The sequence below is a fragment of the Ailuropoda melanoleuca genome, chromosome 1 (genome assembly GCF_002007445.2).
Source record: "Ailuropoda melanoleuca isolate Jingjing chromosome 1, ASM200744v2, whole genome shotgun sequence".
Classification (NCBI taxonomy): Eukaryota; Metazoa; Chordata; class Mammalia; order Carnivora; family Ursidae; genus Ailuropoda; species Ailuropoda melanoleuca.
The window spans coordinates 67,110,120-67,240,034 of NC_048218.1; the positions used below are offsets into that span (position 1 = coordinate 67,110,120).

General features: G+C 40.3%; 1 protein-coding gene and 1 long non-coding RNA gene across 2 annotated transcripts; both read right to left on the bottom strand.

Moving 5' to 3' along the window:
* Positions 1-48,063: 48,063 nt before the first annotated feature.
* On the bottom strand, positions 48,064-50,127 carry LOC117802049. The gene is made up of 3 exons (XR_004625078.1): positions 49,998-50,127; positions 49,214-49,299; positions 48,064-48,981 (listed from the first exon to the last, which is right to left on the bottom strand). It is a non-coding gene; the product is annotated as an uncharacterized LOC117802049 (long non-coding RNA).
* A 7,824-nt stretch (positions 50,128-57,951) lies between these two features.
* SNX4 (sorting nexin 4) lies at positions 57,952-121,625 on the bottom strand. Its single transcript, XM_034659852.1, has 14 exons — positions 121,446-121,625; positions 109,633-109,754; positions 104,948-105,083; positions 104,721-104,870; positions 104,196-104,243; positions 98,602-98,657; positions 94,137-94,209; positions 85,936-85,997; positions 73,921-73,986; positions 70,041-70,130; positions 68,288-68,387; positions 65,848-65,993; positions 63,975-64,089; positions 57,952-59,128 (listed from the first exon to the last, which is right to left on the bottom strand). Exons 1-14 carry the CDS (start codon positions 121,584-121,586, stop codon positions 59,081-59,083), a joined length of 1,353 nt encoding a protein of 450 aa, XP_034515743.1. The 5' UTR covers positions 121,587-121,625; the 3' UTR covers positions 57,952-59,080.
* Positions 121,626-129,915: the final 8,290 nt, after the last annotated feature.

Genomic DNA, 129,915 nt, shown 5'->3' on the forward strand with positions numbered 1-129,915 from the left:
AGATTACTGATATATTCTAAAACTAATGACCAAGACACGGAAACAAATTAAGTACCCATCAACAGATGAATAGGTAAAGAAAACGTGGTGTGTATATGCAATAGAATATTTTTTCAGCCTTTAAAAGGAAGGAAATTCTACCATTTGTGACAATATGGATGAACCTAGAGGACATTGTACTAAATGAAATAAGCCAATCACAGAAAGATAGATACTGCATGATCCCACCTACATCAGATATTTAAAATAATCTCACTGAAGCAAAAAATACAATAGTGGTTTGCCAGGGCCTTGGGAGCAAGGGAAATAGGGAGTTGCTATTCAATGGGCATAAAGTTTCAGTTATGCAAGATGAATAAGTTCTAGAAATCTGCCGTACAATGTCATGCCTGTAATTAATAAGGTATTGTGCACTTCAGAATTTGTTTTCTTAACAAATCTCGTGTTAAATGTTCTTACTATAAAAAAAAGAAAGAAAGAAAGAAAGAAAGAAAGAAAGAAAGAAAGAAAGAAAGAAAGAAGGAAATTCTGAGAGGTGTTGGGTATGTCTACTGTATTGACTATGGTGATACCACCAGGGTTTGCATATGTCCCAACTCAGCAAATGGCACTCATTAAATATGGGTGGTTCTTTGTATATTAATCATACTTCAACAAAGCTATTTTTTAAAATTTAAAAACATAAAAAAGGGGCGCCTGGGTGGCACAGCGGTTAAGTGTCTTCCTTCGGCTCAGGGCATGATACCGGCTTTATGGGATCGAGCCCCACATCAGGCTCCTCTGCTATGAGCCTGCTTCTTCCTCTCCCACTCCCCCTGCTTGTGTTCCCTCTCTCGCTGGCTGTCTCTGTCGAATAAATAAATAAAATCTTTAAAAATAATAATAATAAAAAAATAAATAAATAAAAACATAAAAAATGGCCTACTCTCTCCTACTTAGGATATAGAGTTTAAATAACAAATTCCTGAGTTGAGGAAGACAAGCAGCTCTCCCCCGCCTTGGAGCATCTGTACTGAGTGGCACTAACTTTCATCAGCAGGGAGATAACTATAGTTTGGAGGGATTCGAGGGAAGACATCAGTGAAAAGTCAAGATGCAAAAGAACATAAGAATGAATGAAAATAAGGCCTCATAGCAGAATCATATTGGTGGGAAAGGAAAAAATAAAATAAAATAAAGCAACATTATGAGGATAATATCCTATTAGGACCTAGAGGTTAGCCTGGTGGTTAAGTCCGCAGCTGCAACTAAACCCTCCTGGGTTTGAATCCTGCCTCTACCATTTACTAGCTTTGCCACCTTAGTTACTTTACTTCTCTGTGCTGTCAAGAGCGCCATCTAGAAAAGGAGACTAATAATAGTAACTTCGTCTTAGGGTTGTTAAGAACAGCAATTATTAATACACGTATTTAGAACAATTCCTGGCACATCGTTAAATGTTCTGGATGTTGCAGATACAGATGGTCCCTGACTTCCAATTGTTTGGCTTATGATTTTTCGACCTAATGGTGGAGCTAAAGCAGTATGTATTCAGTAGAAACCAAACTTCGAATTGTGCAGTTTGATCTTTCCCCAGGGCTAGCGGTGCGCAGTGTGATGCTCTCTTGTGATGCTGGGCAGTGGCTCCTGGTCAAGCACAAGACCAGAAGAGTGAATAACAGGTACGCTACAAAGTTCTGCACCCATACAACCATTCTGCTTTTGACTTTCACTACAGTGCTCAATAAATTACATGAGATATTCAACATCTTATTACAAAATAGGCTGTCGTGTTACATGGTTTTGCCCAACTGTAGACTAATGGAAGTGTTCCAAGCACATTTAAGGTAGGCTAAGCTATGATGTTCAGTAGGTTGGGTACATTAAATGCATTTGTGATTTATGATCAACTTACAAAGGTTGTATCAGGACCTAATCCCATTGTAAACTGAGGAAGACCAGTGTTATTACCTGTTCTCGTCACTGTTGTCATCACGGTTAAAAAGGACTTAAGGATGGTGCCGAACCAAATTTCCTAAAAACAAAATTTAGTAGGGGAAAAAGTCAGTTCCTACAAGTGGATTGAGGCAAGGGAAAAAAGAAACTATACAAGTACCCAAAAAAATGATTTAAGTGTAAAAGTATTTTACAGAATGTTTAGCATGGGGAATAAAAAGGTTATATGATAGCTAGATGGAGCTAGGAAAAAAACTAAGCAATTAAGCGTCAGAGAAAATATGTAACATTATTCAAAAAATTTATTTCTGAGCATAATCTTTGCCTGAATAATTTTACATGTAAGGCTGATGAAATTGGTATATTGTGAAGATGCTTGCTATTTTCTACTCAGTAAATACTAGTTAATCAAGTTCCTGCCTCTTCTCTCTCAAAGTTTAAGCAGAATGAAGACAAGTTAACTACTCATATATATTAAAGCTGTGGGTTTTCATAAAAAAGAAAGAATGGCAATTCAAAATTTTTATTATTCTAGAGCTTTCAAAGATTTCATACATTTGCTTACTGCCAGATAGTACAATATAATGCCTGGACGAATTTTTCTTTCTTGTTCTTACTATTTTCTTATAATTTAAATAAACAGCACGTCAGAATTTTGGACTTCCCAGAAAATATTAAAACAACCCCATTGCTAGACCCTGTTCCCTGGAAGGCCTATGCAGTAGAATGTAGACCCTTTCCTGCACTGCACTGTATATGTGATACTGTAAACATACTATAATGATAACGTCTCACTTGGAAACAGGAGGAAACACTGGTTCAGCAGCAAGCTGTAGTTTTAAAAAATGTTTTTAGTTAAATTTGAAGGAGAAAAAAAAGGTTTACCCCCAAAGTAGCATGTGTGAACCTACAACACCCTGACCTCTTTCTCTCCTCCTTGACTGTATGAATAACCCTGAGATCACCTCTCAGAACTGGTTTTCAGGGCGCCCGGGTGGCTCAGTCGGTTGAGTATCCGACTTGGTTTCTGCTCAAGGTCATGATCTCAGGGTCGTGAGGTGAAGCTGGGCTCCTCACTCAGTGCAAAGTCGGCTTGAGATTCTTTCCCTCCCCCTCCCCCTCAGCCCCTTGCCTGCTCTATACACACACAAGCCCGTGCTCTCTCCCTCTCTCTCTCTCTCTCTCTTTCAAATAAATAAATAAATAAAATCTTTAAAAAAAAAAAAAGATCTGGTTTTAGCCTTTAGCTGCTGCAACTACGCTGCCACATGTGTTTATACATATGACATTGTACATTGCACATACCCGTGGGTCCCCACAGTCTGGTCCCCTGCCCAGCTACCCCTTTATGGTATGACAAGTTCACAAGTTGGTGACCTACAAGAAGTGAGACACAGCCATTTAATCTCTTGCCAGACTTTGCCCCCCTTGGTGCAATGCTGTAGAGGTCTCTGTAAAAAGTCCCTGCTGTCTCAGCAGCCAATCAACTTACAGTTTGTTGTTGTTGTTGTTTCTGGGTTTTTGTTTTCTTTTCTTTTCTTTCTAAACGAGGTGTGAAAAAGATCTCTTTGAAGTTCCTGATGAAAAAGCACAACTGAGATTTTTTTCAGTGATAAAATCTACATTATTTGTATTTCAAACAATATAGCTAAAACTTAGTGTAAATTCCTCCTTTTTCCTTTTTTGGGCGGCTTAATGAATATCATTTATTCAGCATAAAATCTTTTTTTTTTTTTTTTAAAGATTTTTATTTATTTATTTGACAGAGATAGAGACAGCCAGCGAGAGAGGGAACACAAGCAGGGGGAGTGGGAGAGGAAGAAGCAGGCTCATAGCAGAGGAGCCTGATGTGGGGCTCGATCCCACAACGCCGGGATCACGCCCTGAGCCGAAGGCAGACGCTTAACCGCTGTGCCACCCAGGCGCCCCAGCATAAAATCTTTATACTATATGTTCCTTGTGTTAAGAACAAGTCTACATTAAAAAAAAAAAAAAAACACCCTACCCTGTTGCTAAACAATTGTGGAGACCAACGCAAAGAAAGAGTTCATTTCCCCGAAAGGTGACCATTTTCCTACCTTTCGATGTTCACTATAAACATTTATTACAAACCCACATGCAAGGCTCAACAAAAGAGGTTCAAGAGGTGCAGCTCTGCGATAACTACGGTTTGAAGGAATTCAGAGGAAGATACGCGTGAAAGTCAAGAGCACAAGAACACAAGAATGAAACACTGGGCTGGAGGCTGTGTTACCTTTTCGTTCACTACCTGATATTGCATAAAGTCAACCATTTTACACTTTCCAAAGAAAATCATATAGCTAAATAAACTTCATTCTTCCCTAATGAAAAAAAGAGGAAAGGGGAGAGCTCAGAAATCAGCCGATTTGGGGTTTAGTTTTATCTGTAAGAAGACGTTTCAGTGTCACAACTAAATTCATTATCTGCTTAGCCTCAGGCCCAATATCATCTGAGTCTCCCTGTGTGCTCCCCAGACCTCTAGCATGGACAGACACGGCATCCGAAAACCTGGAATCCAAAGGAAGGGCTCCTAGCCAGCTGGGGACTGTTAATATTTGGGGCGTTTTGTTTCAAAAGCCAGGGATGTATGCAGTATATTGGGAAAGTTCCCTTTTTTTGTTTCTTTTTTAATGTTTTGGTTGCTTACAAGATTAAAAATGATTTATTTGGAAGTCCCATTTATACCAAATACCACAGTCCCTGAGATGCCAGATAGTAGAGCCATTACAGAAAAGAAAAAGTCTTTGAGAAGAATTTAGTCGTTGTAAAACCTTTATTATCTATGGCACACATTGTTGTAAGAAACATTGTTACTGGGGCGCCTGGGTGGCACAGCGGTTAGAGCGTCTGCCTTCGGCTCAGGGCGTGATCCCGGCGTTACAGGATCGAGCCCCACATCGGGCTCCTCCACTGTGAGCCTGCTTCTTCCTCTCCCACTCCCCCTGCTTGTGTTCCCTCTCTCGCTGGCTGTCTCTATCTCTGTCGAATAAAGAAATAAAATCTTTAAAAAAAAAAAAAAAAAAGAAAGAAACATTGTTACTATCAGTCTTAAAAATTGCATAGGTTGTAGAATCTCAGCAATTAGCGATAATGGTATTATTATCCGTGCTTTTTGAAAGTTCACGTTACGCCCCTTCACTTTTATGAAAGACCTACATTAGTACCTGTTCTCGGTGACCAAAAGAAATCCGAAGGGGATTTTCACTTTTACCAAAAAAGGCAAAAAGCAAAGAGTGTTCAGTGTTTGTTCTGCAGCAAGCTGTGGAGCTGTCCTAGAGGCAGCGTGCACCCCGAGCAGTGAGAGGGGCCCCCCCAACCTCCATCCCCGGGAACCACACCCAGCATCTCAGCCTCCAGCTGCCACAGCTCGGAACTGTGTCTGCGGCCATCTGTGCTTTATCTCGACTTGTTCTGGGCATCCGTGAGCAAGATGTGTCCTAAGGTATCAGAAAGGCCCAAGAGAAGTCATGTTTTAGGTCTGGGAATGCTCAAAACTTTTTTCATATACATTAATGCTCATTGCTTCTTTGCTTTATGCCATTTCAGCTTACAAAAGTTTTCAAAGCAATGCCCTACTTCCAGATAGTGGGGGGAAACTTTATATAATAAAATAACATTAAATGTACCAAAAACATGCATGGAGTATGGATTTTAATATTAATTCAAATATTTACTATTGACTTTATAGCTACTTCCCCCTGAGAACGAGAAAGCATACAGAGCTAGATCCCCTCTGTGCTGTAGCTTTCCTTCCAAACACCGTCCTCTGTCACCAGAGGGACCAAAAGTCTCTTAGGCGACAGACAGACATTTTACCTCATTTATGACCTCTTCCAGGGCAGAGAGGAGAGAATAATGTGACCAGAATCTGAGACCACCTCTCAAATAGCAAAACAAAAGGTAATGTCAGGAGGGCAAGAAGCAGCCCTCACTGCTTTCGGTCACTCAACCATGTTTTCTGAATGGCTAGTATGTGTCAGACAACGTGTTGAGTGTTAGTGACACTCGTTTCCTTGAGAAATCTGTGTATTTGTTCTCCTATTCATTAACCAAATTGTTACTGCATGTCTGGTGCTATACTTAATACCAGAAATACTATGGTAAATAAAATACTCTTCCTCCCCAAAAGGAGCTTGCAGTCTTTGGTTGGAGCACAAGATACGAAGAAGCCACTTCACTTCACGGTGATGCCCTCTGAGTCAGAGATATGCAGGGGATCCCAGACCCACCGGCAGGACGGCTTCTCCGAGGTGACGTTTATGCTAGACCTGGAAGGAGGTGAGGTGGGGGTTCTGGTGGAGTTCTGGACAAAGGGAGCAGATGGCAGTACGGAGTCCTAAAGCCAAAGAGAGCTCAGTGCATTCTGGACCTGCCAGTTATTCAGAATGAATGAGTGCAAGAAGTGGTAAAGAGAGAAGGAGACACTGTGCCCTTGGAAAGCACCAGTAAGCTCTAGAGGGGCTCATAGGCCAAGCTGAGGCATCTGACCTTTGTCCTGAGAGTAGGTTTCCCCAAAATGTGGCTGGGTGGTAAGCAAGAGGAGTTTAGATGGTACACAAACCAACATTTTTTTATGTTGGCAGTTAATGGACTTAATATGCATTTGAAAAATATATAACTCATACATCCCACACATTACTTCTCTTAGATTATTGCTTAAGGTGAGGCTGTGTGGCAAAAATGATTCAATTCGTAGACAAAATATTAAATATATTCTATTAGAGTTGGTACATGAACAACCATAAATGACTGATGTTTGGGGAGAAGAGCTTAAGACGAACAGAGTTCCAGTGAACAATTTCATGCAGGGAAGCAACCTGACAAGACTTCCAAGTTGGAAAGAAGACTCTGTGGAGAATGCTAGAGTAGCGTTTGTCAAACTTCTGGTTAAAGTACAGGCTCTGAAACCAAGTTTAAAGCTGTAACTGGCGGGGGGGTTCTCAGTGAAGCATAATGGGATAGAATAAATAATAGACAGCACCACATATAACACAACAGACACACACACTTGCATTAGTTCGTTCATTCACTCAGATAAGATGCACTGAGCACGTATCATATGAAAGGTGCTGTTCTAGGCACTGAGAATACAGCTGGTGAACACAATAGATAATGTCCTTGAGCTCACAAGGCTGACACATTGGTGAGGAGAGGACACAATGAGGGAGTAACCACAAACATACATAAGACCATTTTTTTTTGCAGGAAAAATTTTTTAAGATTTTATTTATTTGGGAGAGAGCGAACGGGGGCAGAGAGAGAAGCAGACTCCCCACAGAGCAGCGAGCCCAAGGCAACACGGAGCTCAATCCCAGGACCCCAGGATCATGACCCAAGCTGAAGGCAGATGCTTAACCAACTGAGCCACCAAGGTGCCCCTGGTATTATGCAGAAAATTTCTACATACATAAGACAAATTAAAAGATGGTAAGCTTTTATTTTTTAAATTTTATTTAAATTCAATTAATTAGCATATAATGTATTATTAGCTTCAGAGGTACAGTTCAGTGATTCATCAGTTGCATGTAATACCCAGTGCTCATAACATTAAGTGACCTCCTTAATGCCTATCACCCAGTCACCCCATTTCCCTGCCCAACTTGCCTCCAGCAACCCTCAGTTTGTTTCTTAGAGTTAAGAGTCAAAGATGGTAAGCTTTTAATGGCAATAAATCCAAGGGAGGATTGTCAGCTCCACACAGGCCATTTCTAACTGCTGTGTCCCAAGAATAGGAATATTGCCTTAACCAAGTGGCTGCTCAAATAGTATCAGTTGAAGGAATGAAGGAGAGATTTTGGAGTAACAATAGAAATTGAGAGAAATAGTTGGGTTCAGGGCACCTGGGTGGCTCAGTCATTTAAACATCCAACTCTTGATTTCAGCTCAGGTCATGATCTCAAGGTCATAGGATCAAGCCCCACACTGGGGTCCACGCTCGACAGGGAGTCTGCTTGAGATTCTCTCTGTCCCTCTCCCTCTGCCCCTTCCCCTGTTCATGCGCTTTCTCTCACTCTCAAATAAATAAATCTTTAAAAAAAGAAAAAGAAATAGATGGGTTCAAGATATATTTAAGAGATAAAATACAAGGGCTTAGTGTTCAAAATAGATTTAGGGGCTGAGAGATAAAAAGAAGAGGAATGATTTCTCAGTAGCCTATTCTAAACATAGTAACCAGAGTGATCATGGGATTTCTCCACTCAAACCCTCCCGTGGGTCCCTGTTGTATTCAGAGTAAAACCCCACATCCTTACAAAGGCAATAAGACTAAACATGATCAGAGTTGGGTACCTTCCTGACCTCAACTCTAATCATCTCCCTCTTGTTCTCTCTGTTCCAGCCACACTGGCCACCTTGCTGTTCTTCACACCCTCAGTTAAATTCCTGGCCAAAGCCTTTGAACTAGCTGTCCTCTCTTCCTGAAATGTTCTTTTCCCAAATATTCCTACAGCACAGTCCTCATTCCAGCAGGTGTCTCCTTCTTCATGAGATCTCTTCTGACCACCCTATCTAACACCACAATTCACTCTCCATGACATTCCTTGCTCTGCCTGCTCAGTTTCCCCCCAATAGCATTTACTGTGATATATATCACATTCTAACATAGTAAATAATTTATTATCTTCACCGTCTGTCTCCCCACAAGACTGTAAACTCTCCTAGAGCCTGTAACACTGCTTGGCACGTTGTAGGTGCCCCATAAATGTTTATTAAATAAAGAAATGAAAGCTGACTCTTCGTTTTCTGGTTTGAGCAACTGGGTGGATGGTGACTGACTCACTGAGGCAGGAAACCCTGGGAAGATGAGGGATTTGGTGGGAAATAACCAGCTCAGTTTGGGACATGCTGAGTCTAAGTGTCTTTGAGACCAACACCCAGGTGGGAATGACATTTAGGCAGTTGCATTTATGGGCCTGGTGCTCAAAAGAAGGTCACTGGATTATAGATGGCATTTGAATGGGTGTCGCTGGCAAGAAAATGTATGTAGAGAAGAAAAGAACTTTGAGAAACCGTACGAGGTGAGAGACAGCACTGTCAGAAAAGCCCATGAAACAGAGAGAGAAAGAGAAACCAGGGAGTGAGGAGGAAAACCAGGAGGTGTGCAAATCCATGCGAAAATAGGGTTTTTTTTTTTTTTAAAGATTTTATTTATTTGACAGAGAGATAGCCAGAGAGAGAGGGAACACAAGCAGGGGGAGTGGGAGAGGAAGAGGCAGGTTCATAGTGGAGGAGCCTGATGCGGGACTCGATCCCAGAACGCCGGGATCACACCGTGAGCCCAAGGCAGACGCTTAATGACTGAGCCACCCAGGTGCCCCCATGGGAAAATAGTTTTAAGAAAGAAGATATATTAGTTATCTGTAGCTGCAGAATAATTACCCCAAGACTTAGTGGCTTAAAGCAATGCACGTTTAATATCTCACTCTTTCTGTGGGTCATGAATCTGGGCACTGCTTAGCTGGGTTCTCTGATTTAGAGTATCTTACAAGGCTGCAATCAAGGTGTTAGCCAAGGGGTGCCTGGGTAGCTCAGTCATTAAGTGTCTGCCTTCAGCTCAGGGCGTGATCCCAGAGTCCTGGGATCCAGCCCTGCATTGGGCTCCCTGCTCTGCTGGGAGCCTGCTTCTTCCCTTCTTCCTCTACCACTTCCCCTGCTTGTGTTCCCTCTCTCACTGGCTGTCTCTCTCTCTGCCAAATAAATAAAACAAAATCTTAAAAAAAAAAAAAAGTGTTAACCAAGGTTGTGGTCTCATCTGAAGGACTGACTGGAAAGGGATCCTCTTCCAAACTGTCAGCAAACTGTTCCAATTGTTGGCAGGATTCAGTTTTCTAAGAGCTATTAGGACGATGTCCTCAGATCCTTCTCGACTACCTCACAACCTGGGAGCTTGCTTCAACAGAGCAAACGAGCAAGAAGACTCAGAGGAAAAGTGCAAGCAAGTCTTTCATAACTTAACCTCCAAAGTGCCACGTCATCCCATCTCACTTTTGTCTTACTTTCTTCATTAGAACAAAGTTCCCAGGCTCAACCCACACACCACGGGAGGAGATTACAAAAGGGAATGAATTCCAGGAGGTGGAGATCAGTGGGATCCATTTTCCAAACTGCCTCCTGCAGAAGATATGTCAGCAGTGTTAGGTGTCAAAGAGTGATCAAGTATCCCAGAGATTTGGCAATGAGGGGAAGCCATTTGTTATTTTAGAGAGCACTGGCTTAGAGGACTGTGGAAGCAAAGGCCAGACCATAATACGCCGAGGAATGAGTCTGAATGGAAGAAGTAGAGACAGCAATCCTAAACAAGTCTTTCAAGATGCTTAGCTATGAAGAAAAAGGTAGAGAGAGGGTGGCTGAAGGAAGGAATAGAGTCAAAGCCAGATTATGGGTTTTTTAAAAATTGAAAGAAATTTGAACATGTTTAAGTGTTCTTGGGCAGGCATGAATAGAACAGAAGAAATTGTGGTCAATTAGAGATGAATCATTCTGATAGTTTGATAAAGGATGCAGAAAACCAGTAGTGAGTCCAGGAGAAGATGAAAAGGGCCCAAGTAACCACCTTTCATTAAACCCTTACTTGTTTTTGTATTAAGTGCCTTACCTGCATTATCTCATTTAATTCAACTCTCAAAGGTAAGACCTTTATCACCATTACATAGACCAAGAAACAGGCCTGGAGAAACTAACTCACCCAAGGTCACACAGCAAATAAGAGGAGTAAAATTTTAAATCAACCTGTAAGCCAGTAGCTCTCCAAGCACAGCCCCAGACCAGCAGCAACAGCTAACAGGAACTTATTAAAAATGCAAATGATCAAGTCCCACCCCAGACCTAGTGAATGTGAAAGTCTGGGGGTAGAGCCCAGTGACTAGGGTTTTAACACACTCCAGATAACTCTGAAGTTTGAGCAGCATTTCTCCAGGTGGTACTCCCTCTCACAGCCCAAACTAGGACAGATGAGAGAATTAGTCAGAAAGTAAAGGGTGAATAATAGGGTCAGGAAATCCAGGATGCCTTCTAGGGTACTAGCTTGGATGACTGACAGAGAAATCACCAGAAGAGAGAGGAGGTCTGATAGAGAAAGATGGTGAATTGAATTTTGGACAAGCTAATACTGAAGTTTTTGTAGCCAAACAGCAGGAGCTATCTAGGAGACAAGTAAGCATGTGTGTCAGGTGGTTGAAGGACCGGCCATGACAGAGACAGGCCTGTCCTAACAGCTGCAGGGCCTGGGATAAGAATACAAGTTACCATATGGACATAGATCTAAATATTTAAAAGTTATAAATCAAACTAACTTACTGTTAAAATACTTGGACTCCTTTTACCTTGACATACATATCTTCGTGATGACAAAAACATTTAAATCATGCACAAAGCGATGGCTTTTGTATGACTGAACATTGGCAAAATGGCCAAGCCACCTTGGGAGTTCTCTTGATGGGTTGGCAGTTGGGATGAGTCATAAAATATACACAAAATTAATGAATTATTGTTTATTTTCTCCATGAAATTTATTTTTTCATGCCTTTATTTCAGCACAATTTTCAGTAATGTTTATAATGAAGATTTTCACATAATTTGTATGCAACTGATAGTGTGATTCAAAGGGTTAAAAAAATAAATGTAACTGTATTCAAAGTACACTAAAAAAATGTTTTTTAAAGATTTTATTTATTTGTCAGAGAGAGAACACAAGCAGGGGAAGTGGCAGGCAGAGGGAGAAGCAGACTCCATGCTGAGCAAGGAGCCCGATGCAGGATTCGATCCCAGGACCCTGGGATCATGACCTGAGCCAAAGGCAGATGCTTAAACAACAGAGCCACCCAGGAGTCCCTAAAGTACACAAAATCTTAAGTAAGTTGTCATTAGAAATGTAAATCAAAGAAATTTTAGAATTTAAAAATTATCTTTCATATAAGTTTTTACAAAGTTCTTTTCTTCTAAACTTCAAAACTATTAAAATTAAAAGGCAAAAGACAAATCATAATGACTATCAATTGTTTAAATCAAAACTAAAGTTGAAAGTTTTAATTTTCTGACAATTTAAATCTTATTGAGTATATTTATCAATATAGAATTATTATCAACTGTAGCAATAGTCATATTTTAGTGACCTTTGCTGCATAACAAAGCACCTCAAAACTTAGTAGCTAAAAATAACGATCTCGTAATTTCTCATCATTCTGTGAGTTGGCTGGCTGGTTCTCCCACCGGTCTCTCTTGGGCTCATTCATGAGACTGCAGTCATGGGGTGGCTCAGCTAGAGCTGGGGGGGTCTAAGATAATCTCATTCACATATGTGAGGCCTTTGAGGGAATGGCTGGGAGGCTGGGACCTCTCTTTCTGCTCAGTTTCTCATCATTGAGTAGTCTGAATGAATGTAGCTTCCTTACGTGACGTGTGGATCCCAAACGGGAAAGCAGAGGTGCTAGGTCTAAGGCCCAGTCCCTGAACTGACACCGTCACTTCTGCCCCGTTCTACTGGTCAAAGCAAGTCATAACAATTCAAGTGGAGAGAAACAGACTCCACCTCTTTTTTTTTCTATTTTTTTTAATGTATTATTAGTTTCAGGGGTACAGGTCTATGATTCATCAGTCTTATATATTACCCAGTGCTCATTACAACACATACCCTCCCCAATGTCCATCAACCAGTTACCCTATCCCTCACCGCCCCCAAAGATTTTATTTACTTGTTTTTTTTTTTTTTTTTTTTTTTTTTTGTGAGAGAAAAAGTGCGAGCAGGAGGAAGAACAGAGGGAGAGGGACAAGCAGACTCTGTGCCAAGCATGGAGCCTGATGCAAGGCTTGATCTCACAACCCTGAGATCTTGACCTGAGCCAAAATCAAGAGCCGGACACTTAACTGACTGAGCCACCCAGGTAACCCCCCCCTTTTTTTTTTTAACTAGGCTCCATGCCCAACACGGGGCTTGAACTCACAACCCCGAGGCCAAGCGTCACATGCTCCCCTGACGGAACTCGCCAGGCACCCCAGACTCCACTTCTTGATGGGAGAAATTACATGAGTGGACAAGGATGGGAAGAATTCTTGGCAGCTATCTTTGCAAACGATTTACCACAAGCCATCTGGTTGGTTATTTACATAGCTTCACACATGCTATGCCTAGACCTACATATACACAAATTTAAAATAATCCTATGAAATAATTGGATATATGATTAATAATAATAATGCTTAATATTGTAAAATGTTCCTCCATCACTCTGTGCAATTATTGTGAATACCAAGAGAATCACAATTTAGAATGTGAAGAGAAGCAAGAAAATGATGTTCAGCACTACTGGGAAACACTCTGTTACCCAATAATCTATTATACTCATGCAGACTGAGAAGGATTTGACAAATTAATTGTCTAAATACTTACCCTGCTCAAATCCTCTCCAAACTCAGAAGCAGCATCCATCTCCAATGTCAGAAGCATAAACTTGGAGGCAGTTGCTCTTTATTTGGGGAACATAGGACAAGTGATGTGGAAAAGTATTCCCCTAGGACCTAAACAGTGCTAGTTGCTAGAGGAGATGTTTAAAGATACGGGTTACACTGTACCCGTGCTGAGTGCTGGATCTGTAATGATAACAGTGCCTAGGTAGTCCTCAATTAATTTACACTGTGTTTCCACATGCAGGGACCTGAAAGTACATCATCTAGGGCAGGACGTTCTTGTCTAAGTCAAACGGAGGTACTGGGTTGGTCCCATTGGCTGGGGGAAACATGCCAGTGGAGGAGAGATAATCCAGGGAGAGGGTGTGGGGGTGAGAAGAGCAGTGGGCCAACACAGATGAAACTCTGGGGAATAAAAACAATGTTTACAGAATAGATGGGCTGAAATATCCATCAAGAGAGGAAGTAATTAAATTGCGGCATGTTCATTCTATGAATACTAAGGAACTCCTTTCTCTCATTCTCTCTGTCCCTCTCTCTTTGCTCTCTTTTTATGTATAGAATCCATATATGCATGGACTGATTCCTAAAGTAAAACAAAATAAAAACAACCAACAAGGTGTAGAACAGTAAGTATAAGATGACTTTTATTTATTTTTTTAAAGATTCTATTTATCACACACACACACACACACACAACTGCATTGAAAAAGGACTAAAAGAAAATACAACACCAAACTGCTAAGAGTTTGGAGGTGCAAAGGTAAATTTTCACATTTTATTCAGCAACTTAGAATAACTTGTTGCCTCTGAACATGAGTTTTCTTTTATGTAAAATAGAGATAACAGTCACGTTACAGAGTTTTTTTTAAAAAATTGAGATATAATTCACACACCACAAAATTCACCCTATTGAAGTGTATAATTCAGTTTCTTGATACATTCACAAAGTTGTACCGCCATTACCACTGTCTAATGCAGAATGTTTCTTCACCCCATAAGGAAGCCCTACACCCCTTCTTCCAATCCCTGGTGATCACTAATCTACTTTCTGCCCCTCTGGATTTGGCTATTCTGGACATTTCATATAAATGGAATCATACAATATTTTTGAGGTTCATCCATGTTATACTATGTAACAGTACTTTATTCCTTTTTATGGCTAAATAATAGTCCACAGGATGAGTGTATCACAATGTGTTTATCCATTCATCCACTGACAGACTTTTGGACTGTTTCCATCTTTCTGCTACCATGAATATTGTTGCTATGAGCATGCCTGTACAAGTTTGTGTTGTGGGCATGGGTTTTATTTTCTCTTGGATATATAGCTAGGTGTCAAATTGCTGAGTCATATGGTAACTCTATGTTTAACTTTTTAAGGAATTGCCAAACTCTTTTCTTTTTTTAAGATTTATTTATTTGAGAGAGAGAGGGAGAGAGCACGAGCAGGGGAGGGGCAGAGGGGGAGGGAGAGAGAGACTTAAGCAGACTCTGTGCTGAGCACAGAGCCCCACACGGGGCTCGATCTCACGATCCTGAGATGGATCTCATGACCCTGCGCCACCTAGGCGTTCCTTGCCAAATTCTTTTCTATAGCAGCAGCACCATTCTACACACCCGTCCACAGTGTATGAGAGTTCCAATTGTCCCACGTCTTTGTCTACATTTGGTATTGTTGGTCTTTCTGAATCACAGCCACCCTAGTGGGTGTGATGTGGGATCTCAGCATGGTTTTGATTTGCATGTCTCTGACAGCTGACGGTGTTCAAAATCTTTTCACATGCTTATTTTCCATTTGCGTATCTTCTTTGGAGAAGTGTGTATTTCCTTTGACTATTTTAAAATCAGACTACTTGTCTTTTTATGGTATACTGGATATTGTGTATACTGGATATATGCTGGATATTAATGCCTTATCAGATATGTGACTTGCAAATCTGTTCTCCCATTCGGTGGATCATCTTTTCACTTTCCTGAGAGTGTCCTTTGAAGCACAAAAGCTTTTCCTTTTGATGAAATCCAAACTATTTTTTAAATTGCTTGTGCGTTGGTGTCATAGTTTGAAAAACAATGCCTAATGTAAGGTCACAAGATACTCCTATGTTTTCTAAGAGTTTTAGCTCTAAAACAATATGTTTTAGCTCTTACATTTAGGTTGTTGATCCATTTTGAGTTAATTGTTATATGTGGTGATACATCACAGAGTTTTTTTTTTTTAAAGATTTTATTTATTTATTCGACAGAGATAGAGACAGCCAGTGAGAGAGGGAACACAAGCAGGGGGAGTGGGAGAGGAAGAAGCAGGCTCCCAGCAGAGGAGCCTGATGTGGGGCTCGATCCCATAATGCCGGGATCACGCCCGGAGCCGAAGGCAGACGCTCAACTGCTGTGCCACCCAGGCGCCCCAGGTCATAGAGTTCTTATGATGATTCTGCAAAATGAATATTGCATAACACAAGGCATATAGTATGCTCTCAGTGACTGGCAGCTGGTATTATTATTGTATGATTTGTTCTGAGAAACCACCAAACACACAATAGTTACTGAACAAAATGCAAAGAAAGTTTTTTTTTTTTAAAGATTTTATTTTTTATTTATTTGACAGAGACAGAGACAGCCAGCGAGAGAGGGAACACAAGCAGGGGAAGTGGGAGAGGAAGAAGCAGGCTCATAGTGGAGGAGCCTGATGTGGGGCTCGATCCCATAATGCCGGGATCACGCCCTGAGCCGAAGGCAGACGCTTAACCGCTGTGCCACCCAGGCGCCCCAAGAAAGATCAATCTTATTATTTTGTGGTCACATCTTCTTTTTGAGAAAAAAAAAAAACGTAATCACCCACACTGAGTGCCCAACTTATTCACCATCTCTAGCAAGTGCTAGTTGTTTTTAGAAGATGAAAACTTGCCTAAAGTAGAGATTTCCAAGCAGAAGCAGTTCTCAAGAGCAGCCCCAGACCATCCTGGAAAAGGGGGTACCCCCGGCAGAAGCATAACCCTCTTCAAGGTGACCACATAAGAAGGAAAGCATGCATTTTGACATAAATGCTTGGCATGAAACTTTACAGTTTCATTCTTGTGTTTCTATGTTCATGTGCACGTGTATTTTTTCACATGAGCTTTCTGTTGAATTAATTAACTTCTGAGGATTCACCTATGGCCCAAATGCTGCAGGTAAATCTGCGCTCCAGCTACCCAAATACATCAAATATCTTCTCTGAACCTTCTGTATTCCCAGTGGCTCGCCATGGGTCTTTCTGTGGGACAGTCTTGCTGAAAGATCAGTGTTTTTGATGGGGGGCTAGGGTGGGATCGGGGAAGATTTGCCCCCAAGGTACCTTTGGCAGTGTCTGGAGATCGTGTGGGTTGTCACAACGGTGAGGTTACTACCGGCATCTAATGGGTAGAGACCAGGGAGGCTGCTACACATCCTGCAATGCACAGAGCAGTCCCCCAAGCAAAAACTCATCCAGCCCCAAATGTCAGTTGTGCCAAGGTTGAGAACCCCTAACTAGATATCTGGGAGTTGATTATGCTTACACCTGGACTGGGGCAGCAAGATATGATGTTTCTGGGATCAGACACCCCTGGGTTCAAACCTCAGCTCTCCCATGTAGCACCTCGAAGACCTTGAACAAGTTCCTCAACTTCTCTGAGCCTTAGTTTCCTAATCTAATAATGCATCTGATATATACAATGATCATCTAATATATAGTTAAAATTATCTAATATATATAATGTATGGCATAGTGACTGGCACATGTTAAATACTCAACTATTGGCTCACATTAACATAGGTGATAATGATATCTTAATAAAAGTAATACCTTAGGGTTTCTTTAAAGTCAGGTTTATTGAATTAATGTACATAGAATAAAATCATCCTCTTTAAATGTACAGTTCAATGAGTTTTGACACATGTACACAACTGTGTAACCACACACGAACCGGTTTCGCTATGCCCAAAACTCCCTCATACCCTTTTATAGAAAAAAATCCCCCCCCCCCTGATCTACTTTCTGTCCCTGCCTTTTTTTTTTTTTTTTTTGGTCTCTTTCAAAATATCATGTAAATGGAATCACAGAGTGTGTAGCCTTTGAGCGTGGCTTCTTTACTCCCCTAATGCTTCTGTGATTCCACTCTGAATTCACATGCATCTGTAGCCTTGTTCTTTTTTATTGCTGAGTAGTATTCCAAAGTTTAATTGTGCCACAGTTTATTCATTTAGCAGTCGAGAGCCTTCTGGTTGTTTCCAGCTTTTTTGGCTATTAGGAATAAAGCTGTACAAACATTAGCATAAAGGTCTTTGTGTGGACAGGTGCTTTTATTTCTCTTGGAATAAACCCATGTAACACCAGGAGTGAGATTTCTGGGTGCTGTACGTTTAACTTGTGAGAAACTGCCCAACTGTTTTCCAAAGTGACTGTACCACGTCGCGTCGTTGCTCTGCAACCCCTACAACCCAGCTAGCACTTGGTGGTGTCAGTTTTTTCGTCTTGTTTTGTAATTTAATTTTTGTCATCCTAGAAAATAAGAGGTGGTATTGTGGTTTTAATTTGCATTTTTCCTAATAACTACTGTTGTTGAGTTCCTTTGTTTTGATTTCATTTTAGAACATACAGAACATTTTGGATGCTTTAAGTCTCACGGAAACTATATTAGGTAGGTAGCAATAAAACAGCATGTTCATCCTGAGAAGAATTAAATGTATGCTTTCTCTCCACCCCGCCATCTCCAAAGTGACTGCTTCCTCATTTCCCATAAGAAAAGGAATGTCTGGTTTTGGATACTCTCTAGCAACCTCGAGCTGCGGCCAATCTGCGTCATCCTCACTGTGTAATTAGAGGCTAGGTGCCCACGTGTCTCATTTTTAGGATCCTGTGGGCTACACTTGGCCCAGATTAGGTTATACTTTAGGGATTTTGCTGCATATCTCTTCTTTCTCCCTCAATGTTCCATTTCTCAGAAGGCGCTTCAAAGAACAAACAGATCTGGGTTGGAGTGAATGAAGAGTCTCGCTCTCTGGGGATGGTGGACTGATAGAGACCTCCATCAGGCACACTCTCTAAGCAGGAAAGCAAAAAATCCAAAACCCACCAGCCCATGACAGCACAGAGTCCTGGCCTCAGACCCAGCAAGAGCGAGCTGCCTCATGTGCTAAGATCATGGGTCCGCAGGGATTCTGCTTGTTTCCCCAGGTGGACATTGGCATGCCCATGGCGTCTGTATTTCCCTCTCCCTCCTTCTCACATAGAACCCATCACCCCCTCCTAGTTATGGTTTGCCAGAGAAAACACAAGATCTGGAGTTAAATTTGAATTTCAGATAAACAATAAATAATAATTTGGTATAAGTATATCCCATCTGATATTTGGAGCCTTCCTTCACTCCCAGTGTTGGAGAAGTTAGCTTCTTTTCGTTAAGGAAGTCACGCTCTTGCCTGGGGAAAGAGACAAGAACCTACTTGATTTCTGTTAGACCTATGCTGGTTTTTGTTTTGTATTTTCTTCAGTGGCCGGGTAGATAAACAACTACTTATTTTCTCCACCTTTGCATCAGTCATGACACTTCAGAAACAAAAAGGACCAGAGCTGGGTGGCAGTGACCTACCTTTCAGTAACAGTTCCTGTAAAAAAAAAAAAAAAGAGCAAAGCTCCTTCTGGGCTGGAACTGGGGAAAGTCAGATGAACAACGGACTCCCCTGCCTGGTGGCCTCACATGGCTAGGGAGGGAAGCAAGCCGATCTCTCCGAAAGGGTCACTCAAATTCGTTTTAGGAAGCAGCCTGATATAAATTCATCATTTTAATATTAAACTTCTTGAGTTATTGCACTGCTCGCACACCCACTGATAGTGAGCCTCCCCTACAGAGAGGGCACAAGCAGATTCAGACTCCCCAGTCTCTCACACAGGCTAACAGGAAAATAAATGCAAAATACAAATAAAAGTCAATCCAATAAGCATCACTTCTAAAATACAAGAGAAAAAAAGTGTACCAACTGCCTCCTGTATCCAAGTTCCCTATGTGCCTCATCCAAATGCATCCAGTTTTACGGAACATACTCAGGAGTGGTGTGTTACACAGCCCCGAACAGTTTAGTGATTTCCCTGATACTAGTGGAATAGCTTGGATTTGAATTAGGGTCAGAGTCATTCTCGAATTGGGTGTCCCCACTAATCTACACAAGTCTGGTGCCATCATTAACCAGGGGAAGGAAAGAGAAACTTCCCAGTAGAAATGCTCGGCACTGCTGTAGGACATCTCACAGTTGATCAGCCCGTAGCATGAAGCCTGTGATTCCACTAAGTAAGCAGAGCCCGTCTAGGCAGCTTCGACAGTGATGTGAGAGACGGGTTCCTGGTGCCACGGCCATGGATCATTGAAGAGGCAGCACTGGGGCTCCAGTGAAGTGTCAGGCCTGGATATGGGTGGCCAAAAATCATTGACACCGAGGGGAATAAAACGATCTTACAATTTCCAGAGGCCAGAAGGAAGGAAATGAGGAATCCAGGCAGGCAGGAAAATCCAATCACGTTTCTAGCCACTATGAGGTGACTGTGACTCTGAGGTAATGTCTGGGCCAGCCACGGCTTGGTCAGGGACCAGGACCCGTGTTCTCAGGTGTGGGTGCCAACAATAACAAGAGTTACCACTCACAGAGCACTTTGCAGGTGCCAGGCTCTGCTGTCAGCACCGAACATCTATCAACCATTTAATCCTCACAATGACCCTTTGAGATAAGTCCCCTTCTTCTCTTCCTTTCATCTGTGAGGAAACTGAGGCAGAGAGAGGTTAAGTAACTTGTCTAAGATCCCACAGTAAGTGGTAGAGCTGGGATTCCAAGAGGACAGTCTGCACTCTTAACCATCCCACCACACTGTGTGCTAAGTATTTGCACCACCTGGTCAGGAGACAGACCAAGGCAGTGCTAGTAAGTTCTTCAGAAAGGGCTGAAATTAGGAGTTGGAATCAGCTTACCAAAGGAGGGCACCGAATGTAGAGGAGAAAGTCAATGAGAACGGCCATGTTTAAAGGAGGGATGGAGAACAGGAGGCTACTGAGATAGACAAAGAAGGAACCATTAGAGGGGTGGGGAGGGAATCAGGACTGTGCAATAGCAGGGAAGCAGAGGAGGAAAAAGCTTCGGGAAGTAAGGGCATCTACAGTGCCCGGTGCTACAGAGAAATCAAGAAGAGTAGGGTCTGAGAAATGGACACTGGGATTGGCACTTTGAAGAACTTTGCATTGATAAGATGTGGGTTATTCTGTAAGAATATAGATTTGACTGCTGTAAAGGCCAAACAACAGTGTGAAGCGTATTTCCTCTGACAGTCCAGCATAAACAGTTCAGGGCTAATAAGGCCACACCATCTTAATGGGGACCCTTGCTCCTTCTCTCTTGTTTTGTTCTGCCATCTTGAACATAAGGTTTCTATCTCAGATCTAAAATCACTGTTCCTGTCATCCCTCCACAGTCAAGCCAGGATGAAGGTAAAAAGGAAAAGTGGCTAACCCAGAAGTCACATACATGGCAACAATTAGGTGCATGGAAACCTGGGAGAGGCCATTGTTAACTGGGCAGTCTGGTACTCAGCTAAAACTGATGGGCTCTATTTCACAGAAGAAAAAGACGGACAGCTATTGGGACACAAGTCTCTGTCACAGAGGTCACTTATCACTTCTGTAGTTGATTTCATCTAGTGGGCTGAGGGAATTCACACGGAGAGGATGGAGTGAACAGAGAGGAGGCAGTGCCGTCTGAGAACGTTGGTGCTCATTAGAACCAGGGAAAATGATGGTAGTTTGAGGAAGAGTGAAGAGAGAGGGGGTCTGTACCAAAGGGGGAGAACTAGGTATGTTAGTGGAAAGCAGAAAAAAATCAAGAAGGAAGAAGAGAAAGACCAGTTGCTGGAGAGGGCAATGACAGCTGGAGAGGTCAGCCTTGGACACTGTTTTCTCTGAAACCAGAGGGGAGGAGAAGACAATGAGGAAAGATATAGAGACATTTTAGTGTGGAGAGCAGGGAAGTGGAACGAGCTGGGGTTCAGGTGGCTCCCACCCCAGTCATGTGAGTGAGATCATCTGCCTCCGTGACCATGTTTCCAAATGTGAAGGCTGCTGGGAGCTCACAAAATGTAAGGGAGATGTTCCATCTGCCCAACTGGCATCCAGTCAGTGGAGGCCACCCCGCGTCGTGTCGTGGCAGGAGATTCCCCAGCATGCACTCTCTCCTACAGAGTTACAACCTGATGGCAGAGCTCCTTCTAGCCAGGAAAGCCAAACAGACACCATGGATGCAGAGTTGGCTCTCGATAAACACTTGTTACACAAACGAAGACATGGATATATGAACGCGTAAATGAACGAATGCCTTTCACCTTCCATCACTTCGGATAGTTACACAGGTTCGGGACATCTAAGTCCCTCTTCCAGGGAGTGTAACTCCTCGCAGGCTGACATTCATCTCAATAGATTCCATTTCCAAACCTGCTTCCTTTTTCTCTAAACCATGAGAACGGCATAGTCCCTGGAACACTGGAGACATTGTAGATTTGACTGGGCAGGATGCAGGTCCTTTGAGTTATTAGAGGAGCTTGTGAAGACCCACTCAAGTTAAATGGTGACTCCCTCCAGTTTAAAGAGATAGCATCAGGGTGCCCGGGTGGCTCAGCTGGTTAAGCATCTGCCTTGGGCTCAGGTCATGATCTCAGGGTCCTGGGACTGAGTCCCGCAGTGGGCTCCCTGCTCAGCAAGAAGTCTGCTTCTCCCTCTGCCCCTCCCCCCTGCTTGGGCCCTCTCTCTCTCTCTCTCAAATAAATAAATAAAATTGAAAAAAAGAAAAAAAGAAAGAAAGAGATAGCATTAATAGTTGGTGGGTTTTTTCCCTAAAAGGAAAATATCCATTCAGGGTAGTTCTTTGTGTGTATTTGTTTCCAAATGCCATCTGTCACAACGTTTCAGATGTCAGGCAGGCCATGACAGAGCTCAGGAATCCAGATACTTCAGACACAGAAAACCACCTCCCCGTAAGCCCCCCACCCTCAGTTTATGTATTAATTGCTTCTTGTCTCTACTTCGTATTTCAGAAGATTATATCCAGGAAGATGATGAAGTTAGAGGAAGAAAATCAGATCAGATGTCATCTCATCAGCCATCAAACCCCACAACATCAGAAAGCCTTTTATTATAAACTTATTTTATGTGCTGATGTATTCAGAACTAAACAAACAAAATGACCGAGAGCCAGTGGCTGCTGCTGAGCCAGTGTCAACCGGGGCTTGGAGGCCCCCCCTCCTGCAAGACGCTCTCGACCCCGTGACTCCTGGAGACCTGGCCCTCCCCGGAGCCTCTTTCGGAAACAAGCCCATTCTGCGGTGAGACGCAGAACATCCTCACTGCAGAGAGAGACTCTCCAGGTTCAACTCTCACAACTGCAGAAATTACACACAAACAGAATGATTACATCACTTCTAATTACGATTCCTCTTCCTGGCTCCAACATGAGGAAGCAGCTTGCCTGCGTTCATCCTCACCTCCAGGCTGCCAGCTCTCCTAGCAGCCGTCACCTTCTGAAGGACAGAGCTGCCTCTGGCCTCCTACCCTCGGTAATCTCTCTGAACTCGTCCCTTTCGAATACAACGCCTTCTTTAAGGCATCCGCTAAAGCCCTGACTCCCCGGCAGGAGACAAAACCAGGTGTGTAGGGGAGCTAAGACAACTGCCTTCTTCCTTCTCTAAGAAGAGTGACTTTTGATGCATATGTTTGGGGCATTTCCTCTGCCTCCTCCACGCTCTCCTAGAGCACTGAGCCTCCTGCTGTTCTCCGCAGGGGAGCAAGGCCTGAACACCAACACCCACTATTCGTCTCAGTCCCTTTGTGCCTTCCAGATTATTCTACTAGCTTTGGGCTGGGCACCACCCAGTCATCCCATACCACTTTGGTTTGACACCAGCCAGCATTGCAGAGGGACCAGCAGGGTTCTTTCTGCCCACTGCAAAGGGAGCACTGCCTTACCTTGTTCTTCATTACTTTCCATCTATGGCCCCCCTTTCCCATACTACAAAGACAATGCACAGAGCAGACCACATGATTTCAGGAGGCTTACTAACAAAAATTAAAGGAGTAATTGTACTAAAACTACAAAGAAGTATTTATGTATAACCGTTGGTTATAAATGGGTGCTAAAGCTCGTCTGTCCTTCCCTGACCACACAGTTCTGGTCACTTGAGATCTGCACCTCTCATGGGCCTAACTCAGACTCTGCCAGAGTCCCCATGCTGCCCCAGCCTGTGCCCTGCCTCCCCTTCGAATCATGGAGAAACCAGACTGCGGTGGTTTTGTGTGCGAATCTTGCCACAGCACTTCTTGATACATCTGGGATTTCGCACCCAGTGTTTGGTTCTGGGTGTCATGTTGTGAGAAGTACATTGACAAATTTGAGAGAACCACCAGGTGGTGAGGGGTCTGGGAACCATCTTCTGCCAAGAATGTCAGAGAAACTGAGGACATAGGCTGGAGAAGAGAGGCCATGGGGAGCAGGCATGGCCATCATCAGTGCTCTTGCACTGGGAGAGGGTAGGACTGAGGCCAGAGAGGCATACCTGCTATTTGCAGCCCAACCCAAAGATACATATTTCGCAGACTAACCCGTCTACAGTGGTACAGACTATTCCAAGAAATGGTAAGTGCCTCTTTATCTAAATTGTTCTAGCAAGATTAGCTGGCCCTCCAGCAGAGGTGTTCCAACAGGATTCTTTTGTTGGGTGAGGGCTTGGCCTTCCACGTCCATAATTGTTTATTTCTATGAAGAAGATGGAGAGAGTCCGGAGGTTTTTGGTAACTATGAGCCTGTTAAACCTTGCTGCCTGCTTGGCTCTAGACATCAGTCAGCTTTTACCTATTATTATTATCCTTTGAAATTCTGACATGCTCTCCAGGAATTTAAAATATTCCTTTCCGCAGGATGACACAGCTTGTCAGCTTTAAATTTAAACTTCAAATCTGCTTTGGAACTAAAAGTTTGCTTTTACAATTTTAAAGGTTTCTAGCCACAGGAAAAGTGACTTGAACTTTGGAAATTTGCTTTTGAAATTCAGACCTATTGACCAACTTACTGGTGAGCTTGAAAGTCCCTCTGGCAGGTACAAGCAGCCTGTTTAACTTACCTTTGCTCTCTGACAGATTAGGCCTGCCTCCCATTTCGAGCAGTCTAGAGTAGTCATTCCCAAATCTGGCTGCACATCAGCATCTCAGGGAGTTTAAAAAAAAAAAAAAAAAGTAAAGTAAACGCCCAGGACCCCCACTCAGAGCTACTGATTTAACTGAGCTGCACTGGACTCAGGTATGGGGAATTTTTTTAATTCTCTGGGTCATTCTAATGTGCAGCCAGAGGTAAGAAGCTGCTCTCAAAGGTTCAAGGGCTGCCATTTGACCCCATGTTCCTCTCAGACATCACTTCAGATCAAACCCGTTTACCTGGATTCTAGAGGCTTACCAATGCCATCATATTCCAAAACACCATTCAGGAATGAATGACTTCCTTAAATCTGTTGCTTTGATTCTCAGTGGACCTCGTGCCTCAAGTCTAGTAGACCCAAGCATGACGATGGAGTGAGTGGGGTGGAGATTGAGGGATGTTTTTACATCTCTAATGACAAAATCGGCGGGGTTAGAGTCAAGCTAAACTCAGCTACAGGTGTTCAGAGAGTTTCTCTTGGGTGCCCCTTTGTCCATACAGAGTTTCCTGATGCCTGGACGGAAATGTCTTTCTCTGAAGCCTCCAAGTACCAGACAGGAGAAAGCATTCCTTTAAGGAAGCTTTTTGACATGCTGATGTGCAGCTGCTTATATTCAAGGATAGCTATATCCCCTCAGAAAATCACATCTGTGCTGACTATCGGAATAGAACTGCCCATGGGAGTTGATGAGCCAGCAGGACCCATCCTTTTGGATGGTGCTAAATCCATAACATCCCCGCACAAAAGTAAACTCCACGATGTACAGACCTCACGGGTCTTCCCCACGCTGGTGGAATAGCATCTGACACAAAAGGGGGTGCTCACGACATTTATTCAATGGATGAATCTGGGAATAAATGAATGAAATCGTAGTCAGAGCCCAGCTAGAACTCCAGAAGCTGTCAAGATCACTTAAAAATAAATAAAGTATTGATTTCCAAATTTTGGTTTCCTCAGAGCTTCATGGAAATGCTCAGGCACCAGCAGAGGAAGACCTGAATGACTTCACATGCTAACCTGGAGAGCGACCAGGTGGTAGGACAAAGAGGGGTCAATCCATATGAAGCCCTGAGTCTACCTCTAAATGCTCAGCCTAAACTCCGTCCTGAGTTTCCTAGCTTCCATCCCCTTCAGCCTGACTATCATGGAAGTCTCCCTCCACAGCGCTGCCTCCCCCAGCCCCGGGGTTCCCTGCCATTAACTATACTAACTAGTCCACTCCCCTCCAGGGTGAGCCCCTCTCAAATCTACTTCCTGTGCCCCGGTCTGAGCCCATCCCCCCATACCCTTGCATAATTCCAGTTTTAGCAGTGATAGAACGCTCCGCCCTGCCCAGCTGGGCAATGCATCACCAAGCCCTCCTCAGAGAAAGCGGATTAGAAAATCTTTTTTTTTTTTTTTTTTGTACCTCAAAAAATTAGAACTAGGCTTGTCCGGCCCTGGCAGTGTTAGCAATCATGCGCTAGAGAAGCATACAAATTTGAGTAAAAAAAAAAAAGCCAAGCAGCTGCATTCTCCCAATCCCCAGGGCCCTAGAACATATACCCCAGAGAGAAGAGATCCTTTCTTGGAATATGGAATGTGGGGCTCAGTGAAAAGATCCCAACCTAACCATCTTTTTCCTGAGCTTTCACATCATCCACCTAGAAGAGACCTGGGTATAAAGGGACATGTCCCCATCCGGTGCTTTTTAGTTTCCCTGTCAGCCTGGCCACTGACCACATGATTTGGCAGAGCTGAGCAGTTCTCCCTGAGCCTCTGACGGGTACAATAAGGAATTTTTACTTTGAGGCTCGCTCAGCTTTCTGATGAAAGGAACTCACTATGTTTCCGTGTGGGTATGGCCTGTTTCATGTGCAGGTGGAAAACTCAGATGCTTGGACCCAAAAGTTAATGTATTGAATCTCTTCTTGTATTTGTCACACTCTTTGCTTGAGATTCAAAATGAGGAATTAAATGCTGGTGACCTGGGCACTAGCATCACTGGCTCCAGAAATGTCCCCTCTATGACACATCAGCTACACTGTGGAGGTCGTTCCCTGTGTGGACCACACCAGTAGGGATGTGCATCTTCATTGAAGAGGGAAATATTCAACCAACGTGATCTGTAACAATAACCTGCGATGGTTAACTACAGGTTATAGTCAAAGAAGAGCAGCATTCCAATTTCTAATCAAGGGGCCATTGTCATTGATAATAATCATTCCTTCTCTGCTTATGTCTATCTCCGAAATACGCATCCTCCGCGGGCCGGAAAGTGATCGCCTGTTTGGGAAACCCCCTCTGTCCACATCCTCACAGCCTCTGAGAGGTTCACTTAGTGGGGATGGTGGGATTAGGGACTGAGAGAGACACTACATGTAAAGTAGCATCTAGTTAGCAGCTGTCTGATGTAGCTTTCCCCAACTCTCCCCTAAAATACACACAGACACAGAAAAAGATTAAAACTCTAAGTCATCCAGTCATTTAAAAAATATTCGTCTGGCAAGCACTGAGTAAACAGTCGCTGCTTTCAAGGAATTTCTGGTCTAGTCACTAAACCGAACTCCGTCTCCCTAACTATTGCTGTGTAACAAACTACCCCGAAATGGAGGGGCCTAAAGCAGCATTTCTTTTCCCACAGTTCCTGCGGGTCAGAGGCTAGGACTGGCTTAGCTGGGTTCCCCCCCCCCAGCTGTAGGTCTCTCACAAAGCCATAGCCATCTTAACGCTCAATGAGGAAGGACCCACTTCCTTCCTCACTCACGGGGCTGTTGGAGGGATTTGGCTCCTCAGTGGTTGTTGGACTGGGGATTCCTCTGGTTCTTGAGACATAAGCTTCTCCACAGAGCTTATCACAACACGGCAGCTTTTGAGGCGTTTTAATAATAAAACACAAGGGAGTAAACCTGGCGACAAGCAGGAGCACTTCCAAATACCCCACCAATCCCCCACTCGCTGCTGAGATTTGAGGGGTGTCTTAAATATCTCATGCCTACCCTTCGGCATCTAGACTTTCTTCTTGTCCCTTCCTTCACTGATTTATCCATTCAAGTAATATGGTGGGGCTCTCTCTATGTACCAAGAGCTGCTGTAGGCAGTGGGAGTAGAGCAGTGAATGAGCAAAACGCATTTCCAATTCTCAGAGAGTTTACATTCCCGTAGAGAAGACAGATAATACATAAATAAGAAATGTACAGTATACCAGAGGATGAAAAATAAAGCAGAGTAAGTGGGGGGAGTTAGTGCTAAGAAGTGTGTGTGTTATGGGAGGTTATAATGTGACAACTGAGCAAAGAAGCAAAGGAAGGTAGAGGTCTCGGGGTGGCAGAATGCTTGGCATATTCAAGGAAGAGCAGCAAAGCCTGTGGGCTGGAGCACAGTCAGTGAAACAGAAAAGAGAGCGGTAGCCGCGTGGTGGAGAGTAGGGGAGTTCACTGCCTGGTACTTCGAAAAGCTTTGTAAACCTCTTTAAGACTTTGGATTTCCTCTGACATGGGACACAACACAGATTTGGAGAAGAGCAGTAACGCGATCTCTGTGAGGCCGCTCGGTTGCTAGGTTTGAGAAGAAACAGTCAGTGGGACAAGGGTGGAAGCCAGGAGAGCAGTTGCAAGACTATGGAAATAATCCAGGCAAAAGTAGTAAGAAGTGATTGGAGTCTGGATATATTTTAAAGAAAAACAAATAGGATTAAATGAAAGATTGAATACAGGATGTGAGAGAAAAGGGGACATTAAGGACAACTCTTGAGTTTTTGGTGCCATTTATAGGGAAGAGGGGCACCGGAGGGGGAGCAAGATGGGAAGGATTTGGAAATCAAGAATTCTGTTTCAAATATGTTAATTTGAGATGCTTATTAGACATCCAGATGGACATGTCAAGTAAGCAATTGGATAAATTAATCTGGCATTCAGAGGAATGATTCTGGGCTAGAGATAGAAATCTGGGCGTCATCAGTTTACAGACATTATTTAAAGCAGTAAGACTTGATGAATTCACTAGGAAGTTAGGGTAGATAGAAAAGCCATCCAAGAACTGATCCCTGGGGCACTCTCGCGTTGAGAGGGGGGTGACGGAAAAGCAGCAAAGACGTAGCTAGGTAGGAGGAGAACCAAGAAATAGGAGTGTCCAGGAACACAAGTGGAGAAAGTATTCCAGGTTTTTGGATCTTCCTTTGGTTTATCGCCGTGTTTTTCATTTCTTTTGAAAGATGTTCGTTCATTCTTTGTCCTTCCTTCCTCTCTTTCTCTCTCTCTCTCTCTCCCTTTTTCCTTTCTTTTTTTCCTTTCTCTTTTTCTTTTCTTCTTCCTTCCTCTCTTTCCTTTTCTTTTTCTTTTCTTTTCTTTTTTCTTTCATAGAGAGAGAACAGGCAGGGAGAGTGGCAGGCAGAGGGAGAAGCAGGCTCCCCGCTGAACAAGGAGACTGAACCGGACTCAATCCCAGGATGCTGGGATTGTGACCAGAGCTGAAGGCAGACGCTTGACCGACTGAGCCACCCAGGCATCCAATCTCCATGTTTTCCAAATGCTACTGTCCCTAAGAATCACTCTACAAGGTTTACACCGTACCTTATTTACTTACTTTGTGGGAAATTTAAAGGATTGTCAAGGTAAATTTTGACTTGGCTTGACCTTAGTGGCAGGTGCTGACTGAAGCCTGTAACTGGGGTCGGATGGGCCCCCCTGCAGGTCCCACTCTGTGAGGAGGATTCCCAAGTACTGCAGGGGCACAGGCACGACGCATTGGAGAGTCAAGGGTTAGGAGGTTATTTCATCGAATGTTTGTGGATTACTGCAATTTTCAAAACTTTTCATTATAGAGAATATCAGATGTGGAAAAATAGCAGATAGTATAATGATATAATGGCCTCTGGGGTGTTCCTATCACCCAGTTCAACAATGATCAACTCATAGCCAATCTTGTTCCTTTAAATTCCATTCACTACCTCACCCCCAATACCTTTTGAAACAGACTCTCAACACCCTATCATTTCATCTGTAAATATTTTAACATGTATCTTTAAAGATTTTTTTTATATTAACACAGTATCATTATCACCCCAGCAGTTAATATAATTTCTCAATATTGTAGGAAATCCCATCAGTGCTCAAATTTTCAATTGTTTGATAAATATCATGACTTTTTAAGACTGTTTGTTTGACTCAGGATCCAAACAAGGTCCATACACTGGGGATACGTCTTTTTAGACTTTACACATTCTCCCTTTACCATTATATGTCCCCTAGGAGAGTATTTGTTGAGGGGAGCGGGTAAGAGTTTCCCTCAATCTGGATCTTAATGATTGCATCTCCATGTTGTTGGTGGTGAAATGTGTAACATGTTTCTGATCTTCCGAATTTCCTGTCAAAAGGAAACTGAATCTAGAGGCTTGATCAGGTTTGTTGGATTTTTTTCGGCAAGACGACTTTATAGGTGCTGCTCTTTTCTTCCACCAGGAGTCCCTTAATGTCTGTTGGCGTCTCTTTTTTCGTGATGTTAGTAGCTGTTGATGATTAAAGCCTAGATCAGTTATTACATTACAGGTAGCAAAATGGTTGTAATTCTATCTTTCTTTCTTCATTTATTGACTGTAATGCTTCTATAAAAAGAAATTCCCTACAATCCGTATTTGGTTTCTCACTGATACAGTTCATACAGGAAAGGCAACATAAATGGTTGATGTCCTACCTTGATTTAAAATCATGAGTTGGTCTCTAGCACCCACCCACAGAGACCAGTCAGGGCTTGGAGGGGGTGGTAGTATTGTGAATGCATAGATTTAATTATATGATGTGTTTCATTCCACTGCAGTTATCTTCACTGATGTTCAAATTATCTATCACTGGAGGCATTGGAAGCCCCATCAAATTGGTTCCTGAATCCTTCTGATGCATAATCTTCACTATCTGGTATGACAAGATGTGATGTTCAGGTTTATTTTGTGTATTTCCAACCTAGACCTGGAATCAGCCTTTTCCCCTTGAAGCCTTGGTTCCTTTTAATGGAAAAGGAATTGAAGTTGTTATGTACCATATGGGGTCACAGAATCAAAGAGCCAGGCAGTAGGTGTTGAAGATGTCACCTCAGTGAGCACAGCTGTACTAGAGTCCTCTAGAACTCAGAATTTGACTGGGAACCATTCACACCAACCTCCTCTCAAGCTGTTGATCTAAGAAAAGGATGCTATTATCTCCCAAGCAGGAGATAATTGTTTCATTCAATCCAAGTAAGTAAAAAGAGAAAAAAATGAAGCCCATGAAAAAAATGCTACTGAATAAGAGAAAGGACATATCTCTCCCTCCCTAATGAACAAAAGGAAGGGACAAATTCCTGAAAAGGCAGACTACTGCAGGATACAAGAAGAAAATATTGGGAAATTCTTTAGCATCGTTGATAGAATGGAAGAAGAGCTGTCTTTCATAAAACACAAGCAGACAGGGGCGCCGGGTGGCTTAGTCGGTTAAGTGTCTACCTTCGGCTCAGGTCATGATCCCAGCGTCCTGCTCAGCAGGAAGCCTGCTTCTCCCTCTGCTCCCGCTCTTATGCTCTCTTGCTATCTCTGTCGCTATCTCTGACTCCCTCAAATACATAAATAAAATCTTAAAAAAAAAAAAAGACAAGAAAACATGAGCAGACAGCCACAGGATGAAAACAAGCTGAGAAGAAAAATAACAAAATAGTAAAAAGGTAGATGCCAAAGATAAAGAATTCTCAGGGAAAATTAAAAACACAAGAGCAAAAACATGATCAGACTCTACGGTATGTAATACTGTCGTTTTCACCTAACAGTGCATGAGAAACATCTATCCATATGGCACTGAAGATTTTTTACCATGATATTCCTGATGACTGGACTGCATGGGTAATTTAATATATGAAGGGTCATGCCTTCTTGAACTTATCCCCTCATGTTAGAAAATTATGCATTTTCCAGTTGGCTGCCATTTTGAGCAATGTGAAGAGGACACATCCTTGTTTGTCTTCCCATGTATTAACTGTTTAGTGAGCACTTAATGACAGACACAGTGCTAAATGCTAGGGTGCATGGTGGTAAAAAAGATAGGCATAGTTCCTGACTTCATGGACCTTGCAGTTCAACAGGGAAATAGGACAATTAAGAAATTTCAACAGGGGCACCTGGGTGGCTCAGTTGGTTTAAGCGTCTGCCTTCAGCTCAAGTCATGATCCCAGAGTCCCAGGATCGAGCCCCGCATTGGCTCCCTGCTCAGTGCAGAGTCTGCTTCTCCCTCTGCCCCTCACCCCACTCTCCTACTCTCTCAAATAAATATATAAAATCTTAAAAAGAAAAAAAAGAAATTTCAACAGTTTTATAATATGTGGTAGAGAAATTGTATGGTGATAACAAAGCACATGGTCAGGAAGCCTAAATGACTTTAAAATTTCCTGAGAAAGTGACATTGAATCTGAGACTTGAAGAATGAGAAGAGGTAAGCTAAGGAGAGAACGGCAAATAATATTTTAGAGAAAAAGAACAGTACGTGTGAAGGCCTGAGTGTGAGAAGAGCAAGGCACACTCAAGACAGAAGAAATTCAGTGACAGGTCGCAAAGGGACTTGTCTCTGAAGGACTTTAAGCATGGAAGTGTCATGGTCAGTGTTTTTGCGGCAGAAGCAGCACTGTGGAGCACAGTAGACATTGGGTTGTAGTGTCGTGTGAGTAAAGGTAGGGAGACCATTTTGGAGGCTGTTCGGTAGGCCAGGCAAGGAAGGGCAGTAGTCCAGAAGAGGGGGTTGGCAGTGAGCTCGCAAAGAAGCAAATGGACTTTAGAAAATATTTAGAAGAGGTTGGTCCATTTGATGTGGGCAGTTAAGGGGGAGGGATTCAAAGCTGGATCCCAAGCTTCTGACTTTAGCAACCAGTCGTGCCATTTCCTAGTAACAAGAGAAAGAAATGAGAGAAATGACAGATTCAGTTGGGCAATGTTGAGGTTCCTACAAAATTCCTAACTAGAAATATCCACTCTGCAGTTGGATATACAGATCTGGAGCTCAGGATCTCTCCTGAGACCTGGACTGGAATTCTAGATTTGGAATCCATCAGCATGTGAGTGATAATCAAAGCTTTGGGATTGCTTACAGAAAGAGTACATAGAGGGAGAAAGAAAATCACCTAGGGCAGACCCCCGAGGAACAGTGCCAACATTTAGGGGATGGGCAAAGGAAAAAGACACTTAGAAGGGGTAGGCAGAAAGACGGGAAGAAAACCAGAAAACATGCACCTTTATAAAAGCTTGTGTCAGGAGGAAGGGTGCGGCTAATAGTCCCAAATAGTTCCAAGAGGTTAAGAAAGACAAGGGCTGAAGAGACTCCACTGGGTTGAGTGACTACCTACATGCCACGACAAGAGCAGAGACAGGGGTGAGTTGGATGTGGTGGCCAGATTTCACAGTAATGAGTTAGCTGAAGGGGAGGAAGCAGTCGATCTCTCACTTTTTTTTTTTTTTAAAGATTTTATTTATTTGACAGAGAGAGAGACAGCCAGCGAGAGAGGGAACACAAGCAGGGGGAGTGGGAGAGGAAGAAGCAGGCTCCTAGCAGAGGAGCCTGATGTGGGGCTCGATCCCAGAGCTCCAGGATCACACCCTGAGCCGAAGGCAGACGCTTAACGACTGCGCCACCCAGGTGCCCCTCTCACTTGACTTTTGACCCAATTTGAAAATCACTGTCTTTTATCAAGGCCGGCTTAACCCATCTACATTTATTTTCATACTGATTTTATTTGGGTTTACGTTTTTCATTTTGTTATACGCTTTCAAGTTTTTATTGCATTTTATTTGTTTTTTGCTGAGTACATCATTTTGTTTACTATTATCTCCCAAAGTAAACTTTTAATTCTATTCAGTAGTGGAATGAGAATTTGAACCCAGGCAGAACCCAGTGGAACCAGAATTTAATCTCTAGAGTCCAGTCTCAGCCACTGTGTTATATGGCTCTTTTGTGACCCAAAACATCCTACTACACGTAGCAAATTAATTTGCCCTTGAGAATCATTATGCCATAAGGGCAGTCATTTCGCTTCCAGAAATATACCTCAAAGACCTAATCAGAGAATTATGCACATACGTATTCATTTCAGCATTGTTTATAATTGCAAAATAAGTGACTGTACATAGATTTTCCTTTTAAAAAAAATATCCATCAGCTGTTCCTCTCTAGTGTTTGACTTGTCTTTTAGTCTGTGTTCATAGTTTTTTGGTCTTGTATCTGAATTTCGGTTGGAAATTGACCCCATTCTTTTAAAAGCTGATTGAAAAAACTGCTTTCATTATAATCTGTGTGATGCTGTCTTCCTGAGTGGGCTGAATGTTTACAACACCAAACAGGGCTTGGTGTATATGAAAGGAACCGCTCAGAGTTCATCTGAAGGTGGCAGAAGGAGCAGGCATTTTCTGGCATCAGAGTTGAACATGTTATAAGATCTAAGAAATTGGGTTTTAAGATATCTGGCAGTGAGCAAAAAGAAACACAAGAAGTTACATCATTTTCATTGTCCAGTCAGACAAAGAATTCTACCTAATTCTTCTGGGGAGGCAGCTTCTTCTGATATCTGAGATCAAGTAGGAATGGATTACGCGACTCCTCATGTCAAGGGTAGCAAGAAACACTGGAGACTAGCTGTGATATTGGGATTCATACAGTATGTATTTGGTCTTCATCCCCACTTCTGGCATAGAGCTGTCTAAACCTTTGGAATTTCCTGAACTATAAGAGAAAAGAAGAGCATCTTTTGTGCTCATATTTGGCCTCTGGTCCCCAGTTTCTGAAATCACTTCAATCAGAGCCATGAAGTGAAATGAGCATCTTATTATTCATAACAAGTCCCTTTCAACCACAACCGACTTCATGTTAATGCGGTGACTTTTGGAAAGCACCTAAAGATGGGGGAGCTGGTTACCGAAGGAGCCAACCACTTGATTAGAGCTTGTGGTCCTACCTCCTGACCTCGAGGACGGGAGAGGGACTGGAGGGTGAATCGGTCACCGATGATTTAATCAACCATGCCTATGTAATCAAGCCTCCGTAAAACCCCGAAAGCACAGGGTCCAAAGAACTTCTGAGTTGGTGAATGTGTGGAGATTCAGGAAGAGTGGGACACCCAGGAGCACGGCAGCTCTGTGACCCCTCCCATGTCTTGTCCTATGCGTCTTTCTCTCCTGGCTGCTCCCAAGTTCTATCCTTTCATAAGAAACCAGTAATCTAGTAAACACAATGTTTCTCTGAGTTCTGTGACATGTTCTAGCAAATTCATTAAACCCAAGGAAGAATTGTTGGAACCTCCAATGTATAGACTGGCAGTCAGAAGTGCAGGTTCTGGGCTTAACCTGGGCTGGTGACTGAAGCGGTGGGACTGGGGGTCTGGTGGGGAGGACAGGCTTGTGAGATAGTGTCAGAACAGAGTTGAATGGTAGCACACCCAGCCTGTGCTGGAGAACGGCTTATTGGCATGGGGAACATACGCCCTACACCCCATTACGTTGGAATTGGATGCTCAGATCCCTCACTATCTTTAAACAGTTTACAAAGAAACCTGGATAAACCCACTTGCCTGAATGGCCCTCCATGGGCCTGCCATAAAGGCACAGGGCAAGACAGCTGCCCCTCACGGAGGGGAAGGTACTTACGCCAACAGCTGAGAGGCGGGGTGCGGGTATTGCGTCTTCTGGGCGTATTTTTGCCTTCCTCTCAAACGTGGAGCTCTACGACCAGCAAGGCCCTTTGAGATCCCCTGCTTCTTCAGCTTTGCCATGAAAGCACCCTCACGTGAATACGAGCTGGGGGTGGGTGAGAGGAGGTTGTAGCCCAAAAAGGCCAGCTGTAAGCTAAAATTTCTTTGAAGATTTGCAATTTATATTTAAAATCCATGTGAATTTTACAGTCTGTTTCATAATGTGTTATACATAAAAATGTGTTTCCCCCTTAAAAGTTCTAACAAAATTGGTGCTCTGGGAAGATGGGCTGTATTTATCCTCGTTGAGTATCCCTTGCCATGCTTCCCACCCCGTCAGACACACCATTATTTTAATTTGATGTTGGGCCGGTTCTCCCAGAGTCTAGATTAGTAAACTGCTTCTTTCCGATATTAGATGTCTTAGAACAGAACATCGTATATTCTTCTAACATACAGAGAAGGGGGTCTACGTAAGTTCTGCTTGAAGGGGATTTTCTTTTTACGCTGACATTTGAAAAAAACAAACAAGGAGCTCTAAAGACAGGTCTAGGCCTATGTACCAGTTGTAAATTTTTCTCTACTTTTAAGGGTGGAATGTGCCCACCGAAAAGATATGAAGTCCCAGTCCTCTCAGAACGTGATCTTATTTGGAAATAAGGTTGCTGCAGATGTAATTAGTTAGGATGAGGTCACGCTGGAGTAGGGTGGGCTCTAATCCAATATGACTGGTGTCCTCAGAAGACAAGATATACACACACACACACACACACACACACACACACACACAGAGGGAAGACAACCATGTGAAGTTGGAGGCAGCCAAGGAACAGCTTGGGCTCCCAGAAACTGGAAAAGGCAAGGAAGGATCCTCCCCTACAGACTTCAGAGGGAGCACAGCCCTGCCAAGACCTTGATTTTGGACTTCCAGCCTCCAGAACTGTAAGAAAATTAATTTCTATTGTTTTAGGCCGTCTAGTTTGTCCTACTTTGTCACGGCATCCCTAAGAAACTAATCCATCAATTATCCTCAAGTTGTCAATAAAGTTTCATTGACAGTTCCCAAAAAAGAACTGACATTACTCTGTGAATATTTATGACTCGGACTTCCTATACAACCTGCAGATAAAGCCACTGCTCCACAAAGGTACAAACATCAAGAGTGACCCCATTAGGCAAGAGCCAATACTTATTTCTCAAGAAGGATCTTTTAATCTCCAGCGTTCATGATTGACTATGACCTACCTGAAGTCCCAAGGAAAGGATGCCTGGGCAGTAGACCCTTGGTGGAACTGACCTCACTAGATTAACAAGGCTCTGATGAGAGGCTGGAGATCTTTGTGAGAGCAAGCACACTCCAAGAACTTTGCAACTGAGTCATTTATCCTGTAGGCTCAGTCCTGTTCTGTTGCCCTTTCTCTGGCGAGGACTCCTAGGTCTTAAAATCCTCGGGTTAGCTAAAACAGCTCTGGGGGGAGGGATGTTGCCGTGCAAACCTCTAGCTGGATTTAGGACTAGGCCAGGCCATCATGTGTGTCTGTGGAAGGATGAGGGCCCAAGATCATTTGGGAAAAGATGTGCTGTCCTGAAATGGGAAGCCACAATCTCCATGAGCAAAACTCTTAGAATACAGGCCATGCGGAGGTCAAGTTCCATCTAACAAGAAGAAAATCCTTCCTTGTGAAAAAGTATCTAAGCAGGTACTGTCCACTTCTTCCCCAGAAAAACTTCAAAATGGCCTCAGATGTACAGCTATTCTAAGAAAAATTTCCTGTCAATGAACCATCAAAATAAGGAAACTACAAATTGCACCCCTACAGAGCTTAAAGACTGAACTTGGTACCATTTTTTAAGGTCATTTAAATAGGGGCAACACCAATATCCAAGACTACACAGGCTGGCCAGTGGAAAGCCCCAGCTGGAGGGAAGGTTGGGTGTTTTGCCTGCAGAGCCCTCCCTGCAGGGCTGTTGGGCGACAGTGGCTACATGTCTCTACCAAAGGTTACAGTCCAAACAAGGAGCCATCTCCCACAGCTACACCACTTGCCCAGTTCTGACAACTCCTCCCCCTCTGCCACTTCAGGTTTGGGGGTGGGGATGCTGGCCAAAGACGCCTCACCATCCCTTGTTGGTTTCTGCTAAGCGTGAGCAGGAGATCAGGCTTGTGGATGGTTCTGTCACAAAAGTCTCCTCAATGTCTCTTCAGCCTATGTCATCTTTCCCCTGCTGAGCCCGTGACCCAGACACGGTCCTCACTCCAGGGCTGGCTGATGAGGCAGCCATGGGCTGGAAACTGACTAGAACAAAACCACAGAGGATTGTGTCTTGTCCTTAAGGTTTCTCCCTGCAAATGGCCCTTCTGTCCATTCCTCACAGGCCAAAGCAAGTCGCAAGGTAATAGTTATGTATTGCAGTATAACAACCCCAAAACCTAGTGAAAAATAAACATTTGTGATCTCACGCAGTGTCTGGGGGCAGGAATCTGGGAGCAGCCACAGTCAAGATGTCAGGGCGACGCAGGTGTCTGGAGGCTTGACAGGGGCTGGGGGATCTAAGGTGACTAACACGCCTGGCAACCTAGCACTGGTTGTTGGCAGCAGAGCCATTGTTCCTTGCCACACAGGCCTCTCTAAAGTGCTACCCGAGTGTTCTCATGACATGGCAGCCGGCTTCCCCTGGAATGAGCAAGTCAAGAGAGAACCCAAGAAGGAAGCCCAAAAACTTTTTATGACCTAGTCTCGGAAGTCAGATACCATCACTTCCAGGATATTCTGTTTATTCTAAGTGAGTCATTAAAACCAGCCCATACCTTATGGGCAAACCTAAGCCCTACCTCCTGAAGGGGAGAGTCTCAAAGAACACATGGGTATTTTAAAAACCATCACACATGCCTATACCTAAGTTCACGGCATACAGTGTGGCCAGGAGATGAAGGACAAACATTTGGTGAATAGTGCCAATGACTAGAAACATACTTGGAGATTTTATTGGCAACTTCAGAGTTAAATCCGGATCCAAGCTTTACTGTTATGTTCAGAGGAATCTTTGCTATATGAATCTTGGGGTTATGGTGTTGAAACACAATTTGAACCGGCTCCAGAAATCCTCTGGAGTGGGGAGAGGAGCAGCGCAACATCCACACTTCCTTGACATGACGTCAATCCCAGGGCTAATCCCCTCTGGGAAGAAGGGGCTCTTCACTTAAGGAAATGAAGTCTTCAATGAGGCCCTAGGCAGGAGGAGGGGAGAATCCAATTTTCCCCACTAGCCTCATTGTCCTGACCTTGGACTTCCCTGGCAGAGGCGGGCCAAAGTGGCATCTACCCCACGGAGCCGGAGGGGGGTGGCGTCTGGGGTCAGAGAAGGAGCTCTGGAGACAGTCACAAGTCAGCCCTGCCTTGTGAGCCAGATGGGCGCTTCCATATGACTCTTCATGTTCATTTCTCATTTGTATGTCCTAAGCTTTTGGTAAAACCTGTTCAAGTGGGCGAGTCATGTCTCAGCTATCCAGATCGTGAGAGAAGGGCGGTGTGTCCACACTTGGGACGGGGCATCGAGGCGGAGGCTGTGCATGGGAGGCAGAGGTGGCTGGAGCGAGACTGGGGAGAGGTTAGGCTGCAGCTGCAAGCTGCCCTCCCACCAGTAAGAGAGTCTGCTCCTGTGACTGGCCATCGCCGTCCAGGCTTGTGTTTTGCGAATGTACCTGGCATTTCCTTACCACCAGCCACTTCCGATCTGCTTGACTCCACAACCATAGCTGTCCACCAGGCAGCCCAGGAATCTGGGCACCATTAATATCTTGGCCCAGAGGTGCGGGTACCCAAGGACGTATCTGTGAGAGAGGAGCGCAGTCATTTCTAGACCCAACACCCAAGGTGGAAAGACATGGAGGACACCTCCGGGCCAGGGCCAGGCGCAATTTCTCTCTCTGGTCGATCTGAAGCCCTACAGAGAAACGAAAATCCTTTCTACCCTGGAAGACTTCCCCAGGATGCAGGTGAACTTTCCGGTGGGGAGCCTCTCCCCTCCGCCCCAGCCAAGCAAGGTCATAGGGACAAGCGTCCTGCCCCACACGGAAAGCTGTGCCTGCTCCACACAGGGGCCTTCGGGCCGCGGGGTCGTGGCGGTGTCCCTGCAGCCCCGGGGCTGGGATTTGCCGCAGCACCCCTCGTGGATCATATCTGTATGATGAACAAGCACGGTTTGGGATGAAATACACTCATTTTTTGGTCTCCCACTACACTTGAAACTGTATTCAAGGGGAACGCTTTTCTTCTGCTACAGGAGGAGAACTCAGCAGGCCTCATGATTTTCGTGGGCCCAGGTGTGGGTAATAGAACACCTGACAGTCACGTTAGTCCTGAAAGACATCATTCAGGAGTTACAGGCTAGTCCCTCCTCAGTCTTCATGTAGCATAGAGTCCTCTCCCCTCTCACCGCGGCTGGTGCCACCGCCTCCGGGAAAGGCTCTTCCTCCAACCCACTCCCTCACCTCCCCACCTCACAGCAGCTGTTCCCATCATCACCAGAGGGGGGCAGGACAGGAGGTAAGGGGGCTGGTCACATGCTCCTTGGTAGCTCTGCGCCCTTGGGGGCTGGCAGAGTCAAGGCAGACTTTCTGCTATGGGTGCTCTTTTTTTTTTTTTTTAAAGATTTTATTTATTTATTCGACAGAGATAGAGACAGCTAGCGAGAGAGGGCACAAGCAGGGGGAGTGGGAGAGGAAGAAGCAGGCTCATAGCATAGGAGCCTGATGTGGGGCTCGAACCCATAACGCCGGGATCACGCCCTGAGCTGAAGGCAGACGCTTAACCGCTGTGCCACCCAGGCGCCCCTGCTATGGGTGCTCTTACCGCTTGTTCAGAGGCTCTCACTCTTAGGACCTTCCTCCCAGAGTTCCCTCGACCCACATGATGTATGGGTATTTCTGGGTGGCCACTTGTGAGGGCTTACTTCTAGCTTCCTGCTGCAGCCCTGTGGACTCACTCCGGTGCTCGGTTCACCTCTGATCCGTTGGAAACACTCACGCTTCCCTTGGCTCCAGTGAAGTCAGGAATTATCCTGACACCAGCAAGCTCCTGGCTCTGCCCCCAAAGCCCTGAGTCAGCACAACTGTCTGTCCTACCCCAGAGAAGGGGGTCGGCTGCCAGGTTCTACGTACCCCCTCAACTCCAGAGGTCTTGTGGTGTGGTCACCATCTTCAAAGATGGCCACCATCCATGCGTTCTGTTCCTCCTTTATAAACATGCCCACTTAGCTAGCAAGAAGAGGAATCTATTCCTCTACCTGCTTGAATCTGAGCTAGCCCGTGGCTGCTTGCCCAACAGCATGTGCTGGAAGGGACTCTGTGCCTGGGGTGGGCCCCCCTGTAAGAAGACTGGCAGCTCCCCCTTCCTCTCTATTGGCACCCAGCCTCCATGCTGTGAGGAAGCCCAGGGCCACAGAGAGAAGAACCAAGTCCCCTAGGCAACAATCCCATCTAACCTCCCAGCCATCAGTCAGCGCCAACTTGCCAGGCAAATAACTGAGTCACTTTGATGCTGACACCATGCAGAGTAGACAAATTGTCCACACTGAGCCTGGCCCAAATGTAAAAGTATGAATAAAACAATGATTATTGTCATTTGAAGGCACTGGCTTTTGTAGTGGTTTGTTTCATAGCCATAGGTAACTGAAACAGCCGGTAAGCTCTCCAGGCAGCCCCACGGAAGCCGTTCCTGCTGAGTGGGAGGGGAAGTAGATGGCACCCCATTCCTTCCCACTTGGGCAGGATAAGGGACTGGGCACGACAGCAGATCTCTCTGAGGAAATCTCTTCACAAACCTTCCTCTCTCCCCACACAATAACCCATTTTCAGATCCCCGATCTGTCTGAGGAGTCCAGGAGATGTGGAACCAGTACTTCACATTTCTTTGTAAATTCAAGATGTATGATAATTCTGTCTCACAGTCACAGAGATGTGTCATATCTTTCGCATTAATTGCCCAGTTAAAGCTGAGGCCCAAGAGCACGTCCTGCTCAGATCCTGGGTGGCGGAGTCTGGGGCTAGCTGGGGCACACGGACACCTGAGGGTCTGCAGGCAGCTGAGCCATGGTGTAGGGCAGTGATTGTGTCAACATTTTCTGCAGGCAGGAAAGCCTGGCAGAATCTTATTTCGAGGCCCAAACCCGTTAAAGGCTCTGCCACAGCTGAAGAGGGAATGGGGGTCCAAGCTGGGGCTGGGTCCCTTCCTTGCCCCTCCCGGACCCCCCAAAGTGACATAAGTGGCCTGGGTTCCACGGAGCACAGTTTGAACACCGCCGCATTAGGCCACAAGCCGAAGGTCTGGCGCAGCTCAAACCTGTCTGCATCTCAGCTTCCTCCTCTGTAACGTGTGCAAGATGCCACGACCTACCGCACAGGTTGTGAGGAGAATTTAACGAGGCCAAGCATAAGCACAGCTGCACTTGAGTTAGTATTCCACAACGGTCTGTTCCCTTTCTTCTTTCATTTTGACTCATGTTTCGAGTAAACAGCCACACTGACTTTCCTCCCTGGGCTCAGGGGAGGGCCTGCTGCTGCAGCATGTCAGAGTGTGGGACAGCCCGAAGCTCCTATTCCAGGGGATGTCCAGACCATCCCGTGTCCCCTCCCTGGTGAGGGCGGGCGAGCGCAGGCGCCCCTCCCCTCGGGATGAAGGCCAGTCAAGAGAAATGCGGGGTACACCACTGCTGGGGTGAAGAGAGGCCAGTTCGGTGCCCTCCCACCAGCAACCCAGGGGACTCCTCCCTCACAACCACTGTTGGGTGCTTACTGCACACTAGACAGAGTGCGAGACGGGCATTCTCTTGTTTAAGCCCCACAAGAACCCCTTGGGACAGATACTCTTGCCCTGTTTTACAGGCTAGAAAACCGACGTTCAGAGACGTGAAGCCAGGAGTCTCCACGTCTAGCTGACTCCCCGAATAACTCAACTCCAAAATGACAGAAATGCACATTCCCAGGCTCCACCGCAGACCAACAGGACCAGAACTCGGTTGTGTAGGGTCCAAGGCTGCACGCACGTCCAGCAGCAAGACAGGGCTGGGCCTAGGGCCGGGGCGCACCTTTCTCAGGTGCTGAACAGCTTTCAAGGCCCAGAGAGGCAGGGCCTTCCTGCCACCCGCGCCTTACGAGAGGTGCCCCCTGACCTCACTCCGGTCCCACGCACCCAAAGCCAGAGCTGGGACGCAAGGCTGTCTGTAGAAAGCCCCACACGCTCAGCCACAAAGCTAGTACAGCCCCAGGAAATCTCAGGGCCAAGCGTCTTACCTCAAGCAGAGCTCAGAATCCCTTGGAAGGTACCAGCCCCGGCATGCACGGAGATCCGCGGCCTTAAGGCGGAAGGCGGAGCAGCACCTGGAGCAACAGCGCCCTTCTCTGGGTTTCTTCTCCACAGGTCTGTGAGGAAGCGCTCCGAGCAGCTGGGATGCCTCACCCTTTGACCCCCAAGAAGCTCCAGCCGGGAGTGAATGTTCTCATTGCCCACCTGCAGCCAAGCACGTTGACGCCAGGCGTTCTCAGCTGCTCGGAGTTTCCATAACGAAGAGTATCATAGGGAGGGGTCGGGCGTGGAGACGTCAGGCCTTGCCCGGCGGACAGGCGCGCTCTCGGGCTCCTGACCGCTCTGCTCCGCGCTGACCCAGCCCGCAGCGTGCGGGCTTCTGGGTCTGGGCCTTCTGCAACTCCGCACTTGCGCTGCCCGGGGGGAGAAAAGAGCCTGATTTTAAAGTTCCCGGGTTCTCACCGCTCCCTCATTGAGTAATTGTACTGAGAGCAGTTGCAGACATTTGCGCTAATTAGTTAATTTAATTTTATGTGCGCCTTGTTAGGGCCCAAATTCAATCTACTAATTAATGGCAGCTCGCATGCAAATGAGTGGAACTCACAGTCCCCAGACTTCATGGTTTTGGTTTTGGTTTTTAAACAGCCCTACAGCCCATAAACCTGCATTGGGTATTTCCTTCTAATCCTCAAAAAAGTGTTTCTGATTCATTGAACACCTAATTGCACAACTCTTGAGGAACTCTTGAGAGAAGTTCCTACTAAAAATGAAAACCAGCATCCGGCGGGCCCCTCCTCACTTCCACCCTCACCAACTGCCCGCACAGCGCCCTGTAGTGCTGGACTGCACTGACTCGCTCCTGACCCCTGACCCCTGGCCCTTCCCTCGTCCTCGCAATGTCACCATTCTAGCCGAGGCCCATCGTGACTTGGGGAAAGGGTTCTAAGCGGGGTGTAGAGTAGGCAGTCACTCACCTCTATCTGCTTCAGCTCCTTCATCGAACACAGAGGCAACAGGATGGTAGTTTCCCCTGAAGGAAGTGGGCAGGAAGGATGGGTGACCCTTGGGACTGGGAGAGAAAGGACTTTCTCTGGAGCTTTAAGAACTGGACTTGGGTATTAGGAGGGCAGGGAGCAGCTCTGCTGATGAGGGTGAGTTGATCCTGACTAGGAGGAAGGAGGTTCATAGCATCACTGAGCTGCCTTTTTTTTTTTTTTTTTTTTTTTGCTAGCAGGTGCCGTGAGGGACAGCCTCCAGCTTCCCGGTGGAACTTCTCTTCCTGAGCTATGGGGGAAACTAGCACAGGCTGACCAGAGCCTGTATGTGGAGAAGTTCGAAGAGCTCAGTCTCTAAAACACCATCTCCCTGGGAGCCCAGGCTGGCCCCAGGCTGGCCCCAGGCTGACCATAAGCCCGCAGAGAGAGGAGACTGCGTCCCAGTCCCCGGCCCTGAGACACACCTGCGGCACTGGGAGGCAGGCCTCAGTAGCCTAGTTGTTGCCCTAGCTGACAGGGCCTCACACTGCTAGGCTCCCTGTTGTCTCAGAAGAATGGTCCTTTTGACCTATTCGTTTCTTCTCAGAGGTCAGGCGACCATGACTAGGAAGCACCCAGAGGTCTCCAGATGGACTATTGGTAGGATACTCTGTTTTCTCAATTAAAAAACTTATTTTTTTAAAACTTTATTGAAGCATATTTGACAAATAATGGGAAGATGCCCTTAATCAGTAGTATGTTGGCTACTTGGAATCACTTCTTTGGACCTTAAAAAACATCTCCTTATTTTCATTCAAGCTGGTAAAGCAAGACATCTTAGCTATTTGAGAAAATTGGACTCTCGTCTTCCTTTTGAGCTGGTATCACAAAATCATAGGTGGCTTATAAATCACAGAACTTTCTTACAGTTCTGGGCGCCGGCACAGCTGGATTCTGGGGCCGACCCTCTTCCTTCAGGGCTGGCGACTGTCAGCTTCTTGCTGCGTCCTTGCCTGGCAGAAGGTGCGAGGGAGTTCGGTGGGGTCTCTTTTATAAGAACACTAACCCATTCATGAGGACCCCACCCTCAAACCAAAGGCCTCACCTCCTAATTCCATCCCATTAGGCATTAGGACTTGGACATATAAATTCGGTGGAACATAAACGTTCAGACCATAGCACGGGCTGTTATGATCACTATGGGCCCATCAGCAGTAGGGGTCCATGAGTTCATGGGCTATCCCTGATTCCTTACTTAAACTGAACAAGAGCCACCGTTCCTGAGCGTTTAGGCCAGCGTGCTGGGCAGCGCGCTAAACACGTGCCGTGCACTGCTGTATCTAAGCAACATTTCCGCACAGTAGGTGCTATATTCATCCACACTTCGCACCAAGAAAGCAAGGCTCGGCAAACTTAGCTTAACCTGAAATCAAAGAACTTGTAACAGGTGCAGCCAAGGGTCAAATCAGCCCCTGGAACCCCTGGACTACAGCCTAGGGCCTAGCCCCCTCCCCCACCGCCAGGCTGCTTGTCCAGGTCCAGGCCCCGCCCCCAACCCCGCTGCCCAGAGGTCCCAATTCCCGTGTGGGTCAGGAAGTCGCCTTTGCCTGTGGAGCAGGGAGACCCTCCCCAAGCGTGAGGAGGTGGTCAGCTCACAATCAGGGACTCTGCTGGGAGCGGCTTGGAGCTCAACTCTGGACCATCCAGGCAGAGCCAGCGTGTACTGGAATCTTAACATCCGTGTCATGTTCTATTTCTGTTGAAATATAGTACAGTTCGACGACAGGAGCATGTGTTTGTGTTCAAACGGTTTGAAAAATATGCTGCCGATCAAGAGGGGGGAGAAAGAGCAGAACCCTCACATTTGTTCAGGAACTCTAATAAGACAAAATAAAACTTTTTTTTTTTTTAAGGAGGCAGAAAAAACTGGAACTGGAAAAGTGAAGAAATGAGAGAGGTTTGTGGACTCTTAGGTCACAAGCTGGAGGGAAGGAAGGGTGGGTGTTGGATAGTGGTGAGTCAGGGATTTTCTTCCAAAAGGGGACTATCCCAACCCTCCTGGGGTTCAACCAGAAGGCCCCCTCTCTAAACCCTTGCTCCAGACTGTGATAAGCTCTTCCCCTGTAGCCGTGGCTACGGCTGGGGTGCCCTAGTGCGGGGAGGGGGGAGGCGGTAAAGGCAGCAAAGAGTGGGCAGCAAATCAGGGAGAATCATCCAAGTGCAGATGAGTTAGGAACAGACACTTTCCCCTAAGGAATTATATTGATGAAATCTAGGCTAGAAAGGTCCAAGTTCAAAGGTCTGTTTATTTTATTATCTTTTTACCCCGAGGAATGTGCCTGCTGGGTTAATGTTTATTCTATTGAATAATCTAGTTTTAGGCATGTCAATAAGAGTCAGTGTTGCTTTTATGGGGGGGGGAATGCAGTTTTGCAGCTAAAATCAGATCCTAGGCGAGGTCCCTGGGCTTGTTGGCTACACTGCCACCTGGTGGTAGATTCCTCCAGACCAGGGCTGTGGCGGTTCGGTGGCAGCCAGAACCCGAGTCCTGGGATGGAATCCTCGCTCTGCTCACTCACAGCAGGATGACCAGTTAGAGTTCCCCTCTCTGAATTTCAATTTCCACATCTTAAAATGGAGATTATAATACCTACTTGGGGGGGTGCTGTTTGTGATGACTCAATGAATTAATGAATGTGTAGTCCCTAGTGCATAGTGAATGTTTAATAAACTGTAACTAGCAGTCTTACTGGAAAAGAACTTGATATCCCCATACAGTTCTCTTTTCATCGCTTCCATCCTGACTTGAGTGAAGCTACAAAAGACACGGACCCCACATCGGTGGCAGTCACTGCCAAATCAGAGGCCAGGAGATATTGGCAAGTTGGGAGGGATGGGCCAACTCTAATAGGCGATGTTTAGCAGAGATCATGTAAGTTCTAAATTACATATATTGTCTGCCAAGTGTACAAATATGGGGGATGCCTCGTTGACAAAAAAGACAGCCAGAGACACTGAAGGATTTTAGGAAACGACAGTTCAATGAGAATCCATTGGGTGACTTTGCACTGAAAATTCTGATTTGACTGACAGCTATGAAGAAGCAACATACATGACAAACCATTAAAATGTTCATATTCCATGACTTTGTAATTCTACTACTAGGAACCTACCCAGGGGAAATAATCAGAAAAAAACTGTATACGAAGATGCTAATGACAGTGTGATTTATAAAAGTGAAAAATTGGAAACAGTAAATGTCTAATAACGGAGGACAAGTTCATTAAATTGTGATTTATCCATATGTAGTATCCATATGTGTCCTTCAAGGTTTCTAAGGGAAAATGTTGATTATATAAGTTGAGGGGGAGGGGTAAATCAGGATACAATTAAAAATAGAGGATCATAACATATTGATAAAAGTTTCAATTAAATAAAGACATAAAGACAAAAAAAATAAGACGGCTTTCAACTTGTGAAACACATAAACTGATGAAACGATAAGGATAAATTGGCAAGTCCAACACTGAAGTAGAAGATTTTAATGCACCTTTCTCAGTAATTGATCGATCAAGTAGATAAAATAAATAAATAAAAATCAGTGAGGAAAAAGGTTTGAAGCCCACAGTTTAAAAGCTTAATATAGGGGTGCCTGGGTGGTGCAGTCGTTGGGTGTCTGCCTTCAGCTCAGGGCATGATCCTGGCGTTATGGGATCAAGACCCACATCAGGCTCCTCCGCTATGAGCCTGCTTCTTCCTCTCCCACTCCCCCCTGCTTGTGTTCCCTCTCTCGCTGGCTGTCTCTATCTCTGTCGAATAAATAATAAAATCTTTAAAAAAAAGAAAAGCTTAATATAGGGGAGCCTGGGTGGCTCAGTCCATTAAGCATCTGGCTTCGGCTCAGGTCATGATCCCAGGGTCCTGGGATTGAGTTCTGCTCAGCAGGAAGCCTGCTTCTCCCTCTCCTCTGCCTGCTGCTCCCCCTGCTTGTGTTCTCTCTTTCTCTCTCTGTCAAATAAGTAAATAAAATCTTTTTTTTTTTAAGATTTTTTATTTACTTATTTGACAGAGATAGAGACAGCCAGCGAGAGAGGGAACACAAGCAGGGGGAGTGGGAGAGGGAGAAGCAGGCTCATAGCAGAGGAGCCTGATGTGGGGCTCGATCCCATAACGCCGGGATCACGCCCTGAGCCGAAGGCAGACGCTTAACCGCTGTGCCACCCAGGCGCCCCAGTAAATAAAATCTTTTAAATAAATAAATAAAAATAAAAGCTTAATACAATGGTCCTATATGGTATGTCGCACATTATAGGTGACAAAGGCATGTTCTTTTCTTTTTCTTTCTCTTTCTTTCTTCTTTCTTTCTTTCTCTTTCTTTCTTTTTTAAGATTTTGTTTATTTATTTGACAGAGTGAGCGAGAGAGAGAGCAAAAGCCAGGGGAGAGGCAGAGGGAGAGGGAGAAACAGGCTCCCTCCCTGAGCAGAGAACCTGATCCACGCTCGATCCCAGGACCCTGGGATCCTGACCTGAGTCAAAGGTAGACACTTAACCACCTGAGCCACCCAGGCGCCCCTAGGCATGTTTTCAAACACAAATGGGACATTTATAAAACTTGGCCACACACACACATAGAAACCAGTAATTTCAGTATCTGGTGCTAAATTCTAAGATGGGGAGGAACAGGCAATTTTAGGAGCCAGAGGCTTTTTGGTTAGAAGCTCAGAGAAGACCTCCCAGAGGAGGTTATGGCCGAGATGAGTTTGTGAGGACAGTGCTCCAGATAAAGGAGGTGGGCTGGGGGCTGAGCCCACCTCAGGCAGAAGCTGCAGCAGGTCCAAGGGTCCTGAGGCAAGCAAAAGCAAGTGAGTTGAGAGAACTGCAAAGAACATCCCTTGCTCTCCATAATACCAAGTTCTCTTTGCCTGCTTCCAAGCAGTGACCCTGTCATGAATATCCAGGGGCCTCACCAAAAGCTATGGTTCAGTTTCCTTCTCTAATAGGAGACAGGGGTCTTCAGTTACCTCCAAGCTGGGGCATGTCCCCCAGAGAGGAACATGAGCTGGGCCCGAAAAGAAGCCATCTGGAGCTCAGGTGTCAAGCAGGCTTGGTGAGCTCACAGCAGGTGGGAAGGTCACAGGACTCCCGAGGCTCTGCCAACAACTAAAGAAACCCTCAGCCCATCCTTCGTGGGTGCCCCTAACGAGTTGTTGAGGACGTCTCTGGAGGTTGGGCCGAGCAAAGTGGGATCCAGGCCTCGCAGGCCTGCTCTAGTCCACGCCGTGTGATCCAGCTCCACATAGTTCCCTGGGGCTCCGGCCAGCTGTCAAACATCCGTATCACAGGCTCCCTGCTTGCTGCCCACGGTGTCACGTACACAGGCTCATGTTCAGGAGGGAACTCTAGCGGTGTTTGCAACGGTAACTGACCGAAGTCCGTGGATGGCTGAAATGCAGTGTTTATCCCGAACCTTCATTTCAGGCAACTGCTTTCCTGGGTCCCCCCCGCAAAAGCACTCTCATCCTACCCCTTGATCTGGTGCAAGGACTCCCTTTATCCCCCTTTTGGTCCCCCTCTCTGGCTACTGACCAGGTGATGACATGGGACCTCCAGACCGGCTTGGGAAGCCACACAGGCCCATTAGCTCAGGAGACAGATACGGAAAGAGAATACTCACAGGAAGGAGCCTTGTCCGGAAGTCAGGAATCTGCACCCTGGCTGTGTTACTTTGAGCAAGTCTCTTCCCCTCTCTGGTCCTGTTTCCTCATTTTTAAAAGGAGAGGAAATCATCTCTAAGTTTATTTCCTTTTTTTTTTCTTTCCCTCCAAGCTCATTTATAACGGAAGATTCTGGGATCCAATCACGGAAAGAACTAGGTCTATTTTAATGGTCCATCAAGCACGTTTTCAATAAGAGGACATCGTCCCTTCCATTGGCTTTGGGCTGCTGTGAGGTGGAAGGAAACAGAAGTGGGAAGCCCTGAGCCGTTGCTGAGCTGGGGACCAGGAATGAGACGTCAACAGGGGCTGCAGCTGGGACCTGGAGCTACAGGGCAGCTCTTCAGTTGCGCCCCTAAGCAACACAGCAGCATGAAGGGGACGCCGGTGTCTCCCTCACGCCGGACCGACATCTTTGATATGCTAATGAGTCTTACTGAGAAGCCAGTCCTCTGCGCATGTGTGTGTCTATATCTATAGACCTACCTACACGGATATAGACACGGAACACTGGGATCTCTCGCTTCATATGTGTATGTATATTTATATGTATTATATATATATATTGTGAATCAAGAAAAAGCAAATTATGTGATAAAATGTAGATTTGGTTCTGGGGAATTTTTAGGGGTGTAAGGGAAGCGGTGAAGATCTCCGGTTCACACAGCGGTGCCTCCTCACCAGCAATGAGCGGTCTTCCTGCGCCCTGCTGAACTTGGGCCAGCTCCGGGGGGCCGTACTTACTTCTGGGCGCTCAGCTTCCGGAAGGAGCCTTCAAACCGTAAACTGGTCTCTGTGGAATACCACATGGCCGAAGAGAGACGGAGGCACATGCACGGACACGGGGCAATCTTCAAGATGTTAAGGACGCACAGTAAGCTCTTGTTCCTCTGTGTGGAGATGTACACACATGTAAAAGTTCTAGAAGGACACACAGGAAACCACAGCAGTAGTTACCTCTGTGGAGAAAAACAAGGAGCTGGAGGGGTGGGAAATGAGAGGGGGAGGACACAACTTTATGTGTAGGTCTTCAGCACTACTTGGAATTTTTTTTAACCATCTTCAAATATCATTTTTTAATTATTTATGTATTTGTCAGAGAGAGAGAGCACAAGCAGGGGGAGAAGCAGGCAGAGGGAGAGGGAGAAGCAGGCTTCCCCCAGAGTAAGGAGCCCAATGCAGGACTCGGTCCCAGGACCCTGGGATCATGACCTGAGCCGAAGGCAGATGCTTAACTGACTGAGCCCCCCAGACGCCCCCACCATCTTCATATATTAATTAGAAAAAATTTTAACACTCTATGGAAATGTCAAGTACGGCTCTCACGGTCTAAAAGACTCTGATATGTCCTTTATCATCAACATTTATACTACTACAGATTCTTTGATTTTAATACTGTGACGGCTTTACTCTGGCCTCTTTTACTTCCTTGGGTGAGGAAGAGGGAACACTATTTGGCTTTCCTTTGCCTTTATGTGCTTATTGTTTAACACTCTTCTCTACCGTGGGGCGCGTGGGTGGCTCAGTTGGTTAAGCATCTGACTCTTGATTTCGGTTCAAGTCATGATCTCAGGGTCCTGGGATTGAGCCCCACGGCCGGCCGGCTCTGTGCTCAGCAGGGTGTCTGCTTGAGAGTCTCTCTCCTTCTGCCCCTCCCCCAACTCACTCATGCTTTCTAAAATAAATCAATCTTTTTTTTTTTTTAAAGATTTTATTTATTTATTCTACAGAGAGACAGCCAGCGAGAGAGGGAACACAAGCAGGGGGAGTGGGAAAGGAAGAAGCAGGCTCATAGCGGAGGAGCCTGATGTGGGGCTCGATCCCACAACGCCGGGATCACGCCCTGAGCTGAAGGCAGACGCTTAACCGCTGTGCCACCCAGGCGCCCCAATAAATCAATCTTTTAAAAAAAAAACCTATTCTCTACCTTTTTCTCTGCTTCTTATAAATAGTAGGAGAAAGAGGGGATTTACTTTACATTTTTATTACATGTATTTTGAACGAGCCGTTGCCTCCCCCGGCTTCCCCTGCCTGCACCTGGCACGCGAAGGCTCGGTGCTCCTGACACGCAGGCAGCACACTTCACCGTGGTTAGCCAAAACCACAGGTGCACCTAACTACCTACTGATACGTGGAGCGGGGCAGGTGTGGACACTGTCCTCTCATTCTGGCCTGCTGTAGACACGTTTTGCTGATAACCTAATTCCTAATACTTGTTTGATCTTCTTTCTTGAGCTGCATTTTCCTTGGGAGCCACTTTTGGAGAGAAGATGTGTGCCCTCGGCACTTTCCTTACCCACGCCTCCATTCCTGTCCATTGTATCCCGCTGTCTAGGACACGTACCAATTTTGACGAAGTTCCCATTGGGCCATCTTGCCTGAGGTAGTGATCACTGTTCTTTCTCTTTATGGTTGCAAAGCAGTTTGTTATACAGTGGTATCTCTTTACAAATATTACTCCTATCAGCTGAGGTATTGGGGTATTCTTTTGATAGACAGTCTTCTGTGGGTAATTATTTCTTATCCACACTTCCAAAAATTTAGATTTTCATTATGTAAGCAATACATAAGGGTGCAAAACCTTCAATAGGACTGAAACAAAAAGTAGAAGGCTGCGTTTCCCACCGACTGCTGACCTACACATGAAACATAACCACTGTGCCCCATTTAGTACCTTCCCGGAGATTTCCCAAGCACAGGCAAACACGGAGACACCCAGACATAATCAAGCTGCCTCTTCGTAAAACGTAAAACCTGGCTCATGCTATACAGACCATTCTTTGTGTTATTTGCTTTCTCTAGAGGGGACATCTTTTAATGTCAATTCGTTTAGTTTCTAAATTACTTTTTATTTTTTTTTAACCAGTTGTCTATCACATAACTTAAAAATTAAATAGTACTTAAAGTTTTAGGATAACAAACAATAGCCCCTTGCCCTACTTCTACTTATTCCCCAATCCCCCTTTTCATTTTCTTTTGACATTTATCTTCCTATTTCTAAACAGTCTTTCTAGTGCTGTCTTGAGATGATTACACACACCGAAGCATTATGATGTACACTTACAACTAACATAACGTGTGTCAATTAAAGCTCAAAAAAAAAACGGGGGGGCATGCTAGAAGGGAATTTGGCTCCTAACTTCTCCTGACCAGCCCTCTCACTACAGTTATTACCATGTTTGGATGAGCTGACTGTCATGTTTCCATTATTCTAGTTATGTAAATACATTTTAAAATTGTATTTATTTATTTTTGAAAGAGAGTGCATGCAAGGGGGGAGGAGAAGTAGAGGGAGAGACAGAATCTTAAGCAGGCTCCATGCTCAGCGCAGCACCCAACAGGGGACTCGATCTCACCACCCTGAGATCATGACCTGGGCTGAAATCAAGAGTGGGATGCTTCACCGACTGAGCCCCCCAGGTGCCCCTATATTTATGAATAAATACATTTTTACCTGCAGAGCCATGTAGTAAATTCTGATTCTCTTTGTGCAAAACATCTCCTTTTCTCCTGAATATTATAATAGCCTTGTGTTTTTATTGCTTAGTTTTCTTTCTATGGCTACATCATTCCACTCCAATGGCCTCCATATACAGTAGTCCACATTTGTGAAATCTATACCTAAGCCTACAATTCCAACTTTTTTCCAGGTGATCTTCTTCCTGGAGTCCCCCAACTCTGGCTCCACCCTGGACGATGCCTTTCTGGGATTCCTTTTCACCATACCCTGGGCATACCTTTCATCTATTTTATGTTAGATCTCCTGTTTTCTGTAACCCATGGCTTCCTGATTTTTGGTCTATGTTCCAGTTTTCGTGAAGCACATCCTCCAGGAGCTTTTTGAGAATGGGTGCATAGGAAGGGAATTTGAGACTGCATATTCAAAAATGTCTTTGTTCTGCCTCACACGTGATTGACAGTTTGGCCATCAGCTTGGCTATCATTTTTCTTCAAAATTCTGAAGGCATCAGTCTGTTCTTTTCTGGCGTCCCAAGAAATTTTTCTTTCGAGAAGCCTGATGCTATTCTGATGCTAATTCTTTGTATATGAACTTTTCCTGGAACATTTTGACTAATGTGAAATTTCACAGTAATGCACAGTGGTGGTCTCTTGAGCATTATGGAGAAAGGGCTGGGACTTGGGCATATAACTATTGTTTTATTCCATAACTGGAAACTCTTATCTCCTACTCCCCCACCTTGCCCATCACCCCACTCACCTCTCCTCTGACCACCATCAGTTGGCTGTATATACAAGTCTGTTTCTACTTTTTGTTTATTCGTTTGCTTTGTTTTTTAGATTCCACATGTAATCTAATTGCTCCCCGTATGGACTTTCAACCGATCCTTTCCCCACTGTTTTTAACTTCACACCTATTCCTTCTTACCAGTATGCCTGTTTCCTCTAATTCCCAAGTCTTTCTGGGATTCGGTGGTGTAAAGCAGCTTGCTTCTCATTAGTAGCCCGGGCCACTGGCATGTATGTTTCAGTGGCCACCATTTTGCTAAGTCAATTAGCACCTCCTCCATCTGTTTATCTTGTAAAATTTTGTGAACATTTATTGTACACCATTGTATTTTCTTCCGTTGCCTTGAATGGTACTTTGAAATAAAAAATTAAAACAAACATAAAGCTCCTGTCATTTTAGAGGAATTTTGAGAAGGCATGAAGATAAACTCATGTCTGAATGACTGTATTTAATGTCTTCCACAATATTTGATGAAAGCCTCATTAATACTACTTTTGCTATTACCATATTATTGAGTTTGAGTTTTAGTCTTAATTTTTTATCATTATTACCCATCTCCTCATCTTTATCATTAAGGCTTCACATGTTTTAAATTTAGCTTTTGATATAAACTTGTAAACTTGGGGGCACCTGGGTGGCTCAGTTGGTTAAGCATCTGCCTTTGGCTCAGGTCATGGTCCTGGAGTCCTGGGATCGAGTCCCTCGTCAGGCTCTCTGCTCAGTGGGGAGCCTGCTTCTCCCTCTCCTTTTGCCCCTCACCCTGCTTGTGCTCTCTCATGTACTCTCTCTCAAATAAATAAAATCTTAAAAAGGTAAAATATCAAAAAAATAAACTTGGAACTGAACTAAGAATCGGCATTGCCTAATTTTTTTTTCTTTTATATAATTGGTAAATTTTCCTGTATTTGCTAAATAACTGTACCTAGATGGGTCTTGGTTTGGCCAAGCCATTAGCTTAACAGCTAGTGATAGTTCACGTTTTATACCTATATATATATTTCTTTGACAGCTCGCTACTCGAAATCTGACTAGTAGCACTGACATTAGCTGGGAGCTTGTTAGAAATGCAGACTGAGGCTCCACTCCAAATTACTGAATCAGGGGTCTGCATTTTAACTAGATCCCCAGCGAGCCACAAGCACACAATTCAAGTTGGAGAACTGGTCTGGTATTTCCCCACAGACCACCTCATTCTGTTTCCTCCTCCTCTCCCATTCCTAGGAGTAGCTAAGACATTTTCTTGTCAAGTATCTTGCAGTTTGAGCACCATGAAAGTTACCTTTCCCATCCCTCCCTCACCCTTATGCGTCTGTCTCCTCCAGGTATCTTAATACCTAGAGTCCCCTCTCCTCCAAAAGGAAAAAAAAAAAAAGCCTCAAAAAGTACAGGCTCTGGATCCATGCTACTTGGGTTCAACATCTGGCTCTACCAGTTACTGGCTGTGGGACGTCAGGCAAGTCGTCTCTCCACCGAGCCTCAGTTTCGGCTCTAGTAGTAAGCATTTGATGCATGTTAATCTATGTCCTCTGAAATCAAGAACTTAGCAAGTGAGTGTTTAGGAATTTGTCCTTGTGTCCTGCTGAATGGTGCTTCTATCACATACTTACATAAAAGTAATTTTTATTCACTTGGGCTTTTGCTGCTGAATCAACTAGTTTCACCTTCATCTGGGGATGGATTTTAAAACTATCTGCTGAATCAATAGATTCCCTAAACCTTCTAGACTTGGGACTGCTCACCTGGTGGACATACTCTCTGAGCTTCAACTATGGGGCATCCATGAGCTTCAGAGTTCAATGATTATTAATAAAAAGGCTCATGGGGATAGCTGCAGGAGGGTTGGGGTGAAAGCTGGCCAAACGTCCGCCATGGTGGGAGAGGGAGAAATGGGGACATATGCTATCTAGTAGGCAGCTGTCCTGTGACGGACTTGACTTTCCAACATTATGTATGTTAGCTGTAGCTTTTCCACAGATGCCCTTTATCAGAGTATGTTTCCCTCTATTCCTAGTTTGCTGAGTTTTAAATCATAAATCAGTGTTGAATCTTTTTTTTACATGCATCAAAATGATAAGGTACTTCTCTTTACTCTGTTAATATGATGATTATAGTAATTGACTTTTAATGTTAAACCAACCTTGCATTTCTGAGATAAACTCTACTTGATCATGACATACTATGCTCTTTTATATTGCTGGGTCCAATTAGCTAACGGTATAACAATTTCTGCGTTTAAGTTTATGATGTATATTGATATGTCACTTTCTTTTCTTGGAAAGGTCTTTGGCCACTTTTGGTACTGTGGTAATACTGTTCTCATTGAGAAAAAAAATGAAAAAAAATGGGAAGTATTCCCTTTTCCCTATTCCTTGAAAGTCTGGGTAGAATTAAAGCTTTTTCTTCCTTAAATGTTTGATACAACTCATCAATAAAGCCATCAAGACCTGGAGATGTGGAGGAATATTTTTGATAATACATTTCTTTGGTGTTAGGTTACTCAGATTTTCTATTTCATCTTGTATCAGTTTTAGTAAGCTACATTTTTAAAGGAATTTGTTGACTTCATTTAATTTATTGGTTTAAAGTTGCCCGTAATATTCCTTATTACCTTTTTAATGTCTGTAAGATCTATAATAACATCTCCCATCTCATTCTTGATAGAAATAATTTGTACTTTTTCTTTTTCCATCCAGGTTTGCTAGAGGTTTAATTTTATTAATCTTTTCAAAGAATCAACTTTCGGCTTTATAGCTCTATTTTTAATACCATTAATTTTCCTCTTCCTTTCTGCTACATGCTTTGGATTTAATTTGCTTTTTTTTTCAATAGTTTATTCCTTCCTTTCAAATATATAGGAATTTAAAGTTATATAATTTTAGGAAGCAAGTATAATTCTACTGATTTGACCTTTTATTATTTTATTTCTCTGGGTTACTCACCCTTGAAAGAAATTCCTGAATCTTTGTTTTAGGGAAAACTTTTTATGAAAATCAGTAAATTCTACCCAGGGGGACAGTATGCATATAAATCTAAAGAAGGATTATAAGGATATAAAAAGCCTAGCATTCCTGTTACATAACTCTTGGTTTTTCATTCCATTCCAAGCTGGGTGTGTGTTTATTCTAAAGATGCTTGAATTTTAAGAACCCGCAGTTCCTGTTTTGGATGCTATGTTGTAATTACCAGTGACTCATTCAGACATACTCAAGTTTTAGATGTAAATGAAGGTTAAGTATGACTTCAGTTAATTTTAATGCTTTGACTATCCCAACTGCATCACCAGTACCCTGTCAAGATGAAATCTTCCTGTTACTATTTACATTAATATAATGAGTCATTTTTCTTCAGTCATTCCTCATATTTTTATATTTAGCTTTGAAGATTAAACCCCACTCCTCTTTAATAATTCATTTTAGCATTTTGATTTTTAAATAGTTTTGAAAAGGGTTATTGCACAGATTATTTTCTTTATACTTATTCTGGATAGTACCAAAAATAATTTCCATCATAAAACTTCTTTAAGAGGTTTTTTGTTTTGTTTTGTTTTTTTGGGTTTTTTTTTGGCAGGGTGGGGGGCTGCCTGGCTCAGTCGGTAGAGCATACAACTCTTAATCTCAGGGTCACGAGTTCAAGCCCCACGTTGGGCATGGAGCCTACTTAAACAAAACAAAAACCAAGTTCAATAGTTTGCTGTTGTTGTTTTTAAAAGAATGATTTATGCTATCAAATGAAACTTTTTAAAAAGTCAACCCAAGTCAAGATATTCCTAAACAGGGGCGCCTGGGTGGCTCAGTCGTTAAGCGTCTGCCTTCTGCTCAGGGCGTGATCCCGGTGTTCTGGGATCGAGCCCCACATCAGGCTCCTCCGCTGGAAGCCTGCTTCTTCCTCTCCCACTCCCCCTGCTTGTGTTCCCTCTCTCGCTAGCTGTCCCTATCTCTGTCAAATGAATAAATAAAATCTTTAAAAAAAAAATATTCCTAAACATACATACAACCATGTGAATATCTGCATGTTTTAGAAAAATATTTTTCCTAATTTATCTTTTAAAACATAGGTAACAATGGCCTTCTCAAACTAAATCAGCTAGTAGGAAAAAATCTATTGCATTTTACATTTAGTTTAAGGTTAGTTTTGGGGAGAAGGCTTTTGATTTTTAAATGCCAAATGAAAAGTTATTTTATTTCATGAGTCAAGAGATGATACAATTCAGTGGAATGAAATGGGTACATATACAGATGACCTTTGCTTCCAGCAATTTTCTTTTTTAAAAAAGCAGTAAATTTTTAAACTTCTATTTCATTTCAGCATCTTATTTTTTGAAAAACCCAATATTTTGGCCTAAGATAAATATATACAAACACTTCAAAACATAATATAGCATGTATTATTTTCTCACAGAGGATCAGATACTAATATGTATAGATAACTTTGTTAAAATAACAAAAATCATATGAAAATCAGCACAATACTTCATTTATTTATTGTATAAGTTTGGCAAACAGCACAAAAATCCAGCAACATTTTAAACATGTAAAAAAGTCAAATGCTGAACAGTACTGGGGATTTCTTTTTTTTACATAATTAGTAATAATGAGAACACATTTAAAATACTGCAAAGCAAAATGAGGGTGCTTGGCTTCTGAACATGTATCACAAACACACACACGCACAAAAACAATATAATTTATCTTTACAAAAATTACAGCCAAGCAATAAAAAGAAGGATGTTAATAATGAAGATACTAACACGTATGTTCACTACATATCTCTTATACACTGAAATGCTACATCTTGTACCTGAAACGCCACGTGTAGAGAGCCAAGCAGAGTAAACTTAGGCTCATCACTGAGGTTAAGAATTATTTGAGAAGAATTTAGTGCTTATATGTAACATATTCAATTAAAACTTTCTATATAGCAATTCCTGGATCATAACAATGTGTTCCACTATATATCTGAGAAGTTGAATCTTCTTTGTTGGCAGTATAAAATTTCTGACCAGTATCAAAATTCTGGTAAAACACAAATTGAAGGCATTTTCTAGTGTATGCAAATGTTATAGGGGGCAACAATGAATGTGGGAGAAAATCTTAGATTTCACACTAAGTTTTCTGCTGAGCTTTGTCAAACCAAACAGCTCAACTATAAGGCAAGAAAAAATAACCCCCTATAACAGAGTAGTGGGTCTTACCAAGTAAAGATAGGAATTCAATCTTAGGGAAAAACTCCCTACATAAACAGATCAGAAACAACTGGCATTGAAACAAACAAATTACCTAACATCTTAACATTCAGTCATTGGTTCAGAAGCCTGACAAAAACAATCTATTGGTATATGTTATCAAATTAACTTTTTGGAATCAGCACCAGTCCCCAAAACCTCAAATCATAATACTTAATATTCATTAAAATACATCCTTTTGTGCTACAGGAACACAACTACAATCAAATTAAAGAAGTTGAATTGACTCAACTTATATATATTTTTGTGTATACTGGGTAGCAACTTAAGTATTTTTTATTTACTTGTGCTTCTGTTCTGGGGCACTTTGATTGACGAGAAATTCATTTCACAAGATTACATCTTGCTAAAGCACTCCTTAGCATTGGTCCAAACTTGAATTCCCTAAAACAAAAGAAAAGGAAAGAAAAAAGAAAAGAAAGAAACGAATACTTTAAAATGTGATTTTGGAAGGATTCTGAAAGCTGAAGTATCTGGCTTACTGGTATGCTAAATTTCACTTTCTGGAATAACTAACAAGTCCAGCAAATATGACCCTATTTCCGGCAATGGCTAATGGAAGTGAATGTCTGATACTTCTGAAAAAAGTAAGAGAATCATTTGCATAGCCCATCTTCAAGATGGGGAAAAAGCTATTACAACTTCTTTTTTTAGAAAACTGAGTTTTCAAGGTTCATAACATAAACTCATTTACTCATATCACATGTTTGCATCATTTCTGTTTGTAAACCAAACAAGTTTTCCGGCAGTTTTTCTATGTAATACTTAAAACAAAAGGGAAAAAACGTACTAGTTTGACAATTAAGTAAAAATTAATAGATTTTTAAAAAAATTAATAGCTTAGTAAATTATTAGTCTAACAACTAATGTTTTGATAAAAACCAGTAACAGGCTAAACTATCAAATCCTTCTCAGTGGTTCTAGCAGGCTATTTAGCACAAAGTTAATATGATAAAATATATCTAATATGCTTAAACAAAAATGCATGTATATAAAAATAAAACAGTAAAATCTAACAAGTAGTAGAAACAAAGGTTTTTTTTTTCATAAACAAGATACACATTCTCGAATAACTGCTAATTCATGAGGAGGCAATATTTAATACTTAGATATTAAAGTATGTCAATATTTATCAAGTTATCAAGGCTTCAAATACTAGAAAAAAAAATCAAGAATCTGTTGATTTTTCTCCTTCTGATGAAATACAAAAAGCAAATAAAAAAAATCCTTTAAAATGTCTCAGATTGGCTGGATGAAGTAGCAGCTAGTAAGAGTATTTGTTGTCAGAAAGGATAAGAGATCCTACGCACTGCCACTGGAAGACATCCATGAGACATCAAATAAGCAAACCGAAACGACACCCTGGCACACGTAACACAGTCCTGTTTTTATGGGGAAGGTGAACACGAAGTCCTGTTTTGTGGGGAAGTCGTTTTCTAAATGACTGTAAAGGTCCAAGAACGTCTGGAAGGATACCCAAGAAGTCTGTCAACAGTGGTGAGGTTTCCAAAGGGATTTGGTGGAGGAGGGGGAGAATTTTTACCTAACGCGCTTCTGGATTTTGTAATTTTTGCAATGAGAGTATGTTGTTTTTATGATAATTACTTTTACTGCTCTGATCTTTATTAAATTCCTACCTTCTACTAATCTTGGGCTTCGTTCTTTTTCTAGTCCCTTTAGATGTAAGGCTGGATTGAGATTTTTCTTGTTTCTTGAGGTCAGCCTGCATCGCTATAGATTTCCCTCTCTGAACTGTTTTTGCTGCCTTCCGAAGGTTTTGGACCACTGTGTTTTCATTTCCATCCGCAGCCATGTATTTTTGATTAGCTCTTTGCTCTCCTCACTGCCTACTGGACGTTCGGGAGTGTGCTCTTTAGCTTCCACATATTTGTATTTTTCCAGTTTTGTTCTTTTTTTTTTTTTTTAAAGATTTTATTTATTTATTTGACAGAGATAGAGACAGCCAGCGAGAGAGGGAACACAAGCAGGGGGAGTGGGAGAGGAAGAAGCAGGCTCATAGCAGAAAAGCCTTATATGGGGCTCGATCCCATAACGCCAGGATCACGCCCTGAGCCGAAGGCAGACGCTTAACCGCTGTGCCACCCAGGCGCCCCTCCAGTTTTGTTCTTGTGATTAATTTCTAGTTTATACAATTGTGGTCAGAAAAGATGATGATATTATCTCAGTCTTCTGAAAATTTTTTAAAAAGATTTTATTCACTTATTTGTCAGAGAGAGTGAGTGAGAGAGCGAGAGAGCACAAGCTGGGGGAGGAGCAGAGGGAGAGCGAGGCTCCCCACTGAGCAAGGAGCCCAGTGTCGGGCTTGATCCCAGGATCCGGGGATCATGACCTGAACCAAAGGCTTAACAGACTGAGCCACCCAGGCATCTAAGTCTTCTTAAATTTTATTGAGACTTGCTTTGTGGCCTAATGTGCGATCCATCCTGGTGAATGTTCCATGTGCACTTGAAAAGAATGTATATTCTGCTGTTTTTGGATGTTATATATAGGATATAAGGCCATGTAGGCTAAAGTGTCACTCAAAGATACTGTTTCCTTATTAATTTTCTGTCTTGATATCTATCCGTTGATGTAAGTGGGGTGTTAAAATCCCCTACTATTATTGTATTACCATCAATTTCTCCCTTTATGTCTCCCTTTATGTCTTAATATTACTTGATGTATTTTGGTGTTCTAGTGTTGGGTAAATTTACTGTTATATCCTCTTGTTGGATTGACCCCTTTATCATTATGTAATGCCCTTCTTTGTCTCTTGTTACAGTCTTTGTTTTAAAGTCTATTTTTTCTACTTTGTCTGATATAAGTATTGCCACCCTAGCTTTTTTCCCCCCATTCCCATTTGCATGGAATACTTTTTTCCATATGATAATTCTTAAAATTCAAAAAGATAAAGTAGCTTAAAAATCAAGTATTTCTTGATTCAACAAATTAGAAAACTCACTATCAAAAATGTTGACCAAAAAAACACTTAGAAGTGATCCTTGATTTTTAAGTGCTAATATTAATACTTTTTATGTAAAATATCTTTTAAGATTTTATTTATTTTTTTGGCAGAGAGAGAGCGGAAGCAGAAGCAGCAGCAGGCAGAGGGAGAAGCAGACTCCCCACTGAGCAAGGAGCCTGATGTGGGACTTGATCCCAGGACTCTGGGATCATGACCTGAGCCGAAGACACTTTACCAACTGAGCCACCTAGGTGTCCCTGTGAAAGTTTTTTGTTTTGGTTTACTACTACTACAATTTAGTCATTTGATTATATTCAATTACCACTTTGGATAGCTGACATTATAACGAAATATGGTATATCTGAAAAGTTAATACACAAGTAAAATAAAATATAGATACCCATATTTATTGGAGAAAAACTAGTATTAATCTTATCTTCTCATACTTAATTATAAGTTCCTAAAAAAAAAGAATACTGCAGATTTTCAAATATAAAAATCTATTCCACTTAAGGAGAAAAGTACAACATGATGAAACTTTATAGTACTGCTCTTGGGAAATAAGATGAATAGACATCTTTTTAATTTCATGTAAGTATACTTGTTTACTACAGTTATCGTAGGACAAATGAGGAGACACACAAGATATCCAACAGTATATCCAAATACACGTACAGTGATATCTTTTTTATTCAGAGATTAATTTCCAGCACCCTCAACCACCCCACCTTAGGTGAAGTGGGGAGAAAAGTCCTTCGAGCCATTATATAGTCTGCATTTTACTTTGGAAAAGCAGCAAACAGATCACAAGGAACTTATTAATAAGTCTTTTATGAAAACAAAACAAACCAACTCTAAAAAATTTGTGTTATCTGATCTTTCAGACCTCCCAAGATTAAAAAAAAAAAAAGGTTAGAAAAAAGACTAAATGTGAAGCAACCTGTGAAGCAGGGAGGCAGTAGGAGGTGGCAGGAAGACAGCAACAGATAAAAACACTATCAAGCTGTGGGGCATCTGGGTGGCTCAGTCAGTTGGGTGCCCTGACTCCTGATTTCGGCTCAGGTCATGATCGCAGGGTCATGGGATTGTGTCCGACATCAGGCTCTACACTCAGCATGGAGTTGGCTTGGGATTCTCTCTCTCCCTCTGCTCCTCCCCTCCCCACTCAAATACTTGCTTGCTTGCTCTCTCTAATAAATGAATAAGTAAATACAATCTTAAAACACACAGACACACACACACACACACACACACACACACACACTACCAAGCTGCAATCATACTCACCCATCGGCATGTGCGGATGGATCACTCATGATTCTAACTTCTCTTAAATGACCTCAAAGATCCACTATGTGAAGTAACTTACACTTTTACTGAGGCATAAATATGAATTTGCCCAATACAAAAGGAGCCCACGTGATTAATGCTAGCGTCTGGTGTTTACATCTCAAAATATCTTTGCTCTCTATGCTACTGCTGGTGATTCCAAGTGGAAAGGGCTAGGGAAGTGATGATGTCTAGCCAGAAAATATACATTTTGGATGAATTAAAGCACAAGTTGTTTATATGAGTATGATTTTTCCCTCTAAGAAGGTCTTCATAACTGTGAGAAATCATCTCGCTATATGATTTGCTGAGATAATACATGTTAAATCTCTTGGTAAACTGTGAAGTGCTGGACATATGTAAAGCACTGGTACTAACTGACAGACACATAGGCAGATCATAGGTTATAAAAAAGAAGGAATGTTTTATATTTTGTTCTTAGAATAGCATTTTAAAGATTTCAGCATTGTCAAAACACTTATTTAAACCAGAAATAAGCTACTTATCCTCCACTATGGCTATCAGTCATATGAAAGACTATGACAACAAACTGTATCATAACCACATTTTCCCCAAATAACATTTACACTATCTTCCAATCAAAGTACTATATATCACTGTTAGGAACAGTATCTTACTCCCTGTCCAAGAATATCATATAATCCATGTAATGTTGTTGGTATATATTTTCAAATACTAGATATAAACAGGGCATACAAATTTGGAACTTGAGGTGAGTGAAGACCCAATAATAACCAAAAAAACATTCAGGTTATAATAGTCTTTCAAAGTTAAGTGAAGAAACTGGAAAACATTCTGGAATGGGGGGAAGAATGAGCTTTAAAATGAAAATAATAAACACTCTGGTCCAAATAAGAGAAATCAGTTTTGAAGAAATTTGTAAGCACTTCTGAATATACTTGTACCTTCACCTACCTTTTTGCACATACTGATCTGCATGACTGCATAGCTGATGAGGGCCTCCTTTAAATCATGGTTCTTTTGTTCTTTGAAGCGTTCGATATCAGCCCAAGCATTTTTCACAAATTCTCTGAAATAAAATGTGTAGTCATCATTATTACTCTTATTCAAATTAAGTTAACTATATTATAAATTCTAATAACCAGTTCTCATTTGCACTGGTTTTTATTTATCTATATGGAGGAAAAAGCTGTTGTCTGTATAAGATAGTTCTATTTCTCTCTTCCTAAAAATTATACTGGGAGAAGAAGCAGAGAGACAGGCATACATTCATCTACATTTTAATAATCAATATTTTTGCCACAAGAATCCCAGCTTCAGATTATTCCTATAAAACAGCTGTAGATGGCTCTCTGACCCGGCTCACAAACCTAACCCAGCCATGTGAAGCTGCCCTCCTGGGGTCACTGGAAAACATATACTCTTTTGACAAGATATATTATGTATCACAATTATTATACACTTTTTTTTTTAATAACTTCATATGTTATTTTTTTTTTCAAGATTTTATTTATTTGTCAGAGAGAGAGGGAGAGAGACGGCACAAGCAGGCAGAGAAGCAGGGTCCCCACTGAGCAGGGAGCCTGATGTGGGACTCGATCCCAGGACCCCGGGATCATGACCTGAGCCAAAGGCAGAGGCCCAACCAACCGAGCCACCCAGGTGCCCCTATTTACTTGTTTTTAATGACAACCAGTTTTATAAATTCTGAGAGGCATTTGTCTTTTTAAATTCCATTCATAAAAGTTTACTTTTACTTATTTGGTGCCAGCAGTTCTAAAAATTAACAAAAATATCTCAACACCAATGATACACTCTTGGTCTGCCTTGATCTACTTACTATCAGATGAAAAACAACAATAAGGAAAATAAGCCAAACAGCAATGGCAGACCTTTGATAGCTGCATTTCCAGAAATATTTATGGAACAATGACATGCCACGCCCAATGCAAGATGTTGAAACATAAAGATGAAAAAGACAGAGTCATTGACTTTGAAGGGCACTTAATTTAGCCAGGGACAATCACAGAGGACACCAGACCACCCAAAACAAAACTGCCATGTTATCGTGGCATGAACCAAAGGCTACAAGAGCCTGCGAGGCTAGGAGTAAGCCTCACAAAGGAAGTAGCACGAGAACTGGGCAATGAAGAATGATCAGGCTTTTGTCAAGTGATGGAGAAGAAAGGGCAAAGGGAATGTGCAAAGGACAGAAATCAGGAAAAGTGCAGGAAAATAAGATTATAAAGTTAAAACTCTTCTTCCTCTTTCCCTCATACTAAAACTGTTTCTATAACATGATTTTTGATAATTCAAATTTCTTAGGAATTCAATCACTACATTTTATTTTTTTAAAAGATTTATTTACTTATTTGAGAGAGAGAGGACGAGAGACAGAGCACATAAGCAGGGGGAGAGGCAGGGAAAAGGAGAGAGAATTTGAGGCAGAATCCAAGCTTAGCACAGAGCCTGACGAGGGGCTGGATCCCACAACCGCAATATCATGACCTGAGCTGAAACCAAGAGTTGGATGCTTAAGTGAGCCACCCAGGTGCCCTTCAATCACTACAGTTTAGAAGAACCAGTATAGGGGCGCCTGGTTGGCTCAGTCGGTGGAGCCTGTGACTCTTGATCTCAGGGTTGTAAGTTCAAGCCCCCCACATTGGGTGTAGAGATTACTTAAAAATAAAATCTTTAAAAAAAAAAAAAAAGGCCCTAGAAGGACAGGCTATAATGCAGGAATGTTAATGAAGATGGGAAACAGTATAAAAAAACAATCTGCCATGTAGTACATGTCTAGCTTTGTTAAACATCTCAGCATTTTTACCTGCCTTCCAGATTTTTAGACTTTAACTGTTGTTCTCCTTCATTTATTTGTTCTTCTAGCACCTTTATTCTGGCTTCTCTCTGCTCTGGAGTTTCTTGACCAAAGAGCTTGGTAGTCATTCCCTTCAAAGAAAATGTTCTCACGGTCTAAAAGGAAATAGAAACAGCTGAGTAGATAAACAAAATGTGGTGCATATGTACAGAGAAGTATTATTCAGTCTGAGAAAGAACCATGCTACACCATGGATGAACCAGAGAACATTATGCTAAGTGGAAATCAACAAGTCACAAAAAGACAAATATGGTATGATTCTACTTAATATAAGGTATCTAGAGTAGTCAAAGTCACAGAGACAGAAAGTAGAATGGTGACTGCTAAGGGCCGGAGGGAAGGGAAATTGATAGTTATGTTTAACGGTAAAGAGTTTCAATTTTCAAGATGAAGAGAGTTGCAAGCACAACAGTGTGAGTGTACTTACTACTACTGAACTGTACACTTCAAAATGGTCAAGACGATCCCTATTATAACCACTCATTAACCTATGCTCTCATAAAATTGCTTTTAATTTGTATCAATATAAATGCAATAGGTATACTAATTTTTTCCCACTATACTGTAAGCTCGAAATCATAGGAGTAAAAATTACTTTTTAAAAAGAAAAATACAGATGCCTGGTTGGCTCAGTGGGTAGAGCATGTGGCTCTTGACCTCAGAGTTGTGAGTTCGAGCCCCATGTTGGGTGTAGAGATTACTTAAAATTAAATCTTTCAAAACAGATAGATATATACATACATAAATAGCAGGGAAAAAAAGAGAAAAACCAGGTTAAAAAAATGATTACGATGACAAATTTTGTTATGTATATTTAAACTAAAATTAAACATTTTCTTAAAAAAGGAAAACAGAAAACTTCTGCCATTTCCCCCATACTCAGACAGAAGCCTCAGAAATCTTATAACCAGGGGGCTCCTAATATGATTCCTAACACTGAAATAATATGGAATAGTCAAAAAGAAAAAAATTCTAACTGAACTTCTTAATCAAATGGAAAAGTCCCATGTAAAGTATTAGGCAAGTTACTTCTTTAGATCAGGGGTCATATTCTTTAAAATTTCTCTCTGACATAAAAAATAGATAAAATTCAACAAGTGACAAAGGAAACAGACCAAACTAAAACAAACAAACAAAAAACATTTAAAATCTGCATAACACACACTGAAACTTGGGTATCTATCAATAAAACTTGGGTATCTATCTATCTATCTATCTATCTATCTATCTATCTATCTATCTATCTTTCTATCTATCTATCAATCAAGCATCATTGCTTTAACACTTCCTCATTCTCCAGAGTTTACTTAAATACTTTTCCCTTCACACCAAGGAGTAGAGCACCCTCCCTGCTCCCTGAAAATGGCCTGGGAATTTCCCCTGAGTTTTAAAAATAAATCAAGCCTAGTGTACATGTTTTGTAGCCAATGGTCTTTTCTCACATACATGTGACCTTTCAGACCTACCAGAGCACTTATTAACTATGAAGTGACTGATACATGGTGGCCCCATCACTGTTTCATTATTCCCAGACTGTGTATTCTCACTGCAACAGCTACGTTATTCCAATAAAATGGCTGGACAGTAGAAAGCTGATCATAAAAATGATCTAAGGTTCATACAATAAGATATGGAGTTTTCTTCACAAGTATTCACACTATACCAAAAGCTCCTTCTTAGGAGAGATGCACTGATTGTAACTGGGTAAGGCTTTTCAAAGAAAACTAAAGTCTCTAATATACTTTGTAAAATTAAACCTGACAAAGGTCGTTATTTCAATCACAAAGAATAATGTTTTTTTCATTTGGACTTAACATAAATGAAAAGAAACTTACTACACAGAGCAATGTTGGCAGATTTTTTTTTTAAGATTTTATTTTTAGGGGCGCCTGGGTGGCAGAGTGGTTAAGCGTCTGCCTTCGGCTCAGGGCGTGGTCCCAGCGTTATGGGATCGAGCCCCACATCAGGCTCCTCCGCTATGAGCCTGCTTCTTCCTCTCCCACTCCCCCTGCTTGTGTTCCCTCTCTCGCTGGCTGTCTCTATCTCTGTCGAATAAATAAATAAAATCTTAAAAAAAAAAAAAGATTTTATTTTTAAGTAATCTGTACACCCAACATGGGGCTCGAACTCACAACTCTGAGGTCAAGAGCCACATGCTCCACCGACTGAGCCAGCCAGGTGCCCTGGCAGAATTTCTAACAATGCTATATAAACGATGTTTTAATGGCTAACATCTTTTTATATCAAGATAGCAACCCAAAGAATTCTAAAGTTGCCCATAAATTACTCCCCTATAAAAGCTACAGGCATCCTGAGTAGTACAGCTGCAGCTCCTCCTTCCTTATATGGCTTGCTGCAATGATACAGAGGCCTAAATGGAAACACTCACCCCAGTTGCCAGTTCCTCACATTGCTGCTTTTTGGAAGCTAAGTCCTGAGCAGCCATCTCCAAGTCATACTGCATAAGTTCATGTTTCCTGCATACAGCCCTAGGGATGAAAAAAAGTGCTGCCATTTAATTTTTGTGGCTTCTCTTTTAAGGTATTAAAAAAAAATTTCAGGGGACGAGGGGAAGCATTCACAATGTCTTACTAGGCTCAGAAATTGTGTGACACAGAATTTTCATGTTTAAAATGCAGTAGCCCCATATTAAAAATTAAATCTAGCAGAACCTAAGAATATAAATTTTACATATACTTAACAAAAAAGGTTGTTTTTTTAGATAGCTGCAACATTTTTTTTGAATGAATACACCATTACCACATACATTAACAACAAAATCTTTTGTGTAACACAGAAACTAATGGTGGAATCTCACAAAGCAACTGAATATTCTTTAAAAAGATTTCTCAAAATTTTCGTTTTTATACAGAAACGTCTTAGTTTTGAGGTGTCTAGGTGGCTCAGTTGGTAAAGCTTCCAACTCTTGATTCTGGCTCAGGTCATGATCTCAGAGTCATGAGACTGAGCCCCACCTCCGGGCTCTGTGCTCAGCAGGGAGTCTGCTTGAGATTCTCTCCTCCTCCCTCTGCCCACCTCCCACTTGTGTGCATGCACTCTCTCTCTCTCTCAAATAAATAAATCTTGAAAAAAATAATGTCTTAGTTTGTATCATAAAAGTAACCCACACTTGGGGGGAAAAAAAAAGATTCTAATACAGGAATGCACAAAATAAAAAAAGTGTCAACAATTCTTTCTTTTCCCTAACTCCACTATCCAGACACAATCCATATTAACAGATGGTGCATATTCTGCCAGACCTCAGCCAGGCACTTACAAGTACACATATGCATATGCCTCAAGTGAGTCCACATCTCATCTTAATTATATACCGTGAACATAGCAATATACATTAATCTTTTCTACAGTATTTAAGAACTGTACAGAATTCCACTATATTCAGCAACTTTCTTTTGCTTTGTAACGTGACCTTGGTCAAACTTCTGACTCCTGGAAGTCCTAGAAGGAACAAGGCTAACAATGTGTGGATGTTTTCATACCAGTTACTGAACAGCTGAAGGAAAATTGGTGCTGTGTTGTACTAACAGAATTCTTATACTGCTCTTAAAAGTGACAGGAAAATAACCACAAGTGGCTATGACCAAAAGATAACCTATTCCAGGAAAATGATTCATTTTTTAAAATTGGACAAAAAAATATACTAATTTCTTAATTCAATAGAACTACATACCAGAGAATTCTGTTTGGCTCTGTAGGAGATACCGTAAGAACAGAAGACAAAGTACTGATTTTAAGAACTTACACAAACTTACTAAGAAGATAGCAGATGTGGAAAGAATTACAGAATAAAAATGGCAACATGTTGCCTAGTGACAAGGCTACATACACTCAGTCTGTATTTTGCATCCAATCTTCAAATTGAAAAAAGTAGAAAGAACAACATACAAACAGACCTGAAGCTGGAGATTGACGAGTTTTATCACTACTATGTTTCAAGAACAAGGGCTTGTTTTAAATGTCTATGCCTAGCACTCTACAACACAGAGGATTACAATGAGACCTCTCACTACCTGGGGGATGAATTCATTTAAAAATCACCTTACTGTCTTCACTTCCGGGCAACATATGAAGAGAGTGGTGACCAGCCTACAGGCTGCATCTGGAACACTTATTATTCTTACCTCAATGCTTCTGCATAAAACAGATATTCCTTTAACTGATCTGCATAATGTTCTTCATCTTCTAAAATATCATCGATAGAAGATGCATACCTGTTTAAAAGACATTGCATACAAACTTTCATCACGGTACAAAGTATTAATGATTAAAAGAAGTGCTATTTGCTACCCATCAGTAACAAAAGTAAGTACACAAAGTGAGAATAAGCATTCAGAAACATTTATGGCAATTTTTAATTAAATTTTATTGAATTTTACCAAAATGTTTTGATCAGTAATGGTTTGGAAATTAAAAACAAACAAACAAACAAACAAAAAAGGTCCTTCTTAAAAGTAGCTTAAGAAGCACCGGAAGACTATAGTATCTTTTGTTCAAAGATATTTTATGAAAGGGCTACAAAATCTGTAGAAAAAATAAGAGTTCAGTATAATTGGTGCTCAAATGTTCCTGGCAGCGACCACATACAGTAATGCCTAAAAGCTACAACAGGAAAAAGGGAGTAAATTAAGATTACAAAAAAACTTTAGAAACCTTATTTTATACTAATTCTCAACAGCAACCTCTGCTTTGATCCGGACAAGCCCCTCATTGTCATGCCATTCTCGTTCCTGGACCTGAGTCCTTCCTTGTACAGAAATTTAACAGCTCTTCAAACTGTTTCTCCAAATCCTACAAGCATGTATCTCAGCACCCCTAGGAAATCTTCCCAGACCACTTTAGTCCTTACTTATCACTCCACTTCTGATCTTTTTTTTTAAGGCCATTCTCCAGGGTAATTTAAACAATTTTATTTATCAGAGAGAGAGAGAGAGAGCGCACACATGCACACATGAGCAGGGGGAGGGGCAGAAGGAGAGGGAGAAGCAGACTCCCAGCTGAGCAGGGAGGACTCAGGGCTCAATCCCAGGACCCTGAGATCATGACCTGAGACAAAGTCAGCCACTTAAGCGACTGAACTACTACCCAGGCACCTCCACTTCTGATCTTTTATCAATAATTCATAAGTTAAATTTTATCAAATGTCTCATGTGTTGGTTTTATTTCTTCAATCACATTATAAATTCCATAAGGACATGTGTTATGTCATGTACTATTACTGAATGGTATAATAGGCATCCTTTTTGCAAATTAATTGTGACTTCTTAGCATGGGAAAAAAAAGAAAAATATATTCTATGTCTCCAGACTGCTCTATGTTGGCAAGTAAACAAAAGTTACTGAAGTTGTAAAAATAAATAAATAAACCTACATTAAGATTCACTGAAAAGCTATGTGCTTATAGGATTTATACAATAAGCAAAGTACATACTCTGTAATTACAAACATATTTGTCAAGAGTATGGAATTTCTTCTATGTGACTGAAAAAAGTCTTGAGAATCATTGTTAAGAGTAGGAAAAACTGCCTTTAACTCATAAATCTATGATTCTGAAAGAGTTAATGTTAAGGAAACAAAAAAGAGGAACCACAGGGCTGGTGGCCTAAAGACAGGAAATAGTGAACAGATGAATGGCACATCTTGGGTAGAAAAATGTAAGTGGTAACGATTTTTAGGTATCGGTACTGAATTTTATTTAATGCTTTAAATAAATCAACTGAAGGGATAATCCTAAATTCTTGAAAATGCTAAATCAACAGAATGCAGGAAAACTTCTTAGGGTTAAGCAAATTGCTTGAAAAGTAGCCAGTTAGCTTGAATATGGCCCAAAGAAATATTTAGATAAAATAAGTATTTTTTGTCTTTTTATTACTGAGTTTTAAGAGTTCTTTATATATTGTGGTTGGAAATGTTTACTCCCAGTCAGTGGTTTGCTTCATTATTTTAATGGTGTCTTGTGCATGTGTGTGTGTGTGTGTGTGTGTGTGTGTCTGTGTGGTAAGTAAACATAACATAAAATTGATTTTTAAGTGTACAGTTAAGTGGCATTAAGTACATTCACATTGTTGTGCAACCATAACCACCAACCATCACCAGAACATCTTCATCTTCTCTAACTCCCCATTCCTCCCTCCCCCAATAGTACCTTTTGATAAGCAAAATGTTTAATTTTGATAAAGAACAATTTACCACTTCAAAATTTTTTTCTTTCCGTGTTCTCTTTAAGAAATCTTTGCTAATTTGAAGGTTTCAACAATATTCTCACGTGTTTTCTACTAAAAACTTTAATTTTAGCTTTTATACTTATGTATAAGATCCAAAAGGCATTTTTGTTTTATTTTTTATTTATTTATTTAATTTATTAATTTATTTATTAAAGATTTTATTTATTTATTTGACAGAGATAGACAGCCAGCGAGAGAGGGAACACAAGCAGGGGGAGTGGGAGAGGAAGAAGCAGGCTCATAGCGGAGGAGCCTGATGTGGGGCTCGATCCCACAACGCTGGGATCACACCCTGAGCCGAAGGCAGACGCTTAACGACTGTACCACCCAGGCGCCCCTGTTTTGTTTTTTAAAGACCTTATTCACCTATTTGCCAGAGAGAGAGGGAGAGCATAAGCAGAGAAAGCGGCAGGCAGAGGGAGAAGCAGAGCGAGCGGCAGGTAGAGGGAGAAGCAGACTCCCCGCTGAGCAGAGAGCCTGATGCGGGACTCGATCCCAGGACCCAGGGATCATGACCTGAGCGAAGGCAGACGCTTAACCGACTGAACCACTTAGGAATCCCAAACTGCATTAGTTTTTATGTAAGGTATGAGATATAGCTCGAGGTTAATTTTTTTCCATGTAGATAACCAGTTATCCCAGAACCATTTCTTGAAATGTATTATTTAAATGCTGGTCTATTTCTGGACTTTATTCTGTTCCATTGTTTACCTTTACGTCAAAAGCTATCTTGATAACTGCATCTTTACACAAAGTCTTGAAATAAGGTAATATGTTCCAGGATTGTTCTTTCTCAAGACTGTTTTGGCTACTCTATGTCCTTTGAATTTCCATGTAAGTTTTAGAATTAGTATACCAATTTCCATTAAAAAGTTATCAGAATTTTGCCTGGGACTCCAGTTTGGGAAGAATGGACATATTAATACTACTGAGTCTTCCAATCCATGAATACATACATTTATTCTCTCCATTTATTTAGGTCTTCAAAATGTTCTCTCAGCAGTGTTATACATAAAGTTTTCAGTGTAGAAGTATTTCACATCTTTCATTAAATTAATCTGCAGTATTTTGTAAGTATTGCTTTTCAATTTTTGTTTTCCAATTGTTGTTGCTAGTATATAAAAACTTTGTTTTTTATATATTGATCTTATATTCCGCATCCTTGTTAAATTCAGCTGTTAGTTCTACAGTATTTTTGGTTGATTCTTTATGATTTTCCATGTAAAAGATCCTGTTAACTACACAAAAAGATAGTTTTAATTCTTCCTTTCTAAGATTGATCCCTCTTATTTGATTTTCTTCCCTGACCAGGACTTCTGATACAATGTTTATTAGAGGTGGTAAGAGCAGACAACCTTGCCTTATTCCTTGATCTTAGGGAAAAGCATCAATACTTCACTATTAAGTACAATATTATCTGTAAGTCTTCAGTATTTCACTATTAGGTACAATACTAGTTTTAAGTTGTAAACTGAAGAAATTCCTTTTATTCCTTGTTTGACGAGAATTTTTGTTGTGAGTGAATGCTGAAATGTTTTTCTACATGTACTGAATTCAATATGCAGGTTTTCTTCTTTATTCTACTAATATATGAACTGGACTGATTGATTTTTGAATGTTTTAAATTAACCTTGCATTCCTGAGATAAACTTGCATAAGTCAGATCTGGATCCACGGTGTATAATATAAAGGCCAGCAAACCTAATAAAAACAGAAGAATCACTAACACTTCAGCACTGGACTTCACCCGGGGTTTTACCTTAACTGTTCTAGGTACTTACACGTCCATATGGTGACCAGCACTCTGCAGTCCGTCCCCCATTTCTTTTTCTATGGCACTCCACTCACTAGGGAGAAAAAGATAAAACCAAACACATCATGAATTAGATATGGAATATTTTATACCTTTTTTTTTTTTTTAGCTAGCTTTTAAACAATATAGTATCTGTATTTGGATTTATTTTCTGTGACTCAAATATGCTGCTTTCCCCTTAAATTTAACAACTAAATGGAAGTGAAAGCTTTAAATTGTTCAAAAGTTGCTAGCAGCTGCTGCTAAGTGCAAAGGAAGTATCACACAAAACAGCTTCTGCTTCTAGACAACTTTCTCAGCTAGGGTGCCTGTTTAAGTCAACTGTAGAGCTTTGAGAAACTATGGATGCCAGCCCTGCTCTTGGTCTACTTAATCAGAATCTCTGGGGTACTGCTGAGGTATGTATACTGTCTAAAGCTCCATGCATGATTCTGATGACCGCATTTAAACTAAGAAAAAAAGACGACTTGTACAGAAACATTAGGTATACAGCAAAGCTTCAATAATTACACTAAATTTGATGAGAAAGTCTACTAGAACTACAGATCATTTTGTTGTCATTTCTTTTTTTTTTAAAGATTTATTTTATTTTATTATTTTTAAGTAATCTACAGCAAATGTAGGGCTTGAATTCACAACCCCAGGATCAAGAGTCACCTGCTCTACCAACTGAGCCAGCCAGGTGCCCTTTGTTGTCATTTCCATGAAATGCTTCTCATAAAAATTCCTTTTTATGGGAGTTAACTATGTATATTATAGTAAACTGAAAAATATAAATCTGTAATCCCAAATACCAAGAGATGAAATAATTTGATATATATGTATTTCCTCCCAGTCTTTTTACTCATTTCAATGTGGCTGAGATCATATGGTACATGCAATTTTGTATCACGCTTTTTTCCATTCAGTATTTTCCTGTATTATTAAAACAATTTATTCTAAGCATTGTTTCATATGGCAATTCAATTTTTTTAAACCATTTTCCTGGCCATTCAGGTTGTTTGTAATTTTCCTCCTACATAAAGAATGCATAAGCCTCTTCAACTGCACCATACCATGAAAGAAAAAATTTAAGACACTATTATTTTGTTAATATGTAGTTTTTATATTTTTATGTTGTTGAAATACCAGATTATATGCTTATAGTATTAGAAGGAAGAAAACCTCACATGATTTTTAATATTGTCAAAGCAAAACAAACATATAAATCACCTACACAACACTATGGTTATGATTAAATAACAAAAGAGGTAAGGCCACTTCTAATAATTTTCTTTCCTTATATGTTTGTAACTACTCTCAAGATAGTAATAGCAAGTTAACCTTTTTTTACTAAAGCCACATTTATAATGCCTACAGGACAATTCTGCTTTTATATATCTCTGTCACCTCAAATTCAATATATCCAAAGCCCTGTTCTTCACACGATAAAGGAACCTAAGGGTTTTGGCAGATGACAAATATAACCAGCCAAAAATAAAATGCAGCGATCATAGTTAATGTAACTGTAGGTCATGTTACCAGAATTAATGCCATGGGGCATCTGGGTGGCTCAGTCAGTTAAGCATCTGACTCTTGATTTCAGCTCAGGTCATGATCTCAGGGTTGTGAGATCAAGCCCTGTGTGGGGTTCCATGCTGGGCATGGAGCCTGCTTAAGATTCTCTCTCTCCCTCTTCCTCTGCCCCTCTCCCTGCCCCAGCCTCTCCCCTTCTCTCTAAAAGGAAAAAAAAAAAAAAGAAGATTTAATGGATAGTCCAGATCAACTGTCTACTGGACATCCCACCAGCACTTCATCCATCTAATCAATCTTTGAGCACCTATGTGCCACCAACTCAACGCCAACATTACCAAATTTAATTCCTTTGTTTACCAAACAAGACTAAAAACCAGTTCAAGGAAGGTAGGACTCACACTTTATCACCTATGTATGCCTATTAAGTAATTTAGAGCCTGATAAATACATGGTATTCATAGCTTACAGGTAAAATGAGAAAATGAACCAATAAGTTAATTAATAAATGTGAGGGGGGAAACATGTACTGGATTCTATGGATCAGCACAAGATTTCAAGGTACATGTAGTCTTAGCACTCTGCTACTCTGTGGTCTAGCAACAGCACCACCTAAAATTTCATTAGAAACGTGGGATCACAGGGACACGTGAGTGGCTCAGTCGATTAAGCATCTGCCTTCGGCTCAGGTCATGATCCCAGGGTCCTGGAATCAAGTCTCACATGAGGCTCCTCGCTCAGCGGGGAGCCTGCTTCCCCCTCTGCCTGCTGCTCTTCCTGACTGTGCTCCCTCTCTCTCTCTCTCCGACAAATAAACAGATAAAATCTTAAAGAAAGAGAGAGAGAGAGAAAAAGAAAGAAAAGGAAAGAAGAGAAGAGAAAAGAAAGGAAGAAGGAAGGAAGGAAGGAAGGAAGGAATGCAGGATCACAGAACCTACTCCAGATCTACTGCATCAAAATACCCCTTTACATACCCCTGTCATCTCAAATTCAATATATATAGTTCAATATAGTTCTCCAGGTGATCTGTATGCCCATTAAAATTTAAGAAGCACTACTAAACAAAAGGTTCTAACCTGGGGTCCAAGGATATGTCTAGGATTGGAAATAGTAAATGTTAACCAGTTTACAGGGGAGAGGAGGAAACCATTAACATACAAGGAACAGAGGTAGTTGACCTAACATCAATATTGTAAGAGGAATAACTGAATCTTCTAAGTACTTAATGAGTGGGTAACTGTCACAGATGAACCAGATCAAAAAGGGTCTTGGATCTTTTGTAGAATCTGATGAAAACTATGGACCTTTTCCCTAAGAAGGAAAAAAAAAAAAATCACAACAAAATTTGGCATGTAATTTCAGAAACTTGTGACAACCTGAAGTCCATCTTTACCTCTTAGATTAAAATCTATGCCTTATAGGGGCGCCTAGATGGCTCAGTCAGTAGAGCACACAACTCTTGATGATCTCAGGGTCCTAAGTCCCAGCCCCATGCTGGCTGTAGAGATTACTTAGTATCTTTAAGGGGTGGCTCAGTTGGTTAAGCACTAGACTCGTGGTATCAGTTCAGGTCTTCATCTCAGGGTTGTGAGATCAAGCCCAACATTGGGCTCCACTTAAAAAAAGCTGATGAAAGCAGCTTTTTATTTCTTTCTTCCCCTCTCAAATTTCAAAACAAAAATAAAACAAAGTAAGTTTTTTTCCAATTACGGGACACTCATCTTGAATTTTTTATTACTCTTCCAGGCCAGTAGTACTCAAAAGATAAAAAACACCCCCCCACCAACTGGCACTATTCAGCGATCCTCTCTCACATTCCTAATTAATACCCATAACAGTGCTTCTCAAACTGGGATACTTCATAATGGATATTTGAAGCCATGAGATAAACATAGCACAACTGTTCTGAAGATTGACTTTTACTTTTACATTTGAAGGGGGGAAAAGGTTTTATACATTTATTTAAACAACCACAGATGTTTTACGGAATAAAATGCAAATTTCGCATATACTGATAGAACTCAAGCCTTCAAAGAGACTGTACTTGCCACAGTGCCTTCCAGCCAATCCCCGGTGGAGCTGGTAAGAGGAAGCAGAGGGTGCGCCGTAACTTGTGCCACCAAGTTCAAGACTGTCTGCATTTGAGACAGACTGCCCTAGTATCACTCCCCTTGAGCTTCCTAACCAAAGAATCCACCTGACTTGTTCTCAGCAGAGATACTTGCTTCACTGAGACAGAGGCTGACTAATGCTGCCTCCTACAACCTACTGCTCTTCTGCTTTAAGACAGCTCTGCATCTTCTGTCTTCTCTCCACTTCACCCTTTCCCCCTGCTCCCCCATTGAAAACAAAACAAAACAGAACCTGTTTCTTCCCTTCAAGAATAACCTCAGGGACTTCCTTAAGTCTAACAAGTAACTTGCTGTCTTCCCTTCCTTAATACTTTCCTCTCATTCCTAGGACTATTGCAATAGCACCATACCACTCAAACAAAATGGCTCTCCATATTAACACCAAAGATTTACTTACCCGTTTCCCCTTTTCATCGGACTCAATACCTCTACAGTTTAACTCCAACTTCTTCTTGAAGTGTTCCCTTTACTTGCCTGACACTGCACATTTCTAGTTCAACAATTTTCCAATGTCTCCCTCACTGGTTCTTTTTCTTTGCCTGATCCCTTCTTTTTTCAAGTTAAGTAATCTCTATACCCAGTGTGGGGCTTAAACTCACAACTCCAAGATCAAGAGTTGCATGTTCTACCAACTGAGCCAGCCAGGGGCCCCTTTGCCTGACCCTTACACACAAGACGTATTTCCCAAAGTTTGGCCCTGAGTCTCTCACAGACTTACTCTACCCCTTTAACATTCTCACCTAACCCTACATTTTCAAAAATTATTCTATTAGGATTCATCCCTTATACACAACTCATGTTCTCACCAGCCTCTTAAACTGCTGACCCAAATTTCCAATTGCTTGACAGAAATCTTTAACTCAAATGCAATCTATACAAAATAGAACCCTTTCACTCATCCCTCAAACCTGCTACTTCTGCTACCTTATCTACTGCAATCTTTCTAGTCATTCAGCTGCTTATAAGTTAAATCTTGGTAACCTAGCACCTACCATGGTAGCAGGAGCTCAGCAAACATGCCTACTAGCAACTACTCTGGTTCAGGCTCTTCATCACCTGCTTAAATTACCTCAACTACCTCTGGTCTCCCTGGCTCACTTTTCATAAAATATTTTAGATATAAAATGGTTTTCTATTCATTTATTGAGTTGGCAAAAAGACCAAACTGTACAATATCTCATCACGAGAAACTGATACAAATAATTTTCTTTGAAATTTGATTCAACAAAGTGACCTTTTATCTACATGTTTCTCAAATTAATACAAGTCCATTTACTTATTATAATAAATGTGCTACATTTGGGAGTGTCTGATTTAATTTTTTTTAAGGTTTTATTTTTAAGTAATCTCTACACCCAACACAGGGCTCAAACTTACAACCCCAAGATCAAGAATCATGTGCTCTACCGACTAAGCCAGCCAGGTGCCCCCTGTTAATTTTCAAATGAAGATATTCCCAAGCTTCGCTGGAGTTCCACTGTAAGTCAGTCAAACATAATGAAACAGACTTCAGGAAGGTGACTACTATTTGTCTTTCTTCCCATTATACTACTCCTTCATGTTTAGCCATATATTCCTGTTTACATGTTTACAATTATCAATATATTTCTCTTCATTAAAAAATATCTCTTCAACAAATGTGTTGGGAAAACTGGACAGCTACTTGCTAAAGAATGAAACTGGACCACTTTCTTACATCATACACAAAAGTAAATCCAAAATGGATTAAAGATGTAAATGTGAGACCTAAAACCATAAAAATCCTTGAAAAGAGCACAGGCAGTAATCTCTGACATCAGCAATAGCAACATTTTTTCTAGATATGTTTCCTGACGCAAGGGAAATAAAGGCAAAAATAAACCATTGGGAATACATCACAATAAAAAGTTTCTGCACAGCAAAAGAAACAATCAGAAAAACTAAAAGGCAACCTTCAGAATGGGAGAAGATTTTGCAAATGATGTATCTGGTAAAGGGTTAGTATCCAAAATAAAGAACTGATACAATTCAATACACAAAAAACAAATAATCCAATTTAAAAATGGGCAGAAGACATCCAGATGGCCAACAAACACATGAAAATATGTTCAATAACACTTATCATCAGGGAAATACACATCAAAACTACAATAAGATATCACCTCATACCTGTCAGAATGGCTAAAATCAAAAACATAAGAAACAGCAAGTGTTGGCTGAGGATGTGGAGAAAACAGAACCCTCTGGCACTGTTGATGGGAATGTAAACTGGTACAGCCACTGAGGAAAACTAGGGAGGTTCCTCAAAAAATTAAAAATAGAAATAAATACCCTATGATCCAGCAATTACGCTACTGAGTATTTTCCCCCCCAAAATACAAAAACACTAATTCAAAGGGATACATGCACACCATGTACTGAAGCATTATTTACAATAGCAAAACTATGGAAGCAGCCCAAGTGTCCATCGATTGATGAATGGATAAAGAAGATCTGAGATATATATATCTAGATATATATATATATATATAGGAATATTATTTGGCCCTAAAAAAGAATGAAATCTTGCCATTAGCAATGACATAAATAGAGCTAGAGAGTATAATGCTAAGCAAAATAAGTCAAAGAAAGACAAATACCACATGATCTCACTCACATGTGGAATTTAAGAAACAAAACAATTGAGCAAAAGAAAAAAAAAGAGACAAACCAAGAAACAGACCCTTAACTACAGAGAACAAACTGACAGTTAGCAGGGGGGAGGTGGGTGGGGGATGAATCAAACAGATGATGGGGATCAAAGAGTACATTTACCATGATTAAAAAAATAAAAAATAAAAAACGTCATATAATCCTGATACCATCCCAACCTGCATTGAGTTTCAATGTATTGATCAACCAAAGACTTACGGAAAATATGCTACTCTCATAAGTTAATTAAATATATCTGGCTCCATATCTCACACCTGACATTTCATTTTTTTTAAAAAGATTTTATTTATTTATTTGACAGAGAGAGACACAGCCAGCAAGAGAGGGAACACAAGCAGGGGGAGTGGGAGAGGAAGAAGCAGACTCCTAGCGGAGGAGCCTGATGTGGGGCTCGATCCCAGAACGCTGGGATCACGCCCTGAGCCGAAGGCAGACGCTTAACGACTGAGCCACCCAGGTGCCCCGCACACCTGACATTTCAAATAAATTCCAAATGAACCAAAAATTTATGAAATCACAAAAAAGCAGAAGACGAGAAGTATTTTTTATACTCCACAGTGAACAAAATGTCATTAAGATACACACAAAAATCAGAGGCTATTGTTTTTGAAAGGAGCAAAATTAATCATTTATATGTAACTGAATTTAATAAATAGAATATTTCTGCATCTCAAAAGTCACTATAAGAAAAGTCAAAATATATAACAAAAGTGGAAAAAGTGCAAATCATTTCGCAAAGTCCTATTTCTCCCAAAAGATAAAGAACTCCTGTACATCAACTAAGAAACCAATCAGCCCACCGCGCTCAGGGCAGAGCCTGCTTTTCCCTCTCCCTTCCCACTCTGCTCCCTCCCCGACTCGTGTTCTCTCTCAAATAAAAATCTATTTAAGAAAAAAAAAAATCAGCCCAATAGAAAAAAAGGGGGCAAAAGATATGTACAGATAGATTATGAAATAGAAAAAAAAAAGACTGTTAATCATAATAAAAAAATGTTTGACTTCATTCATAATTAAAGAAATGCAAATTACAACTACAGCGAGAAACCATTCCTCTTCACTAGTCTGGTAGAGACAAAAGCTTGCTAATGTACTGTTGAGTAATGGTGTAAGAAAACAGATACTAATACCTTGCTGGTGAGAGGTTAATAGCTTCTGTGCAGGGCAATTTGGCAATATCTACCAAAACTACAAATGCAATTATCCTTAGAGGCAGTAACAACACTTGTAGAACCTGTAGAATTTTATCCTACAAACACACACACACACACACACGAAATGACACGAACAAGAATATTGCAACAGTGAGTGAAATAACAGAAGACTAGAAATCATTACCAAGAAGAAATTGGTTAAATAAATTATGATCTTCCTCCTCCTCGATAAAACTCAATACAGGTATTTAATGATAACAATCGACCTTGGAGAGCAGCTCTTCAGTAAAAAAAAAAAAAAAAAAAAAAAAAAAAAAAGCAAGTAACAAGTCAACATAGCAATGTATACAACATGCTCCCCTTCCATGTTAAAAAAAAAAAGAGAGAGAGAAAATGCATGTGTTTGTATGTTAATATATTTATAGTATTACATTTTACTAGACGGATACATAAGAAACCAAGAAAACTAGCATTAGCTGTCTCAGAGAAGGAGATCTGGATGGTTAACAGAGAAGGGAGACTTTTCACTGTAAAAGCTTTTATTCCTATTGAATTTTGTGCCATATGAATGTATTACCTATTTGAAAATGTAAAATGAATCATTTTTAAATTAATCCAATCAAAAGGACTTATAATGCAACATTAGCAAGGACATTTTCTTATAAAAAAGATTTGGATAACAACTTCTAAGATAAGATGTCACAACCAAAATAATAGAAAAAAATCCACAAAAGGTTCAAAAATTAACAGAATATGCAAACACTATACACAAGAAGATATTCTAAATTAATTATCACTAAAATTACCCCAAGACTGAAAAACTCATCTTGCAAAATCCTTCAAAAATTATAAAGTTACACCAAGAAAGAATAAAAAGAAATCACTACTTCTATAAAACAGTGATTTCTAATGGAATCTTTTTGGGCATTCTGCCAACAAAGTAAAGGGCACTGGTCACTGCTTCAGAGTAGTTTCATTTTTATCCGCTCAATATATTGGATTTCTTATTTTTTATTTAAGGAAATACTCTAAAACAAAAACTTTGAAAACTACTATCAAGGACATCATTTCAGAACAGAACTTTCTGATATTGATATTGTAAGGAGCTAGTTATCTGAAAAGATAAAACTGGTAAACCTTTAGCCAGACTCAAAAAAAAAGAGACTCAAATAAAATCATAAATTGAGGAGAAATAAAAACCAACACAAGAAAAAAAATCAATAAGAATAAATTATCTAGTGTAAATCAAAACCACAATAAAGTATCACCTTACACTTGTCAGAATGGCTAAAATAAAAAAACACAAGAAATAACAAGAAAAACCAACACCACAGATATAAAAAGAATTATAAGAGAATATTATGAAAAATTATATATGCTGAAAAATTGAACAACCTAGAGGAAATGGATAAAATTCCTAGAAACATAGCCCTCCAAAACTGAATCAGGAAGAAATAGAAAATTTGAACAGACTGATTACTAGCAATGAAAATGAACAGTAAAAAAAAAAAAAAAACAAAACAAAACCCAAAACTCCCAACGAACAATTCCAGGATCGGATGGCTGCATAAGTGAATTCTACCAAACATTTAAGAAAGAGTTAATACCTATTCTTCTCAAACTATCCCAAAAAATAAAAGAGGAGGGAAAACTACCAAATTCATTCTACGAGGCCAGCACTGTCCTGATACCAAAACCAGACAGATACTACCAAAACAAAACAAAACAAAACTACAGGCCAATATCTCTCATGAACATAAATGCAAAACCTCTCAATAAAATATTAGCAAACCAAATCCAACAATACATTAAAAGGATCTTTTCCCAGTCAAGGGAGATTTATTCTAGCAATGAAAGGGTGGTTCAATATTCACAAATCAATCAACATGATACATCACATTAACAAGAGAAAGAATAACAATCATACAACCATCTCCATAAATGCAGAAAAAGCATATGATGAAGTATAACACCCATTCTTGATAAAACCTCTCAACAAAGTGGGTTTAGAAGACATTAATAAAGTCCACATATGAAAAACCTACAGTTAACATCATACTCAATGCTGAAAAACTGAATGAAACCTTTTCCTCTAAGATCAGTAAAGGAACAAGGAAGTCAACCCTCACCACTATTACAGGACTGGAAGTCTTAGCCACAGCAAGCAGACAGGAAAAAGAAATAAAAGTCATCCAAATTGGTAAGGAGGAAATAAAACTTTCACTACCTGCAAATGACATGATACTATATGTGGAAAACCCTAAAGACTCCACCACAAAACTACTAGAACTGATAAATGAATTCACTAAAGTCACAGGACATAAAATTGATATACAGAAAACTACAATATTTCTGTACACTAATAATGCAGCAGAAAGAAAAATTAAGAACCATTTAAAACTGCACTAAATATAATAAAACACCAAAGAGCTGAAAGGCCTCTCATCTCTGAAAACTATAAAATATTAATGAAAGAAACTGAAGAGGACACAAATAAAAAGACATTTCATGTTCATGGACTGAAAGAACCAACAGTTAAAATGTGCCACACTAGCCAAAGCAATCTAGAGATTTAAATGCAATCCCTATCAAAATACCAAACAGCAGTTTTCATGGAACTAGAAAAAATAATCCTAAAATCTGTGTGGAACCACAAAAGACCCTGAATAGCCAAAGCAAACTTAAGAAAGAAGAACAAAGCTGGAGCTATCAAAATCCCATATTTCAAGATCTACTACAAAGCTGTATTAATCAAAACAATATGGTATTGGCACAAAAACAGATACATAGATCAATGGAAGAGAATAGAAGCCCAGAAATAAACACACACTTATATGGTCAATCTACAACAACGGAGATAAGAATATCCAACGGAAAAAAGACAGTGCTGGGAAAACCGGACAGCTACATGCAAAAGAATGAAACTGGACCACTTTCTTTCACCATACACAAAAATAAAGTCAAAATGGATTAAAGATGTAAATGTGAGACCAGAAACCATAACTTTTAGAAGAAAACATAGGTAGTAATCTCTTTGACATCAGCCAAAGGAAACATTTTTCTAGATATGTCTCCTCAGGTAAGAGAAACAAAAGTTTTCTCCAAAACAACAGTTTTCTCCAAAACTATTGGGACTACATCAAAATAAAAAGCATTTGTACAGTGAAGGAAAAAATCAACAAAATGAAAACACAACCTACTGAATAAGAGAAGATATTTGCAAATGATATATCTGATAAGGGGTTAATATCCAAAAATATAAAGAACCTATAGAAACCAACAGCAAAACCCCATAAATAATCCAATTAGAAATAAGCAGAGGATCTGAATAGACATTTTTTCCAAAGAAGATAACCAGACAGCCCACAGACACATGAAAAGATTCTCAACATCACTAATCATCAGGGAAATGTAAATCAAAACCACAGTGAGGTATCACCTCACATCTGTCAAAATGGCTAGAATCAAAATGACAAGAAGTGTTGGTGAGGATGTGGAGAAAAAGGAATCCTCCTGCACTGTTGGTGGGAATACTAACTGATGTAACCACTATGGAAAACAGTATGGAGGTTCCTCAAAAAATTAAAAATAGTATTACCATATGATACAGTAAATCCACTATTAGGTATTTATCCAAAGAAAACAAAAACACTAATTCAGAAAGATATATGCACCACTATGTATGCTGCAACATTATATATAATAGCCAAGATATGGAAGCACCCCAAGTGTCCATCCATAGGTGAATGGATAAAGAAAATGTGAGCTAGATATATATAAATATAAATATATATAAATATAAATATATATCTAGCTCACATCTTCCTTATCCACTGTGTGTGTATACACATACACAATGGAATATTACTCAACCATAAAAAAGAATGAAATCTTGCTATTTGCAACAACATGGATGGACCCAGAGAGTATAGCATTAAGTGAAATGTCAGAGGAAAACAAATACCATATGATTTCACTCATATGTGGAATTTAGGAAACAAAACAAAAAAAGAGACAGATCCAAAAAAAAAACAACCCCCAAACTCTTAAATACAGAGAACTAACTGCTAGTTGCCAACAAAAGGGGCTGCGGGGTGGGGGGGGATGCAAAATGGGTGAAATAGGGAAAGGGGATTAAGAGTACACTTATCTTGATTAGCAATGAGAAATGTATGGAATTGTTGAATCATTACATTGTACACCTGAAACTAATACAACACTATATGTTAAGTATACTTGAATAAAAAATTAAGTAATTAATTATACCATAACATAAAAAATAAAAACTAACTTCTACACTTCAGACCCATAAATTTTCAAGAATTATAGTTCTCAGGCAAAAAGCTAATTAGAGCTAAATCATTTATTTTTTTTAATGTCTTTTTTATTATATTATGTTAGTCACAACTAATGAATCATCAAACTTTATATCAAAAACCAGGGATGTACTATATGGTGACTAAATCATTTACTTTTAAAAATTTATATAATGCTTACCTGAAAACTCGCCCATAATTCCCATGTACTTTATATACACCATAGAGTCGATCTGCTACTCTCTGGAATAAATTTTTAAAAGAAATTACTATTAGATCAAAGTTATAACAGTTTACTCTTTAAAAGAAGGGAAATTTTATCCTCTTTTAAAAAAATCCTTAGTACAATAAACTTGGAAAATATGAAAAAGAAAAAACTTAAATTTCCCAAAGTCTCACCATGGGGAGAAAAAAGCCCTACTGTTGTCATATTTATGTAATTGCTTTCATATACACACATACACACACACACACAAAATCAAGAACATATATAAACATGTTTTATTGTTTTAAAATTTCCTATATTAAAAGTGATAGGGGCACCTGGTGGCTCAGTTGGTTAAGCAACTGACTTTGGCTCCGGTCATGATCCCAGAGTCCCAGGATCAAGTCCCGCACTGGGCTCCCTGCTCCCTCTGATGCTCTCCCCTCTCTTCTCTCTTTTACTCTCTCTCAAATAAATAAATAAATAAATAGATGTTTTTTAAAAAGTGATAATATTTTTATCCAGCAGGTCAGTATTACTTTTAATAAATATCACTTTAAATAGTAGCATAAAATTCCACCTAGCAGTGTATAAAATATATAAGCACTCCGTGTTGGATATTTAGCTATCCCTAAGTTTTTTAGTATTATACATAATGTTGTAATAAACATCTCCGAGAATAAAGTTTTTTCTAAATTTCAGATTGTTTCCTTATGATAACGTCCTTAAGGTGGCATTTATCAGAGGGAAAAACAAACATTTTCAATTTTATTGATAGCTTTATACATAAATGCTGAATACATACAACATACTTCAAGGCTACTTTATCATGATAAATCCTTCTAACCAACACGTTAGATATTTTAATAAAAACAGAATTATAATTTAGTTTGAGATGAAATATATACCGCCTACCTGTTCAGGGAAATTTTACAAAAGACAAAAAAACACCACATACTCTCCTCCAAAGTGTTATGGACACAAACTGAAGACCAAAAGGTAATCCCACAAAAAATCCTAAACCCTAAAAAAAATTCCTGGTATACAAAAAAAAAAAAAAAAAAAAAATTCTTGGTACACAGTTTCTAAACGTCCTGAAGATAAATTATGTCCCTAATTCCTCACTCAAATGTGAATAATCTGAGAATTAGGCATCAACCATACAACAAATACTAACCCTTTCAATTACTCAATTTAAAGTGAATGAACCAGCACTGTAAATACATGGAGCAGGTGACAGGAACATAAAATGTTTTCCATCTCTCCTTGGCTTGCCCTAAAGGAACATATACCCACTAGACCAGGGAGCAGCACACCAAAGGACTGCACCTTGTTCTGTAAAGTCTTATTGTAACAGTCATGTCAGCATTGTCTATGGCTGCTTTCATAGTAGAGCTGAACAGATATGACAGGGATCATATGACCCCAAAAGCTGAAAATATTTACTATCTGGCCTTCAGTAAAAGTCTGCCCATCTGTGCACTAGACTCAGGACAAAGCTCATAGTCTTCATTCTGCTTGAAACATTCCACAGTGTTCCCCAGACCTCTCAACTAATTTCTCTAAGGAGGTTATTTCCCAATTATTTTTGAGTCCTACAGAGAGTGTCAAAGGTTGTTTGCTTTTTTTTTTTTTAAGTTGTTCCATCATCAAGTAAGTTTGGGAAACACTGAGATGAGAAAATTTAACACTTTTCTTTTCTGCAGAACTTTTTAAACCTTTAACACCATATACAAATTGTGACTATTCATGAGAGAGAAATGGTTTGCAGTAGAAAACATCATACAAAACTGGCATTCCAGAGAATATGAAATGGAAAATGTCATTCTAGACCATTGGCTTTCCTAGATCTTTGAACTTTAAAGATCAAACCTCTTCTTGAGAGCTGAGCATTTTATCATCCACTAAGATATTAAGTATGGAAGAGCGGGAGAGCATGTATTAACCACAAAAGAACAGAACTACAAGCAACTTAAGTACAAAATGCAGATCCAAAATAAATGCTCAAAGACAAAGTTTGGGGGTGTCTGGGAGGCTCAGTCAGTTAAGCATCTGCCTTCAGCTCAGGTCATGATCTCAGGGTCCTAGGTTCAAATCCTGCATTGGGCTTCCTCCTCAGTGGGGAGTCTGCATCTCCTTCTCCCACTACTCCTTACCCCTGTTCATGCTCTCTCTCTCTCAAATAAATAAATAAAATCTTAAAAAAAAAAAAAAGCAAAGACAGTTTGTAAATCCCAAGGATTTAAAAGTTTATTTCTTTAAAGTATATCACTCCTGACAGCTGGTACAAAAGGACCTTCTACCATAGTAATTAGAACTCTGTCAAGTAACTCGGCCCACAGAGCATACCCAAAAGAGGCAAGAGTCTTCCTATACCAAAAAGGTGAGCAACCACATGAGGACCTACCTACCCATGAACTAGACCACAGACACAGACACTCAGCAGTTGTTATGAGACCAATGTTTTTGGTATCAACTATTCATGGAAACAAATGGATCTAACTAAAACATGACTTGTACCTAGATCATCAGGCAGTGAGAAAGAAGATGAAACAAAGAAAAACTATAACCAAAGATTATCATTTCTAGAGAAAAGGAAAAGCAAAAATGGCAGAGAAATAAAACAGAAATGATTAAAACCTAAAACCAAATTAATTCATTGGTCTTTGGTAATCAAGAATATTGGTGCCAAGGAAAAGGGGCTGTACCCAGTGATTTAGTCCAGACTGCTATTCAATTTCATTTCTGTTGACAAGTCTTTCTTTTTGAAAACTGATCATCTGACAACTGACAGGGAAAGAGTGACACCTAGCAAATTCTATGACAGCAGAAGAAATGTGACAGACTCATCCAATCATTTTACCCAGCTCAGAATCATTCGGAACTATAAGAATGCCTTTTCTATCCCCACTGAAGTAGTAGCTGACTAAATGTTAAAAAGGACGGTGTAAGGACATTCTATTAGATGATCTTATTTTGAAAATCTAGACGTGCACAGCTTTTCATTTCTTTTGAACTACTTCCTAAGGATTCAAAGATGATGAGATTTAAATCTTGAAACTTACTGCCACAATGGTTCCCAAACAAGCGGCATGTAAGACTTTATATTGCCACCATCACCAAATGGTTCACGAACACTAGGTATTACCACCTTTACCACTACAAAGGTCAAGTAGTATTTTAATAATCATAATTTGCACTTTTACAGTATTTGCAAAGATAAACATCCCCCTCCCTTTTAAATTTGATTTTTCCCTAAAGAGGCAGCATATATTACAGTAGGAAATATAGGATTTGCAGTCAAATGTGAGTTCAAATTCCAGCTCCTTCTTACTTTAGGGTTTGACTTTGGAGATTTATTAAACCACTCCAAGCCTTGTTATTACATCCTTCTTTTGGAAATGTGGAAATGACCTTCATCATATAACTTTGTGAGGATTAAATAAGATGACATTTGTAAGGGTCCTGGCATTAAGGAGGATGACTCAATGAAAATCAGTTCTCTTCTCGCTCAATCTACTTGAATTCATGTCCTCTGTCAATATACCATTTGTAGCTAGTTAAGAGCGTGGGCTCCAGAGTCAGACAAAAGTGGAAATTCTGGCTCCACACATCTATTACCGTGTGATATCAAACAAATCATTAATTTCATTTAATTTCCTTTGCCCCTGTTCCTAGTCTACAAAATGGGGACAGTAACAGTACCTACCTTTGAAGGGCTATTGTGGGAACTTGATAAGAATATTGTAACATGGTTGAGCACTGGCTGATATACAGTGGTAAATAAATATTAGAGATCAATATTATCTTTCTGTTATTTACAAGACACAAATTATTTCATCTGAGTCTTATAATTCTAAGAATAAGGCACCTTCATATAACAAATATTTATTCAGTACCTACTATGAGCCAGGCAGATATTCCCATTTTTTAGCCAAGAAACAAACCCTGAAAGGTTACTGGATTTGTCTGAAGGACCCAGTAAATGGCAGAGACACTGTCTAAAACCACCTCCTCTCAGTCCAAGGCCACCTACTCTTCCCAGTTGTTCTGTTTTGATCTCTTAAATATTTAACTCTTTAATCCAATCTAAAACTTATTTTTTGCCTTTTCTACTTTCAAAAGAATTCTCCTTGACAGAAAAGATAGTCAAATAATTCTATTTTCTCTTCATCTGTTAAGAATTCATCCTATCTCAAAAATAAAACACAATAAATAAATAAAGGAATTCATCATCTGTCTCAAACAAATTCTAAGCCTTCTTCTCCTGACATTCTGAATGTTACAAAAAGGACCTCCCTGTGGTGTTTTCTGTGTTATTTATAGGCTTCTGTCTGTGTTGGGACTTTAACCTTTCATTTCTACTTTTCTGTTACTGTCCATGACTGAATAGTCTTTCTCCCAATTTTAGAACAATTAAAATTTTAGCTAATCAGAAAGCATCCTATATTGTTCACTGGCATTTCTCTCATTCACTAAGAATTTCAATTTGACTCACAGATCAAGTGCTGCCTTTCCTTTCAAGAGCTCAAGTTATCTTTAATGTCATTAAAGTTTCTGAAGCCTGTTTTCATAAAGTTTAGGAAGGGGCACCTGGCTGGCTCAGTCAGTAGAGCATTTGACTCTTGATCTCAGCGTTTTAAGTTTCAGCTCCACATTGGATATAGAGATTACTTAAAAATAAAATCTCAGGGATGCCTGGGTCAGTCGGTTAAGCGTCTGCCTTCGGCTCACGTCATGATCCCAGGGTCCCGGGATGGAGTACTGCATCTGGCTCCTTGTCCAGCGGGGAGCCTGCTTCTCCCTCTGCCTGCGACTCCCCCTGCTTGTGCTCTCCGTCTCTCTCTCTGACAAATAAATAAATAAAATATTTAAAAAAAAATAATAAAACCTTAACAAAAAAATAAATAAGATCTTTATTCTTTTTTTTTTTTTTTTTTTTTTTAAATAAAATCTTGGGTACCTGGCTGGCTCAATTGGTTAAGCATCTATCTTCAGCTCAGGTCATGATCCCAGGGTTCTGGGATCAAGTCCTGTGTCAGGCTCCCTGCTCAGCAAGGAGTCTGCTTCTCCCTGTGCCCCTCCTGCCCCCTCATGCCTGCTCTCTCTCTCTCTAATAAATAAATAAAATCTTTAAATAAAATATAGAATCTTAAGCAAAAAACAAACAAAGAGCTTGGGATAAATATCTACACCCACAATTCTCTTACTTACGTATTACAAACTCTTTGATGACAAGGTTGTTTTCTTTAAAGGTTCTTTTCACATATACATTACTAACCAGTTCTCCCTGGTTGGTTATAATTAAATTCAAGAAGCAATTTATCTTAACTATAAAGAACAAACTGATGGTTACCAGACGGGAAGTGGGTGACGGTCGGGTGAAACAGGAGATGGGGACTAAGGAGCACATTTGTTGTGATGAGCACTGGGTGACGTATGGAATTGCTGAACCACTATATTGTACTCCTGAAACTAAAATAATACTGTAGGTTAACTGTACTGGAATTTAAAATAAAAGGAGCAATTTATCCGTTTCTTCAGATTTTTTTTTAAGATTTTATTTATCAAATAAATAAATAAAGCCAGCGAGAGAGGGGACACAAGCAGGGGGAGTGGGAGAGGAAGAAGCAGGCTCCCAGCGGAGGAGCCTGATGTGGGGCTCGATCCCATAACGCCAGGATCATGCCCTGAGCTGAAGGCAGACGCTTAACGACTGCACCACCCAGGCACCCCTCTTTAGATCTTTTTAAACACAAAAATGTCAGCATATACATTCATTTGTTCATTCATTCAATGAATTATATATATAGTGAGCGTCTACTATGAGCTGGGCATTATCCCAGGGATTAAGCAGTGAGAAAACAAAGCGGCTCTTGTGGAGCTCACATATACGAGTAGGGGAGATAATTAACAAACTAAAACAGAACACAATGCCAGACAGTGTTGTTATAAAGACAAGAGCAATGACAGAATATGATAGAGAAATGACAGAAAATGATAGAAAATAAGATGCCCAGGAAAGATTTCTCTGAGGGAGGAATCTGAGGCGAGAAATGAATGACAAAAGAGAATAGGCCAAGAGAGGTTCTTGAAGGTAGGGCATGTGGGAAAAGTGTTTGCCATAATCTTTAAAGGTTATTAAATATTAATCACATTTAAAAATATACTTTCAGCGGAAAACAAGACATAATCACTATGATTATCTTGCCTTGTGACAATTGTCTTTGTTTTAAGAAAGCAATCACATATACCTTCCTTCAGGCTAACTGATCTGTAACAGGCTCATAGCAATGACGATCATGTCTCCCTCCTGTAGGTCTCACTTAAATTTATTGCCTGTACTTCACAGATTTTCTGAGTGTTTAACTGTTGCACTCCGTTCAATTCACCACTCATCTTGGAGATTTCTGATAAATCTGATTCTAGCTGGTTTTTCTGCTTTGTCCTTTCGTTTTCTTCTGCGTCTGAAAGACTGTTGAGATTCTCAGTACCTGGGGTTGGTCACATGAGTGCACAATAATGTACCTCTGCCTCCTCGAAGCCCCAGAACTATTAACCTCACTGGCAAACAAGGCTTTCTACAGTGTTCCCTGCCCTTCCCTTCGGCTGAAGGCCTTTAAAAAGGATTCAGCTTTCACAATCAGCCAGACCTCTCTTTAAATCAATTCTCCAAGGTCTAGCATAAAAGACAAAGCTATATGAATTATTCTTCCAATCTTCTGGGGTGTCTCCGTCCCCCCTACCCCCAACTTTCCACAAGAACTGTTGTCTAATTACCTTATCAAACCACAGCTTCCCAATACCCAGTTCTTGACTCTAGCCTACGAATTCTCACAGGTACCTTTTCTTTTTTTAGAAAGTATCTCATAATTTATTCAGGGAGTCTATGTATTCTGAATGGTTAAACTGGAGACTGGGCCAATATAAAGATATTCAAAAGGATCTTTTTCCCTTATTTTATTATGCTTTTTTTTCTTAAAGATTTTATTTATTTATTTGACAGAGAGAGAGACAGCCAGCAAGAGAGGGAATACAAGCAAGGGGAGTGGGAGAGGAAGAAGCAGGCTCCCAGCAGAAAAGCCTGATGTGGGGCTCGATCCCAGAACTCCGGGATCACACCCTGAGCCGAAGGCAGACGCTTAACAACTGAGCCACCCAGGCGCCCCTATTTTTTTATACTCTTTATCACAGAAATATTCAAACATACAAAAAGTAGAGAACAGTAGAATATACTTCCATTTCCCAACACCTACCTTCAGCAATTATTATATGGCCAATCTAGTTTCATCTAAAATGGCCCCCACTTTCTACTCCTCACCACTAGATGCTCTCATTAAAACAAATTCCAGATAATATAGTTCAAGAGGACTCCAATCCATCTAAGCTGGGATCCTACACCTGGTATCCCAGTTATCTTTAAGAGGTTTTGTTGTTGTTGTTTTAAAATTTTTATTTATTTATTTATTTATTAGAGAGAGAGAAAGAACATGGCTGAGGGAGAGGGAGGGGCAGAGGGAGAGGGAGAAGCATACTCCCTGCTGAGCAGGAAGCCAATGCGGGGCTCCATCCAGGACTCCAGGATCACAACCTGAGCCACAGGCAGACGCTTAACAGACTGAGCCACCCAGGCACCTCTTTCAAAGTCTTTAGTACAGGCAGGTTCTAATGGTTCCATGTCTACCACAGCCAACCATATGGCTAATTTCAGTGATTACACCTCAATTTCTAATTTCTTTAGTCATGGCAGACCATTATCTCAAAAAAGTTTACTTAGGAGAATTTAAAAGCACAGACACAGGATGGCCTAACATACATAAACTATTTCACTATTTAAAAAAAAAAAACCTTGAAAGTATGAGGATATCATTACATGTAGATCTAAACTCCCACACTTACTTAATTATATTGCAACACTGAAAAGTCAGGCCTTTGACAAGATGGACAAACAACCATATACAAACTACAGGGAAAACAACAGGCTGAAAACCATCAAGCTGTTTATGCCAGAAAACATTTCACATTTTCTTAAAAATGCAGTTTGGATGATGAACAGGCCAAATCTGAATGCAAAAATCAGCTACTCATAATAAATACCATCCCTTATTTAAAAATGTGGTTAGGTGAGAAGCACTTCCTTATGAATGTGTGTCAAAAAGCTCTTGGGGACCACTTACAGCTCTGACTCGAAGAAGATGTGAGATGACAGACTGTAGTTCATCACTGTAGTGTTTTAGTTCCGTAAATCTCCTGAAACAGGAAATAAATAAAACATTATTTTTTTCTCATGAAAACAGGTCAAAACTGAAAGACAAAACAGCAGTTCCTGAGAACAATGAAACTGATTCTATTTAACCATATGCTAGCTTCATGTACACACCAATACAAATTCAAAAAACTTTAAACAACCATATTTTCTTTTGATATTTTTAAAGATAATAAAAGATGTCATACTTCATAATTTTTACTGTGAAACTGAGATAGAGATAAAATTTGTTTGAAAAATAACTTGAAAAAAATTTATGGTGCTAAACTCATGGTCTCTAACCGCCATCTCCATGCTGCTCAGTAATTTTTGTTTCCCTAATCTCATAACTACCATTCTGCATAAAGATGGGAAACTTCTGATACTGCCACCTGTCACTCTCCAACCAAGCTTCACACATTGAACACAGCCATTAATTAGTAGGATCTCCTGCCAGTAAACACATCCACCTCTATTATTTCTTCCTTCCTTGAGGACCCTTCTTCCCATCAGTACTCTAGATTCTACCCCAACTATATCCCGTATTCCTATTTTCTAACTTCCACTCTCTGCAAGCTCCTTCTCATCAGCGTATCGATTAACTCTCCTATATTAAAATACCTACACACATTCCCTTGACAACACACCTAACTGTTAACACCCTCTCATCCCTGGCCCCTCACAGGCACACTGTGACAAGGCATCCTCTCAAGCAACACCACCTCCCATTCCCTGTGCAGCCCACTGCAATCTAGTTTTGCCTCCAGCACCAGAGTGGAGAAATACTGACAAACTCACTAACTATTCTCATGTTGCTAAACTCCAACAATACCCTTTAGTCCTCATCTTTCTGGGTTCTTTCAGCAATGTAAAAGCTGACCTCACCCTCCTCAAAAATGTTTTCCCTTGACATCAGTTTTATTTTCTCATGATTTTCCTTTTACTCTCTGGTTATGCCTGAAGTCTCTTTTGCAGTACACATTTCCTTCCCCCACCTGTTACACCTCCAACTTTAGCGCACAAAGAACCCCTAAAGTGTTTGCTAGAAACACTACCAAGAGCCTCTCAGTAGGAGAGGGGTGTGAACAAGCAAAACTGTACACAGAGGCCCTAGGGAGACTCAGGAAGCTGAAGGTTTCACAAGCCCAACCCACAGGATTCAGATGCTACTAATCTCCAGATTACACTTTGGAAAACACCCTCAAAGTGTTGGCACTCCTTGGGGTCCAATCCTGGGTCCTCAGCCATCTTTATAATCAATCTTTCAATCTACATACTTTCTGTGACTTATCATTTACAAAGCTTCACAATTGTAATGTACACGCTACTGAATTCCAAATTTCTACCTTCTACCCAAATATCTCTCCTAAACACCAGATCTATAGAGCCGACTAGCAGACATTTCTACTTGCTTACATACCCGAAGCTCAACTTACCTTCCCCTATCCCTCCCAAATCTCTCTTCCCTGTATTCCTGAGCATTCTAAAGAATGAAACCTGGGTGCCATCTGTATTTTCTGTCCCTCTCTTTTGCCCCATTCATTCTACTAATCTCTTGGTCTACCTCCTAAACATTGCCCAAGTATTTTCTAAATATTGCCACATAAAAGTAGAAGACTTGAGGTCCATCTCCAAACTGCTCTTTAACAGTCTAGTTTGAAGAAATATATCTTCTTTTATTTAAGTTTATTTTTTTAGTAATCTCTACACTGAAAGTGGGGCTCAAGCTCACGACCACAAGATCCAGAGTCACATGCTCTTCCGACTAAGCCAGCCAGGCACCCCAGTTTGAAGAAACATAAACGTGTGAAGCTAGTATCATTTTGGCAATCCCTCTAAAACAATTTTTCTGGTTTTCTACATTTTAAGAAAAGACAGAATAAAAGTATTTTAGTGATGTACACTATTTTAGTAATGGTACGAATAATAATTATATATTGGGCCAGCTAGACCCAGTACGTAAAATATATATAATATACGACATAGCTAGAACAGAGAGTCTCTACGTGAAGAATCTGTTTTAACAATGAATGATACAGGGGTGCCTGGCTGGCTCAGTCAGAGGAGCATCTGACTCTTGACCTCGGGGTCACAAGATTGAGTCCCATATTTGGTGTAGAGATTACTTAACAATAAATAAATAAATAGTAAAACTTAAAAAAAAAGAACAATGAATGATATAGACAATCCTCTTTCCTAGAACTTAAGGCAAACAAATTCTATTCCTAATTACACATTAATTACACACTTTATAAGAACAGGAGCAAAAAACTCCCTTGGTTATGTTATTGGTCATATCAAATTTAAAATTCTATATATAATATGGATATTAAATAAATTTTTACAGTCCAGAAACCTGATTAGGTCAGAAAAGGAAAGACAACATTCAACTGATAAAATATTTTTCATTAAATTGAAAAACTTCAATTGACAAAATATTAAAATATTAATTAAAAAAATAGTCTCACCTACATGCTCCTCAAATGAATGTACGTCCAACAAAGTCATAAAGCTAGCTTACTGGTTTCTCAAAGCTTTCTTTGGAGGGCGACTTAAAATTTTAGTTCTTTACCTAGAGAACATCTCTTATATACCATGCATGTCATTATAACCCTCATAATGAAACCTCAGTGGAATCTTAAATGCATATTACTAAGTGAAAAAAGCCAATCTGAGAAGGCTACATACTGTATAGGACATTCTAGAAAAGGCAAAACTATGGAAATCACTGGTTGCCAGGACCTGGGATGGAGGGACAAATAGGCAGACCACAGAGGATTTTCAGAATAGTGGAAATACTTTGGGGTTTTTTGTTTATTTTTGTTTTTCTTTCTTTTTTAAGTTTTAAGCAGGCTCCACGCCCAACATGGGGCTTGAACTCATGACCCTGAGATTAAGAGTTATGTGCTCTAACAGACTGAGCCAGCCAGGCGCCCCAGGACAGTGAAAATACTTTGTATGATATGATAATGATGAATACATGTCATTACAAATTTGTCAAAACCCATACAACATGCAACACCAAGAGTGAAACCTAATATAATGTCTTTGAGTGGTAACAGTGTGGTTAACATAGGTTCATCAATTGTAACAAATGCACCATTCTGGTGGGGGATGTTAACAGTGAGGGTGACAGTGCATGTGTGGGGGCCAAGGATATATAAGGGACCTCTGTGCTATCCATTCAATTCTTCTGTTACACTAAAACTCTTCTAAAAAAGTCTATTAAGGGGCACCTGGGTGGCTCAGTTGGTTAAGCATCTGACTTCGAGGCAGGTCATGATCCCAGGGTCCTGGGATCGAGCCCCACATTAGGCTCCCTGCTTAGCGGCGAGTCTGCTTCTCCCTTGTCCTCGTCCTCTGCCCCTCCCCCCACTCCTGCTCTCACTCTCTCTCAAATAAATATTTTTTAAACAAATAAATAAGTCTATTTAAAAAAAATCCTCCATGATTACATCACAATTTCCTGATTACCAAAAGTTTAAATATTTATTCATATTTTATATTCAAAATTTATATTAAAAACCAAAGGCATTATGCTAATGTGCTATGATTTATAAAGTCAGGCATAATACATTACCAGACTATGCAAACCTGGCATTTGATAAGAATTTGCACCACATAGAAATTAATGCTGAAGGCCTAACTAGAGAAATTCTCACACACCTCATGAGCTTCGCAGCCCAAAATGGAAAAGCCTCATCTGCTTGAGCACCTTTCTAACTGAAAAATGTAGCTGAATCAGAGGCCAGGTAAAGGTCCATATAATGAAGAGCCTAAATTATCCACCCAATTCAGAGAATGAGTAAAAGCAAAATATTAAGAAATGTCTAGGTCCCATCCTAAGGAAATTTTTTACTGAATGCACAGGCTTCCTTTATTATAGAAATGGTCTCACAAACACCAAACTGACATTAATGAAGTCAAGTAGCTGTCATATAAATACATCTCCATGAAATTATCATACTAGTATGCATTTATCTATCAAGTTTTCTTGGTATACAAAGTAGCTTATTATTAAATATATATATATAAAATATATAATCTCATCTTGAACTTTGTATATATTTGACAAGAAAAGTCATATATAAACTATTCCATATGAAATTAAAATTACTTCTCTTATTTTTCTGGTATCTTCAACAACCTTTTCATAAATCCTTCTAGGAAAAAGCAGTGGTTTAATTTTCTAAAACTTCAGTTACTTGCAACCTTAAATCCAATTAAGTTACCAAATCTCAAAACCAGTTTTAGACTGTAAGAGGATTTCACTAAACATGAATTACTATTTAAAATAGTTAGCAAATAAAGTACACACATTCAGAAATGAAAAATTAAATAAATTGATAGGCACCATTCAAAACAACATTGTGACTGTTATTTAAACAAAACCTTACTTGTCTGGGTTTTTCACTCTGAATGTTGCATTAAGCGCTTTTAACCTGGAGTCTGCCTGGAAAAAATAATTTATTCACTCAATACAATTACATTTCAGGGTATAAATCCAAACAGTTTTACTTTCCCTTTAGAATTAAGATGCTCAAGTACAGTTTTCTTCATACCATTTGTGTCAAACACATTAAACATATCTAAAAAAAACAGCTTAGTAGTAATTTTGAAGACACTACAAAAGCAATGTTTTAATAAATTAAACTGAATATATGGCATTCAATGGTACCAAAGTAAAACAATTATAAACATCAACACACTAACAGGTATAGATATAGCTCTGCATTATGACAAGTCAGAATAGGTCATGTGAAAAAAGTAGTTTACCTTTCCCTGTATCAAGAAAAGCAATGATAAACTAAATAAAACTACTGCTCTGAAGCGTATGCATTACTGCAGGTAGTTCCCAGATAGAATCCAAACCAAACATACACTGGTTTTTTTCACTGTCACAATCAGTATTTTAAAAGAGAAATACAGAAATACCCGTAGTAAATACTGTACACAGTAAAACAAGATGTCATCAAATTAGTTTCTATCTAGCTGACAGAAAATGTTACAACACAACACAACTTTTTAACCATCTTTTTTTTTAACTTTTTAACTGTTTTACTTATTCTAAATAATTGCTCTCAAAGAAGGAACAGAGGGATCAAAACTAAACAATAAATGCATTCTATAAAATTTATACTTAATATATCCAAATTGTATCCTAAGTTCTCCCCCCCCCAAAAAAAGAAAAGAAAAAACACTGAATCACTTTTCTGACCAGGCACAGAAACTACAGAGTTCATAAAAGGTGGCTCAATCAGGAATTAATTTTATAATGTAGTTTGAAACTCATAATCAGCTTGAAAATTTTCCATTACTCCACAATTTCCAACCCATAATTACATATACTCCCAAATTAATAAAACAAATAAGACAAAACAATCCTAGGGCTCCCCAGATTACTTGGCTAAGAAAATAAAAACAAATGCAACAAATATGTTACTCCACAAACAGCCTCTTAGAACTTCACATCACAAGAAATTAAAAAAGCTATCAAGAATATCCACAGAAACTTAATTTATCACTGATTTCTGGGGATCCTCTTATTTCTAAAATCAGTATTTCACCAATTCTTGACCTTTCTCACTTCTCAGGGGCAAACAAGCTAGTCCATGTGAAAGTCCTTACATATAAACACACCTATGAATTTAAGGCATATATTACTCACTCATATTCTTTTTAATTAATTAAAAGAACATATTTTAATTAATTAAAATAACCAAACACCGAAGTGTTAAAGACTCTATAATCACATACAAATGCGATTCTTTGAGGATGAAATTACATAAAAACTATGAGGAAAGAAGGATATTTTCATTTGTACCTTTTCTGGCATCTCAAATTCTTAACAATGCCAATTTATTTTTTACTTCTTATCGACAATTTACCAATTTAGAAGTTATACACTGTTAAACGTCACCACCCTGACCTCTGCTTACCCAGTACTCTGCCAGCTCAGGTTCATCAGAACACCCAACTCAATATGCTCACCATTTCACAAGACTCCATAAACAGAAAAGTTGCCTAAAATGTCCCCAAAGCCAGATCTTGAAAAAAGCACCTGGACTATTCCAAACCTGACAGTTTACCAACCCTCTGTCAGATTCCCCATTAAATATCTTAAGAAGCCCCCTGACCCATCACTGTTTCGTACCACCTTCTTTTACCTCGTTTGAAACAGCATGACTTGAAATCAGTAGTTGCTCACTTGTCTCTGAGCTGCCCACTAGAATATACAAGCCATCAAAAGCACAATGTGCAGGTGCCCCTGGGAGCTGCAAAATAGCAGCCCCAGCAAAACCTTCAAGTTCTTTGCTCACTGCTGTAGCCCGGTGCCTCACGAAGCCTGGCAGAGGACAAACATGCTGAATGAAAAATAACCCCAACTATTCTCTAGCCCCAACTTACTACCTTACTTCCCATGTTCTCCCTACTTCCCACTTCCTCCTCTCTCCTGGTTCCTATTCCATATTTTACCTTCCTTGTCCTGGATCTTGCCTCCCTTGGTTACTTCACTTTCTGATTCTTTTCTTCCCCCAAATGTTGCCTAGTAAACCACCACCCAGCTTGGGCCTCTCTCGAACGTTCTTCTTCCCTGGCTCCCAGCCTGATTCCCAGCCTGACTCCACTGCAGGTTTCCTATTCCTGTCTCAGCTCTAACGTTATCTCTTCAACCATGTGACCCAATTTATCCAGGACAGTCCCGGTTTATGCATGTTGTCCTAGACTCATTATTCAGTGCCCCTTTCTACTCTTGAAAGTGTCCCCATTTGGACAGTAAGTTTTATGGTCACCTATCTCAAAATAATCTCTGAAAAAAATATCTGCTATCATACTCTTTAACAAAGATGACTTATAACTATTTTAAAGTATCTTATTTAAATGTTAATGTCTCCAACTACTAAAATATAAGATCCATAAGAACATGGGAGTTTATGAAGGTTTTCAGCTCGTCCACTACTATTTCCACAGTACCCATAAGAGCATCTGATACTCTCTAGGCATCTGGCATTTGGAATCACCACAATGGCTCTCTTCGCATTTCTGTGGAATACACAGATTAGCAGAGATTTTAAAAGTCCAGACTGGGGACATCAGCAGTCTCTACTCCAAAGCAACAAACAGAGTTCTGGATTCTTCTGAGTCAACGTAGATTCATTTAAGGTTTGGGTATATGGATGACACTTTTATGTCAGTAACTTACTGAGTTAACAAGAGTTAAAACAAAAGTACTTTATACTAGAGTAACTAGTTTATATGTTCATTACTCTAAACTCTTTGCTCTCCTTTCACTAAATTAGTTAACAATTGAATATTTATATAAATATTCAAGACAAAAAACGCCAATATAAAGCAGTGACGAAAAGAGTTGTTGCTCATGTTTATATTAAGTGGAGCACTGATAAAAAACAAACTAGATTTTTGGGGTGCCTGGGTAGCTCATTCAGTTAAGTGTAGGACTCTTGGTTTTGACTCAGGTCATGACCTCAGGGTCTTGAGATTAAGCCTCACATCAGGCTCCACACTCAGCATGGAGTCTGCTTGAGATTCGATTCTCTCCCTCTCCCTTTGCCCCACTCTTACTCTCTCTCTCTCTCAAATAAATAAATAAGTAAAATCTTTAAAAAGAAACCAGATTTGTATAATTATCTTGCTGGGTATAGTAATTACTCTAAAAAGATTTAAGAAAATATTAATCTAGTAGGCCAAAACTATATATTAAATTAAACAAAATGTTTGAAAAAAGGAAAATCGGGGGCGCCTGGGTGGCTCAGTCAGTTAGGCGTCTGCCTTTGGCTCAGGTCATGGTCTCAGGATCCTGGGGTTAAGCCCCATGTCAGGCTTCCTGTTCGCGGGGAGTCTGCTTCTCCTTCTCCCTCTGATCCTTCCCTGCTCGCTCTCTCACAAATAAATAAAATCTTAAAAAAAAAAAAAAAGGAAAATTAAAGTTAGCTGACATTTCAATTTGAGGGTGACAATCCAAAAGCCAAGGGCCAAAGTCAAATATTCTTTTTCTGAAGTAGGCTCCACGGCCAGCACAGAGCCCAAAGTGGGGCCTGAACCTACAACCCCAAGGTGAAGACCTGAGCTGAGATCTAGAATCAGACACTTAACTGACTGAGCCACCCAAGCACCCCTCAACATCAAATATTCTTATAAAATAAAAATATTTGGCCTGATTCAGAACAATCTCATTTTCACAGGAATAGTTTCCAATACTTCCTTTACCAACCATTTTTACATACAATTTGTAACCAAAAAGAGAGGTAATATGGGATGGTAACGTGTTATGTACATGAACCTTACATACATGCATGCATGTGTGTACATATGTGTGAGGTGGTCTAAAAAAGATTCCATTTCACTGATGAAAGGACTTAAAACAAGAACCAACCACAACAAAATAAGGAATACACCAGGACACAAGGATTTCCAAAGTCTCTTCATACGTCTTATTTCTGTTCTATTTCATTAAAAGTCTGACTTTTCAAATTATTAATATTGTGCATTAAGTATTACCTTTCAAAGACCGTAGAAAAGTGAAACTGAGGCTCTACCATAAGGCAACCCAAATATGAAACATGTTAACTCTTAAATAGCACCTATGCACAAGATTCAATGCACTCAGTAAACAGCATAGTCTATATAGATGAAGAACTCAAGCACTTTCTCAAGGTCACCAAAGTCATGGCCAAACACTAGGTTCAAGGACAAAAAACTGTTAACTAGTTACTAAACTAATGACTAAATCTATGACTATTTAAGAGAAGTTACCAAAACAATTGTTTTACTTTTCTCTTTTCCTTAATATTAGCTCCTAATACCTTAGACTATTTCTCAGAAAACCTATCAAAATAAAAACATTTTTTAAAGTTTTGAGTTATTACAAATCCAACTCTAAATTAAAATTCCAATATTCTGAGTGCCATAAAACAATGAATTATAACCAAAAAAATTCTAATTTTTTCATGCAACCTGTCAATAAAAGTTTTATATATTAGAATCAGCTTATGACAGAATTAGATACTTGACTATTTTCCATGCAGAAACAAATTTTTCTTCCTAGTTTTTTTGTGCTAAATTTCAAATACCTATGTGCTAATACATAAATCTCTAGGGGGTGTTTTCAAAACTACTGTAAAGACATTTTGTTCTTGTTGCCTAGACCCATTGAATTTTTCTTACTGAATTATCATATGAATTGTTCATCAGTTCATATATCCTCTCAATTTACATTACATTTTTCTACTTACCTGTTCTAAGTTCACACAAGAGATGAAAACTTTCAAAAATCTGCCAACAACCTGTGTTTACATTACTTTTGGGGCCAAAAGGGAGAGCAAATAGGTGTTAGGGTGGCCATTACACCATACCATGCTTTTCAATTTTTAGATAACAATTTCATCCCCAAACACAGATTATAATGACTAAATTTGAAAAGCTTTATCACTAAAAGACACTAATTGAAAATGACTCGTATGCCCACTCAAAGCTGACCACCATGCCCCAGTAGACAGAAAAAGCATGACTATGGCTCATCTTTTCGTCTGCTATGATTGGGAAAGTCAAGCTCAATTCTTCAGAAGTGTTCTTCATATATGATAAAAAATGAGCAAGTATGTGGGCAAGAATGTGAGTGGCAGTGGTAAAGGCAGAGAGGGTAAAAAAAAAAAAAAAGACACAAAGTATATGAGCCTACTGCAGGAAAAAACTACAGCTTGTGCCTAGATCACTGCTTCAAAATGTTCTTTCCCTAGAGAATGAAATTCATAAATATGCCCACTACAGTCTCACTAGTAACTAAAATTATGCAAATCCAAAGTGAATTCACAGTGTTGCTTTGAAAACCTTACCAATGATATTAGAAGCAAAGTCTATTTCCAACATTCGATTTACTCACTGAATAAATACCAAGTATCCACTAAGTGCGTGGGACTGTGCTAGGAATTGTAAAGGAACCTGTCAAATTATTTCATACAAATATTCTTACCTTCAGTTGAAACCCAGTTTCATTCACGGTCTCCTTCCAGTTACCTTCCTAAAAATTAAAGTTAATTTTAGAAATCATTACAAAATAAAACCACCTATAAGGAACACCACAAATTAAATAAGTTAATTATCTTTAATTCTGTTATTTTTTCAGGGAAGATGGGAGAAAGGTTAAAAAAAAAAGAATTCATTTCATAATTAAGCATAAAATCCAGATTCCAAGATTACCAAAAGACAGACCCAAGATTTTATAGATCTGGGCTTCAAAAAACTAAAGACTAACTTTGATATCATTTAAATGATGCCAGAAGGTACTGTCTTTAGTATCTTTAAGTATAAAAACATTAGCTGAATGATGTTAACCCTATAATTTTAAAAATAAAAACAAACTGAAAAACATGATTAAATGCATATTTACTAACAAAGCTGCTGCAAAGAGATACTTAAGCATAAGCATTCTACAGTTTAAAAAGAAAAAAAAAGTCAAATGAATTTTTTTAAAGACCAATAAATAAAAGAAAAATACCTGTGTTAAAAACAAATAGAAGATTTTGTCTCTACAAAGGATGGGATGTGAGGCAACTCTCAAGAGAAAGTTTTCTAAGCCAATCCGTCGTCTTTCCACAAAATCCGGGTCCATGTTGTCAGCAGAGAGTTTATGCCAAACAAATTCTGCCTAGGTAAACAAAACAATCATGAAGAACAGTCTCAACGCTCCGTACTTCTCAACTACACTGCTGTTTCATTTCTTACCCTTTTTTCTGGTAGAGGTGGCACAACAATATGTGGATAGTAAACTAAAAGGTAGTTTCTCAACAGTTCAAATTCACTATACCGCCTCCATAGTGAGTCTGTTAGAACACTCTGACCATCCGTATGTTCAACTGACCTAAAAAGGAACAGAATAAGTAATAGAGATCACTTTTTTAAAAATAAAAATACATGCACACACCCTCCATAAGCATTTACTAAATGCTTATGAACCAGGCACTCAGTAAAGGACTTTTCGTGTATTTATTATCTTTTTTAATCCTCATTACCACCCTGTGAAGCAAGGATTATTGTCCCCATTTTACAGATGAGAAAGCAGCTACCCTTCCTACAATCACAAAGATCTCTGGGTAAGGCACTCAAACCTATCTGATTCCAAAGTCCTCACTCCTAACCACTTTTCCTTCTGTTACAGAAAACCTACTTGAACTCCAGAGAAATAATCATTTTGGGCACATTCTAAAAGCCTCAATTTATAATAATTCAGTTAATGTATAATAATTGATTTTACAATACAGTAAAAGCTGACTTAGCTACTGTTTCATTAAATGAGAAGTATTTTTAACTACACTCTGCCACAATGAGACAACATTCATGCCAAAGACCAAGAAACTGCAAAGATCTGGATTCAAAGTTAAAAAGGAATCAGATGCATTCACGTACCAGGAAATATCCTCAAAGGCAAAATGTTAACTCTGAAAGGGCAGGGGAAAAAAATGTAAAAATTCATTTCTAGTCTTATCTTTAACATAAAGAGCTGCAGGCAATGTCATATAAAAGTTCAACTTAGAGTTGGGGGAAAGTTTGGGTAAAATCACACCAAGGATATTTGAAGTTATTTTGACTACTCAAGATTTCTGCTAGCATAATCATTGTTAGAAGGCATCAGTCTTCTAAACATTATCGGGACCTTCCTACTTTGTAACTGGTTGCTTGACAGTAACTTTCAGGCCCTCCAAGAAATGCACATTGTGCAAGAAATGCACATATCACCACAATGTGCATTTGTATACTAGGGCATAAAAGCACAGAAGCTACATCAGTCTTGGAATAAAGTAGTCTTAAGAAAGTATATATATCATGCCATGCTCAGCACAATAGATGTTCAGTGTTTTTATCATTTATGTATTAGGTTTGCCACTAAATTTACTCATTGCATATCAGTAAAAAAGAAACAAAACATGAAATTCAAACTGTACAAATGGCTCCCACGGCAAAAACATAAATTATCAAATCATAATTCATTTTAAGAGTTAACCCAAACATTAGCTATGACCAATACTATTCCAAGTCCAATTCTCAAACTTTAGCTCAAAAAAGATTTGGGTTAATATCAAGTTTCAAATTATTCAAAATCATTACCAACAAATCCCACATCTTGCTAATAAGCAGATTAATGTAGATTAATATAGCCTATAAGAAGTACACCTACAAGGCTGTTAGAAGACCTGTGTAAGTTGTTTGTTTTTTTTTAAAGGCCACTTAAGGCAAAGTCTAGCCATTGGAGACTGACTAAACACTTAAGGAGACTTACACTGGACCCTACAATTAACACATTTATCCAATCATTCAACAAATATTTAATAGCATATAACCAGTTTTACATGCAACATTTAATGCTCACAATAGACTATATCATTAGCCCCATTTTACAAATCAGAACACTTAAGTAATGACATCATACTGCTCCCAAATCATCAAAGCATTCTTACCTATTCTAAAAGATGCATATTCTTATCTACTTTAAAAGGATTTATATTCTATGAACAAAAACCCAAAAATCTCTGGAGAAATTAAAAACCAGCGACTTGGGGCACCTGGGTGGCTCAGTCGTTAAGTGTCTGCTTTTGGCTCGGGTCATGATCCCAGGGTCCCCTGACTGAGCCCCATGGTGGGGAGGGGTCCCTGCTCATTGGGGAGTCTGCTTCTCCCTCTGCCTCTCCCCCAACCCCCAATCTCTTGCTCTTTCTCTCTCTCAAATGCATAAATAAAAATCTTTAAAAACCTCTGACTTAAAAAAAAATATGTCAGAGCATATCATTCCTTTGCCCAAGTCCTCCAAGACTTTCCCTTCAAAAAACAAAACGAAACAAAAAACCTGCAGCTTAACAAATTTCTCAAGTGATTCCTATGACTTTAAAGTTTAAGAATCATTGTCTTAATTTTTAATTCCATGAAAAATACTGTGGAAGATAAATAAATATACATTTGTAATGAAATATAATTGTGGGGGCACCTGGGTGGCTCAGTTGGTTAACCCTATTTCAGGCTCCCTGCTCAGTGGGGAGTGTGCTTCTCCCTCACCTTCAGCCCCTCCCCCTGCTTATACTCTCTCTCTCAAATAAATAAATGAAGACTTCTAAAAAAATAATGAAATACAATTGTGAAAGTCAACCCGATAATCATTTTGTGTACCACACATTTACTGATGATCCACTTAAATATTTATTCAGAGTATAGCTACATTACTCAAGTATGGTCACTCCTAACTCTCAGTTATAAATTATGATGCTCTATTCAGTTCAAAGTCAAAAGTAAACAACTATAAATTAGATTATTCAAACCAAGATTCTCTTCCAGCAGTAAAGTAATCAACAGCTAATTTCATTGCTCATTTGAGTGATAAAATACATATTAAAAATAAAAATATCCTTTTTAGTTTTATATTTAAGATCTTGCAGCACAGTGACTATAATTAATAATACTCGACTGCATATTTGAAAGTCGCTAAGAGAGTAAATCTTAGAAGTTCTCATTCTAAGAAAAAATATTTATAACTGTATGGTGACAGATGTTGGTTAATTAGACTTGTGATCACTTTACAATCGGTAGAAATATTACAAGGTAATGTTATGTATCTGAAACTATAATGATGTTGTATGTCAATTATACCTCATAGTTAAAAAAAACACACGAAAAAATAATTTACTTAGAAAGCTAAAGTTAACAGTAATTTCTAAAGTATGATTTTTTTTTAAGTAGCTAATTTAACTTAAAAAAAAAAACAGAAACAAAACCCTCTAATGGGACCATATTTTTTTAATCACTTTAAAAATCTCTGTGAGGGTGTCTGGCTGACTCAGTCAGCAGAGCATGTGACTCTTGATCTCAGGGTTGTGAGTAAAGCCCCGTGCTGGGTGAAGAGCCTACTTAAGAAAATAAATATAAATAAATAAATAAATAAATTTTTTTAAAAATCTCTGTGATACACATATGTAGACACGTATGTCACAAAATGACCTAATTTTGGTGGAGGTATGGATTAAACAGGTGATTAAGGAGTGCACTTGTCCTGATGAGCACGAGGTGACATATGGAACTGCTGAATTACTACATTGCACACCTAAACAAATACAACACCGTATATTAACTAATTGGAATTAAAACTTAAAAAACAAAACAAATACAAAAAACCCAAACGAGCTAATTTTAAAAAGACCAACCTTACTTACCTCTTTCTGTTCCTAAAGATTCTATTGTACATAAATTTTCTCCCTTTTTTTTTTCCTTTTTGGTGGAAGAAGGAAAACTATACTTACAAAGAGAGCTTTCAGAAGTGACTATAATTAAACATTTTCCAAGACCTTAACTTTTATTTTTGGTAGAAACACAGACCCGGAGAAAGACTTGAAAAGTCACAGGGTGCAGCCTTAAGACAAGCTCAGTGACTTCTGGTAAACCTATGAAAACGCAGGGTTTAAAATTTTTTTTCCTTAAAAATGTATTCACATTAAAATATGGTTATAACTACCAACTAGATCTGGTAGTTCTATTATTTTATTTTACTGGCTATCAAAAAAACTCACGTCTTTATTTTAACTCAAAGCATTTCTGCTCAGTCTCGCAGAGAGAAAAGAACTAGTTGGTATATAGCCTTTATATAAACTGTTTGTAACTGGGAAATACAGTCTTGCCTTGCCTTTCTCTAGACAAAACAGTCTAATTCCTTTAACTTTTTCCTTATGAGGTAAAAGACAATTTTTTTGGTGAGTTTTAATGTCTTACTCCACGATTTACTCTTCTCAATTTTATCCCAGTCTAAACTTTTAGTCTCAATCCTTTCCTGAGAAAGACAGGATTTAGACTCATTCTCTCCTCCTATACTTCTCTGCTAACCATCTTACCTTCCTAAGTCCACTTCATACACACCTGGGAACCTGATCTCCTTTCCCAAAATCACACAGGGATTATTATACCTAATGCCAAAATCTCCACCAAAGCATGTGTCAAGTAACATTTCAGATCCCAAAAGTATTCCACTAACTTTCTACTTCCAACACAAGTGCATTAAACTATAGCTACCAAGAGTACTATAGAAAAAGACACCTGTTTATCTGTTAAAAAGTAAAAAAACCAAACAAACAAACACCAGGGTTGCCTGGGTGGCACAGTCGGTTGGGCATCTGCCTCTTGATTTCAGCTCAGGTCATGATCTCAGAGTTGAGACAGAGCCCTGCGTCAGGGATTCTCTCTTCCTTCTCCCTCTGCCCCTCCCCATTTATGTGTGCCCACGCGTGCGCGCTCTCTCTCTCTCTCTCTAAAAAAACAAAACAAACAAAAACCCAATACCTAAAAAGACAATGACCTGTAAACAATTCCATTAAGCAACATAAGTTGCATCAACAACTACCAGACAAAGCTTTTTCTACCTAATTCTCATCACCCACCTTGTTTCAATGAGGTAAGCAGTATATGTTTCTTGCATGTTCATGGCATTTCTTCCAGTTCGCTTTTCTGCTTCTGAAACACTAATTTCTATCTTCTTCAACCAAAAATTATTTTCAGTCATCTGGACAAAAACAAATGGAAAAAGAACAACAACAACAAAACTTTAAAGACAGTATTTAAAAAAAAAAAAACAGCAATTATAATAAAACCCATTGTTGGTACACATTTCAAGCAAATTTCTTCTATTTCTTGAGGTGCTAGAGGTTGCTAAATGACAGCAGCAAATGATATACGTCTCATTAGCAGCATTTTGTAGCACACCAAACTTTTCCAAAACATGTATCACACATTTAATTATCTCCAAAAGCTATTTTAACATCTATCACACATTTAATTATTAAAACACAGACATTTTGTGTAAGTGACCAAGAATAAATCAATATAAAATGCCTAAGAAAAAAATCTAAAAACATTTTATACACAGATGAATAATCCTCAATATTAAAATCTAATTTTTGGTTTTAACAAAGTTAGATCTCATTCTCAAGTCAGATCTCAGTCTCTCAAAAAGAAAATACTATACATATGCCAAAAGGCAAGATTTTCAGCAGATAGGTTAAATTAAAAGGGGGGGGGCACCTGGGTGGCTCAGTCGTTAAGCGTCTGCCTTCGGCTCAGGGCGTGATCCCAGGGTCCTGGGATCGAGCCCTGCATCAGGCTCCTCCGCTGGGAGCCTGCTTGTTCCTCTCCCACTCCCCCTGCTGTGTTCCCTCTCTCACTGGCTGTCTCTCTCGCTGTCAAATAAATAAATAAAATCTTAAAAAAAAAAAAAAGAAGTCATCTTATATTCAACTTTATTTTTTATCATATCCAACTTGAGATCTGCCTAAACTCTTTGGCGGTGGCTAAGAGGCTCCACTTGTGAGACAGCAGCAAGGCTTAAGAGCAGATTCCTTTCTGTTCCTGCTAAAACATCCCCAGGTCTATGCTAAAGAACCAAAAATAACAAAAAACACACCCACCACCAATGGTTCAAAGGCTGTATGTGAGGAAAAGTGTGCCACTGAGGAAGGTTCTTAAAAATACCAAAGTAACTCCAAGTCTAAACAAGGAAGACAAAGTGAGACCATGTGATAACTGCTGTGCTTTGGGTTTTTTCCCCTTGCTCTCTCAAAGTTCAGAGGTGGGTTTTAATTAAAAATACTGCACTACATTGTAACTGAGGGCAGTTTGTGAAGAAGGGTGTGAAAATTTGACATGAATGGAGCCCTTTTAAAAGGGAGCCAAGCAGGCGCGCCTGGGTGGCTCAGTCTTTAAGCATCCGCCTGCGGCTCAGGGCATGGTCCCAGGGTCCTGGGAAGGAGCCCCGCATCGGGCTCCTCCACTGGGAGCCTGCTTCTTCCCCTCCCACTCCCCCTGCTTGTGTTCCCTCTCTCTGTCAAATAAATAAAAAATAAAAATAAAAGGGAGCCAAGCAACCACTGCAGGGAAACTGCCTTATCCGTTTCTGTTCATACCAGACCAAAACCTTTGGACTAGGCAAAACAGCAAATGCTTTAAGCAACTGCTTGAGAAATCAGGAGAACAAATATCCTGCCCCCAAGTCCACAGGTTATGGACTTTCTGAGGACAGAATCTGTAGTAAACTAACTAATCTGTGTAACTAAGAGTTTAGCCTTTTTTTCTCTTAACTCATGTACCTGACCCCCCCTTCTTTTTTCTTATAAAAACCCCTTATCTTCCCCCCAAGAAGCAGGATACTATTTGCATTTTTAGCTGAATCTGTATTCCCCAAATTGCAATTCTTTAAGCCCGAATAAATAATTGTTTGGCTCTCACTGTGGCTCTTTATTTTCAGGTTAACGAGACAAAGTAGAAAGTTGGATGCACCAAAAGATAAAAGAAAAAACTACAGTAAAAACCACTGGTGATGGTTTATACAGAAAATTAAACCGATGTGCTCTGAGGGCAGAAAAAGCTATGTGGCATGGCAAAAAATTAAATGATGACTAAATTTAGGAAGTGCCCCCAAAATGCTGAAGAAAAATTGAGAAGATAAAAATGCTAAAAGATGATAAAAAGGACAGAGAACTAAGAGCTAACCCAATGGAACAGAAACTGGTCGACAAAACCAGAAATCACTCAGTTGTCAAACAAGATATTTTTATAAAGTGTAAGTTGTATGTTTAGCTACTGAGAGAAAAAATAAGGAAATACTTCAACCGAAAGAAAGTTCAAGAAATTACATAAGCACAAATCACCCAACCTCAGAATTATGAAGCTGTCATTGGTTGAGATACATATATATATATAATTCCTAATTTTGGCCCATAGCCAAATACTTGATTTACCACCACCTACTCCAGTGAAAAATTCCCCCAATACCGAAAACATATGACTAATAAAGCAAATTAGCTCCCCAGCAAAAAAGATAATGCATCTAAGTCATGAATTTACCCTCATGCTGTTCTATTACACAGAAGGGAAAAAAGAATTAAAGAATAAAATCAGCTATCATAAAAACTAAAGAATGAAAACAGGAACACAACAATAACACCAGAAGGACTTGGAAGATGATATAAAATTGCTTATCCTCTCAGTGAAACACAGAGAGTACCAAGAATAACCCAACTGGAAGCACAACTGTTAAAAGAATACATTCAACAAATTTAGAGATGGACTGACTTGACTGGAAGATGAGCCCAGGGACATGTTTCACAGAGAAACAGAATAGTTTAGATGTATTCAAAGCACACTTCTCATCAGAGTAAAGAATATCATTAAAGAAAGAACGATGCTATATTCAGACCCAAAGGAATAACATCCCGAATGTAGATGCTTGATGTGTGAATCACTACTTTCTACCTGACTTATTAAGACTAACTAACAACCTGAGACTAAATAAACGTAGAAGACGGCCATACTTAAAAGGCTGATGAAATTCTTTATTTCCAACTCAAAGAATGAAAATGAATATGTCTATTTCAAGTTTTAAAAATGTTGCAGGGGCGCCTGGGTGGCACAGCGGTTAAGCGTCTGCCTTCGGCTCAGGGCGTGATCCCGACATTCTGGGATCGAGCCCCACATCAGGCTCCTCTGCTATGAGCCTGCTTCTTCCTCTCCCACTCCCCCTGCTTGTGTTCCCTCTCTCGCTGGCTGTCTCTATCTCTGTCAAATAAATAAATAAAAATCTTTAAAAAAAAATAAATAAATAAAATAAAATAAAATAAAATAAAAAAAAAATTAAAATGTTGCAAACCACTAAGAAACAGTAAAAGCATAAAAGCAGATAAAAGTGATAAAAGGAACAAGAAGAAACTATTAATTCAATAAATATGTCTTGAGTATCTACCATTCCAGTCATCAGGGATGGAAAGACAGATGAAACACGGTGCCTGACACCTCAGGAGTTCACGGCTTGCATGAAGAATTCTCAGCCCACATAGGGACACTCTTTAAGACTAAGAACAAAATGAAAGCTAACCTTAATATAACTTTTAGGATTACAGATGAAAAGAGTTAATGTTTATGGCATTTGACTTATTTAGTTAAGCTTATTTAAATCACACACTAAAGAAAATATATTACACTTATTGTTATATTGAATATTATAGGAAAAAGATAAAACAGGCCAAAAAAAAAAAAAGGCCGACTGAGATGAACATGGAGCTAACTGTAAAAGAAACAATGCAAAGAAAGAAAAAATAAAATATATTTAGGCAGTAAAACTGACATTGCAAGAAATCAAATCAGTAAGAACATGACATAGTTGTGAAGCTTCCATAGAATGCTGAGGGAAAAAAGACCAAAAAAAGGTAAAAATGATGAAATGATTTTAAAAAACCCAAAGAACATTTAAACAATGTTAAACAATTTCTTCTTAAAGAAGAAATCAGAAGAAACAGAACAGAAATAATAACTATCTGTGTAATTTAAAAGAAAAGGAAACAGGCAAACAAATCTTTCCTGGACTGGAAAAAAGTTCTAAGCCTTCAAACTGAAAGGCATGTGGTCCACGTATAATGAACTGGAAAATTTAAACATCCCAACAAGATTAAGGCAGAAAAATAAGAAAGAAGATCCCTAAAAAAGAATAAGTATCAAATCTGTCTTAGACTTCACAATAAATTACAAATGACAAAGAAGCATCATGCACAGGACATGCTTGAAAATATTTAAACATATTAACATACTGTGCCTTCAAAAATACTTAATCCCAGCAGGATTTTTTACAGAAACATAAACTATTCCTAAATTTATATAGAAATACAAAGGGCCTAGAATAGCCACAACAATTTTGAACAAGTTGCAGGACCCAGTTTCAAAACTTACTAAAAAGTGAAAGTAATCAAGACAGTGTTATACTGGCAGAAGGAAGAGAGATCAATGAACAGAACTAAGAATTCTGAGATAGAACCTTACATTTAAGGTCAATTGATTTTTTTTTTTTTTAAGGTGAACTGATTTTAAAAAACACACCAAGGCAAGTCAACAGAGAATGGAGAGTCTTTTCAACATATAGTGCTGAAACCACTAAATGTCCACATGCCCCCCCTACCAAAAAAGATTTACACCCTTTACTCACACCATACACCAAAATTAACCCAAAATGGCCCAGATATAGAGCTAAGACTGAAATTTCTAGAAAAAACACAGGAGTAAAATCTTTGTGATCTTAGGATATGCAAAGAGTTCTTAGATATAATACCAAAAGCACAATCCATAAAAGAGGAAAGTGATATACCAGACCTCATCAAAATTAAAAACTTTTACTATTCAAAAGACACCATAAAAGAGGCACCTGGGGCTCCTGGATGGCTCAGTCAGTTAAGAATGACTTCAGCCCAGGTCATCAGCTCGGGGCTCTGGGATGGAATAGGGCTCCCTGCTCAGTTGGGAATTTGGGGGGATGATAAAAATGTTTTAAAACTGGATTATGTTGATGGTGGCATAACTCTGTAATTTTACAAAAATTATTGAATTAGATATTTAGAAGTGAATTTTATGGTATATAAATTACACCTTAATACAGTTGTCTAAAATCCATGAGTCCATACTGAAAAGACAAAAGTCTGATGAGGAACAAGATATTTTCAATTTCCAAGTATGTCCCACAAAATATTAATTAATTACAAAAGGGAAAAGAGTAATCTGATATTGAAGACTGGCAGAAAATGTGATTCCAAAGTATTGGGCAAATATAAATCATGTGTGAACTGTTAAGATGCAACTAGAACATAGCATCCCTTTAGTGGCAATTTCTGCCAAAGATGCATAACCTGAATTTAATCATAAAAAAACATCAGGCATGGGGCGCCTGGGTGGCTCAGTCATTAAGGGTCTGCCTTCGGCTCAGGTCATGATCCCAGGGTCCTGCCATCCAGCCCCATGTCGGGCTCCTTGCTCAGCGGGAAGCCTGCCTCTCCCTCTCCCACTCCCCCTGCTGGTGTTCCCTCTCTCGCCGTGTGTCTCTCTCTGTCCAATAAATAAATAAAATCTTTAAAAACAAAAAATCAGGCAAACCCAAACTGAAGAGAAATCTACAAAATAACTGGTTTCTAATCTTCAAAAGGGTCAAAGTCACCAAAGTAAAGACTGAGAAACTCTGCCAGATTGAAAGAGACTAAAGAGACAATACAATTAAATGCAATACATGCATCTGGACTGGATCATTTTGCTCTGAAGAACACTATATTGGTGCAACTGGCAAAATTTAAACTAAGTTCAAAGATGAGATAGTAGTCATTTATCAATGCTATTTTCCTGATTTTGATGGTAGTATTGTGGCTACATAGGACAATGTTCTTGTTTGCCCCTAAATACTGAACGGTTTTTAAGTAATCTCTACGCCCAACATGGGGCTCAAACTCATGACCCCAAAATCAAGAGTCGCAAGCTCTACTGCCTTAGCCAGCCAGGCACCCCTCACACTGAAAGTTCTGGGAAAGAGATGAGGGAATATCATGATGGCATTTAGCTTTCAAATAGTTCATGGGAAAAAGGATCTTTATACTGCCCTTGTTTATAAATGTGATATCATTTCTATAAATGAGATTTCAAAAAATTCTTAAATAGAAATAATTTTTCTTTCAGTTATGTTTGGGGGAAGAAAAAAACAAAGATACATGCCTTCCAAATCATTACAGAGGATAAAACCAAAGAAATTATTGCCCACAAAGGAAAAAGCAAAAATAGAAACCAAAATAAGAAAGTCTAAAACCTCACAAAAGAAAATCAACTAAAAATAAAGCCAGTTAGGATAATGCAAATGTTTTAAGTTCCCTATGGTAAACAAGAGAAAGACTTAAAACATAACACAAGGCATAAAAATTGTAACATGGGACAAACACAAATACAAATATAAAGTAAACTGAAGTTAAAAGAAATCAGTGCAGCAAGAGACCAAGAAGGGAGGCAGGAAAATATAAAATACTGGAAATCAGGAAAAAATAAAAGTTTGTAATTAGAAGAGCTGAGGATCAATTCACCCTCAGATTAAAAATCTGTTTGCCAGAATGTGAATCCCATCTCCACCACAGATTAACTGTGTAACTCGACAAATTTTTAAATCTCTCTGCCTCAGTTTCCTCATCTGTAAAATGGGGGTTAGAGTACTTACCTAATAATGTTATCAGAACATTTAATGAGTTAATGCAGGGAGAGTTCTAAAAGTTGCCTGGTATATGGCAGGAGTTCAACTATTCCCTATTCCCTATTACTTGTAGTTTTTAGGTTTTTTTTATTATGAAAATAATACATGCTTAATGTATAAAAATTGAAAAATATAGGTAAAATTAACTAAATATAAATCACCCGTATCCCACAACCCAGCACTAATCATTGATAACATACCACTGTTGGTGTACTTCCTTACAATCTTTTTTCCCTACGTTTGATGCTTCTGTGTTACTGCAATAGGTCAAAGATCTGAAGTTTAAGAACTACCCAAAGAATTCACTTTCCTTAGGGGGATACATCTAAAATGGTCACAAGTAACAGGTATTATGTTAAAAATAATGTATTTACTTAGCCCTATGAGTGAAGCTTACTTCAGTTATAAGAAAAATACAGTTATAACACATGAACTATTTTCTCGTGCTTTTTATCTATAAAAATATGTATTTTAAAAATAGCAGTGATTCAGAAGACATTAATTTTTATCTAAAATAAATATATATCATTGAACAGTTTTTCAAACCGAGTCACAACACATTCATGGTTCATGAAATCAATTTAGTGGTTTGTGATCAATATTTCTTTTTAATAATAAATAGAAGAATGTCAGAGAGTACTGCATGAAGTAACGATTAAGTACTGTCTCCTGGAACACTTAGGTATGAAAGGATATGTATGCTGATTAGATCGTAGAGAATGTATTTTGTGCTGTGAGTCACCTTTGAAAAATTCTGAGAGTTGATGAGGTTGAAAAATGAGGAATAAGTTCTTGAATGTGATTTAATCACCCGCTACTAAACGGATATTCTGTAACTACGCCTATACATTTTCTTTTCCTTTTTGATGTTACTGTCACCCACACAAGCCTCAAACCCTGCGCACATCGCCAGCCTACTCCACTCAGTTCTCTGCTGACAATCAGTGAAGGTGCCCCAGGGCACACCGACTGCTAACCAGTAAGCACCAGTTGCACAAGAACCCTTTGCCCCACCAGCAGTCCCAGCCCTAGGGCGCGCTTGCTGAAAAATCACTCAGGACTCCCTCAGGCAATGGTTTTTCTCTGGACAAACATCTTAACTACCAACTCAGTGGAATCTTCCAGCCTGAAGAGTTCTCTTGCTTCCATTCCCTTGCTATTTCACCTCTCTTGTGCCGGCACTAATTGGTACTTTCTTGGAGACTGGATTCCTCTCCCATTTTTTCCATTTTCTAAATTATTTTAAATAGAACTGACAATACTAAAAAAAGAAAGAATGCACTCTTCCCTACAGGGGAAAAAGTATGAAGGAAAACAAGAAATTTCTCAGCAAACAATAGAAAGGGATTGAAGACTCACAGAAAGAAAAATAAGAGACCACAGAAGAGCTGATAGCAGAATTTAAAGAATCCTGATTAGTGATGTTTAAAACCAAAGGAGATTTGAGACTCAGTCAGTGCCTGCTTCTATTACCCCTAGGTGTAGGGCATAGGTGTAGGGCAAATGTACAAATTATTCTCAGCCCAAATCTGCACTCAAAAGTAAGGCTGATGGGGGCGCCTGGGTGGCACAGCGGTTAAGCGCCTGCCTTCAGCTCAGGGCGTGATCCCGGCGTTCTGGGATTGAGCCCCACATCAGGCTCCTCTACTATGAGCCTGCTTCTTCCTCTCCCACTCCCCCTGCTTGTGTTCCCTCTCTCGCTGGCTGTCTCTATCTCTGTCGAATAAATAAATAAAATCTTTAAAAAAAAAAAAAAAGTAAGGCTGATGAAGCAAGCTTTCTGCATCTCTACACTCCAACTGCATAGATATTTTTGTGGTGAAAAACGGCTTGATAAATCAACACATTTTTTACATTTTTTTCCTCTTAAAATTGCAACTTAAACTAAAAAACTTAAATACAGTATTGGAGCAATTAACAAGTTATTTTTAACCTTTTTTTTTTGGACTGAAGCAGCATGGCTTACTGGAAAGAGCACTGATTTCAAAGCCAAGGAGTACCTGGACTCAAATTCCAGCCATAACACTGACTAGCTTGTGACCTTGGGGAAATTACTTCTCTTTGAACCCCATCTTTATATCTTTGGGGGTAATTTACAGAATTAAATGAAAAGCAGAGCTTACTGTGCGTAGCACCCACAAACAACTAAACCTAACTTACCTTTCTACTCAGACCACATTCCTATCAATAACAGTAACAACGTGGTTATTGTTATTTCAATACTTCTCAACTGAAAATGTACTGGAGAAGAAGAGGGGATACAAACAGGGAAAGGTAGGGGTGCCTGGCTGGCTCAGCTGGTACAGCATACGACGACTCCCGATCTCAGGGCATGAGTTCGACCCCACAATGGGTGTGGAGATTACTTAAAAATAGATAAATAATGGGGTGCCTGGGTGGCTCAGTTAGTTAAGCGTCTGCCTTTGGCTCATGGCATGATCCCAGGGTCCTGGGATCGAGTCCCACACCGGGCTCCCTGCTGGGCAGGCAGCCTGCTTCTCCCTCTGCCTGCAGCTCCCCCTGCTTGTGCTCCCTCTCTGACAAATAAACAAAATCTTAAAAAGAAAGAGGGAAAGAAAAAGAGATAGAGAGAGAGAGAGAGAGGAAGGAAGGGAGGGAAAGGAGGGAGGGAGTAGATGGCCCTCAAAGGGTGGGCTTGGGGCTTTTGGCAGGGAGGGGGGAATGTAGAGAGTACATGTGAATGTGTATGTTTAAACCACCGATTCTGAAATAATTGATACTGATAATATTTGTAAAAATAGCTTGTGTCTCTAGAATCACAAAATTAGGATGCTGCTTTAGGAAACCCAGTAAGTGTGGTCACTGGTGAATGGAACATTTACAAACATTTTCCTAAAATGTCAGGAAATACAACTTTCACTGTATGATAGCATCTTTGGGTTTTCAAGTATCTTAAACTGAATATACATAGGTTTTTTAATGAGGTATTTATAATCACTTCTAAAGTAAGATAAATGAAGTTTATACTATAGTTGCGACTTCATATTATTTAATTACCTAAAGGCTTTCACAAAAAATTACCAAAAAACACATTTTTTTAAAAAGATTTTTTAAAGTAATCTTTACACCCAACATGAGGCTCAAACTTAAAATCATGAGATCAAGAGTTGCGTGATCTACCAATGAGCCAACCAGGTGCCGCACGAAAATCTTTATCATCATAATCAAATCAAAATTAAACTCAGGATGTTGTCGACAAAAGATATGATCCTTGCCTTTTGAAACAATCTAAAATTACTTTAACATATACTCAAGAGATTGGCAAATATTTTAAGGTCTGAAGATATTAAGTGTTGATACAGAGAGAAAGCATCAGGTACTGCTGATGGGAAAATAAATTGGTAAAATCACTTTGGAAAGCAATTTGGCACCACCTACTAGGATTGGATGTGGTAATACCCTACAGTCCAGCAACCCCACACCTAAATTTGTATTAGATACTTGCACCAAGAGATACGGAAGAAGATAATGATAGTAATTTTTTAGAAATAAGCAAGAATCTTGTAATAACCCCAACGTCTGTAAACACAAAAAGAGATCAACTGTAGAATATCTATAAAATGGCAGACTGTAGAGTCGTGAATATAATTGAATTAAGCCACATTTTGGATAAATCCCAAAAACATATTGAGCTAAAAGAGTAAGTTATAGTAAAATTATATCACTTATGTAAATTTTAAAATCAAGTAAAACAACATATTGCTATGGATACATATGGTAAAACTGTAAGAAAAGCAGAACCGTTAATACAAAATGCAGAATACAGGTTTCCTCTGTGGTGGTGAGAGTGAGCTGTAACCCAGGAGAACATATGAGGGCTTCAATTATTTTGTGAGATAATTATTTACTCTTTTGTGGTGACATACTTCACAACAGAAATTTGTTTTTTTTTTTAAGGGGGAACACAAAAACTAAGTCACAGATGGAAACCTGCACAAAGAGCAAATCATAAGAGCCAAATTTATGAACTAAGAACACACACACTTCTTCACATTTAATATGAGATCCTGACCTTCCCACAAATAATTCTACATTTTGGAAAAAATTAAATGAAAAGCTTAAAACTCACCCCAAAAAGTCTTTATGCTACCCTATGTATCTCCACATTTCCCTAAAAAGGTGAAACCTTCGACTACTGTGTATGGAGTTCCTGGTTATCTGGTCTCTAAACTTTAAATAAAGTCTTTCTAGTTACATTCGGCAAACAACTTTAACTTTTCTTTATCCATATACCATAAGAATGGGCAGTCTTATATTAGCACTAACACCTGTTCCAGAAAAAAAAGCAGCAAAACAGGTATCGATGCACACCCTTGGACAGAATGGTCTCATGTGGAGCGCTCGTTTCTGAAATGCTTCAAGTTAACCTGGTCTACCTATCTTGCATTATGCGTGAAAACACTTTGGAATGAAACCAATTACAAAATATAGAATGATGCATTTTCTCCTCTCCTCAAGCAATGAAAATCACTAATTACCAAGGGCTTCACAAAGCAGGTACATGGGATAGAGATGACAAACCTCACTGCCTCCAAGTGAAGAAACTGCACAAATACCGAGTTTAATTTTTATTTGTACCTTTTCTTGAATCCGACACTTTCTTCAATTTCCTGATAGTGGCACTAAGCCAACCACGCTTTTTAACCCCCAACTTGTTCCTCAAGTCCCCCATTCCCTTCCTTCTCCAGCACCGCTGCCCACTCTCCATGATGCCTCTGTTCGGCCATCGCCTCTGCACAACCCTTTGCCAAACTGCCAGAAACAACAGTGTTGTTCTTCTGGTCCAAACCTCCAGGGCCCCCGACCTCTGAACACCGCACCTGCTCCAAACCGACGGGTCCCGGGCTCCGACCTCCACGCCCGCGGGACCGCACCCACACATCCCCTCCGCTCCCCTCACCACCGCCCTCTCGGCCCTTCCCTTGGTCCCGCAGCGCCAGGCGCTCGCCCCTTCCCAAGACCCCCTTCTTCCACCGAGCCTCCCACCCTCACTGCACTGTGGCCAGGCCCTTCCACCCTGCTGTCCCCTCAACGCAGGGCCTTCCCGGCCGAGCCCACCGGCCCCCGCCAGCCCAGCTCAGCCCCGCCCGCTAGGCCCCGACACCAGGCCCCATGGCCTCTGCCGCCCTTTCTCCTCACCGTGTCCTCCCCGGGGCCCTCGTCTCGGGCCCCCTCCGCTTCCTCACCGACCGCGGCCTGCAGGCCCGAGTCGGGATGGCCCAGCGGCTCCAGGGGCGCGGGCTGCAACTGCCGCTCAGAACCCCGAGGTGCCTGCTCCATGTCTGCAGTTTGGCGCGGCGGCCCCAGTGCGCCTGCGCCGCCGTGCAGCGCGCCCCGCCCCCTTGCCCCGCCCCCTCTTCCCCCCAGTCCGGCAGCGGTCCGCGGGGGCTGAGACCCAATGAGCTCCCGGCGGGTGGCTGAGGCTGGCAGGTTTCCCTGCTTAGGAACTGGTCAGCTGCTAAGCCGGGAGACCCAGACACCCGGGAGAAACTGATGGAGGGAGAGAAGGGGAGAAAGGCAAGCGGAAGGGGAAGAGCCGAGTAGACACTGGAACCATTCCGGTTGGCGATCACCTAGAGAAAAACTGAGTCTCAAAAGAAATCGGAGGCCGCGGTCTGAACTTCTCTTTCTGGACCTCTGTCTCTCTTGCCTTGTCGGTTCCATTTTTTACCCTGAAAGCTCCAAGCGCCATAAATTAAAAACTTTCAGCAGTTCAAGTGACACATAGAGCAAAAGGTAGCACGTGCAAGTTTTTGAGAGAAGTGAAGAAATGAAGCGTTTGGCCGAAGCGGTACTTCAATCTGTTGCGTCTCGTAAAGCCGTGGAGATCTCTGATCATTTTCTGCCAACATCTCTTACCGAATTTTCGGAATCCGCTTCCTTGACAAGCATTCACTATTGTATACTAATGGGAAATGCTCACTGGGTGCACCAGGCTGTGTGGTAGTTGGGGTTCCTTCTATACAAAGTCTGGTCATCAATTTTTCAAGGAGAGAAACTGATCTTTCTGCCGAAATACTTGGGAGCTGTGACACACAATTTGCTCTTCCCGCCCCCACCTGGCAAATTTCCCAATAATCCCTAAAATCTCAAGTTATGTCCAAATGCTAATACCGCTTTGGTAATAAATCAGTTAAGACCTTTCTCGTATTATTTTACAATTATTTATGTATATGTCTGTCTGCCCCAACTGGACTTTGGACTTTTTTAAGGCAAGGGCCCTTTTTTTTTTTTCCTCTGACCAAACCTAGGACGTGTACTCAAATTTCAAAAGGCGTTTTATCAGTTTATCAAGGATTGTTCATGCTAGGCAAATTCTCGAGAAACATATTTTTAAATCAGAAGACTATTTTATTGGGGCTCCTGGGTGGTTCAGTCGGTTAGTCTTCAGCTCAGGTCATGATCCCAGAGTCTTGGAATCCAGCCCGCATAGGTCTCCCTGCTCAGTGGGGAATCTGCTTCTCCCTCTGCCCCTCCCCCTGCTCCTGCAAGCGCGGGGGTGCTCTCTCTCTCTCTCTCAAATAAAATCTTTTTTTTTAAAAGATTTTATTTATTTACTTGACAGAGATAGAGACAGCCAGCGAGAGAGAGAACACAAGCAGGGGGAGTGGGAGAGGAAGAAGCAAGCTCATAGCAGGAGCCTGATGTGGGGCTCGATTCCATAACGCCGGATCACGCCCGGAGCCGAAGGCAGACGCCTAACCGCTGTGCCACCCAGGCACCCCTCTCTCAAATAAAATCTTAAAAAAAAAAAAAAAAGACTATTTTACTAATTCATCACAAGAGAGATAGATATCTTCCCAGAGACAGATTTATAACCATTATCCTGTGCCCTTTTCCCAGTGTTGAGATACTGAAAACACTAGGTCCTACAGCCTTTAGGATAATTGCTCTGGGCTGGTGACTTCGGTATCTCATCCTGCAGTGGGTAAGAACAAGGAAAGGAGCTCAAGTTTTGACAAAAAATTCACTGAGGGGAGGCCATAGTGCTAGGTGCTATTTGGGGGAGGGGGAAGGAGGAGAAGGAGGAGGAAGAGAAAACTACAACAGAGTAGAAACATCTGTTTCCTCTTCATTCTCAGGGGGAGCAGAGTACAGGACCCCAAAACAGGCCACTTTGGCATGTGCATTATTTTGAGCTGAAGGCAATCAAAACCCAGAAGATTCAAGAAAGTTACTTTTACCTCTCCCTTAACTACCTGAAAGAATTTAGGGAGGCCTGGCCCAGAAAGACTGCTATTACCAGAAAGAACTTTTTATCTGAGTGACCCATCTGTATAAGCAAACATCTAATTATCAAACATCTGTTCTTATTGTCCCGTGATTACCCCACTCTCCTTTGAAGTCCGGGCCCCTATCCCATTCCTTAACTCAGGATGGCATATGAGTTTCAATTGCCTGACGTGTTCATGGGTCTCATATTCTTACGGGGCTCCCACTCCTACATAATCAAATTTATTTTTCTCCTGTAATCTTATGTCAATTTAATTAACAGACCAGCCAAAAGAATCTAGAAGGATAAAGGGAAAGAAAATTCCCCCACCATTTTACAATTCACACCTCCTTTTTTGTGGGAAAAAAAAAATTTCAAGACTGCCTTTGATAACAATTTCAAGTTAGCTGGATATAACTTTGTCCCTATATTTTCTTAAAAGATAACCGTGAAGAAACCAAATTTGGAAAAACAAAAGGGTGCTTGAAGAGTCTAAAATGAGGGAAAAAAGGATTAGATGATCATTTCCCCCTCTTATATATACCTATAATACATATTCATTGTGGAGAAATTAGAAAATAGTTATGAATAAAAATAATATAAAAGCTCCATACTCCCACACCCAAATATAAGCACTAACATTTAACATATATCCCTTCAAATATTATACATGTATATAATAAAAATAGAATCCTACTATAATGCTATTTTATCATTTATTCACTTAATACAGCAAGAACACCTTTCCATGAAATTAAATATATTTCTACAGAATCTTCTCAAAGACTACACAGAGTTCTGTTGTAAAAAATTACTCTAATTTGGGGCATCTGTCTGGCTTAGCTGGAAGAGCATGCAACTCTTGGTCTCAGGGCTTAAGTTTGAGCCCCGTGTCAGGTGTAGAGATTACTAAAAAATTAAATAAACTTTAAAAAAATGACTATAATTTATTTAATCTTATAATCCTCCATGGTTATAATTTTTTAAGATTTTACTTTTTTAAAAGATTTTATTTATTTGAGGCATAGAAAGCACGAGCCGGGGGAGAGGGGCAGAGGGAGAGAAAAAGGGAGAAGCAGACTCCCCACCGTGCAGGAGCCTGACACGGGGCAGGGCTCGATCCCAAGACCCCTGGAATAGGACCTGAGCCGAAGGCAGACGCTTAACCAACGGAGCCACCCTGGCATCCTAAGATTTTATTTTTAAGTAATCTCTCCACCCAACATGGCCTCAAACTTACAGCCCTGAGATCAAGAGTTGCATGCTCTTCTGACTGAGCCAGCCAGCCATCCCTCAACATTACAATTTAAGTTGTTTTCAAGCTTTACTTTTAGAAACAACACTGCAATGACTATCCCTCTATATAACATCTTCGTGTACCCAACCTGTTAGTTCTTTAAGCTAAATAGGAATTGGGACGTTTTAAGAGAATTTTTATCTAAGTGCCTGAGGAATTATTTCTGCTCTATTATAAAATACCATATTTCCCAAAAATTATTATTTGCATCCACTAGATAATGTCTCACCCTTGGGGCTGCCTAAAGCTAACAGTCTTTTTGATAAAGAGACAAGGGTAGAAGAGGTGGTATCTGCAACTTCTTGTCTATCTTTTGGACAACCTGACATGCAGTTTGTTGTTTTGTTTTGTTTTTTATTTCAAGGATTTTAAAATTTTTTCTTATTTTATTTTATTTTTAAGTAAGCTCTTTGCCCAACATGGGGCTTGAACTCATGACGCTGAGATCAAGAGTCACATGTTCTACTTGACTGAGCTAGCCAGGCCCCCCTGCCCTGCAGTTTTATTTATGTATGTGGCACTTTAACATACATTTTCATAATACCCTTTGCAAGATAAGCATTATTTTCCCCATTTCACAAAGGAAGAAGCAGGCTTGGTAACATTTGACAAGGTCACACAGCCGTCAAATAAGGGGAAGACCTGAGCTTCAAAGCCAAATGTATAGGACATTGGAATCCATGCATTTGGGTCATGCTGCTTTGTATGGAGGAGAGGAAGAAGAGGGACTCTTCTGGAAAAGGAGGAAAATAATTGGCAGAAATTGAGGTTTGATTGCTCACCTGTTAACCTAGAGGGAGAAGTATATTTCCTTGGAAGATAAAGGCCAAGTCACTCAAGTCCGGCTAAAGTTTGGCAAAATCCAATGCTCACTCCATAGACATTCTGGACACAGATGCTGCCTATTCTTCAGATTCAGACAGAGTAAGGCTACCCACCCCTGCCACACACACACCCCGTACTGAGGGAGGGCTTGAGGTTATGTGCTCCTGAGTAAGGGGAAAGGTCTCAGGAGGAGGGATGATCAGCCAGGCTGGCTCTAAGGATGAGTCAAACTCTGTGAGGACACACTCCCCACCTCACCCCGCCCGAGAAACTCAGTCTCTTACATCTGAATAGCATGACGTAGATTCCCACTTTGTTATGAATTTAACAAATATGTATTGAGCTCCTGTGTTAGCCTAAGAACACCATGAAACACCTATTCTCTGCTCCTCACCATCCAGGTTCTGTTATCCCCTACCCGAGATTCTCCTGCTATCTTGCTGGCCACCCAGGGTCTCTGAAGGTCGTGTTCTTCTCCTTCCTCCAAAGCTACAACATTCTTCTCCTTCAACCTTGACCAGCAACTAGCCCCAGCCCCAACTCATCTCTCATTTTAGTATCAGTGTGGATGACATCTGTCCTTGTTCACAGTGTAATATCTAATTTGCCCCCTTTCCGTTAATATTACCCTCTTCCTTTCTGGCAAATTCCCCATTGTGTGAGTCCTCCTTTGGCGACCAAGTCTTAGTGTGTTCTTTCAATTGCAGCCTCTCACTGCAGTTGAACAGCTCAGATCCCTCTTTTACTCCCCGTGGGCAAATTATTTCAACTCAGCCATTCAGACCCTGAAAGTCCCAGAACTTTGAATCTTGGGTCAGAGATGATGCTGGAGATTAGAGCCATCATTGGGCCAGTAGTGGTGCAAGGGCCAAATTATTCCCAAGCCATGAATTTCCTGTAGGTTCTGTGCAGAGTCTCCAAAGCTACCCTGATTCTACAACTTTCTACCCCCAGATCACCTGCCTTAATTCTGTGAGTTCCTGATACCCTTCCAGGATTTTCTCTATTTGCTTGATGTGACTAGTGCTCGTTTCTGTTCTATGCAGCACAGAGCCATGACCAACATAGTGAAGCTCCTATCTATTCAACTAAACATGCAATAAATATTTATTAAACACCTGCCCAGGCAATCTCATTGTCTGCCAAAGTGATCATCTAAACTGATTCATGGGTGTCTGTCCATGGAGAAGACTGGAATATAGATGCAAAATCTGCAAAACCATACCCTAAACCTCTATGGCTGGAGAAACTTCCTGAAAATTCTACAGCAAGCTGGGCACTAGAACCTTCAGCAGCTAAAAATCATGAAAGCTACCAAAGGAGAAAAATATTTCTTCCCAGGTCACCTGGCTGGCTCAGTCAGTAGAGCACGTGACTCTTAATCTCAAGTTTGTAAATTCAAGTCCCACATTGGACATAGAGATTACTTAAAAATGAAATCTTGAAGAAAAAAAAAAAACTTCTCTCCTCTCAGATAATTTAAATGCACGACTCTGAAGCAAGTAGTTGTTTACAAGTAGGAAACTGAAACCAGATAGGTTGGGAGGGAGCCCTGTGGCAGGTCATTGGCCAAGGCATTCCAGGATAAGTGAGTCTCATGGAGCCCATCAGCTAATATCCTACATATGAGTAACAGCCTAACTACAGGGTAAACAGAATATTCTGCAAGCTCAGAAGAGCCTGGCAAATGACTCTAGAAATGGAGGGTTTTCTTTGTCAGACCACCTGATCTTTGTTTGAAAACTAGGGCTGCCTAAAAGTTTCTAAGGATTTATTACCTGATTCTGAGTGTATGTGGTGTGTGTGTGTGTGTGTGTGTGTGTGTGTGTGTGTGTGTGTGTGTGTGTTGGGTTTTGTTGTACTTTCTTCTCCAAAATCATATTAAATCCATTTGGGTATTTTGTTTTTTGGAGGTTTTTTATGACTTCTTAGAGGTCGTAATTATTCTTCTCCCCACTATCCCAAGTAAATATGTAGAGACTCTGCTCTGAGCAGAATAAAATAGATCCCATTCGGGGGAAACCAGCCTAAAGGTTGTAGCGTTGCTGCCAGAACAAAATCTCATCCAACTATGTTTGTTTATTCTGAACAAATTTAGTAGTAGGAGGAGAGATCTAGGTTCATGCATTGTAGTCACCATAGTAACAGTCCTCAGGAATTGTTTTAATCGGGTATGGTGAGACACATGGACACAGAATTAAGTAAAATTCTTTCGTAATAGATATAGGGCTGTTCAGATTTTGTCTCATTTTGTGTCAGTTTGGGGAAAGTTCTGCTTTTCAAGGAATCTGTCCATTTCTTCCAAACTTTCAAATTTGTTAGCATAAATTTGCTCATTATATTCTCTTATCCTTTTAATGTCTGTAGGACCTACATATAACTCTTTTTTATTTCTGACATTTGTGTTCTGTAACTTACATTCTCTTCTTTTTTTCTTGGTCCATCAGGTTAGGACTTCACAAATTTGTTGCTCTTTTACAAAGAACCAACTTTTGGCTCTGGTCATTTTCCCTCTGGTTTCTCTATTTTAATTTCTGTTCTTTATTATTATTTTCTTTTTTCTTTTTTTCCTTCCTTCTTTCTTTTTTTTTCTTTTCTTTTGTTATCTTGGGTTTACTTTTGTTTTAGTTTCTTGAGGTAAAACCTTAGGTCATTGATGCTAAACCTTTCTTCTTCTTCCTCTTCTTTTTTTTAGTAAGCTCTACACCCAACATGGTGCTTAATTCACAACCCCTAGATCAAGAATCATGTGCTGTACCAACTGAGCCAGCCAGGCACCCCAAGCTTTACTTCTTTTTTAATATAAACATTTAAAGGCGTAAGTTTCCCTCAAGAACTGCTTTAGCTATATTCTACAAAAAAAATTTTTTTAAGCAATCTCTCCACCCAACATGGGGCTTGAGCTCATGACCCCGAGATCAAGAGTCTCATGTTCTGCTGACTGACCCAGCCAGGCGCCCCTTATATTTTACAAGTTTTGATATGATGTTTTTCATTATCATTTACTTAGAAATATTTTCTAATTTCTCTTGTGATTTCTTCTTTGACCCACGGATTATTCAGAAATATGTTGTTTAGGGACACCTGGGTGGCTCCGTAGGCTGGGTATCTGCCTTTGGCTCGGGTCATGATCCCGGGGTCCTGGGATTGAGCCCTACATAGGGCTCCCTGCTCAGCAGGCAGCCTGCTTCTCCCTCTCCTTCTGCTACTCCCCCTGCTTGTGCTCTCTGCTGAATAAATAAATAAAAGAAATAAATAAAAAGAAATATGTTGTTTAATTTCTAAATATTTTGAGTTTTTTTAGATATCCTATTGTTACTCCTTTCTAATTTAATTATGGTTTGGTAAGAGAACACAAACTGCAGGATTTCAATCCTTTTAAATTTACTGAGATTTGTCTCATGGTCCAGGAAGTATCTAGTTGGCAAATGTGCACGCACACTTGAAAAGACTGTATTCTCCAGTTGTCAGGTATCATGTTCTGTATGAATTAGGTCAGGTGATTGATAGTGTTGCTCAGATCAAGTATGGCATTATTGATTTTTTGTCGAGTTGTTCAATCAGTCACTGTGAGAGGAGCATTACCTTTCCAACTATAATTGTGGAATCATCTATTTCTCCCTTTAATTATGTCAATATTTGCTTCATGTATTTTTTTTTAAAGATTTATTTACTTATTTGAGAGAGAGAGTGGGGGGGGCGGGGTGGTAGAGGGAGAGGGAGAGAGAATCTCAAGCCGACTCCCCGGCCCATGGGCTCAATCCCAGGACGCTGTGATCATGACCTGAGGCCAAACCAAGAGTTGGTATTTAACTGACTGAGCCAGCCAGACACCCCTGTTTCATGTATTGTATGGTTACATATTAAGTACAGACACATTTATCATTATTACGTCTCTCTAAGAGACTTAACGTTTTTATTATCATTAAGTATATCTTTACATCTGCTACTATTTTTTGTTTCAAAGACTATTCTGTTTGGTATTAACATGGCCACGCCAGCTACGTAATACTTAATGTTTGCATGGTAGATCGTTCTCCACTTAGCTACCTTCAGCTTATCCGTGCCTTTACATTTAAAGTGTGTCTCCCGCAGACGCATACAGTTGGGTCTTGCTTTTTTATTTATTCTGACATAGTGAATGAAATGCCTTCTGCTTTTGGGAATTAAAATTCTTTATAGAGCAGAAAAGTAATGGGCAAAAAGACAGGGAAGACAGAGGGCCTCCAAGATGTGCCTAGCAATGCCCCCCGCCCCGGTCTGCCATCCCCCCC

Bases quoted from the DNA above. Each gene is read 5' to 3' on its own strand.
- SNX4 (XM_034659852.1), bottom strand. From the start codon at position 121,586: ATGGAGCAGGCACCTCGGGGTTCTGAGCGGCAGTTGCAGCCCGCGCCC. The intron at 94,210-98,601 runs GTAAGGTTTTGT...TTCCTGTTTCAG, and splicing joins AGAGTGAAAAACCCAGACAA to GAGATTTACGGAACTAAAAC. The intron at 65,994-68,287 runs GTGAGTGTTTCC...ATTTCCTTTTAG, and splicing joins GTGAGGAACTGGCAACTGGG to ACCGTGAGAACATTTTCTTT.